Genomic DNA, 118,645 nt, shown 5'->3' with positions numbered 1-118,645 from the left:
TTTTAAATCTTGTAAATTATTAATATAAATTAAAAAAAGCAATGGGCCTAAAATCGAACCTTGTGGTATGCCACACGTAATTGGTAAGGGAATGCTATTGTAGTTATCTATTTTAACGATTTGTGATCGATTTTTTAAATATGATTTCAGCATGTCTAGTGCTTTACCAGTAATGTTAATGGATGCTAATTTCTTTATTAAAAGTTCGTGAGAAACGGTATCGAAGGCCTTTTGTAGGTCAATAAATACTCCCAAAACTAAATTTTTTGCGTCAATGTTCTGTTTTATTTTAGTAGTCAGGTCTATAGTCGCTGACAGAGTGTTACTTTTTGGCTTAAAACCGTATTGACGCACTGAAATAAAATTAAATGAGTCTAAATATTTTTCTAATCTCGTGTGTAAAATTTTCTCTAATATTTTTGACAACACTGGCAACACCGAAATTGGCCTATAGTTACCAGGTTCAAATTTTGAACCACTCTTATAGATAGGAGTTACCTTCGCTATTTTCAACGAATCCGGAAAACGTCCTTGACTTATAGCTTGGTTGAAACAATCGCTTAAGGTATGATTTAATTTTTCTTTAATGCATTTAATTGCTTTTGTGGTAATACCATCAAGACCTGTACTACAGTTTGAATTAAGGTTATTTATAATTTTTAAAATTTCATTAGGTGTACAGGGATCAAAAGTGGATAATTCGTACTTTTTTGATGGTGATTTAGGTAAGGTTAACTTGGATTAACACATAGGATAGTTTTTATCCCGGAAATCCCACGGGAACGGGAACTATGCGGGTTTTCCTTTGCAAACGCGGGCGAAGCCGCGGGCGGAAATCTAGTATTTTATAACCGCAACCATTTCAATGAACAATATGTATTTCCTAACAATAGCTAATAAAATTATAAATGATTATAGCCAACATCACTATTCACTAACCTTTCATCATTATTTTTTATTACCAAGAAATCATTTTGCACTATATTAAATTTATTAGTTTTTTTTAAAGCGAATCTAATTTATATAAAAATATATACGATTTTATTCTTGTTTCCCAGCTTTATAACGCGAACCATTAAAAAGCAATGTATGTACGCTTTCAGTCTTGCTTTCGTTATTTACATGGACATTACTAACGATAATTAATTACTCAATATATATACAGAACAATGTTTAACGGTCACATTGTTATTTATCACATTTCACAATAATTCATTGCATGTGGACGACTACAATACTTAATCTACGAAAACATAAAATAATCTTTTATTGCTATAAAATATTATAATTAAAAATAAATCTTAAATCAAATATTACAATCACAAAGACACAAATACATACACAATAATAATAATTAATGAAATATACATCGACTTATTTCGAAAATTAAATTATTACTTCAATTTTAAGACACTGTTTTTATTAATGATATTCTGTAAAGTGTAAAATAATGGTTTCACTAATAACCTTATTATCATTCTTTTTTTACTTATTCTTTCAAAGAACTATTGCAACGATTGCAAAAAATCTCTTATCTACTGGATTACTTCATGATATAAAAACTTCAGTTTCAATTAATATTGCCGTACTAATATTTTTTTTTTATCTGTGTAAATAAACAAATGTTTTAGTGCCTTTATTACCACTAAAAAGTACAAACTGATCAACCCGAAATTGTTATTGCATTGGAATATCTATATAAAAGAAACAAAACTGTATTTACCCACGAAAAAAATTACGCATTACTTGTTGTGTTTGATGTCACACAGCGCGTTTTAGCTGCATTAGAACATTTATCCCTTCTTTTGACAAAATAATATTAATATGGCTAATGAATCTCATTAACCAAATGAGTTGCTATTTAGCATTACGCTTAAGATAATTTATTTATCAATGAGTTATCACCTTAATATCGCCCATACAATACACTGCCACCCTTTACGAACCCATTTTCTGAATCGAATAATTTTTAATTCAACTATATAAATTATGTCCATTACACACTGCTAACATGAGCGAACTCTTTGTACCATTTCTTCTTTCTATCATGTCCATATGACTCTGTTGCATTGTGAACTTGAAATGTTTTTGGAGTGAGTTATCCTCTTTGAACAAACAAGCATGAATCGTATATCCACAGCATAATAATATGTCCACCAGTAAAGATCAGTACACACTGTGTTATCCTGTAGAGTATACTACCACACATCTTGATAGTGATGATACAACACTGGTACATTGGAAATAGAGTGAGCTCTTGCCTTTAAAAGCAGCACACACTTTATTGTGTGTTCGCAGCATAACATGACACTATCAATAAAAATAAGACACTGTGCACATTTGCGCATTGCTTGATGTTAATTAGAATGCTCGCCAAATAGATAACACAGCTCAACACTTCACAGCATGTAAAGACCGTTACACACTGAATACTAGTTGCTTGATGGTAATTAGTACATTCTTGCTTTACAGCCAGCACACACTATACTGGACCGTGGATTCACAGCTCACTATATGAAAAGCCCGGTACACACTGTAGTCGAATTGCTGATGGTAATCAGTACACTACCCACAGTGAGCTCACACCTTACAGTACACGACCGTGTGTTCACTCAACACTGCACCCGCAAGGTCCGGTACACACTGCGCTAGTGGGCCGAGTGCACACTGTGCTGCGCCTTCTTCTTGCGCTGCGCGAGCATGTCGTAGAACGGGTTGTGGCTGATGGAGCGCCGCAAGCACTCGATCCACTCGTCCCGCTCCTCCGCTGTTGCTGCTGACATTCTGGAATATAATTTAAATTGTGAATTATTATCAAGTTTGGATTACTTCTTTTTTTGACGTGACAACGTCTTATAATTCGATAGAGCCGGCTGCACGCACGAAAAAACATGACTCATGCGGCGTTACCTCGCTCTGAGGCGTTCCATGTAGGCTTGAAGTGCAAGCGAGAGCGCGGAACGAGCGACAAAGAAGCACAATCAGCCTTAAGACGTTGTCACGTTCAACTATCGTCAGTAAACCGATTTTACAGACAACCAATTTTTGTATAGGATAGCAAACGAGCAGATGTATCGCCTGGTTTTAAACGAACCACGCCGCTCATAAGCATCCACTCCAATGGGAAGTGAATGTGTTGCTGTACGACGAGGATGTGGGGTTTGAGTAAACTAGAATAACATCTGTCGACAGACCAACAATCTGTATATTTCCCACTGCGCTTAGATATAGAATAGAGTACATACAAAGTCAGTTTATATCTAGATAAAATAAATTATTATTAAAGTTATACCATTGGAAGCAGTCATATTCAGCTTATATGATGATCCAACCTTTTTTAACCACTTTACAATTCCACCTTAAACCCGGAAATCTAGTTTATAACATGTACCCACCTGTACACAGTATGTTTCCCCTCGACGACCTTCCCCTCGGAGTCTGTCTTGCACGCCTTGATGAGGTCGGCGCCGCCGCTCGCGTACAGCTCCAGGCAGTGCGGCCGCTGACGGTCGCTCGCTGGACGGACCTGCGAATATTATTATTATTAATATAATTTAATATCTTAAGTCAGTCAGTCTTAAAAATTGCGATTTTTGAATATTAATATCTACGCAACTGTTTAATCTGTATTTATGAAATTTAAGGTTCTTGTTTATCTTGGGGTTCTCTTTAAATGTAGCAAATTTGGTTTGTTTAAGTTAAATAGTTTTCGAGTTAAAAGGGGGTGAATAGTGGCTCCAAACGGTTCGTGTTATTACACATGGCTGCTGCTCGCCAGTTCTCTTCGCTAGAACTTGGCTTGCCGCGTGTCTAGATTATTTATTTATTATAGTTTTTGTTGTTGGATACATGGAATATGGATGTAACAAAGTCATTAAAATCATTTGATAATAGAATTAGAATAGTTTGAAACACGGATAAAAACTAGTGATAGAGTTATAATCCGTAACGTTTACATTATGTCAAACAAATCCATATTGTTATTTATGATGGAAAATATAATACATTCACCTGTTCACACACACATTTTTATTAATTATTACTATACATAACAAATTGGAGCAGTGGTCTTTGTAATACTGGATTAAATGTAGCCTATATTATATTATTCACGTGCATAGATAGCCTAACCTGCATATTGCAGAAGTATACTTGTGTTCCTAATGTTAGCCGAATCTATGATACGGGTAAGTACGAGGAACAATAGCTGTCTTTTTTTTTTCGTATAAAGCAACATTTACATTCTTATTTGTAACAAAGAAAGAGATAGTGGCATTACACAAGAATCCCATAGGCATTTCGTTACAACTCGCACTGGCAATGCGCATCTAATATTAAGTACAGAATGAGTGTTTTACAAGACCTTGTATGTTTATTTACACACTGTAAATAGGGAACTAGAGAATGTGTTGTCTGGTAACGTCACATGTTGGTATGTCACATATCCGTCTTATTATATATTCATAACAATTAGTTGCACGAACTATAGACGGAAAACTAAACACGGTCGACGGCCTGCAGTGTTATTATATAATTAAAACATAATCCATTGTGGATATAATACAATTACGAGTTTCCGAGAAACAAATTGCAGTTAAATTTTAACTGTTATTCAAATCAAATGTAGTAATAGCACTACGTCACGTACGTTTTATGACTATGGATTTACGGGCTTAATAAAGATTTATTGTTCATTAAATATAAAGTCATTAACAGCTTTAACTTTCACTTTCGAAGCTTAAATAAACCATAAAATAAACATAAATATTTTAATTATAAAATGTAATCCATACTATCATATTATAAATGCGAAAGTAACTCTGTCTATCTGTCTGTTACTCGATCACGCCTTAACTACTGAACCAATTTGCATGAAATTTGGTATAGAGATATTTTGATACCCGAGAAAGGACATAGGCTACTTTTTACCCCGGGACATAGGATAAGTTTTATTTCGGGCTTCTTTGACTGCGCGGGCGAAGCTGCGGGTGGAAAGCTAGTATGCATATAAAGTTAGAGTAATTTTTTATAACCAATTAACATTCCCAACAGCTCATTTCGATCACCCTCGATATTAATATATAAAACTTAAAAGTATTAAATTTAGTAAAAAACGTAAAAGTATTAAACTTAAAAGTATTGAATTCAGATTGGACCAGTTCAAGAAACAAAACAAATAAAAACTAATATAAAAAATAATTGTCTGGAAAGCGTAACTAACATAATATAGAAAGTTTATAGCGTACAAATTGTCGTGAACCAATTTGATACCCATGTGGTACTAAATTGATCTTTATGATCCATCTTACCATAGATAATATTATGTATGGTTCGTTATGTGTTTGCAAGTTTTTCTTGTTATAATGAATACAATTACCTGTGTTGAAAGCATGATAAAATAGAAAGATGCAATTTCAAAAACTTTTAAACTGAACGGTATTTTTTTTTTTATACATTAGTATGTAATCTAAAATTTTTAATCCTATCACAAAAACATGTCCAAAACTTAAACCAGCATAGAACAGAAATCTATCACCAAACAACACATATCGCTATCACACACTGTTAAATACTTTTATTACACTAAGGATATTTTTCCACCAATAATGTGCGAAGATGTGTAGCGAGGAATGTGTTTGTAAATAACCAATCATATCCCTTCATTTAGTTTGAAGCGTTTAGCGATTGAAGCAACTTCAACTTCGTTGAATTTATATTTTTTTGGTTTTATGGCATTCAAATGCTTTATAAATATAAATTTATAAAGAATAGAAAAAATTCGATCACGAGGCGGGATCCGTCCCGCCTCGTGATTATATGAAATTTATAACTTCAACTTCAACAAATTCTTACAACAGAATTCCACAATGTATTAAGAGTTTGAAGCGATACTTTTGTTGGAAAAGCACCATTATGATCATTGTTTACCGCCTAAATTGTATTGCCACATTTCCATACGTTACTTGTGTGATCATCGCATGAATGTTAACAGAGCACACGCCTACCACGAGATAATATTATAGGGAGATTACGATATGCATTGCTATTGATAATAAAAAGTGCAATTTATGACATCGTTACAACTTTATAGCCCGTGACAAAAATAAGGTTTACGCTTGTTAAATGTCTTAAAAAGGAATTAAAATTAACGGTGTTATTGTTATTAAAATCTTACAAATATCGGTGACATTCATGATCGTAAAATATATGTATTTATTAGGGGTTATAAATGATATTAAAATAAGACAGAATTTAATTCTCCTGTGGGGTATTTGTATTAAAGTCTATGTACAATACAATCCGTCCATCTTTTGCCTGTTTATGCTTATAATTAAATTTTATAAAACTACACAATACTGATATTCAACTACACACAATACCTCCAAAGCTAGTAACTCTAAACTTAAATTACGTGGAAAATTAATATAAAAATACTCACAGATATATTTTCTAATGGAATGATTCCCCTTGGCTCCTTATCCGTTGTGTATTCGAAATAGTAAAGGCAGTTGTCGTTCAAAATGAACCATCTTCTCTTCCATGATTTGTATCTGAAACACAAACATTGTTTAAATTAAAATTTATATCATTTTTACATTATTATGAATAACTTACAACACATTCTGATAGCAAAAATGTTTAACATTGCATATTTAGGAAAGAAAAAGTCTTATACATTTCTACATTCTCAGCTATTGCTATAGAAGAGAAAAGTATTAAATAATTGTTGTTTACAATATGAAGAGCTTGAGCAAGACCATAATACATAATATACAATATATGGTATTGACCAACGTTTAAATATTGACTTAATTCTACAGAGTAGTTGTTATTTTACTAAGATTGTAATACTTCAGTCAATCCAGTTTAATGTACTACAAGTAGGCTATCTTTACCTATGTGGGGCCAACAAATAATAGGCACTGATAAATTCATAACAATTTCTTTTAAACTAATGTCATATTTTACTGATAATAAGAGCGTATTTACAATGAAACTTAAGCTTTTTGTTTTATATAATAATAATAATAAACTGGTTACGTAATCTCGATTAAACAGAATTATTAAATCAACAAACCAGAAAAACAATTTTATCTCAACGTAAATACCATAAATGTATACGTAGATTCGCGAAAAAACGTAATTCATATGTAATTAGCGACTTATAAAATATTTGACTGATAAATATGCAAATATAATTCATAAGATAATATCATGCCGTGTGTGGCAATGATCATGATATTATACAAAACAAACATTTGTTCTAAACTCAAAAATGTGTGTGCAAACAGTGTCTGCGAATACAAGCTCCTATTAGGAGCACAGAGTTATTTCAAATTTCAATAGAAACTTTTAAGGGGATGCGATACTGCCAAGTAAACAAAACTTAGCCGAGATCTCAATTGAATTCAACAAAAATATGCAACGCCGATTATTTAGTCACTTATTATTTATTTATCCAATAAAGATGATTAAAATCTGTTTTGGAAAATAAATGGGTTCTTACAAATCGTAATTTCATGATACCTATTGGACAATCTCTCATAGACCTTATTTTGTTGCTATCCATATTATGGAGATGCATTATAGAGTTCGATTTTATATGTTTATTCTTTATTCTTTATAGTACAAACTATAGACTTAACAGTAAAAAACATGAATGTTTATATACCTTCCGCCCTGTTTCCACAGCCACCCCTCCTTGTCCGGGTTGAAGAAGGTATGCATGAGATCATTACCGTCGTCCTCGGGAATCTTGAACGGCTCCGTCTTTATCGACTCGTATAAGGACTGGAAATTAAATAAAGGCACATTAATAAAGGCATTACATTACATAGATAATGAGCAATTTTAATAAAACAAATGAACGTTATTTTATCATTTGCATTTAATTTGCAATATTTTCAAATAAACAATAAACCAGTTAAAAGGAAGCAATTATCAGTATATCACAAATGACCCAATACAGTCATCTTTGTTTATGCGCACGTGCATAATAATTATCAATTTTCATACGAGCGAATTAATGCAAAAATAAACCGTAAAAACGAGCCAACAATCACTGCATAATGCATTTATCGAGTAATGAGGTCCACTTACATATTCAACAACACGTGTGCCGTACATTGAGTGTTAATCGCACTAGAAAACAAATTTAGGTAGCGTGGAGCTTAATTGAAAACAATAAATTACTATCGTGCACCACATCGCTACTGACTCAACTGGCTTGTCAAATATCATGACACGTTTATCGGTCGTCACTTGGCGCCGATAAGAGGGCATTATATTGACATCAACTATCGCTTAATTTACTTTATAGTGTCTCATTTACGTCATTTGAGGTTAGGATGGCTGTTGAGTAAACAAGGTCGGACATAATTACTTCGTGAATGATAACAATTTTCTAAATGTGTCTAATTAACGCGAGGTATTTCAACGCGAGGCAAGATTGGAGGTGAGGTGTGCGGGGCCGTTCGCGTGACACGCGCTCCTCGCGCTCCTCGCGTCGTTTGTTTTTCGTAACGTTAGCGCTATGCCACAGTGTAAAATACTTATATCAAAAGTAAATTGTGATCAATTTTTATTATGTAAGCAATGTAAAAGTGTTTGTGTCAGATTGTAAATATAAAAGTAAATAAAGAAATCATTTACAACTTTATAAACTGAGATAAGTAGGTACTAGGAATTTATTAATTAGCACAACATAATTATGGAAGTACTTGGTGTAACTAATAAATATTACTTGCTGCTACCAGTAGAAGCTTAGAGTATTATATTAGAATAGTATAGAGCGCGTGTATTACAATATAACTACAATACTACAACAATCTACAAAAATGGTCTGATATTATTTCTTCGTAAAATTATAAAAAAAAAAAGTTTTATTGAAAAATATAAATATCGCTAATTTCTGAACATTTTCACTCATAACATTTTTATTTATAGTTCTATGACAAAAAGTTACTGGACCAAAATTGTAGAAAATTTAATTTGCAACAAATAATGTTGACAATTTTTTTTTATCAGATTAATAGTTTAAGAGATATATCATAAAAACCATATTAAGCGCTATTTTTAAGATGGCGGCCGTGGGACAAGGGTGGCGACCCCACAAACTTGGTGATAGCTTCACACTAACCCCCCCTACACATCAAAAAAATAAAATGCGTCCTCCTAAAAAACGCAACCCCAAATGTAACTTTTCAATGAACTATAATAACAATGATTATGAACTAACTATTATCATCTATTATACAGTAAAAGTTCCTTATTCGCGCTTCCTTTATTCGCGTTTTCACTATTCGGGAATTAAAAAAATGCGACCCAATTTCTATATTCGCGACTAAAAACTTTTTAATCGCGGATTTAATAAGTACATACATAATAATAAAATTATTCCAATAGGTATCTAACACAATATCCTTGTCAAATGGACTAATAAGAAAGTAAAATAGATCTTATTACAAGTTAGCCTAAAGTACATAATATTATGTTGTTAATTAATGATATCGCCGAGGCCTTTGACCCAAGCCGCCTTTGTCGCAAGCCGCCTTTGCCGCGATTGATGTTTTTGAGAATGTAAATAAACAGAATGGAAGCAACCTTATAACTCAATAAATAAAGTATATTTTTAAATGTAGTTCCGTTTATAGTAAAAGCCGCTTTGCGTGTTTTATAGGTTTCGTCTTTCACATTCGTTACAAAAATAATTGTGATCGAGTAACGTCTACTGCACTCTTCCTAGTTTATAAATTTATAATGTCAACTAAAAAAAATGAGACACGAAAAAAATCTCAATCGTCACCTAGGAACGTATAACGTAGAACCTATAATCCCATATAATAATTACCATTCCGTATTCACGGTTTCTGTATTCGAGGCATATATTTTATGGAACATATACCCCGCCAATAAGGAACTTTTACTGTAGTGATTAATAATTATTATTAGTCAATAATCATTATTATTTGACTATTATCAATTATTTTTTAACAAATAATCATTATTGTTTTTTTCCTTAAAATAAACAACTGTAATTAATAATTATACCCCAAAATTATGCAAATAATACACCAATTACGTAATAATAATCCATACTAATATTATAAATGCGAACGTAACTCTGTCTGTCTGTCTGTTACTCAATCACGCCTAAACTACTGAACCAATTTGCATGAAATTTGGTATAGAGATATTTTGATACCCGAGAAAAGGCATAGGCTACCTTTTATTGCGAAATATGTACCACGGGCGAAGCCGGGGCGGACCACTAGTATTATATATATAAAACAAATTATTATAAACTAAACTCTTATTTCACAGTAACGCAGCTTTTATCGTTTTGAAATAAAAGCATACGAGGTGAAACTTTATAACCAACTGATATTTTTATTCTGTGGCATCAAGTAACCACGTTTTTATCATATTACTCAATTTACATACTAGTTCTCTTTTCCTGTCCTTTTTTGTGATACTGACACTGCTTTCTTCCGAATTTTGTTTGTTTTGTTACCCATTTTCAATAATTTATCTTTACTCAAAACTTAAAATCGAGCGGAGATAATTTGACACAGGTCCTACGTTAGCAAGCGCCTGATCAAGACTGGCGGGGTAGCGGGCAGCGCGGTTTGTAAAGAAAACGCTGGGCAACGTTAAGTTCTGAGATATAATATGTATTTAATAATTACAGGGCTTCAGTAGAAAACCAAAATTTAGCACGTTTTCTGCAGTACATCAAAATACATATCCTTATATAAAAATTATTTCCAAAATCAGAAATTTCATTAATAAATAATTCGTTTTCGATCTTTATTTTAGCCTATTTTTATGATTTTATATGATCGAACAAAATACACGTGGTTGTGTAACAAATTAGCACACTTTTTAGGAAATATCTTGAAGTGTATTGATTATTTTTTCTAGAAGCGTCATATAATTGCAAATACATGAAAAATTTGATCTTGCAAACCAATTTTACTCCGCTTCGCTGAAAGGACTCCCCTTAATGATTGATTGGAATCAATTTGGAAAATCATGACATAATATAATGAATGAACATTTTTAGCTATCGGCTTGTTTGTATACAGTTTGAAGGAGTGAAGATAGCGGTCCGTGTTATGGCGCAAACTGGTGTAAAGCCTTTTATCATTTACTCAACCAATCTATACGCACACATTTCCAAAAATTTGTTTATATATGATAAGATAAATTGATGAAAAACGGTTTAAAATTACTGTATCTCTCAATATATCATCGCTATCGCAAGGCTTCTAGATTAATGTAGATACTGAAACTAACAATTAATTGCATCGATAATATCGCAGTCACTTTGTATACCTAGTTACATACAAAGATGCATTATAATATTCTAGGAAGCACTTACTGTTTTATTGCAGACAATATACCAGGTATTTCATTATTATGTAAACAAATGAACAGCCCAACACAACCAGAATCGTGACAATTTTACATTAGAACCTAGTACGTATTAATTTTTCATGTAGAAACGTGATGTCATGACGCTAATGTACTAATAATGTAAAGGTGGTTAATAGAAGAAATAAACTAATAGCTAACCTACATAGTTTTATTGCGCTAATCCGAGCAAAGGAAATGCTAGCTAACGGTGATTATAAAATACTATTACTCAGATCTGACCATGTTCTTATTACAGGTAATTAAGCTTAATATTTTTTACTAATGCTCATAGTACTTAACAAATTGTGTCTGAATGCATTGAAAGAATTCAGAATACAATTACACTGCAAGAGAGTATCCGAAAGTAGATTTCCCGCACGAAATACATAAAAAATAAAAAAAAACAATAATAAAAAAAATATGAATTAAAAACTATAGGCTAGGAATCCAATATTGTCTAAACACATGTAATTCCGTTATTACGCCTAGATTATGTGTGTAATCTATCTATAAGCGAATTGCTAATAATTCTTTTGCAATTTATTGATTCTCAAACTATACTTGTATTTTATTGGTGATATCTTAACGCACCCAAAAAACAGATTATTTTCGCATATTTAAAGCAAATGATATTCAGTTCCAAATTATATGAAAAAAAAACCTAATTTATAACAACAACAAACGCTAACCTTCGAATTCAATGTTAACATCTAGATAAATCGACTGACAGAAATAATACGTGCTCATTCTATATCCTGAATGCAAATGAATATTGATCAAATACGAAATGTATCAACTACAAACTTTGCTTCTAGAGGTATTAATTATTATTGTACACACATACATCTCAATTAATATTGTAGTAATATTTTACTAGTTTCAGGTTTCATTTGTATGGTTGCTTTTATAGGATAGAATTTCATTCAGACGCAACCAGACGTTCAGGCGCTTCTATTTAACGAATCCATCGATGGTTAAGATTGTCAAAATATTATAGCAATATAATTAAATGGCTATAATTAAACTCAGGTTTATATAATGTTAATTATAGTCATGGAAAATCGGACATTTTTGTCGTCTTGAATTTTTTTATATAGGTGAATTATTGTTTAACAGAGCAAAGCCGAGGCAGGCTGCTAGTTAAATGCCTTTCGAAGCACGCCTGAAGAATTTTGAAATACCATTGCTATTACAACGGTAAAGCAAACTAGGTTAATTTTATAAACTAACAAGGACTAATACTAATGTAGCCTACATTTGCCTTACGTTAACTCAGGTACACATTTGTTAAATTATTTATTTAATTAAGTGGGCCGTTCAAGCTTTGATACGAAACTATTTAATAACTTCATTAGCGAAAATACAAAATTATTATTATAATAAAATTAACTATGTAATTAATGATTATAGTAATTATGGTATCCGTTTCATTAATTGAAATAAACACATACTTCTTGTCCAGATATATTTTTATCATTTTTAATAATTATATCGCGTATGAACTTTTTATTTTACAAGGTTGCCATATTATGTATGTCATAGACAAATGTGTTCATACTAATGTACTAAACAAATGTACTAAACGTTAAGGTTCGTGCACATTAATTCAATTATTTTACATACCTAAGTGATCAATATTTTGTGATCCAATTTATTAATTATCAATTCAAACAATTTATAGTCCCGATAGACTGTGCCGTGTCTCTATCTGTTACCACAACGTACTAAACCTATTAACTGGATTCGAATAGAATATACTCTATAGCGTTCGCGAAAATTAAACTTAACATTTGTGAAATAAGGCCTATATTATGCACGCAAGTTCCTTTGCTTTCCCGCAAGGAAACACGCATGTAGGAAGCTAGTTTCCCAAAGTTTAGTTTCAGTTATTTCATACATTTGCAAGCCATACAGAATATGCGTCAACCATAACAAATGTTCTAATTTGTGAAGGTGACGACAGCCAAGTGATAACTAGTCTAACAAGACCATAGTAACATAACGTTATCCTACCTACAAATACACGTCATTCTAATTTCTAGCATCACTGAACAAGAAAATTAGACTTAATTTGTATATCATCATAAGATAATTTTTGTTTGAGTATAAATTTGTAATTAAGAGTTAATCAATTACTACTCTCTAATTTCTGTGTTCATTACCACTAACCACTTCAGGGATAACGACATAATCTCTACGCATTAACGCGAAAGTAACTCTTTCTATCCATCAGCACTTTAAGTACGACAGAACCCAACGTACTATAGATTGTTTTAATTAAAGTTTAATTGTCAGTTTTTTTTTAATTAAATTAAATGAATTATGGTAAAAGCTACGTTTTTATGAATCAAAATAAATCTATCATCTAATACCGTGCGGCCTATACAATCTCGTTGTGTTATCCTCCTTATCTATACTCTATTTGTCACCGTAAAAACGTAAACACCGTTAGATTACAATAATGCGTAGAATTGCAAGCGGATGTGACTCATGACTGAGGCTAATTTTTGACAATTTGCAAACTTGCGAGTAAGATTGTAATACACAATAACATAATACACAAATGAACTCACCAAGAGCAACTCCTGAGGCAGATCCCCCCCATTGTTGATCCCTCGGTTCATAGCCACAAACTGTTCCGGCGTCGGCTTGTCCTTCACACTGGGGTTATGTAAGGACGTATTCAGCATTATTATTGCAAAGCTGAGCACATAACACGTGTCCGCGTTCGTGAATATGTCGGGGTTCAGTTGGCAGTACCGTTGCGCGAAACTCTCCATCATGCGGTCGATCTTTTGCGCCTCACCAGGCAATCGAAAACTCCAGAGGAATTGTCTGGAACAGCGAGAAGTCTGGGTTGATGGGTGGGTATATGAGAAGCCGTGTAGAATACTCGGAATATGCGAATGGGTAGATTCTAGTAAAATAATGTAGCCTTTTGGATAAGGTCTACAACAACCCAATTTTTGCCTAAATTCCAATTGAATAGTAAAATTAAATATTACATTCCATAATGAATATAATCATTTACAAAATCGTATGGTACGTATAGCTGTTTCGTTAGGGTAAAAAAATACATATACAATAGATAATAGACAGTGTAAAATAAAGCTCCACAAAAGCTCACTGTATTGCAACTCGTGGCTGCAGCTAACAGATAGATACACAGGCAATTGTTGTGTTTTTTACACGAATAGTGGTTATTTTTTCCGTCGTTTCTTTCTGCAATGCAGGTAGTAGTAAATCCTTATAGGGCGTTCACTTATTTTCGCAGCCATTCTCGTATCCTTTTTGCAGATTGAACAACATTAATATATCATTAACGTTTCCTTCTAAAGTTAAGTAGTAGTAAAAACGTTTAATCATAATTGATGTTCTCACTTCATTTATTGTTAATAAAAATTGCAAGAAAAAATAATCTCTTTAATTTATTTTATCAAAAAGGACGAGGGGAGCGTAATTAATCAAACTAAGATCACACTACAAAGCGATTTCCACGTAATCAATCTGTATTATGATAAAACGCGCTGAACGAAGACCTAAGGTAAAATAAATCAAAACTGGAAAAAGGCACTCCTTTGAAATGAGACTTACCTTAACGCCTGTACGAGTATCAAGTCTGTAAAGTCGTGAAGTTCAACGAAGGCTCTGAGTACCGCCTCATTGAATTCCGAGCGCTCGCCGAGGTAATCGCCTATCGCGGTTTTACTCAGCCCCTCGCCTTTGTGAAGGAATTGCGCTACGTCCTCCGGTGTCCTTTGTAGTAATCCGTTCTCGTACAAATACTCTATACCTGTAACAACCGTACGGGTGATTCAAGGAACATCCTCAACTGCTTATTGCGCAGTTAACACAATTACGTAAAAAAGTATTGTGACAAATTATCTGAATTCTTTGGAAATATATCTCTCTTGATTTTGCGACATTATTATTTAATAACGTTGAGTACCTACAATTACGAAAGTGCATTAACAAATTCATTATAATAACAAAATGGTTCCCCATTCAGTATTTCAAGTGGCCATCGTAGTACACGTATTATACATTAGCAGATTAAAAATCTGTGCAAACAAACTCGGTGTTCCGCTTCAAAAATGTATTTCAGTAATGCAGTCCGTCCGAAAAGGAACTGTTACTTCGTCAAAGCGCTGCGGCTAGGCTCTCCAGCGTAATTGAAAAGATGTTAGGAATTCAAATAAATGAACTGGCTTCGAAATGGGGGAGCTGCAGATATATTTAGCATTCCAGTTAATTAGAATGCATACTCAATATAACGTAGACATTTTTGAAATCTATATTAACTACCAATTCATGTAAGATCAAATTTGAAAGGAAGAATGAAGTAATTTTCTGAGCAAAATTACACACAATCTTTAATACGTTTTAATTCCTGAGGTGGGGCTGACAAGAAGAGATCAAAATTTATGGCTTGCATGGTTTAACTTACTTTTTTATCGAAGGTAATAAGCAAGTATAGATTGCAAGTAGGTATAATTGCATAAAATTCGTGTGCGCATAATTTTACTCAGGAATGCAACAATAACTGAAGAATGCATTATTAAAACTAGCTTTTGTATCAAGCTCCACTAGAAATTTAATTTCCCTGACTCAGCACCAAAGGCCTTCAAAATCCATTTTAATATTTACGAGAGCGTTTAAATTTAAGCCTCAAGTAGATTCTCAAGACAATCACTTGTTAGCAGTTACTCGAATAACTTGAACTTGCAAGACATGCATATCAGTAGATTATACTTGTTACTTATAGCTACTCTTGCCCAAATGACGTCACAATCGTCATGCTTTATTGCTCACCCCTGACGTCATATACGTTCACCTAACACCCACAGTGAGAGTAGAACGTAGGCCTTTACATTCCGAGAAATCCAATGCCTCAAGTCAACTCGACAAAATCTTTATATAAGCTGACGATGCGGCTCATTTATTCCCCGAGTAAAACGATAGGTATCTAGAAAATAGAAATATCTTTTATCGTTAGCGTTGAAAAAAGCTCTTAGAATCTTTGTAATAAAAATAAATTGAAGCCTTTTTTATTACGTCTGTTATAATCTAAGACCATGAAAAATTGAAAATAGCAGAATGATAAATTGTCACCGACAAAAAAGGACATCGCGGGACGAGACGGATGAAAACATAAAAGATGAACACAGAGAACGTTGTTAGCGAAGCGGTCATTCTGCATAAATTGGCGCAACCAACTTGCATATTCTGAGTGCGCAGTGATTTTATTAGCCTTGGTTCACAATATTAACGATGATAAATGTGACTGCGATGGGAGGGAATTATATCTGTAATTGCGTCGTTACTTCTGTATACTTATAAAACCATTTAACTTTAGTAATTATACTACTTGTTTCTAATTAAACCTAAGCAACTGTAATAGAAAAACGCCATGTAAATAGGTAATGATTTTAATGCCCTTAATTTCTCTATAAGTATTCATGCACGCGAGCAATTTAAATGACCCAAGTTAATTAATTGCGCAGAAAATTAAAGCCGATTGACCATAATGTAAGGTAAATAATTACACCTTCTATGGAAATTGTGCAAACGGCAATAACATTACTTTAATTGCTATTCTTTCTTTAACAATGCAAGTTGCACGTCAAATAATTTGTAAAGATAAACAAGGTACTTTTTATATCAACACACTTTCCGTTTATCCTTTTACGTACACACTTTGTTATTTGAACAGTGTTTAGCAACACCGTGTTTCATAAATCATCACACATATGGCAGGTGGATGAATGTAAAAATGCATAAACGAGTGGTATTGCCGTCTATGTCAACAATGCGGTCTTTCAAGCCCGTCGTGGGAACAACACACCTGTGCTTCGTAAATGCTGACATATGCCAGTTAGAATACATATAATTTTCTGAATATAACGAGTAATTCTATTCACTGTCTAATCCACAACAGTAAGATACAGTGATCATGCTTGCGCAATCCCTTACTCCAATTGATTAAAGCCATTACGCAACAAAGAGATATCATTCGCTTACCTACCAACTAAAACAAACTCATAAATAATTAAGGAAACCTAACCTGAAACGCTTATACCTTGTAGTTTCTAAAACGTGCGAACGAATAATTTCTATGCCTATTACGTAACATTGAAGTTTAGTTATGTAAATTATTCAATTGCGGATGATTAATATTCGTATTTTAAGCTATTTATCCTTATTTGTTCAAGTGAACTGCATTTTAACTGTATCACTCGTTACATTAGGAATTGCTTTGTAACATTATTGACCGCTATTTGTCACCGTGGCACTTGCTGAACCTATGCATCCCAAAACTTATTTCTTTTCAACATAGCAAATTGCGTATTATACTATTCGTGAAAAAAAATGAATTACTAATCTATCTGTTAAGATACACGCTACTTCCTCCCTCCACGCTCATTCTAAATACTTTCTTAGAGGCAATTCATTGAGATTTCTTTCTGTAACTGACAGCTAACAAATCGTTTGAACCGAATTAATTTTACATTTAGGAAACTCCGTCTAGACATCTTTTAGAATGGGTATAATTTGTCAAATAACAATGGTATTTAAAAAAGTCCCTTGAATAGACTTATTGTAGTTACCTTTTTTGGGATCCATATTGAATTTTTTCCTGCCTATGCTCATCTGTTTGGCCTTACTGTTCTGCTTGCACTCCTCCTGGCCGTCGAGACCCTCCAATTCTGCAACCACTTCGCCGAGTTCATCTTTAAGTTGCTAGAAAGAAGGAGAACAGTGTTCAGCATATTTTCAATTGTGCATAAAAAATAATAAGGTTTTTTTATGAGTTTACTTTTAGAAACAAATAATACATGGGTGAACATGTAAGTCAGTATAGATAAACGAATAATAAAATGAATATTATTATATGACTAAAAGTCGCCTTCAATTTCATTTAAAAATTAAAAACTAAATTAGACACGTTCACGTATTATTGCCCAGAAAATTCAATTGATTACGATTGAATTCTCAAGAATATAATGGTGCAACTTATTAAATTCTCCGTCACAATATAAAACTAAAGAAGTAGGACGAACAGATTTTCAGCTGAACATCAACGAATACAATAGCAAAGGTACAAAGAAAATATCATATTCACTAGCTCGAACAAAAGTGAGCCCAGCTGAAAATAATTACGAACACTGCCACAGCAGTTTATCGCAGACAAGCCTTTTCTCCTTTAAAATATCTATTCCTGAGATACATTAAAAGTCTACAAACAATTTAGCTCATTCATTGATAAATATAAATATTGCTACACTCTATTCTATTTTGTTCGTTAAGTTTGTTAAAGTTTATTCGAATAACATTAATATTCTTCCGAGCTATTTGCATACAAGTCTATTGTACAATCAAACAATTTCCTATGTTTAAACTTCGTAATTTGAAATGTTTTTCATGAATCAAGTTTTGTCATAACAAAGCAAATTAAAGGAGATAATACATATTATATTGTAGCGATTCAATACAGATAGAACCAATGGTTGGATGAACATAATATCGTCTTGGACAAAACACACACTAGATAGTAGTCTCAAATCCCGCCGCTACGGTCTGACGACGTTCCAACATAATTTGCGGTCGGCAACCTATTCCCCCAAGGGAGCGCTACCGGTCTTCCTCGTCTAGACGATAAAATAATAACCATTACAGACCTATTTGTTTACTAAACTAGCAGCTTATTAAATAATAGGTATGTACCTAATCTTGAAGCACAGCAAATGACGCTGAATGTCTGTGAAGCGAAATCTATGAGCAGTTAAGGAAAAAATTAAAACGATATTTAAGTTATAATAATTATAATGAATAAGTGTATTTATATTACAATACATTAACAATTTATTTTTTTCTTATTAACAATACATTTATAATAACTAAGGGGTGATACATTGATGCGCCAACTACGCGCCGGCCGTACCCTTTATATTATCAGACAAGAGCCTACAAGAGTACTATATTTATTAAGGCTGTCTAGACTGGTTTTTACTTAAGTCGATAACAGGTGCCTTTACAATTTCTATTTGAACGGGGTATGTCAATTAGAAATCCATCTTCTAGATATAGAGTGAAAAGAGGACGCATAAGGCATTTAACCAAATTGTTTGCTAGAGATTATGGTAATGTGACATACAAGTACGAGTAGTATCTTTAGATAGTTAGTTCCTATTTTGTGTTTCGTATTAACTATAAAACTAAAGATCAAAACAGCAAATTTTACTGAGTAAGGTATGAAATATTCAATGTAAGGACAGCATTTTTATTCGAGCTTTGATGTACTTAAAAGTAATTTTAGCAATCGCGTTGAAATAACGCCTTTCACTATTAAAGTGAAGGCGTTACTTCGATATTTTACTATCACTATACTGAAAGTCTATTTTATATCCCACGGTATTATTGCACACGTATTATTCAACGGATGACTGAATCAAAATGCAAAAGCTAGGTACGTCAAAGTATAATATACAGGTAAATGATAATTATGGAAGTATACTAGATGCACGTAGGTCTACCTATTAAGAAAAATAATTTTATTATTTCGATTAAAATGTTCAACAAAAAGATCAATGCTGAGTAAGACTTTTTTTTTTAAGCTGCGATAGGGGAGCGCTTCCGACACTTCTGACACCCTACTACTACTACTATCATATATAATAATATATCAATCCATAAACGTGAAGTTCGGATCAAAAGCTTCACTTAGTCTAGACATGATATTCAATCGGACTGTAGAAATGTTTATTAATTTTTGTTAAATATAGTCCAGTCTTCCGTATACATATTATATTGGTCGCTAATGGATAAAATGTGGTTATAAATAAAACGTTTAAGTTGTTGATGTTAAGAGAATCCCACAGATATATTTAGATTTAAGACGTATCCATTTGCAACACCTGTTTCAAAATATATTCTAAAACAACCACAAATTTAATGTTTTTTTAAATCATGTTTAAATAATTATACAGTAACAGAATAAAAACAAAAGGTTCTAAAATTATTACTGTTATTTAAGTGTTTAATGTCACTCAAGTTTCAAATTATGAAAAACAACAAAAACATTCAAGTCAAGTCATTTGAAAGGGCAATCTCTACAGTTGACAAATATGCCTAAAAAATAAAGGCCGTAAATCCTAGCATTTCGCATCAATGTTAGTTTCAGTAGCGATTGCCGTAACTCGATTGTGAGCCACATCCGTCATTACATTCTGTCCGAGGGATTGAAATTACATCACAAGCGCTGGTCACACTTTCCATGATTTAAATGTTTTATTGTCGCAATTTATTGTTTGATGGAATCATAGAGACTGATAGATCTATAGATTATATAAATAATTATCTCAATCAAAATTAATGGTCCGGATCAAATTATATGCAAAAGAAGTACGCCACGCTTGTTAAATAAATCGATAGTGTATACGAAGTATGCAATTACACACTTTAGTAGTAAACAATAAATAGTTTAAAATTAGTTATTATAGCGTATAGAGCTCCCTTCCGATTCCTTTCTAGACGATTTATTATAAAGAACATAGAGAAAAACATAAAGGATGACTATGCTATAAATCAGACACTTCAAGCAGTGCAAAGCTTGTAAAATTTTTAATTAATTTTTGAGTTTTTTCTAAGGTATAGCACAATGACACGCAGCATTAAGATCTGTATAAGCGCTTGATAAATTACTCTTGTCCCTGCCTCGCTAAAACAAGTTATATTTTACATAACGTTCAATTGGACAATTGTCGGTGTAATTTTCAATTTGACTCCATTATCGACACAAATCACTGGACCACTTGATGAAGAACAATTGGCATTGAATACATAGTTTAAATGTTTGGAATACCTACAAGAGCAATGTTGTATCTTACCGTGTCGTTGCATTCCCATACTCTTCAAAAGAAGTAGAGAAGCATAAAAGCGCAGCAATTTCAACTCATCACCGTCGTCGGAAGAGATCATAAATCTATATTAAGATCTTTTGAACGACGGACAATCATACAATAAAACTGCAAATAGCTTAGTGCAATTCCTTATTAGGTATATTGGCAAATGAAAATCAAACCTAACAAGAATTCAAGGAGCGTGTGAAGTAATCTTGCTTGAGGACAAAAGCCTCTTAAAATTGATTTTCTCAACTATCTACGACCCCTTGACCTATCTTCTCATGAAGATAAGATGAAGATAACTAATAAGATGCAAGATGAAGTAATTTTCTACCGCCAATTAAAACACTGAATAAATGAAAGTAAATTGTAAGGTTTCGTCTGGCATTGAAGCGATAGGTGTCGTAAAACGAGCGTGATCAAGAATCCTTAAATACTTTCCCCTATTAATTCACTTTCCCCGGGCTAAGTTTCAATTTCGCAAAGTCTTTCGATTGTGCTCTGTTTCTATAAAATAAATTAACATAGAACGATTTCATTTTGATAAAAATTTCTATCCATATACTACGGACTATCTAATTTTAACATAACGATTAATTGCTCGTTGCAAGTTTGCCAATACATAGTAAACAATAAAATAAATAAAAAATCATTAAGCTACTGCAACGGTAAAAAGAAATATTTTAGATAGCTAGAGTGAAGCGCGGTATATCAAACGTGTCCAGTGCATTGAGAGAGATCTAGGTAATGTGTTGTTTTGCATTTATAAACTAGACGGATGTGTGTGTTAGGTATTTTGCTGACGTACACGAAACAACGGCATTATTCTTCCTCTATTGTCTTTATACATTGAAATCAACATCAGTAATGTTGGGAAACATTACACTTTTCATTCAAACAATATTGCGAAATAATAAGGATTGTTAGTAATTAACGTTTTACCCAATAAAATAATATTTGCGAAATTATAACAATTTTAATGATTCTTCTCCGGTTTACTAGTGACAGTTTCCGTGTAGTAATTTAAAGAGATTTATAGACAAGGACTTGGTCCAATTTCTTTGCAATAATTGTTTAGCTAATGTTAAGAAAGGTTGACCTACATGCCTTAACCTAAATGCAACATGCAGATTGCTCCTTAGCTCAAAGGAAAAGGAACTTCACATTTCGACTTAGAGCTTTTTAAACCTTTGACCGTTACGTTTTAATGGGCACAACTACAGGTGTATTTTTGTCACATAATAGCTATGTACTATGTAGTATAAAAATTAAAAAGATAACAATTTACTGTCACACACGAGGCTAACAATAGATTCGTCATTATCGTGCGGTTAGCGACATCCCATCGTCTAATGGCCTGGACAATGTAAGCCAATCTATAAATAATACCTACCCATTTTTAAACTGACCGCTCCGAGTCCCATCAACTAGACGGATGGGCTATACTTTTCTATCAGTAAAAAATTCATTATTGTTATTAAATATTAATATTTGTAGTGTAGACGCATAAAATATGTGCATAAAATGAATTAGGTATCCATATTTTATCACTGTTTTACGCTATTTTATGATAGACAATAGGTCATCGTTCTACAAAGCCCAAAAGAAAATAAATTTTATTTATTTTGGCGGTTTTCCAGTGAGTAAGTGGTGTCGTTTTCAGATATATAGAAAGCTGAGATGATTACTTTCGTAATAATACTGCCCTTTCATTTTATAAATGTGACGGAATTTTAAAATATCTATGACCTTTTCTGGGGATCTCCTTATGTTTGACAATTCTAAAAAAAACCTTGTCAAGTTATATTTTACTTTACCTACTAGACTACTCGAACATAATATGCCGAGAAGCAAGAACGAAAGCTTCTTGGAACGTGTACTTTTTGTACGCTTCTTCTACTCAAGATTATTATCTAATATAAGACCTCGGATCGAGCCGCTACATTTGTATAGAAAATGTGAAATACATAATCATATTTTTTAAAACTTAATTACTACCTACTAAAACAATAATTAATGTCACTGTGAAACGAGTTTATATTACTGTTATAACGGCATGTTTTTGCGTAACAGACATACTTATTGAAACAGTATCAACTCCTTGTGGGCTCTTATTCCCTAAGGCCTAAATGTTGCTTGTATTAGTGGCCCAGTGATATTTGTGACTGCGGCACGTCCGACTGCCAACTCTAATATCGGCTCAGCCATTTTCGTATGAACTGTGATATTTACAAACTTAATTCGGATGAAAGTCGATTCATATTAAGTTTCCACGGAGCCTCATTAAAACTTTCCTTTGTCTCTTATTCGGACCCTTAATGAAGTCGTGATAAAATTATAAAATATGATTTGTACAAAATGGTTCGTACAACCAGAGTAATAAATAATAATGGATGTAAATGCATCACTGTTACATATCTTCTGAATCTAGGCCAAGAACAATTGCATTCACGCATTATGCAAGTTTCATAGTGAAAGGTGATTGAAGGTACCAAGCGGGGTGTTCTTTTACAAATCTTTGAAATTTTAAGTATAGGAACTTCTCATTACAATATAAAGAAAAAGAAACGAAAAATTTGTGTTATGTAATTACCTAAGTCCTAAACTATGCCGTAGGTACATATATATTTTAATATGAAAAACGATTTAATTAAAAGATGTAAAAAGCTATTTTTAAAATTGATAGCCTTGTGTTTTTATGATTGTACCTATCTATCACTAATGAGGATATACCAACTTACGTAATTCGCGAGGAATTTGCTTAGAAATACGACAACAGTGTGACAGACAAATGCGACCTTCAGACTTCATTCCGAGAAAAACAACCTGTGTCGCGTACTTTGTATTCCAGATAACTTCCTATTTGTGTAATTATATAAAACCTAATTAGTGAACGGTTAAACAATAAATAATCTCATTTTTTATTAATCTTAGATAATTATATCTATGATGGAATTTAATATCAAGTAATAATTGTGTTCATTTTGAATAGAACAAGCATTGAATAAAACAAACTTAATAAAGTTAATACATATAAATGTATTGATTGAGTATATTATATTACATACGGTCTATATGTAGTACAATGCTATGCAATTTTTAATCGAATTCATATTTGTCGAAGTTTTAATAAACCAAAAAATGAAGATATTATTTATTTTGATTTTTGACTGCATATGCTAATACGCTAACTAAATAGATTATATTTATGAGTCACCCAGTAATAAGTGATCACATTGTACATATTTAATACCCAACAAATCGTGTGTCATCCGTTTTCCAAGAATTTTCCCTCGATTCGTGTATGTTAATGTTATTTATACACATCATGATATCAAAACAAAAAATGTAAAAAGGTTTTGTTATCACATCCTAATCGCACATTGTATAATTAACGAATTTTTAATTTAATAATGACAACATAAACTCGCTAGTAATTATCCAAAGTTGAAAACTGTTTAAAAAAAACATTTAAATTTTATTTCATTTTGAAAACAAGTTTATGTTTCTTTATCCAAAAGGGAAATTAACAGTGTCGTACTTCCGTTTATAACAGGCATAATAACGGTATATAAATATTTATATTATAACTTAAATATCTCGGTCACGTCCAACATCTCCCCTGACCGCAACATATACCTCCTGCATTCTTGACCCATCCAATCACTTATTGCCCCGAGAAATAGTATGACGCATGTCGGAAAACGTCACTACATCAACAGCTGATACATAAAAGCGACATCGAAAGAAATTTTCGTTGTACAAATCAACCTCATTTAAAGCATTTTGCTCGTCGGGACACGTTGCATAATAATTCATTCAAACTATACTTTTCGTTATTGATACTAAGCGCTTGAGCGAAGGACTAATAACACTAATAAAAGTCAACATGCATGCAAATATGTTCACAAGCCCACAATACAAGCCGTGCAAATAAGTGGTTCGTAGAACGAGTACAGCAAAATAAAGAAACGTACATTACAATGACACTACACACGCAGGCTCTGGGCACAAAAAGGCATAACAAACAATAAGTCCATGTTTCCGGTGCACGGTCACAGAGTAGCGAGTACTGCAGTTTCACAGGCTCTTTAAATCCAAGTGTAAACGAATACCGATTGTCCAACTGGCTAAAAGCCAAAATGGAAGAACACGGCTGGTTAAGATTGTTACCGTGTAAATTCTAATTATGCGCTATTTATTTTTGTAACTGTTGATGTTCGGACCAAGAACCATCCGAGACATTGACATTTATATATCCAAATATACATACATTTCAAGTTTTAAAATTTACTATTTTAATTTCAATTATTGAATGATAAAAACAAGCTATCTATAGGAACCATAGATTTATATATGCGGGACTATGAAGCGTGTAAGCAAGCTGAAAGCTTTTAATGTTCCTCCTTTTTGGTTCCACGCTAATTGCCACTTTGATATATACGTCCGTAATAAAATCATTTATCAACTGAGGGAGCTTTAGTCATAGATTATATCTATCGCCGGCAACAATTGCTTTGTGCTTACATTCCCATTTGCAAGGGCTAAACAGACGCAATAAAAGCAAAAGAATTCGCGGAGGGAGCTAATGAGACAGCTCGTATAGAAGCGGTGGCGCGTTAAACACATGCAAACTCCACGGCCAACGCCCCCACAAATTCAAACAGCGTCATTGACATTCGAGTATATTGAAATTTAAAACGTCAATTTATACCATCCACGTGCAAAGATCATTGAAGAAATTAATGTAATGGGAATTGTTTTGTACCTAATTTGGCGCGCATGGAATGTGCAATATGGAAATGCGCATGCATAATGCAAATTCAATACTGGTGCCGAAGACGTCTGTGTTGGTCAAATTAGATCGGCATGATTCATTGGAATATTATGTTATATTCATGAAATGCTTCGGTATTTATTGCAAAAGATTATGATATCAAGATATAGACGAACACATTTAGCTACTTCCGTGAGTAGACCATATTATGGAATATTTTAATGTTACGTGATAAATAAAAAGAGTCCGTTGTCTGGTAAATTCTATATCATACCCATTAATTAAATAAACTTGAACTTAACAACGGCAGGTGTGTGCACCTAATTACACTATTTCTATTAGTCGTTAAAATACTCGTGCGACAGGTGAATGCAGCTAACGTGGAAATAATCTACAAAAGTGCTATTACAACTAAATACTTCATAAAACATAAAAATAAAGTAAAAGGTCACGTACTAGAAAACTTTCATTGTGGCCGCAAAATCATGAATGTAATTGGTTACCATTTTGTAACACAATTTTGAAAATACATAATCCCTTAATTATTATCTATCACTATTTAACATACATGCGCATTGAAAGCATAATCGCTATTTTCTCGTAACTAGTAATTAACAAGAACAGTAAAGCATGCCGTCACGATAAATGATGACCGCATTTAGTACAAGACATATGGTCCATTGAGAACGGCGCCCGAAATAATTACACCAGTCTATACTCTATACATGTGTTTTGATAAAGTTCAATGCCGTAAAACACGGAAGTATCTCTCACTACACATTTTTTAATGTTTTAATATTATGATAATAAAGATTAACGATAGATAGTTTCCGTGTGAATCCACGTTGAACTATATATTTATTTATATTGAACTTTAATAAGTACAATGTCTTGAGAATCCGGTGAAGGTGACATTCCTTTGCCTTATTTTATATTATTTTTTCATCAAAAATGTATGTTCGTTACATTTTTATAAAGCTCTCAATGTTATACAATAAACATAAATATTTATAAGATTTCTCAAAACTGTTTTAAGTTTTCACGAATTTGGCTGCTTTAGTGATATCTTATTTACCTATATATATAAGGTTTTACCCAAAAACATTTGTATTTGACTTGAAGGATAGATATTAAAATAATCGAGGTGCAACATTTTTTCTTCATTCCATTATGCACGGAATATAATTTTGGATATATTTACTCAATCTTTTAAATTTTTCTTCTATAGATATTATGATGAGTACAATCGATCAATTCTCGTTTCACAGCATTGCTCATCTGACCAACTAGTTATCAAGTTATTGGCACGAGAGACGTCGTAATGGATTTCTTCAATTGAAGTTGGTTAACATGTTATTAATACTAGTTCAATAATCCGGAGACCTCTTCATGCACTAATTACGCGTAATTTTATATGTGTCATATCAAATTTTAGTTTTTCATAAATAAATGTAGAAAAATGAAAAAATAGCTAAAAACACGCTGTAACAACTCATGAAATTATTAATTATTATATTGTCGCTGATCCTTGATAAGTGCATATTATTTGAATTCAATCTGTTCGTTTTAAACGGGACAAAATCGAGTCTAATTTATAAGTCGTTTAGATGAAACATACAGGTGAAGCTTATACAAGCGTGTTAAAAATTATGCCCCTATTTTTAGACATAATTTTAAACATATTTACGAAAGCAATTTGTTTATCTCGTTTGAACACTTCAAGCTCTGTTTTGTATAAGTAACCTTCAAACCATCCAGACGTCAAGTGGCAGGCATGTATCAAGGAGGGAAAAAAATCAAAATTTGAACAAATTTCAGATAACCAAATATCGTATCGACAATGTTGTGGTTGGATCGTTGTAAGTTTTAATTTTAAAGTGTGAAATTCCGCGAAAAGTCACTTTAGCATACAATTTTAATTTATATTTTAATTAAAACCAGCATTTAGTAAAGTTTAAGAAATGTTTATTTCGTGATTACATTATTTTTACCAAGCGGTAAGATAACTACCCTCGAGAGATAAGCATTCTTACAATATGTTTGTTTAAATCTTACAGTCTTACAGTTAACTATATGTTGAGTGTTGACTCTACCATTTTTTTGACTAACAATAGGGTTGAATAAATAGATATATACCTACCAATACCATATTCCATTGTAATTAAATTTTGAGCTAAATTCAAAAACATCTGTTTTTGTTCACCAATGTAAACGCACCCTAACACAAAGTAAATGTTTGCTTTGTCTAAAAATAACTTTCGTTAGGTAGTTCATAATGACAAAATGACATGCGGGCGAACATTGAACAGCACTGTTACTTTGTTATGAGGAAACTAAGGACGTCGAATATTCATCTGTTATTTGTCAGCAAAAATACCAGAGGAAAAGATCACTAAGGTAAACAGTAACCACGTAGTATCCGTAATTAAAATTGCATAATGTGAAGTTTCTTCGGCTGTTACTATAATAAATATACTACATTATTATTTCTAATTTATTGCAAATGTGAAAGTTTGCAAGGATATGAGAAAGTTGATGATTAAGCTGCTTTGAGCTGTAAGTCCAAGTGCTTACATTATCTGGCAATATTTCTTTTGCTCTCGCAAATGACACGACACATAGGTATTGTAACATATTTCTATTTGGTCGAGACAAAACTAATGATAAATAAAATATTAACCTTATTACAATTAAATAACTGAATTTGTAACATATTATACAAATAGGCAATATAACGTTATTTTACGGTATTTGCGGACCAGTTATAAATGCTACTAAAATTTTTAAAATTTTCGTAGCCTAAATAACTGGTCTTGGGGAAATAATGCTAAGCTAACATAAAAAACCGTGCCGTGTTTACCGACGCAGACGTCACACAACAAATAATGATAACTAATTTATAAAAATGGAATTGAGGATAAAACAGATTGAAACGCTTGAAACGTAAATATTGTTCCACATTACATGTTATACATTGATAATAACCGTACGTTATCACAGATTAAAATATAATTTTGTATACCGTAGCCAAAATCATCAAAACAAAATTTGCCGGAAAAACAATTGACGTCAATGTCATAGGTCAAGCGTTAAACCGTGAAATGGAGAGATATCGCAAAGTACCTAGTCACGTAAGCGTGGGTGTAAAAATCCACACTTAAAATGATTGATTGCAAACATCAAATATGTGCTCTCGATATCTAACAGTACAAGGTGGTTATTATAACGCAATGCATGTTAAACCCGTCTAGCGAGTCGCCGGCCGTACGTTCTCGGCCGCGTACCCCCTTCCCCTGGCAAGGTCAACTCCCTTTGACAAAAACTATTCCTGGAACGATGCACAACAATGCCAACAAAAACACAAAGGTCTGCATACAATTACTTTAAGAAATCTACTTAAGAACATAAAAGTAAGTAGGTAAACACAACAAGTACGTACTAATTTTTTGTTTTCAGTTTTTTTACAAAAATTAAAAAATATATATATATCATTGACTAGAATCCGAATTTATTACGAATAAATTAGGAACTTTCAAAAAAATCCATCAATTATACTAACATTATCGCCTTTTTCGTAAATCTAAATATATGATATTATGTAGTACAATCAGTACAATCTTTTTTCCCTTTCATGTAAAGTATCGGATAAATCAATAAAGAAAGTCTACACTTTCGACGTCGTGTATTGGCTCGAAGCCGGATTGCATGAGAAAAATTGAAATAATTTCTGTATTTTTCGGGACTTTGAAACTACCTAGACTGAGTTGGTGAAGAACGATAGTTTAAATTGTATTTTTCCTTGACATTTAGGTTTCAGGAAAAACATTCTAATAAAAATAGATATTTATCATGTATTTCGTTTAACTTTCATCGCAACAAGGAATCAAGCAGAGACATGAGTGGTCAATTTCAATAAAGTTATTCATGGTACGACCTTACAGCTCGTTTACAAGGAAAGTAAATCCGTTTTCGTGCGTTGACTATTTACAATAGATATGTCTGACTATCAGCATATATTACTAATAATTATGTGTAAACTAACATTATACAGGGGAAAGATTAAATTTCCTGTCAGCTTTTTATGATTTAACTCAAAAAAGACTTGACCGATTTAAAAAACTTAATTTTGAAAGCAAAATCACCCTCGAGTAACATTAGCAATATTTTTATCCCGGGCGAAGCCTCACAACCGTCTAATCTGGTTTAAAATTCGTTAGCAAATTATTTTGAATGTTGAGTAAAGGTCAAAATTGGGAATAAATACGATGTTTTATGACACAACCCTACAAAATCCATGATATAACCGATTCTATTTCCCTTGCCAAACGCAATGCGGATACTGGTGGTATTTTACATTGATACAAGGTCGTTATATATTACAAGTTATTTCTGAGAAAAGTTAATGTTTGGAATATTACAGCAGAACAGGAAGTTGACCGTGGTCATGGCGAAGAAGAAAGATGTAGGTTCAGTAAGTATAGGTTACTGCAGTATACATAAAATGATGTACAAAATATACTAAGTATCTATTCCACAAAATTATTCTTATTCATGGACTCAAAAGTTATTCCAACTATCATATCACAATGGAATGCGCTAAACCTAAAGTTTATGCATGACTGGATTTTAAACGTTCAGCGGTTACTCCCAGTAACCGACATGGAGGCGTTCTTTATTCACTCAATACGTTGTTAAAACTATTCAAAAAGTTCATATTGCATGACTTGAAATTTAATGAGGAAAAATAACAAGTTCATCCACAATTCCACACGTAGGTATCTATATATATAAAACTCAAAGGTGACTGATATAGTGATCTATCAACGCACAGCCCAAACCACTGGACGTATCGGGCTGAAATTTGGCATGCAGGTAGATGTCATAACGTAGGCGTCCCCTAAGAAAGGATTTCCCGAAATTCTTGCGGGAACGGGGAAAAACGGGGATGCACGTACAAAGTCGTGGGCGGAAGCTAGTCCTTAATATATTAATGTTTCAAAAGTATTTTTTGCTCTTTATGCAAAAAGATTCAAGGGGTTTCAATTTAAATATAAAACGTGTCAAGTGGCTGAGTCACGTGGAGGTGTAGTCAATGCGAATACCTGCGTGCATCCCGACTATTCGAAACAAAGCGGTGTCGTTTCTATTGACAAAAGTGAAGATTGAGACGATGTTGCGAATTTAAAGAAGGTGAAGACATAGAGCAACGGTTCGTCTAGTTTATTGCTATATTTATTCGTTGAATTCATGCACGTACAATGTTCTTGGAAACAGACTACAAACAAATAAAGATAGATATTCAATTCTACGAGTTTATAAACTATTTTTGTTCTTTTAGATTAGATGTCTGCAAATTAGATGCAGGACAGCAGGAGTGTCGTTAATTTCAGCATGGACAGGATTTTCTACTATTGTAAGACGTAAATATACGGTAAGTGTCCCAAATTCCAGATGGCAAAAGAACCCCGCTGTGCACATTAATGTCTGTTAGAAGAATGGATTATGGATCTAGGTAGCGAAAATTTATTATTTTGACCGTAAATCCTTAATTATTATGGACTCTCAGAACTCCACATTTTGAATGCAACTAGGTACGATGGATAATTATAAAGAATAATATTTATGGCTTTAGGCCTTAGGGGTTTAAACATATGTATTATATTAATAGAATAGATATTATACACATATTAAGTTTAATAATAACTTCTTCTGTTTGACTGTTTGAGAATTATAATACACCTTTCTTAATCACCATTATATTTATCGTTTGATAAATATAATAGTGACGAATGTCATTTACATACAAACACAAGGTACTCTGATCTCATCTGCATATAAATAAAGGCTTGACGACCTCAAGTTCAATTTGAAGCATAAGTATGAGCCTTGTAAATGGAAATGTTTTGCAGCTAAATTTCAATTTTTTCCGTGATTTATTAAACGCTATTTTTAATAAAAAATTCAAGTCAGGTCTAGAGCTTGATGCTACTTTGGTATTCCCGAAGCTGTATGCCGAGCATAAAAGAACCATTTCTATGACAGTTGAATATAAATTATTACGGTCAAGGTGTGTCAATATGTAAAACTTTTATAATTGGCACAAAAACCGAAACGAATTTAGGTCCGACACAGTTTTAGTCAGTTTCAGACGTCACCAAAGTTAATTTAGAATAAGAATGACTAATAATATAACATGTATTATGAGAAAAAATAGAATAACTCAAAGGAAATGTTTATTATTGACATTTAAATTAAGACAAAAATAAATTACTGTTGTGGTCATTGCTAAATTAGTTAAGCAGTGAGCAAAAATGCATCGCGAACAAATTATTAAAGTTAAATGTCTAGAGTGTGAAAAAAAGTTTCACTTTTACCGTGGTTTCATAAAACCACACAACATTTTCAGTTAAGTTGGCTTTTAATAATTGGCTGTCTTGAATTATTAATTAGAATAAAACGTACCTAAATCTTTAAATTGTTACATACAAGATGCGTAAATTCAGAATTATATCAGACCCTCTTTTGATTAAATAACAATGTAAAGGCGAATTACCAAAAGCGCCCGCATTAGAATTATTGTCATGGGCCGTGGGACCATTCGTGATTCGACCTTAGGCAATAATCGCTTTATTCACCCACTGTCACATAATCGTTACGTGCAATACAATAGTAAGTGCAAGGACAAAAATCATTGAATATTGTGCAGTCATCCTATCGCACGCAGTCTGGAAAAGTGTGATCGATCCGGCGCATTTGGATAATTGCCAAAAGTTTAATCTCCTGTCTCCAGCTAAATGTGAATGCCAAATAACGCAAAGCTTTCACTCAGATGTTAAATATTATAATACAGACCATTCTAGTTACAGTTGTTAAGTCCCATGCGGATCTCGTTTTGCCGCGCGTTTGAGTCCCATCTTTTCGCCTTCCCAAGGAACCATAATTAGTTGGAACGCCACTGTCTTCGCGTTTTCGTCGCCCTCCTCGTCTCAATGAGGAAAACCAATTAGAAACGGATCCTCGGCGCTCATCTTCGGGGGCCACAGGCCCGGCCTTGATAAACATAACTTCACGAGCGTTAACGCCAACCACTCATATTACACTTTCATACACTTGGGATCCTCGTACACGAGGGCACTCTTTAACGTTTAGTTAAGCAAAAACAACCTATCAACAAGCCGGTAAAAAGTTGTAGTAAAACGCAAAAACAAAAAGCAAAACAGGTCGAAATTGGTATAACTACACATCGCCGATAAGTGTCGTTAGCCTACGTCAGTTTACTGCCAAATACACATGAAGCCATTACTTTGCGGTGCATAAAGCGGCATGATTACCATGATTGCAGAAACACACCTGATCATAGTCGTCGTCATAGGTGCGCGTTGCACGAGCGCATCGCATCAGCAACGGCCACCAAAGCGCCTCGCACAGTAGGCGAACATGTAAACACATCGCGCGCCATACACTTCCCGCTAAGGAACGTAATCGACTGAAGACAAGCGCGAGCGCCACAAAAGTTTGGCACGGTGACAACTGACAACTACCTATACGCGTACCTATCTAGATTGTTATCTTCAACACGTCTGATGGCCGGTCCCAATATAGTATCTATCTTCGGTTTGACATACTAAAGATAGTAAATGCTATCTATCTTTTGTTTTGGCGTCCCAATAACAGCCAGTAATGGCCGTTCCCAATATCTTTTCTATCTTACGATAGATAGAACCTTACTAGCTATCGGAGATAGCTGATATCTATAACCGTAGTTTGAATATTGGGAACGGCCATGAGTGTACGCAGCGGACAGTTATCGTTGAGTATTATTAAGATACAGTAATATTCGTGTTTATGCGCGCATATTTCTGAATTGCACAACAAACAATACGCTTTGTTTTCTAGAGAAATAAGCATATCGAATAATATTATGCTGTAAAGGAATATGCGTGAGTTGAAATGTTGTTGGAAATAAGAAAATAACAATGGATTGGTGTAATAATCACTAGGACCCTTCAGAGAACACGAGCTCGGGATTGACAGTTTTAGAGTATAGTGACAAGGAAGGGGTGATTTTGACAATGACTTACTTTTTCGGACATTCAAGTGAACAATGTAATTTTAAACAATGTTTTTTATTTAGGTTAGTTTGGGAAAATATGTATTAATCATACAATGTTTGCTCGTAGGCGGTTGTTATCACTTATCAGTGTTGCAAAGAGCTGTGCGGAAGTGGCCAGAGGAAACATGATAATAGTGTACTGTGTAGTCAAAAACATTGTCCAATGTTGAATCCTGGGGAATACCCATTTCTGTAACAGTATATTTTTTTAAATTAAATTTAAAACAATAAAATGTTAAAGCGAGCTCAATAATGACAATCACCCCATTCATTAGAGATTTCGTAATCTTCATAAACCGGATAAGGGACAATAGAAATATAATTATAATTGTTTAAATTTCTTGAAAATTGGGACATTACAAGCTTTGCAAATATAAGTATGTTCCTATATTGTATAGGTACCTACCATAAGATAACGATAACAAAATAATTCCTAATGATCGACTAGTAAACATGTCAGTTACCTATGAATCACTTTGTAACAAATAACTAATGAGTCAAGTTAAATATTTAACGTTTAGTAGTTTTAAAATATTTCCGATTAATATTTTAAATACATATTCATTTACGAAGGTGTCTATTTTACACAGGAATGGCTTCAATTTTCATAACGTAACCTAATTTTTGAATAAAAGCATTTGATCGACAGCCAAATAACTGAGTTCTATTTTAACAGTGCGTGAAACTAAGGCAAATTAATTAGCCACGATTACTCAATGAAGAGAATAAAATTAATCTTTAAAAAAACTTAACAAAAAGTATTAAAGGTACCTACTAATTACTGCCCAAAAACAACATACAAACGTGGTCTTTATAAAATAACACATGTATAAATTTATGTAATGAATATTGGCAGAAATATCGTCATGAACGTTCTTCGAAATTGCAATTAAGAATTATTAAAAAGTATTTGAACCGTCTAATGAGTCACAAGGTTAATGTCTACCACATGTGCGAGAGTCTTGCGCAAAGTCCAGTTTTGTAATTTTTTTTTAAATCTTATCTCATGCTAGTTAGTGTCCTAAAAGATTAGGCAGCTTTATAAACAAAATCAACGACAGTCGACGTGCGAGTCATAGCAATTTCCACTTATCTTGCCTTATCACTAGCAAACTTACTAATGAGTTATTACGCAAGAATGCGGAACGCATTTAAGATACAACCTTTTAAGATAATTCACTGTACACAACACGTTAACTTTCGGGTGAATTGAAACCGTCTATAACAATATTTGCAATGTTAGACCCGGCTTATGGCTAACTGCAAAACGCGTCACACTCGCACCGCGGACCGTTTGTTACTGGTACACACTGGCTCTACTTAGTACTTCACGACTCTCTCGCCGCCCCTCGCCCATAGTAAAGCTCGCATTGATGTTTACACTACGCTGCACTCACATTTTTTTCAATGAAAGCACTGGCAATGGTGTGGTTGTAATTTAATGGTGATGTCTTTTATATTGATTTTTTGTACCTATGTAAAATTAAAAAAAATATGATCTGTAAATTCGAGCATAAATGTTATCTAATTAATTAACTAATAAATTAAATACCATTGAAATTTTCATGCTAACAATTACAGACTCTAACATTCTTAGGTACATCCCCACATTAATTTTCAAAAAACCAATAAAATTCTCTACATAGAGCTTTTCTTTGAACTTTTATTTTTTATTAGGGGCTGTCCATTAATCACGTGAGGGTCGAAAGGGGGGGAGGGGTCCATCAAAAAATCACGAAATATCACAAGGGGGAGGGGGGGTAAAGTAATATATCACGTGTATTTATTTTTTCGGCAAGCGCGCGATACTCAACCGAAAAGCGGCGTTACATGTATTTATTTTTAGGCAAACGCGTACAACTTTTTCGGGTAAAACTGTACATTATAGGGCGTGGAGTTGAGAGTCGACAATTTTTTTGTGGTTAGCTATTGTCCTATGGAACCCAAATCTGAAATTTCACACCAAGGAAACTTTTAGTTTTTGAGTTACGAATTTTTGAAAATCGGAACATTACTATAGAAAGTTACTCCATCTTGTTTTTGTTACGCATATTTATTATTTTGTCAATGTCAAATTTGGCGTAAAACAATTCGAGACGCTCCGCTCGCTGCGCTCGCTCCGCTCGATTATTTAAAAAAAGTCTAACATAACCTAACCTAACTTGTTTCGAGTTCGGAGAGTTTTTTTTTTCGTAAAAAGTTAAACAAAATAAATTAAGTGTCAAATTTGGCTATTCATTTGCATTTCACGTAAAACAATTCGAGACGCTCCGCTCGCTGCGCTCGCTCCGCTCGATTGTTTAAAAAAAGTCTAACATAACCTAACCTAACTTGTTTCGAGTTCGGAGCGTTTTTTTTTTTCGTAAAAAGTTAAACAAAATTAATTACTCTACTTAATGGTTAGAAATGTTGTACTTGAAATGAATCACACTAAGCAGGTACTGTGTGTCAGGTTGACATTGACAAAACAATAAATATGCGTAACAAAAACAAGATGGAGTAACTTTCTATAGTAATTTTACGATTTTCAAAAATTCGTAACTCAAAAACTAAAAGTTTCCTTGGTGTGAAATTTCAGATTTAGGTTCCATAGGACAATAGCTAACCATAAAAAAAATTACGACTCTCAACTCTACGCCCTATAATGTACAGTTTAGCCCTTTTTCGCATTTCTTTCATTATTTTTATGTCATTCAAAAACAAACTGCAATCTTTCTGTCTACCTATGAACGTTTATTATAGTAGTCTTTAATTTTTTATAATAAAATTAGATGATACTTATACCAGTATTTTTTTATAAATAAAAAATAGATTCTTTGCAGGTACGAAAAAATACACGTGATATAGGGGGGAGGGGGGAGGGGTAATCTTAAACCTCACCACGTATCACCAAGGGGGAGGGGGGTCAAAATATGCCAAAAAAACATCACGTGATTAATGGATGGCCCCTTACAGTAACAGTTAATTTATTCATAACTGTAGAAAATATAGAAATATTAAATATGTATATTGTACATATTTTTATTTGCTTAGTGATTTTATTACCTATATTTTTTTGGTTTAAAACCAAGCTACCTATCAGTATCTTTATTTTTATTGATATTTTTGTCCAAGCTCAATTTGGTGCTGATAGATGCATATTGCAGTTAAAGTAAAACAGTTATTAACAACGTTAAACATAAAACCACAACTCCAAATATGAATCATACATCCTTTACTATTAATGTCATCTATCAATATTAATCATACCAAAGAGATAACAATTTATAAATGTGTCATATACACAGTGCATCTCCACATGGTATTTGAAGGGTGGGTACGTGGTAATAAGGACGAAATATTAAATAACATAAAAAATAAAAACCGGCCAAGTGCAAGTCGGAAATGCGCACCCACGGCTCCAAAAAAACCTATGTTTTAATTATGTTACAACTTTAAAATTTATATTTTTAGCAATTATTCCTATATAATATGTGGTATAAGACATTGCTTTTTACCAAATTTCAAGATTGTGTACCCTGCAGGATTTGGTTCCCTTGCAAATATTGAAATTTAGGAAAATTTGCAGCATAAGAGGCATCTTTTGATTGTGTTGGCTTATGAATATTATTATTTCACAGCTTCAAGGAACCATAGAATTGAGTATTCAATATAAATTTCATAATCTAATCTAACTATGCAGGAGTCACAATGTTTTATGTCATGTTAGATTAGCCGAGCATGCTCTAATACATATATGACAATAGCAGTAACAATAAAGGGTACTGAAGTTAAAATAATAAATAATAAGTTTAAAAATATAAAAAAAACATTATTTAATACAATGAATTCATGAAATTATCACCAATCCTTGATGAGTTTAATTTCATTTCAAGTGATTTAAAGTTTGAACTAAATTAGTGTCCGTATCCATCTATAGTGGGTCAAAATCGAGTCTTTAAAGAGTTCCTTACATACAATTACAAACATACAAAAACAAAAATTTAAAACTAATAATCATTATATTTAAACACTTTTAAATGTTAATAATCACAAGTATTGTATGTTTGTAGTAAGTAAGTATTGTGTGTAATGCAGGTCCATTTGTTCCTTCTCAATAAATTTTAAATAGATATAGATATGATATAGAACGATAGAGAATATCTTAATTACTAGATTTTATGGGCAGATGTTATTAAAGATTTTAATTGACCCTTTTAATTTGAATTCTAAAAACTTGTAATAATTTGTGTCAAAATCCACATTCCATTCATAACTAAGTGCGACAAATGCTGTATCTAGATAAAATTGATAATCAAAGTGCAAAACAATATAATTATTTAATGAATTAGGTGCAAGAAGAAGTAAATTGGAACTTGAACATTCTGCACAACTGTCTACGTAAAAATTATTTTAACTACTTAGTTCTTACTAATACATTATGATATTTGATAATTTCTATCATATTTTTAAATAGGTGTATTTAATCGAAGTGTAATGTTACGTTTTCAAGAATATAATATACAGACGTGACACCAACAAATAGAGTAGTGTAGATTAGTATAAAAAAAATCTTTGCTAACCTGTATCTCTAATAGCAATTCTGTCTTGCGTCGTCTTATATCGATAAGAGTTTTTTGCTGTTCGGGTGTCAACTCTGGAAAATAATACACAGGAAGTGTTAATATGACCAAACGGTACTTAACAATCCAAATTCCAAATGGTCTACTGTTTTAAGGAGTTGTACATCGAGGTCAACAAACACAACGTACACAAAAATTATAACATATTTACCAGTATGTGTGAAAGGATCTGCATGACTACTTGTGGCATTACTTCCTCCAAGAGACAAATTTTCAAATTCACTTATCATTTCTTAAAATTTTAAAAAACATAAACAAAAGTTTACATCGTTAAAATTGACTGACGGCCATATTTATTTACTAATTACACCACAGAGTCCAATGAATAAGGAATCACATAGAAGTGACATACCTACAAAAAAAGTGTGGCCGGCGCCATATTGAATGGAACAAAACATGGCGGTGTTTAGTGCCGAGAATATATCGATAAACATTAATATGTTTATCGATATAAAAATAATCTATAATATAAAAATGAATCGCAAATTGTGTTGGTAAGCGCATAACTCGAGAACAACTGAACCGATTTCGTTAATTCTTTTTTTATTACATTTCTTGAAGTACGAGGATGGTTCTTATGGAGAGAAAACGTAAAAATGTACCACGGGCGAAGCCGGGGCGGACCGCTAGTATTTATATATACATATTTTTTGAAGTTATACTTCTTTTGGCGCGATAGAGAAAAATAATGAGAATGAAGTATGACGATGAGTGCTCGTGACGGTAACACCTAAACAGGGTTACTTGTAAAACACCAGCAACCTCGCAGGACAAGATAGCTAACCCTGTATAATTTAATAAATCCAGTTCAATTTTGACTTGGATATAAGAATTACGGTAGACTTACAATTTGGCATTTAAGTTATCTGCTAAATTGACCAACTGGTTTATTGGATATTTTGTTTTGTTTGACTGGTGTTTTTGAAATCAGATATTATTGGAATGTAGTATTAACGGAAGCATGCCAGTAAAGAGCAAATGTGGTACAGGAATGCGGTATAAAATCTGTTGTATGCATTTTGCTGCTATGGTATTACAGCCATGCGGGATGGCGCATGCTCCGGAAAAACAGAATAATTTAGTATTCGATTGTTTTATTAAATTACTAGCGGTCCCGGTGAACTTCGTACCACCCAGTCATTGAATGTGCTGTTTGTTACCTTTTAGCTGAACTAATTTCAGTTTTGAGGAATGTAATATAATGATACAAAATAAATACTAATATAGGTATATAATAGTTTTTTATTACGATGAACAACACAATATACAGTAGGTAATAGAAAAAAAAAAAAACAATAATTACTTAATAACAGAGAAAATTATAGAACTAAACTATTTCGTGCAGCCTGTGATGCACTCGGATTCACTCTGTTCATTTTTGAGTTCGGGATTTGAGGCTCAACCGGTACCTGGAAATGAAATGTCACAGTTTACATTAACTAACATTGTTCACTTTACATTTTAACTAACATGCAATACATTTTAATTAAAAGGGCAATGCTGACGCGACGGTTTGAAATTAATATTAACATTAGGGCTTGCAATAGCGGAATTTAAATTTATATTTTTGGTTTTATTTTATGGCATTCAAATGCTTTATAAATATAAATTTATAAAGAATAGAAAAACAAATTAAAACACCCCATGTATTTAAAGTAAATTTCACTTTCCCTCAGTCAATAACATTTCAACAACCAAATATCACCCAAGTTTGTACTCAAAAAATCATATAAAACCATCTCAGTTTGTTCACAGGCCCTCTTCAAAATAGGAGAAACGTTAGAATATAAATGACAGCCCTAAATCTAAATAAAAAGACCAAAAGTAAATTGGAAGACATCACGTGTCTACAGATAAAAACCTCACCCTGTGTGAATGCAGCGGCAAACATACTGGTATAGCATCATCGTGCAGACTAATCACATCCATTGTTCTATTGAAAGCACTTTCGGGGAAATGTAGGGAACATACTATGATATATCCTTTACATTTGGCTTGATATTTTCAGTTTCAATTGCTTCTAACCATTTTCCTTTTCTATTTTCACTTCTTGGTAACCTATAAAAAATGAATTTTTAGGTTATTATAATTTTAGTCCTGACCTGACTTATTTATAAATACATTTTTAAAGTACTATAAAAGCGACTAATCTTACTTAAGTTAAAATTCATATTAGGTAAATTTAAGTGTTTTATTTTTCCTTGCTCCTTGCTCTTGGCAAAATTAATTTGTTAATTTGGAAGTGTATTCACCAAAGCAACTATTCTTAAGATTAATGACACAGCCTTGGGAGACGCACGCATTCATCGAACATTTTGCTAATGTCGATATTATAAGCCATCACTAGCACCCAAATTCATTATTTTACTAGAACGAAAATATACAAAATAAAGCTATATTTGGTAACAATTTTGCACTGAACATAGTCTGTGAATACTCCTCAATTCAATATACATGAAAATAACTAAATCAGCAAAGAAATAACTAATATTTCAGTCAAAACGTATACATACCGGTGCAAAGACAAACTTTTCTGGTTTTCATTCTTTCCGGAGCCACATCCCACAATACTGCGCTTTGGCATTATGCCACTATTTGTTCTTGACCACTCTATATGTTTTAGACACAAATGTTTGTCACAATCACAAAAATATTCAATATTTTTCAATGTTTACTACGGAGCAATGACAGAGCATGTACATCGTAATAACGAGAACATAAAATGGCGACCGGCCACAGTAGGTATTTGAGCTAACTTCAAATGTCAAGCGGTATAGAATTAGCACTGACTGACGTATAGCCATATTTTTTCACATATCAGAATATTCATTAGTTAGAAAGAGACAGTATTAGTTTTATTATTTCGGTATCGAAATGCATGATATTTGTATAATCAGTTGTTTGTATAGAACAATATGCCCTGTCCATAGGATTCCTTAGTCATTGACAGAGTCACAGACTGACATAATACAGAAAATAAAGATTACAGATAATATTTCATATTGCAATTTATTAATTTTATAGTGCAACATATTATTATTATAAATTAAGATGACTCAACATTTATAACAAACTAACTATTCGAGTGATACCTAAAATTACGCTATTAATTACGTAAAAATCACTAATCAAAGATGTACAATTACATCTCGGGGCATCGATCAATATTTTAAAAAGAGCCACAAAAGAAGACCCATATAAGCTGAGCTATCAATGCGTAAAATAATGTTGCCAGTAATAATAAATTTTATTTTCCCCAGAATTGAGTGAAATAGATGCGAAAAGGGTCATAGAAAATAGGTTTAATAATATACAATAACAGAAAATTTCAAAATGGCGTTGACTTTTTCAAATTTTTGTAACAGTTTCCTGTTTTGTGCTCCTAAGGATCCTCAGATATCGATTTTGAACGAAATCGGTCAATTAACAAAGAATTTCAAAATGGCGCCGAATTTGGGTTAAATTTAAAAATGATGCAGGCGAAGCTGCCGGCAAACCTGTAGTATTTTTATAAGTCGACACTATATTATTACATTAATTAATAAAACATATTTTGTAAATGCACCTGCAGGTCACTCCATCAAGTCCGGAGATAAGGTCTCAACATAACTAACAAAATGAGCCCAAACTCGGCACACCTAGCTCTAACCATCTTTTAGTTCCAGTAGCAGTCTTCGAAGTACACCTGCAGGTCACTCCATCAAGTCCGGAGGTAAGGTCTCAACATAACTAACAAAACGAGCCCAAACTCGGCACACCTAGCTCTACTCGTCTATTAGTTCCAGTAGCAGTCTTCGAAGTACACCTGCAGGTCATTCCATCAAGTCCGGAGGTAAGGTCTCAACATTACTAACAAAACGAGCCCAAACTCGGCACACCTAGCTCCACTCGTCTATGAGTTCCAGTACCAGTCTTCGAAGTACACTTCGGCAAGTACTTGTTTACCAAACAATCACTGTCCAATGAAATTAGATAAATGGTATCTACTTTTGTGACCATTCAACGTTACAAACTTTACAAATCAAAGTAAAGTTAAAAAAAACATAGCAATAAAAATAAGCTCAATTATCAAGTCGTGTCAGTTTACTCATAATTTCGCCGCTTCGCGCATTTCGATGTGTGTGTGAGCCGTGCACGTGTAGTAGTAAGACTCAATACCTAAAATTGATGCGCGTCAATTTGTAAATACGTCCTTAATGTCGTTAATTATGTTAATTATTGATGTTAATTTAAGTATTTTACACCAGGGAATCAAAAAGAAAGAGAAACTATAATTATAATTTATACGGCTTTTATATATACACACAACCTAGATTTTAACGAGCTAAGTAGTTCATCACAGTGAGTTTAATGTTATAGATAGGGAGGCGAAGAGGGGAATCTTCTGCAATACTCGAGCGTGGCAGTTTAAGATATGAGAGATACCTTAGACCTATTAGAACAACCTTGTTAACTATTTAGCTCTTTAAGTAGTGACGCGCGCCCAGGATAGACGATCAGATTAGTAAAAAAAAATCGATAGTCTGAAATACTCGAGCGCGTCAGATTAAGATATTGGGGGTTGATTTTAGTGTTTTAAGACTAAATTTAACTAATCTGACGATAAGTCCTTGACGCCGCCAAGTTATAGGGTCGCGAACTTGTAAAAAAAAAACGTTAATCCGGCATTCTCGAGCGCGATTGTTTTTATTTTTATTTTGAAGAATATAATCTAAAACTTACTAAAAATACAAAATCTGCCGGTTTCCGCGTGACCGGAAGTCTGGAGGAGCCATTTCGTCTTCCGAAAAACGCGTTGCAGTATATAAGTCGCGAACGATACATTTTACAAAAAAAAAAGTTTGAATAAACAAAAAAGGTAATTTTATTTTACACAAAAAAGGTCTCTTTACATTTTTGTCCAATGTTAAAACTTTTTGACTTGAAGCATCATAAAAACTCAAACTCCCGGTTTTTTGAGTATATCTCGAAAACTGAGGGTGTTAAGAAAAATTGATATGAAATAACGATGATTAAAAAAAAGAAACTCTCAAACCTTTTTCGGTCAGATTAAGAGATCCCACCAACATTTTTGTCAGATTAAGAAAATATGCTTTCAGGAGACCGAGATAAACCTCCCCTATGAAAATCTGACGCGCTCGAGTATTTCAAAAGGACTTTTTTTTTCTGCATTTTCAAAAATTCATCGTAACTTATCGACACGCCGAAATCGTCAGTTTTTTTAAGGGGAGCTTCCTTGGGGCCTACTTAACACCCCTTCCGAAAATCTGACGCGCTCGAGTAAATTTTTTTTTTGTGCATTTTTGACGAATTAATATGCCTAGCCCCACCACTCAAACCGGCAGATTAGTATACCGTTGTTATCAGAGGCACTTGGGGCATACGTAGTATGAATATCTGACGCGCTCGAGAATGCCCAAGTAACTATTTTTTTTTACATTTTTGAAAATCCGTACACGCCAAACCCACCGCTAAAATGGTTTTTACCATAGAAGCTTTTCTTTTCGAAATTATTTTATCAATCGATTTTGATAAGTCTCGACGGCGCCGTTTAATTACGCCATTTAGCTACCTCGCCTCCCTATCTATTAAGCCAGGTCATTTAATTAATTTATAATTGCAACAAAATTCTTGTCTAGGTGGAGGGCAAGAAAAAAATTTTCAACTCAAGTTGTTTATAGAAAAAATCATTTGATAGAATATTATAGAAATTTTAAAAGCATATCGTTTATTAATTATCATGCCACAATGGCACCACCGGTTCTATGAAAATTACTTTCACAATATGAAATTTTGTACCTAGTCCCTAGAATGTTATTATCTACGTAACACAGGTATCGCACATACCCTAAGAGCAATTAACCTATAGAGTACTTGTATCGAGCGTATACAATTTACATATATTTGTTTCTCTCTATCTAAAGAAAACGTCGTATGAAAGAATGAGACAGCTATAGACAACAAGCTACGTTTCAACATAGTCATGGCACCATTTTTACTATAGGTACGTATTTAGATAGATAGAAGGTGATAGTGATGGGATGTGCTTCAATCGATAAAATCGTGAATGTATTTTGCATTTACGGTTTCGTGAAATAATAAATAATAAAAAAACAAAACTTATAATTAATTTCAGTTGAATACATTATTTGTTTAATCCTACGTATATAATAAATGCGAAATTATGTGGGAAGGGATGTTACTCTTTCACTGCGGAACCGATTACAATGAAATTTTGTACATACACACATAGGTTAGGTTTTATCCCGGAAATCCCACGTGAACGGGAACTGTGCAGGATTTTCTTTAAAAACGCGGGCGGAAAGTTAGTACATTATAAAAGAAATTTTAAAACTTGAAATGTAATTTAAAATAAAGAAGGAAATGATGATAAAGTTAAAGGAGTGAGGAGAAAGGCACAGTCAGCATGAAGGAATCATGCAGCATTTTAACAAGTTAATAAAAGGACAGTCTTAATGAAAACATTTTCCTAACATCCTACTAATAAATCGAAAGTTTGTGAGGATGGATGTTTGTTACTCTTTCACGCGAATACTACTAAACCGATTAAAATGAAATTTGGAAAAATTACTTTTGATCCCGTAAATCCAACAGGAATGGGAACTATGCGGGTTTTTCTTTGAAAACGCATGTATATTAAGTATGTATTTCAATAGTAGTTTCTCATCTATGAGAACTGTCATTTAATCAACCGTTTAATTTTCACATAGTTACACATTTAAAGTAGGTAACTTATGTGTAAAAAATTTCAAAATAAAAATTCACTCTCTTTAATCAAATGTATTTATTATCTACAGGAACAAAAAAAAACGTAGGCGTAAGATTGCACAATTCTTCTAGAGTATCCATCTTGATAACAAGTAGGCTCGAAATGCAGTGAACACAATATTGCAAATTGTGGCGGCGTCCAATCAACTCATGTCTCACGTTTTATACCCATTTTTTATTTAGCTCTGGAAATCTAAAACAAAATGAATTTATTAATAATCTGAAAGAGAAATTAATAAACAACAAACGAAAACTAAAACACATAGTGCAAATAAAACAACCACGTGGTATGTTTTATTTTCCTGCGGTAAAAAATTTACATCTATTATTTGCAACAACAACTACATATAAATCTGATTTATGAAACAAAATAAATAAATCAACGTTAATATGAAATAGATTTTTTGTCATAAATCGATAATATACGCTAGATGTGTTACAACACTACGGTGGTAAACAAAATGCCAAACGTGATATTATTGTGACGTTTTTTAAAAATTATTTCATTATTTTATATTCCACAACCCCATAAAGTGGGTAAATGTTACAGTTACAACATAAAATTACAAAAAAGCGCTTGATAAAACCTTCAAATAGGTTTAAAACATAAATATTTATCAATTTGCTGAAAATCACTTACCGATGGAAAGATATTTTTACATTGTTTTTATCCAAAACTCCCATTCGACTAGTGATAGCCGGTTGCTAAACATACAATAGTTATTTTAGCACACTGACAAATAAAAAGAAACACTGTACACTTTATATTTTCTAAATATTTCGTTAAAAACACTTGACGCACTGAGCCCACCAGCTGGTTGGAAAACAAACTGACTGCCGGCGCGCTACGTTTGAAGACAGTGCAGATACTCTATCGCTATCTCAATCTGGCTTATGCTGTTATTGACTAAGAGTAAGTAGATTAGAAAATATGTATTTTGTTCTGTCTTAATATAAGAACTCTATAGGTTAATTGCTCTTAGCACATACCTGTGTTACGTAGATAATAACATTCTAGGGACTAGGTACAAAATTAATAAATAAAATAATATACTTATTTGAATGTAGGCATTGCGAGGCAGTTACATATTATAAGAATGCTTTTGCTTCTGCTGTGGTTAAAATTGGATAAAAACTGTGATAATTGCAACACTAAACCACATTGTAAATTAAAAATCTACCAGTGTGCAAGTATCATAGTCATCAATTTCCCAAGTTTTATGGTTGTATTTTGAGGGGGGTCGCTGAGGTTCGGTCGCCTTTTCTGTAACGTTTGTTGTGCTAAATTATAAATGATAGTGATTAAAATACTATGTTCGTCACAATAGCTTTGTGGTCTATAAAAAGTTCTATGTAAATCAGTTTTCAGTTTGAAATTATTATTGTACGTCTATTATTACAGAAACTTGTTTGTTTTACTTCGTGATTATTATAAATAATGTTTTTATTTTAGATCATCATATACAAAGTGTAACTAAGCTGAGCCGGTTATTAATAAACCACTTAAAAATGAATGATACAGGATGTATACATTTAAACAATTTTAAAGCTGCGAAAGGCACAAGTCCATATCGGATTGTGCATGCATTTTTTGTTTCGTGCACATCCTTCGAAGCTAGAAGATACAAGGTATATAATGATATGTATTAAATAATTAAGCAAATATAAATACATTTCCTTAGCTTTTATTTAGTACGTATTACATTTATAGCTTTATTATTAAATGTTGTGAGTAATCAGCTGATTTGCTAATCTCTGCAGCTGTTTTTGTATTTATCATAAAATGTCCGCCTGCTCGTGTTTATATATATTATTTGCTCTGTGTTTATATATAATTTAATTTGAATTTATTTACATATTTTTATAATTATTGAATGTTTCCTTCACAGTTCATATTGTTTTGGTATTAATAAAGCTAATCAGTAAAAACGAATGCAATTAAATATTTATTGGTACATTAGGTGTATCTTACATTGATTTAAATTAATTAACTTCTTTTCTAAACAATAACACTACATAATTTTAAACTGCCTTTATTTTCTATAGTTTATAGATCTTGCTGTTGTAAAAGATACAGTAGTATTTATATATTTATTAGTAATTGTTCATAATTGTTTATCAATAGGTATTAGGTACTTTGTTGTTTACATTCACTTTTCTTTTAATTGTGCTGATGCAACTATTCAAAATAAAAGAATATATGTATTGATAGTAATATGTTGAATAATAATAATACTTTCCAATTCATAAATCATAACCTAAGATAAGACAGAACTAATTTTAAATCTTGTAAAAATAATGAAAATCTTTAAAAACATATTTTCTGAGGGATTCTTATTTTGAAGTACTTATCTCTATATTTATCAGCAGGAGTATGTCAATAACAATTGACAATAACATTTCATGGCATCAATATGATGCCTCTTTTTGTATGCTTGTAAACTTTGAGGTTCAAATGTTCATAAAAATTAGATATTATAAAATAATATCAACACCAAAAAAACATTGAAACATTTAATGAAGTGTGCTGAGAACTTAAAATTTATCAATCAAACTGAAATCTGTAGGTTCTGATGTTAGTGAGATCTAAATAAAATATCAAAATAAATTATTTAATTGGAAGTTTAATTCTAAAGTTGTAAATTTATATGTAGTTGTAAAGTTGTACACATGTATGTGACTCTTCATGTACAGGGTTATTTCATGCCATATTGCTGCAACTTCATGAAATATTTAGTTCAGTAATAATATGTTAAAGTTTTTAGCAATTTTCTCTTGTTCTAGGCTACATCATGTTTGTGTTTTGCATGTGGTCAGCCAGGACCAAGGATGCATTCCTGTCTTCACTGCATATACTTTGCCTGTTATGCCGGTCACATGCAAGAGCACTCTAAAATCAAAAAACATTTTCTTTATGTGGACTTGAGTTATGGAAACGTCTTTTGTGCACAATGCCAAGACTATATTTATGATAGAGAACTCACTGAAATTGCTACAACACATAGATTGAAAGAAGCAAAGTAAGTAAATATGTTTTGTATTAATTATTGAAGGAAAAGGAGGTGTGATAAAAGTTTACTAATGTATTTATTCATATACATCTGTGATAATGGGGTGAATAAATTAGCATTAATTTACTTGTTTTTGTTTAAATTTTACTTGCTAAATAATATACTTAGATAAAATTCCAGAATACCGATTAGCAAGTTGATTAGAAGATTTTAGTTGTTTTGAGACATAATTTAAAGTTACTCTGGTAAAATCTTATACTCAATACCTGGGCATGTGTTCCATTTTACAGTATCAGTTTTGTTATATTTGACTTTGATTTTGTAAGTATTGATAAGCATTGGTTTTTACCTGTTTTTGATATGAAATTCCGGAATATAGGAATATAGAATCGGTCAACTATTTACAAATTTGTTTGTTCTAAAAATAAAAGCTGCAGGCTGCAAAGAAAAACATAGTGTTAATAAATATAATTAACCAGGGCTCTGGGTATGAGTGTACCCTTCACTCCCTGGATACCTAACAACAATGAGGCAATGGCTCTCCGTCGCTTACGGAAGAGGCGTATGATCGGCCCGCATACCACTATCGGCTTACGAGGTCTACAGAATCTTGGCTCCACCTGCTTCATGAATTGCATTGTTCAGGTAAGGGGTTAAATGTAGTCAAAGAATAGGAATGAGAAAAAATTACATGTGCATTGTGATTTTTAGCAGATATACTATATCAATATAAAACAAATAGATAGTGTATCCTGAGCACACATGTCAGAAGTGAAACTTCTTGGTAAGATTCAAAGATACCAAAATCGGCATTGCTATGACGTGACCCTGAAATTTTACTCCCAACGTGCCTAAAGAAGATTCACTTCAAAAATTATAGGTAGTGCTTTTGCAGAAAATAAAATATTTTTTACCTATATTTTATCACGTTGCTAATTGATATGGTTTATGATAGAGACAAAGAAAGCTAACAGTTATTATTGACGTTGCATATAACTAATCGTTAACGTCATAATATCATAGATTGCACTTTTCGAAAAAAAAAATTGTTACCTATCGATCTTAATTTTTTTTTTGTGACACCATATTTCACAATTTCCATGATAAGTAGGAGGTACTCATAACAATCTCACCTTCTTCAAATCATACATTACCATTACATGTTATGGATGTGATAATTGAAACTTTTAGATGCTCTAATCTACGATAACTATTTAAGTGAGTCAAAAGTATACGAGCATGACAAAGCAAAGTTATAACTAACAAGTTAGTTTTTTTTAAAGGTATAACCCGAGTCTAGATCTAAAGAAGGTCCGCTCGCATGCGTTCTCGCTCACTCTCTATCGCTGTCTATACTCACACAGTGAAGTACCTACGGGATTCGCTTTCTAAGCTAGGTACTTGACGCACTCCGAGTTATAGTTGCTTTTATTGATATTGTTGTTTTTGTTGAGTTTTTGTTGCAGACTTTAAATACAAATGGATGAACCAAAAAAACGATGTTAGAGAACTCAATTTGCCAACCCTACCATAAGTACCCGTCGCCACTTCAGACCTATTCTCTATCTGCTCGGGTTATACCCATCTATATTAAATTCAAGCTTCACTCATAATATTTAAGAACGGCTACCCATTTACGGCATTTGATTTATTAGCTTCGCTATGAATAACTAAATAAATATTAAAATACCGGAAACATTCTCGAAAAGAAAAATGGATATGAGGAGATTTCATGAGGCGGCACGAACATCGCGATCCACAAAAAATTATCTTTAAATTATTAAAGTATACTTGCATATTAAATTATCTTGAATAGGTACCTACAAACAGTTACAAAATTTATCTCCAAACAAAGGTATAGGTAACTTCAACTGTTCAAGTATTTCCGAGAATAATAAACTATATTATTACTAGTGGTCCGCCCCGGCTTCGCCCGTGGTACATATTTCGCAATAAAAGGTAGCCTATGTTTTTTCTCGGGTATCAAAATATCTCCATACCAAATTTCATGCAAATTGGTTCGGTAGTTTAGGCGTGATTGAGTAATAGACAGACAGACAGAGTTACTTTCGCATTTATAATATTAGTATGGATTGTGTTCTTAAATATTATTCTTTCGATACGGAGACGTTGAACTGCGACTAGAAATGATATTTATTTTTTAATATGGGCGTATTGTTGACATGCACTTTATTTATTATACAGGGTTACAGGAAAAGTCGATGTAGATCCGTTAAGGGCATGTAGTACACATCATTTCTGAATGATTTTACTATGTAACCCCCCATCCTAAACTTAACCGTTTTCGAGATATTCGAGTTTTGATTTTTTTTTATGAAAATGCCCAATTTTTCGGCTATTCAATTGAATATTTTGAATATTTTTGACTCTTATGATTATTTTTTTTGTTTTTTATATGAAGAATGAGATGCTTAATTACCTCAATGACTAAAATTGCACGTAAGTTAACTAAATAGGTCATTGTAGACGATCGAAACTCAAGAAAATAAGTACAAATTATAAAAAAATATTTTTCTTTTCTGGATATCTCAAAAAATTATTATGGCACTTGATCTGCAGATGTGCATAAAAACATCTACATTTTATCAGCTATCTAACGAGGTATAACACTCTAGGGTATTTATTAACCTCAAAGGTGAAACTTAGTTTCTAAGGCTACATGGCAGTCAGAATAAATAGTCCTTATTTAATCTAATTAATTTGACTTAAGTTCAGCATCATCATTTCAGCCTACTCTGGCTTCCACTATTGAACATAGGCCTCCCTCGGCTAGGTACAACCTTCATGCATCCATCGATATCCCGCTATAGGATGAATAGTTGTTGGAGTAGAATAGTTGTACCTAGGAGATCATACAGTTTTATAGCATTTTTTTTTGTTCACATTGTCGATCGTACAAATAATGACCGTACGCCAACAGCTATTACTTGAGCGTAAGTGACTAGTTACTGGCTATTGTTTGGAAAATAACGTAATCGGTGCGTTGTTAACGCTAGTTGGCATACAAAGTCACTCACGCTCAACTCATAGTTGGCATACAGATCGTCGGTGATTGTAGTAAGCTAAATGAAACAATAAATCAGTTCAAAATAACATTTAATCACCTAATGTTTTTGAATAAAATTTTATAGTTCATGTTCTACGTGTCCACCTCTATTTCGCACACATTTTCTCATTCTTTCACGTAGTCCACTATTCACTACACCATGTGGTTAATGTTCTTCTTATGTCGTTAGCAGCATTAATTATCCTTTCTTTGAGAACTTCCACTGACGATATGGGGTTGGGCTCACTGTAAACGAGGCTCTTCATGTGCCCCCATACATAAAAATCAATGGGGGTCAGGTCGGGACATCTGGGTGGCCAGGGTAAAGGCCCACCTCGTCCAATCCATTTGTTAGGATAGTTAGTGTCCAACCATTCCGTAACGCTTCTTCTGAAATGAGCAGGGCAGCCATCATGTTGAAACCACATGTCCCGCAGTAATTGTAATGGGAGATCATTAGTAGGTCACCTAAGTCAAACACATAAGTCGTGTGGGAATCCGAAAGCACAATAATTCGCATCTACCATGGACGAATCGCATGAGAAGACAAAAATGGATGGCAAGCAAACAAACGACCAAATATAAAACAATGGGTATGTTGTATCCCCAAACTTGTGTTTGCACATTATTTTTCTCACTCTCATCTGCATAAATCGAAAGTTGTCTCGCTCACATACACCGGATTAACTTGAAGGACAATAGCCGAAGGACCCGTTAGACCTACTACCTGAACCTTTTCAACTATGTTTTTTTCTATGAGTTTAAATACAACCCTAGGTTGTTATACCTCGTTGGATAGCTGATAAAATGTAGATGTTTTTAAGCACATCTGCAGAGCAAGTGCCATAATAATTTTTTGAGATATCCAGAATAGAAAAATATTTTTTTATAATTTGTACTTATTTTCTTAAGTTTCGATCGTCTACAATGACCTATTTAGTTAACTTACGTGCAATTTTAGTCATTGAGGTAATTAAGCATCTCAATCTTCATGTAAAAAACAAAAAAAATAATCATAAGAGTCAAAAATATTCAAAATATTCAATTGTATAGCCGAAAAATTGGGCATTTTCATAAAAAAAATTAAAACTCGAATATCTCGAAAACGGTTAAGTTTAGGATGGGGGGTTACATAGTGAAATCATTCAGAAATGATGTGTACTACATGCCCTTAACGGATCTACATCGACTTTTCCTGTAACCCTGTAGATAAGGATTATCGCGTACGATTTTATATGTAGCGGCTTTAGCCGTTTTTAGTTGCAACGAGGTTTTATATACCAAATGTTTTGTCGTCTTTACTACCAATCTACAAATTCTTGAAGAAGCTTTACCTATATGAATGAATGAAATAAAATTAAAATTACAATCATACAATGTAATTTTTATATTAAAGTTTATTAAAGAATTGGTACCCATTGACTATTATAATATTGTCGTAAAACCCTTTTTTCGTCGATATTACTTTTAATATACTATCTAAGACATTAGCAACAAATAAGCTCCAAATGCAGATTTAATCGTATTCCAGACGTTAATCCACACACCCCTGCTAAGAGATTACTTCCTCGGCGAGAAACACAAGTGTAAAGCGCAAAGTTCCGGGAAATGCCTCGTGTGCGAGGTATCGAAGCTGTTCCAGGTACGTGTCTATAAATATCATTGCGATATTGATTTGTAAGCGCGTTTCAGGCTGTTGCCGCCCACTGTATTTTGTGACGTAACTTGCTCAACTTGCTGGTTGCTATAGCCTGTAGGACTACATTATAAATTATGTTTTTACTTTAATGAGTAGATAATGTAGGTATATTATGTTTATATTAGGAAGAAAGTTCGCGGTTTAGATTATCAAATTACCAAGAACAATACCCATCTAATCAATAACATAATAGCTTAAAATTTATGAAAATAACATCGGGAAGGCAGTTAGGATGTTCACTAATAGCCTAGGGTCTAGAATAAACGAATGAATAAACTAAACTGAATGATATTCAGCTGCGTCATATAATAAAATAGCAAAGTATCGATTAAGAAAATCAAGTACCTAGGCTATTAATGACACAGCTAATTTAAATTATAACATGTAGTCTTTGCTATACAGCAAAGACAGTTGATACAAAACTACCGCTCATACTGAGTAATAATGTTTAAAATTAAAACACGCATCATCGCCATGGTCGTATGTTTTTTTGTGGGTCATATATCATAGTGCATGTTTGTAAACAACCTTAGTATGGTGTAGACTGTAGAGTTTACACTGTAGACTATAATATATCTAAGAAATATTAAATGCTTTAATTAATGGAGATCAAATCGAAAAATATGAGTTTCAGATATAATGAACAACATTTTACTGAATAAATCGTTTTCTATAAACAATAATATGTCACATGCAATTTGCAATACGATTATAACATGTAAATTGAGATTAAAGCCATATTTGTATGTACTCATTAGACCATTTTATGTATTCCATAAAATAGCGTAAAATGTGCAGTTGTGGAACAGATTAATTTCCCACTTGTTTCATTAATCGATTTTCCATACTGGATTTCCGTACTTACTGGCATGCTTATACAAACTTCTGGTAAAAGGAAAGGCATTTTTGTCGTTACATATCGCAAAAATATGATGTTAGGATATACCAAAGATCTTAGAAGATAATATTAGAATTAATGAAAAAATAAATAAATACATGACTTTCTTGTATATTGAAATCGTATGGTAATATAATATTGGTAATGCCTTATGTGTAAAACTGAATTCAATTCAAAGTGGATACTAAAAGATTGAGATTATTGAAAGAGCAAAAGTCCAAGTTTATCCATAAAATGCCAATCAGTCAATCACTGTAAAACGTGATAAAAATATGTACTACATATATGGAATATAGGTATAATTTCCATATAAGACTCTTCTTAATACAATAGATTTATATTTTTACAGCATCAAATACACAATTGAAAATAAAGAGAATATTTTCTGAATTTTCTTTACAATTTTTCAGCACTTAAAATTAAGATAAATAGATTCAATTGAGAAAAATATAAATTTCTCATAATTCAAGAGACTGATTTTTTACTCTATTCTTTTTTTAAATAAGACTGACTAGAATTTTTCTTCAAGGAATTCTATTCTGGCGCCAAAACGCCTCTCACCCTACACCGTTTGTTACATCTAATATGGACTCACGCGCGCCACCTGGCGGGCTACGAGCAACAGGATGCGCACGAATTCTTCATTGCCACACTTGATGTGCTTCACAGGTGCGTATGGTTATTATTATGACATGATTTTTTTTTATAATTGGAAGTTTTAGGACTTATTACATTTTTTTGGTTCCAAACTGGACTTACATAATCCATATAACAGTTGATCCTTATACATAGTAAAATTTGTGCTACAGTTAGGAGTGTTTTAAAATAATTTATTACTTTATGAAATTAAGTAAGATTTTGATTAAGTTACAAATGTAGGATATAACATTTTAACGAAAACATTTCCTGAGATTTTGAGTACAGATAATTTTATTGGACCTTTATAAAGGCATGGAATGAAAACTTTACCAGTTTAAAAACAAAAATAGCAAGGGCGACCTGTTATCACTTGGGGCAAAGTTAATGTTTTCTATTGTTTTCATGATATATTAAGAATAACGATAATTTATTTATTAAGATACTGTCTTCATATCCAATTAAATGTATTAAAAGTTATTAGGTTATGATTGTTCAAACATGACAGATTGTACAGAGATCGTTAACATATAGATTAGAAATTGAAACATAGATAACATTAATAATTTAACCTTTCAACTTAATTGGATAAATATTACTGTAAATCATTCAATTATACAGGGTGTAATCGTTAAGTGTGCACAAGCGATTATTCCGTAACTATTGCAGATACCAAAAAACTTTAAACTGATATCGAAAGTACTTAACCTAATGAGTAAAATGGCCATAATAATTTTTTTTAAATAAAACGAGAAATATCCAAAAATGTTACATTAAACGCTCCCATACATTTTATTTCCCATACATTTTGTACTCATAGCAGATATTCGAAGTGATGTTCTCATTATGCAATACAATGAGGAGCTCTATTTACAGTTTCTAAATGAACTTCCCTTCAAATTTGCGAAGTAATTAAAGCAGAAAACTAAAAAAAGAAAGAAAAAGCTAAAATCTTTCATATTAAATGTACTAGGTTGATCCAAAAGTAATGATAATTGGTTATTTCCTGTGCACATAAAAATATAAAATAAATGTTTTTTGCTTGCTCATGTATTCACTAAGTAATCACAAAAAAATCATATCAACAGGCCACGTTTCCAATTATTTACATTAATTTGAATGTGAACCGTGCGTGCCAGAATGTTTCCCGACGAAAACAAGAAACAACGATTCGACATGTAGAAGGTAAATTTCTAAATTTTGAATGATATCAGGATAATTTTTTAAGAAATTCAAAGTGAAAATCAGTAGGTTAGATTAAAGCGGTAGTTTTTTGGGACGCTGAAGGAATAATTATGCTAAAATCTTTCATATAATTATGGTGGAATATTTTAAAAAGGTAGCCACTTTATTGGGCTCTCACTAAAAGACCAAATTAAAAGATTGCGGTAGGTTAGTAAGGAAAAGAGACATGGCAAACTGCGGACCTGAACGCTGTTTCACCAAGACAACGCACCAGATCACAAAGCGTCAGTTGCGATGGCTGCCATTCAAAAATCGGCATTCCAAATGCTTGAACACCTACCCTATTTTTTAGATCTAGCTCCTATTTACTTTTATCTCTTTCCTCGGCACAAGAAACACTTTCTTAGCAATAAATTATTTTAAGATGACAGCGAAGTGATGGCCGCGTGGAGGGGTTTTTGTGGATGAAGTCAAAGTTTTTTTTTTAAGTTTAGGAAAAAAAATATTGAAGTATATTTTCTAGTTAGAAGAATATCTAGAGAACTACATAATTATTATTATAACTGTAATGACCTTGTTTAATATTGATTATCATTACTTTTGGATCAACCCATGTACATGGGATATTCGTATCTCATACTAAATGTATGAGAGGGTTTCAAGTTAATTTTTTAGATATTTCTCGTTTTATTTTTAAAAATTTATTATGGCCATTTTACTCATTAGGTTAAATACTTTCGATATCAGTTTAAAGTTTTTTGATATCTGTAATAGTTACGGAATAATCGCCTGTGCACACTTAACGATTACACCCTGTATAATATGACAGAACAATAGACTTATAAAGAGATTCAATTCATTAGTCATTCAGTGATAAAAATAAAGTCAAAAACCACAACTGATTCTCATTCTGTTTTCGACAAAAGATACTATTGTTCTGTGGTGATAGCGAGTTTAATATAAATATTTTTCAATAACACATTGTCTTTTATCAAGCAACCATTCAACCACTTCGAAAAGACATTAATTGTTTAATTATAAAATTTCAGGCATTGCATGAACGGAGTAGAAGATAACGGAGAGAAGAAGGAAAACGGCCGTTGCAACTGTATAATCGATCAAATATTCACAGGCGGGCTACAGAGTGACGTTGTATGCACTTCATGTTCCGGGGTTTCCACGACCATAGACCCCTTCTGGGATATAAGTCTCGATGTAGCTGGACCTTCTGGCTCTCTACAGGGTTGTCTCGAACGCTTCACCCGCGCGGAACATTTGGGTTCAGCCGCAAAAATCAAATGTTCAAACTGCAGAGCGTATCGGGAATCCACCAAACAACTCACCCTAGAAACTTTGCCGATAGTCGCCAGCTTTCATTTGAAAAGATTCGAGCATTCGTCGCAAATTGACAGGAAGATATCTACATTTGTCTCGTTTCCTGATGTTTTGGATATGACTCCGTTTATGTCGTCACATCGTAGGGCGGTGGATGCGGCTGATAATAATAATGCTCCAGATGGGATTTTCGAAGATAATAGATATTCTTTGTTCGCTGTGGTGAATCACTTGGGGTCTTTGGACGCGGGACATTATACTGCCTATGTGAGGCAGATGCAAGGAAGTTGGTATAAATGCGATGATCACATGATTACTAGCGCCTCGCTGAAGGAAGTGCTGGATAGTGAAGGGTGAGTTGATTGCAATCGCTTTTTAATCCCGCTGATGATGTTGTATTTAATTAAATAAATCTGTTGATTTTATCATGTGAATCTGTTGATTATTTATAATTTTACTCATGAGCTAAACGGAACTTGTAAGCAAGTTGAAAAACCAGCTGGTATTTTTTGTTTAGTGAATTATTTTTGTAAAATATTTCGACCATCAATTCTGGTCTAATTAATATTGATCGAAAATTAGTTTCAGTGATAGTATAAAAATATAATATACAAACAATTATAATTTCTAAGATAATACAATCTGTTACAGGTACCTCCTCTTCTATCACAAAACAGTTCTGGAGTATGATTGCGACGTTCCATAAATTGTAGGTATGAAATAAATTACATGCTCTTATGTGTTATATCATAAGTCTCAAACGTCTTACATACTTGGCTGTTTTTCCACTATATTTTTAGCACTAAATGGATCCACTTCAAAATGTCTTGATTTCTCATATCGAAGACGAAATAATGATTGTATTGTACGATCGGTATAAAGCTTATTGTATTCAATTCTAGATCAAAATAGGTATATTCAAAAACCATTTTAGTAGAACAGACAAATAAACGAACGTGATGTTTTTCTTTTCAAGACGCGTTATTAGAACGTAGGAAATTGTCTTAGACCATGCTTTATATTTATGTTTAGCGCGAATCAATCACGAATTTGTTAGTTTATAAGCTTTAATGTGTGTATTCACAAAATAAATTGTTATATGGACTGAAGAATTCTCAACTAATATATTAGTTATGTATCGCTTTATTGAGCTAGGACGTACTAGTAATTATTTGCAAGTAAATCTGTTATCTGTGATAAGATTTCTTATGATTTATAATTTAAATTTCTTAACGTATTCAGTATTTATAACAAAACAGTTTCTTATTCCGTAGTTGTTTCCCAATTACTTATTTTAAAAGATTAGAATTATAATAATACCAAATTGGTTTTAAGAATCAAGAAACATAATAATTATGTGCTAAAAGCTCATTTGTATCATGTATTATGACTATTATCCAGAAATCTATGTACCTTTATATTTTGTTAATGACATAGTCTTATAGAAAGAAATCTTATCACTAATCAATTTCATAGAAAAAGACACCGTATTATAATTAAAATAAGTGATTATGAGTATTTTAAATAGACATTGAACAAATGGTCAATCTACCTCGCTGTCCATTGTTTGCATTTGTTTCCAATTCCTTCGAAAATTTATTAGCGCTTTTGTGTTCATAAAAAGGCTTCTTTGTACATTGTTTAAAATTATGCCTGTATAATCGCTTATTTGTGTGTAGTTTGTAACTGACTGAACTGACATTAGTTTAATGTGATATTTAATATTTATGATGTGTATTTAGTAGGTAGTTGTATCAAATCGTTTTCCTAATAGCGCTTATGACATAGCTTTGAGACAGGCTGACTGTTTTTATGTATTCATTCAACTTAGCTTCTTGAGTTGAACATTAATTTCAAATATAAGGCACTTTCTCCCCAATCAATGGGTTGTTTTTCAGCATTTTAGTTAAATATGTAAATAACTCAGGCCCCGGAATCACAGACACAATAGAATATTGTGTCGTGGACCGATCGGGCCGCTCGGGGCTCAATGGGTCAATAATAATGGAACTATAAATTATGACGCTCTTAACTCTTTTAGTATTAATCATTCGCTGATTATCCATATTGACTCAAATCATTGTAGTCAATCCTAAATCTGAATCGTTATTTGCAATGAGCACGGATGTATTTTATCAAGGAATAATGCAAAACGCTTAAAGACACATTCAAAAAAATTTTTGCTTCTAGCATCATCATATAAAATATCTGTCTGTAATTTTCCAATTTTCCACTTGTTTTTCCTTTGGGAATTAGAAAAAATTGAACTATTAAGTATGTAGTTAGTTAACCTCTGCATTTAATAATATAGTTATTTCAAGTAAAATAAAATACAAATTACATAATTTGCGTTCAAAAGAATTGTATCGTGTATAGATATTTCTGTAAAAATGTAATCAAATTGTAAACAAAATTGTAAATTTCGATATTCATTGTAATGTGTAATCAATTTATCAATACAGGTATTATAGTAATTAAATATTCATGTTGTAATGTTAAGCGATTGGTATAAATCATTGGTGTATTATTTATTTAATATTATTTCTATTGGTGTTAAAATTATCGACCATTGTATGTTAGGATACATTGTCATGCAAACACTATTGTCAGTATATTTATTATATCAGTAATCAGATGTAGCTTACGTTAATGTTTCCATTCATTTTTATTTTTTGAAGTTATACTTCTTTTGGCGCGATGGTGAAAAATGCTGAGAGTGAATTTTTACAATGCGCGCGCACACCGACACCTAAATTTAACAGCATGAAGTTAGTTCTAGGTGGTATGAAAATTGATAACTATGTTCAAGTTGTATATTCTATTATTTCCATACGCCAAAAAAGTATAACTTCTAACGCGTGTCCACACACTCTTTTTTTATTTAAATTCTTAAATTGTATTATTACTTTTAGACATTCATAGAAAATTTGTGAAATAAGTAACTCACTTTTTGCGTTCATTTTTAAAATAAAAATGTCATAGTAATGTTAAATTAAAGGAAATAGTTTAATTATTTCCAGTTTAGGCCGACATCACATAGTTGGAATGCCTCTCCGAAAATACCATAAAATATTATGTATTTCTGACATACAATTTCACTGGGCCCCAAACACATTTCAAATTTTTCAGATCGATCTGATCTATAGAGCGAATTCACACACTCCATAATTAAGATTATGAATCGTCTCATTTGTGCCGCAAAATTAATAGTGGGAAAGTGTATTATAACTGTATGATTCTGAAGTTTAAAGATATGTGTGAGGCACTCTACTGGAAAACAGATCTTGAATTAAGAATCTTAATTTCAGACAGGCATGAGGCATTCCAGTGTGGCCAGCTTAAGGTGATCATGTACGATGCATTTACATCAAACGAGCGAATGCTCATTCTAACCTCACTATGTCAAATTCTTTAGATGTAATCAGGCGTAGAGCATTCTTTCGTTGTTCTTAGTGAATTCGAAAACATAACATGCAATGTTCTAATACAGAACAACACTGAATACGAGTTGTCTTTTAACACTAAAATATCGCAAAAGAATGCTCTTGCTAGTTTTAGCTCTATGTTTGTTTGATGTAAATGCACCGTCGGTTGGAAGCAATATTGTACACGATAGGATGATCAAATCAATGTATTTTGGTTCTGCTATAAATGTTATTTTTATTAGGTTTCATAATTATAATCATTATTATAGTCACAGAATGATTATGTGTATGTATGTTTAAAAAAAATTACCTGTGTATAGAAAGTCATAAAAATAAATTAATTTGATAAATTTAATATCTGTTTTATTTTTTTATCCTTCAACTAGCTACTCGTCCTGGCTTGATTCATGTAGACTTTTTTTCAAATAGCGTTGACAAATCTAATAAACTCTATGTTAACGTCGGTAGCTTCGTGTAACCGTCTCACAATGCAGGTGTCTTTAATCTTACTCGTAAGTGCGCGTGCAGGTGGCGAAGGATGTAGGGTGCCAGTTGTGCTTTTTCACTAATAATGTACGAGGATGTGTAGCGAGGAATGTGTTTATAAATAACCAATGTAACCAAAGTAGGTATTGCTTCAAACTAAATGAAGCGATACGATTGGCATTTCTTAGAGATGGGGTGCCGGCACACTACTAAAGATCCGATCGCACTAGTCGTAACTACCGATTGTCGATTGGTCAAATTTGGCCGTGGCGCGTAGTGCGTTATACCCTGAGGTTATACCTCATACAATTTCATAGAAAGAATATTATGCTGTTTCGCATCTCGTCGCTAAGCTGCCGCGCAGTTACGCTTAGTGCGTTCAGACCTTTATGTCGGGACATTGTGTAAAGATTTTCGACCTTTACTCGTAACATCTGATTGAAATCGATATCATCAATTTTTGAGCAACAATTAATAATTACATAATATCGTGATCCAATAAAAATAGAATTTTAGTTATAATATCTAGTTTTTATCTAGTGGTTAAAAAATGAAACACCTTTCTTTTGGCACTACACACTTTATTAATATTTTCATCACAAAATGATATAGCTACCAAAACGTATACGAAATTCGAGATTTATAGTCCTATCACTTTATCAGACCTTTCTTTTCCACTTTTAGTGGCCAACTTTTTATACAACTCCATAAAATATATAACTTAATATTTTATAATATAAAATAAATAATAAATATATTGCAACATAGGTAAAGATTATGCGATCTTGTTATCTTAAATATAATGTATAACAAATAGATTTCTCTAATAATTTTTAACCGAACATAATATATTTATAATAATAGTAACAGTCAAAAATAATATTTAGGAAGCATTTGTTAGTATAACTTATTGAGTATTCTTACATAAGAGTCATAATGTTATGTTACTTCACGTATTATTTTTATGATCTAAGTATAAGTTATAATGTGTAACATCAAGGTAATCTTTCAAACAACAACTACACAGAGATCTAAAATTTCAGTTATTTAATTAATACATATTCGAGTATTATAACAACATGTATCTATTGATTTTACGAGCAAAAGTATGTTCGTTTAAAGTTTTAAAAACATTTATTCACTAGGCTAAAATATGACTGAGTGTTACCCTCATTATTCTACTGACTACTATTGAGTATATTATGAGCTTGATTATGAGATTAAATACTGTCAAGATATTTTTTTTTTATCGCAACAACATCGACATATTTTTCTATCTACTTTGTAATACAATTGGACTAAAATCCTTATAATATAACAATCAAAATGTACTTGAGTACTAAAATTTTGCAATCTACCCGTTTCAAAACAATTGGATATAACATTAAAAATTAACATTTAGCAACTAGTAACTAGATTTTTTAAATAAAAGATGTGGACTATTAAATTGACCAATAACAGACAACTACAGCTACATTTCAACCAATCCCAGTGCAGCACGTCACAAGGCTAATATTTATTATTATTTATACTGCGTTTGATTGGTTCGTCGAGTAAATCCTCTAATTGTTTGACATCAGTGACGGGAAGAGAGCACGCATATCTCCGACATACGTAGGCCGCTGGGGCATCTCCCGCTGTGCGTATTCGACTGAGTACTGAAATTTGTGCCAACCAACATTACACTTTATACTATTTATAATCACATTAATACATTATTTAATTATTCAAAGAAAATACATGTCATTATTGAAAAAAAATGGATAGAATTCGCTGGCGCAGTCGCAGTAATTATTCTAAATTAAAACTACATATTTTAATGTGTATAAGATATTATTTTGCTCGTAGATAGACGCGCGGTTTAAACATTCACTCTAATCTAAAGCATTACTCTTATACAATTTAACTGGACAATATTCAGACACGATTTGAGGTATACGCCACTTCCTGGTTAGATTTTAGCGGTAAAAACAATCAATAATATTTTTTCCGGTTCCACCCAAAAACTCTCGGTCGTCAGTCCAACATGTCCCAGAAAACAGTTAAAAAAATATTCAATCAATCTACCTAGCTTTTTTTTTTTTATTCAAGATAGGGAAGCGCTTGACCACAATCTCGCATGATGGAATGCTAAGCTGTTAGTTCGCGTGATCAAAGCAAAATTCCATGTAAATTTGTGTTTTGAAAAGCTGCTTTTAAAAATAGTCTATTTCACTCTAACTATCTCCAGATACCAAACAACAAAATCGCTTCGTTCAAACGTAAAAAAAAAATATTTTTGAATAATTTCGCATTTAATAAATTATACCCAAAGCATAAAAATATGTGTAGTAAATCAAGTACCAGCAGGCGACTCATTAGTCGGGTCGGTGACGGCCAGCACGCGGCCCGGCAGCAGCCGAGACCTCACCACCCGCACTAGTTCCATGGTGCGAGGGTCCGACCTGCGGCCTGATATCAACACCTATACAATTAGGAGAGGAAACAAAAAAACAACGTAAAGTCAACTGAAAATAAACAGACCAACTAAATATAGAAGAGGAAAGAGAAGAAGGAAACTAAAATGTAATGTGAAGTTGTAAAAAATAATAATACAAGCAGTAGAATGTAGGCGCTAAGTAATAAACATGTAAAAAATTATATGTTTTGATGATGTTCTAGGTTGTTTTTTTTCCTTTATTCATGATATTTATTCTAGTCTCACATGCAAAGTAGTAAGTTATACAATTGGTTTTACTTTCGAATCTTCAAAATTTAATCTAATTATCCTAATGGATACAAGAGCACAATAATTAACAGATTCAGCTTAATCCTAAGCGTAATTTGATTACATCAGATACTGAATTGACTATGGTTAAGTAATAATGTAAAATGCTCTACTTGCTCATAAGTCATAAGCATGCCATCTCACTTTCACAAATATGATCAACAAATTGCTTTCTCACTCACTCACATGAGATTAAAACAAACGAGTAACATTTGAGTATGCAAACGTTGGTGAGGAAAATGATACATCACACTTTCATTTACTTTTTCATTTATACCTGAGTCGGCGAATCATGATACAGCATGAGCGCGGAGACCATTTCGGGCAAGGCTTCCGGGGCCTTGTGTACTCTTGCACCGAAAGCTTGCAACAGCTTTTTGGCCAAATCCCTCTCTCTATCCCCTCCCCGGGGCGCGGGGGATTTGTCCGCGTGTGCCGCGAGACGGAGGAGGTTCTGACAGGCCACGCTGTTGCCAGCCGGTTCTGCACAGTCTTGGTCTGAAATTTAGTGTCTATTTATCAGAACAATTAAATAATCGAATGTTTCTAAGTTTAATGAGATGCTAATTATATTGATTGCTATTGAATGTAGTCGCAAATGTGTAGGCGAATAAGCTGCTACTTATACTCCAGGAGAGAAAACGAGAAAATTAAATGTCATAATCTTGAATCTTTATCAAGAATCTAATTTATACAAAATACTGTCTACTTGCACAACTTCTTGTACAATAGTGTCAGAATAAATACATGATTTTAATATCATTTAAAGCTATATAAATTTATAAAGAATAGAAAAAATTCGATCACGAGGCGGCACCAACTCGGCCACTCGTGACCCGAGGGTCAGGCATCCGCCCCGGAATGGCGCGAAAGGATGCGGGTTCGAGTCCCGCCTCGTGATCGAATTTTTTCTATTCTTTATAAATTTATTTAGCTTTAAATGATATTAAAACCAAAAATATCAATTTCAATCATTTAAACCTGTTTTATTTATATCAAGTTATCCATAGCGATAATAATTTAACGCAATTAACAATACCTTCTTTCAACCTAACAACAACGGTTTTATCTGCCTCACAGCAGGTAAAATAAGCGCCGCCAACATTATCCCAGAACAGTTCATCCTGCTTCGCCTGCAACTGCCTGGCCCAGTTCAGCCATTGCTGGTCTAGAGATGCTTCGTACAGATCGATTAAACCGCGTATCAGAAACGCGTAGTCGTCCAATATTCCGATCACTGGCTCGTTACTAAAATAGTTCAATGAATATTAGATATTACTTAGGGAAAATGTTATAGTGAAGTTAAAAAAAAAATTAACTTCCATTGTATGTTTACAATAATTCAAGTATGAGATTGATAGAAGAAAAAGATTAGATATTTTCTCAGTTACTTTATCTTTTTCAATTTTGACTTGACAATAAATGAAAATTGACTTGAAAATGAAAAAAGAAAACCAAAAATATACTTCTTTCTATATTTTGTGAAATCAAATTTTTTGTTACATACCCATAAATAATTCTTCCATCATTAGCTCTGTAGCTAGAATGTATAAGTGTACCTGTATCTGAGTTATACAAATACTCTTTAACAAAGTAAGCAGTTTTTATCGCATCTTCTACATACTTCTTCTCCTCCAAGCACTGACCAGCATGTGCTAAGCCAGCAATCATCAAACCATTCCATGAGCACAGTATTTTTGTATCCAATTGTGGTCTTGGTCGGCTTTGCTGGTATCTGAATAATATTTCCTTACATTCATTTATAACTTTTTTAAATTGTTTTTTCGTGAGTCCAAATTTTCGGATTGCTTCTTCGTCAGTTCCATAAATAATTAACACATTTTTATTCTGCAGTTCGCCCTTATGTGCATACTCAATCGGTATATTACCACTTTCGCCGACATTATAATAGTAGCAGAAAATATCTAAATAAGAATGAGATCCAATTCTTTTATCTTTCAACAATTTTTTCAATTCCTTGTATTCCCACACATAAAATGCTCCTTCAAACTTTGCGGGAGCTCCAAAGTAGGGATATGAGTCAGCATCTTCAGCACTATAATAGCCCCCATATTCATGTCTCAAGTCTCGGTTGACATACTTAATAATATCATGAACAACATCTGCATAGTATTCATCTTTGGTTGCCAGGTATGCGTCAGAGTAGGTGCTCATCAACTGTGCTTGGTCGTACAACATTTTTTCAAAATGTGGTAAGTGCCAATGATCATCAGTTGAATATCGCGCAAAGCCACTGGAAATATGATCATGTATACCACCTTTAGCCATTTTGGTTAATGAATGTAGAACCATATTCAAACACTGCTTTCCCTTGGGGTCATTCTTGTCTCTGGCATAAAAATGAAAAAGAAAATTGAAAGCAGGTACTTGAGGAAATTTAGGGGAAGTTCCAAATCCACCAAACCCTGGATCATATGTGGACATATATTTATCGACACATTTTAACCAAGTTGCTTCACCAGGAACAGCTGCATTTCTGTAGCTTAGTTTTGATGCTACTTTCATATGGTCTACGATTCTATTACCAAAGCTTAAAAGACTTTGTGGATTGGCTCTCCATTGTTCAGCAATTTCCCGAACAATTGTTTTAAAACCTTTGAGACCCCATTGATCTTCCGGGGGATAGTAAGTGCCACCATGGACTGGCTTAAGATCAGAAGTCAGAAATAAATTCATTGGCCATCCACCATGTCCAGATGTAGCCATAATAAAGATCATATAAACTCTATCTATATCTGGTCTCTCTTCACGGTCTAGTTTAATACTTATAAAATTATCATTCAAAATTTTTGCAATCTCTTCATTTTGAAATGATTCCTTTGACATTACATGGCACCAGTGGCATGTGGAATATCCCACGGAAAGAAATATAAGTTTCTTCTCTTTTTTGGCTTTGTTAATTGCTTCTGGTCCCCATGGGTACCAATTAATAGGATTATGGGCATGTTGCTGAAGATATGGTGAATTTTCATGAATTAATTTATTGGTAAATTTATGTTTTTCACCTAAAACACCATCTGTACTAGAAGCAGCCATTCTTATTATATTTTCACTTATATTTCGTATACTTTGAGGTGAATTTGATTGTTGACTGTTGCAGAATGCAGAAGCCCTGAAAGAGAAGAAGAGCCTTTACAAAAAGTACCTCTAAAATACACGAACTACCACTAATAAATCTCACATATCATTTCAAGAAACAATTGTTAAAATAATATGGTCTAAGGTGCAGTAAAAAGTTAAAACAAAGTACTTATATTATTATAATGAATTAACTTGCTAGTTTTAGTTTTTAACCTCTACTAAATATTATCTGTACAATAATATTCACATCTAATAAACAAGGTCAAAGCATAAACATTTAGTAAACAAATAATCTTATGACATAATATACATACATTTTTATTTATTTTCAACCTAATAAGAATGTGCAGTAGTCATGTCTTTAATAACATCGAGCGATAAATTAGAAATAGAAAGTAAATTGGTTTAAATTTGCATAACTACGATGTATTATATTACCTACCTAACGTTCCAACAAAAATCCCTGTGGTTACAGATAGGATAATTTGCCGTGAATACTTCTTTAGTATTCGGATTTATATTAATATTCTTCAATTTACCATCGTTTGAGGACAACCGTCGCAACAACAAAACTGCGCGACTGTTTGGCATATTAATATTAACTATTTTACCAATAAACACAAATATCTAAAACACTTTTCTTCTTATATTTTGAACGAAGAATAATATTTTGATATGGATTTTGCCTTCACAAATAACTGTCAAGTGGATGTCAACTGTCAAAATAATTTCTTTATACGCAACAAGCACAATTGAATCCCATCCAAAAAATTTAATTGAAATGAATTAAATAAAAAAACAACTTAAACTATATTCTGGTACGATGTGATTATTATTATAATTAATGTAAATCAAATATTAATTATTCAAAAAGCAGCTAAGAATTCATTCAATACAATTAAAAACTATACTAGAGCAACTTCAGATTATCACTATTACGTCTATTATAATATATGTCTTCGTCTATGTAATCTTATTTTATAGAATGTTAATCTAAGATGTTAATAAACACACAAAATAAAAACATAAACACACTGAAAATAAAATAGCTCGCAGAAGTTAAATTTGCTTTAAAGCTCAAGCTGTATTTTTATACAGTTATAAATACATAATAATACATAACATACATACATAAAATAAAAACGTCTCTATTGACTATAAAAAGCTATGCTCATCATTAAGGTCTTATTTGGCTAGGTACCTAATACATAATTAAAAAAGCTGATATTTTTTGTAACATGTTGTACCTAATATACTTAACTACGTTAAAATAATTAATATGATGAAAAATATATTTATTGTTTGACCATAATAGTTACCTATTTATCATTTTTTTACTTTTATGTCACTTATTTCTAATAAGGTTATTACTAAATTCATAAACAATAAAATTTACATGTTGTCCATTTGCTCATCTACAGTGAATAGGCGCTTTTATTTATATGTATAAATGTATAAATAGAGAGGAAAATATCGTCATAAATTCGTAATTAAGCAAAAGGAAACTGTCAATTGGATTTGTTTTATTCCTTAATATTTCCACAGATGAAATGTATGTACTTATAGCCTACGAGACTACAACTTTTTCATCTGTAGGTATCTCCTAGTTTAAGTCGGAAATTAGCTCGCCATGGCAGGACAACAGGGCGGGGCAGTAACATCAACAGAAAGATATTTAATATTGCTTCATAATCCACAGAAATTCAGATATCTAATAACGTTCTACTTTCTCTGTTCTACACTTAAAATTTATTACTGTCACTTAAAGTCATTCAAAAATGGCTGAACTTAAACGGACGCAACTTTCTGCAGAGATAGCTTATAAGTTAAAACTGTAATTCCTCGTAGGATAAGATTTTAAAATCTTTAGTAGAGTCAGCAGAAGGAGTGGAATTTAAGTTTACAAATTCCGAATTTATGATGCTTCATTGATTATGCGTTTCATTGTAATGTGTATGTAGGTATGCGATGTTTATAATATAGTCTTGAGAATTTCAGGAGTAATAAGGGGATACAACTAAAAATAGATCAAAAACGGCGCTGATACGTAATCGATTGATAGCGCTGAGAGACGCCCGATATTGATATTACCTATCCCGGACATCAAGGCCCCGCCCGTCGTGTACAATACATAGATGTTATTTAAAAATGAAATATTTTTTATTTAATAAATCTACATTTTGTGTAATCTATTATAGATTTGTTAATACGTTTATAAATGAATGGTTTTTTTTTTAATATACAGGAAGATAAAGTCCATAAGAAAAAGTCTTCCATACGAAACGAGCCCGATTTCACATCTAATAAAGCAAAAAAGAACAATTAAAGCCCATACATTAAGGGACACTTACAAATGGATGCAGCCTGTTGCTTTCTACATCTACAGCATCAAATGTGCAGACCGTATTTCTGGACCGCGTTTATACATTTTGAGCTTTCGTTGATATTCGGCTCTCGAATTCGCACCGTTTTTATGATATGAGGTAATAAATAAACCGGGAGAGAAAAGGGCCTCACAGGAGATATTAAATGCAATATTTGCGATGCACCCTCCCGTTATTAGGACAACGCATGCGCCAAGATCTGGACGCCATCCTCACTTTCACTGGAACACAGTGTGTTTTGACGTATACTGCATGTTCACGAGGTTTAATGAGTTCTTGACACGAAATGTCGTGTAACAAAATTCTGGGAATGAAATATTGTGTAAACTACCCCTTATGATAGTGACGTAATCGATTAAGAACAGGGTGAGTGATTTGAACTATAATCTAATAAGTTATAGCCTTATAGGTTACGGTCGTAATGTAAACAGATATCGAAGACAACAATGATATTAAACAAATGCTAATCCTCTAATTTTAACTGACGCTTTGCAAAAATTATGCATGAATATCTACGTTTCAACTATTTAGGTCACCTTGACTAATTTGAATTAAAATGGTTAATCATCTGTAAACCCGTAATCAACGTTGCTGGCATTTTAGTTTAAACTTTAAAGTTATTTAGAGGACGTTGCATATGAGCAAAAAATATAAGATGATTAGATGAGCTTTTGTTATCAAGTAGTGATTACGGTAGCGTTTTTCAACACTCGCACGTGTTAAAGTGCATATCGCCGTGAATGAAACTGCGACACGTTGCCATGGAAACGGGCTGAGGGTTGAAGCCCTTTGGGCCGCTTTACCTTCCGATTTCCCCTAAAGAAAAATACGTAATAGCTTGTAGTATTAAATCAGAGGCTGCCTTAATTGGTATAATAAAAATGCTTACAGTTACTATCTTATATTTTTCTACTTTACACTAATGTAATATGACAGTAATTTATCTTAAGCTATTACTTAGACTTCAGAGTGATCAATATATAAAAATTTTCACTTATAATACCACAAGAGCTTCAAAATTATCGGGTATTTTCCGATAGGTTCGTTGCAAACAAATGAAAGAGTCAAGTTTTTAGTCAGGTTTCCTGAAAAACTTGACGACTTTATTTGTTTGCAGGGAACCTTGAGGGAAATGCCAGATAATTTTGAAGCTCGTGTGGTATTCGGGAGATTATTTTTCCGTCCCAAATGTCGGCCAATATAATTTCACAATTGAATTCAACCTGTCAGTTTGACGTCAACGACCAGAGAAATTTTTCAAAAAATTATCAGTATAATACCATGTAGGTTGTACCACGTGACGTCGAATGGTGCAATTCTATTGGTCGATATTTGGGTCGGAAAAATAATCAATCAAATATTTGTATTAATTAAACTTGAGACAACTGTAAAGATCTTCCTTAAAATAATTATGATGAATTATGAGGAAATTCATAAATTAATTTTATTATGTAGAGCAAAGAGCTGTTATCATAATTTGAAAGACCTTACAAAATACGACTCTATTAAAAAGGTATCTAACATCACATTGTTTATTTTGTTACAGGTGCCAAATAGATTAATCACGTGCCTTATGATCTTCCCTTATATATTTACCATTTGGAAATTGTTCATAGCAAAGTTATAAGTCCCGTTATTCTGTCCATGCACCTTTTACAATTGTTGTCATGAATGCTTAATGTAGCGCTAAGAGAGAAGGGAAGGGTTGTGTGGATGGTGTTGCAAGGATGTCTATTTGGGTGGGCAGTGGCGGCGGCGGGAATGAGGTCCGCGGTCCACCACCAGCCACTGTCCTTTCTACTAACACTTCTATGGAGTCTGGTATCGAGGCTGGAGTCCTGCCGACTGTCACGGGCTCGCTCGCGTCGGCGAGGGACTCCCTGGGATCCCTGTCTAGAGCTGCCGAACATTTGTACGACACAGACCACACCGATCTTGGAAGCGAACTTGATGAAGCTGAAATACGACGGGAGTTGATGCACGATGTAAGTTTCAATATGTTCTTAAAAACATAGTACTAGTTTGTACCCGTTAAATAATATATAATACGTATAAAAAGTGTATAAAGTACCATAAAAGACTTTAGAGTTATTTCATATTGATTTTCTGGGTTTTAATTGACCATTACCAACGAATAATAAATGTATGTAGTATTAGAATGGAACGAGTAATTTACTATCGATCACACTATCGATAAAATATGTAACATTTTTTCTGTTTCAGAAATGGCGCCTTCTTTTTGATAAGGTAAGTTAAAACATTAACCTATATTTTGTATTATGGTAAATGAATTACGACAGCAAAATATGATAATATCTACGTATATAGGTACTAAATTTATATAGCCGTTAACAGATAGAAAAAATCTTAATCGTCTTTATATAAGTTATAAATATTCCATGCCTAACACCTTTTTAAATAATAATTATTAAGGTATGCTTTGTATTTTATAAAATTCGACTAATTTAGAACCATTGCACATGTTGCCTACGAATACATCAAAAGTGACTTTTACGACATTGAGACAAATTTCCAGAAATTCTTATGTTGAGTTGATTAAAATGTACAGAAGCAAGTTCCAAAAAAGTTTTATAAGCAGATAAAAGTGTGTCGGTAGCGCCGCAGATCAAACGGTGTGTCGTCACGTAGAAAACATTGAGATAATGCCACTGCACAGATAGGGCGCTTAATATTTTTTTGTCATCTCCTTTTTGGAAATGGACGAAATTATTACAACAATATTATACACATAATAATGCGAACTCTCGGAACGGTGGGTGATTATGACGTTACGGATGCTCTGTTGAAATCTCAATTTTGTTTTTGTACGTGACCGTGTCGAATGTTGAAGGTGTGAATTTTATACTAATGATTTGTTTATTATCTTCTTGTGCAGTTCGATCCTGAAGGCTTTGGGGAGATTCCTTGGCCGGACTTCCTGCAAACTCTTCAGCATCCCGATTTTATAGCACAGGTGCCTCATCACAAGCGTGAGGTAAATTCGTATTGAAAAATTAAACCTGAAAATGTTAATTGTTGTGTACATATTTAATAAAGTTACATTCATTGTATTTTAATTTAATACTATAGGTTACTTGAGTTTGATTTGCCGAATTAGTAGTTTAACTAACTAACTAACTTTCCAAAGTTATAACGAGGAAGGTACACAAACACTTCAGTTCGTATATTATAATCTACTACTTAATAATTTATTGAAAAACCGAGTAGGAATATTGGACAACATTAAGAAATATATCTTTTTCAGATACTATTAGATAAAGCTCGAAGTTCCAGCAGCCCAGCCATAACATTTCAAGAGTTTGTTAATGTGGTAAGTTTTAGCGTACATTTGTCACGTTTTTTGTGATATCATGAATGATTATTTTGTACATTTAAAGAATTTAATAACGACAACTTACTGTGTGTAAATAGAAAAATATTACGTAGAGCAGAAAATAACATCGACTCTACATTTCGTTTGATGTTTTTTTTGTACATTATGTATGTTATTATTAGTTATGTATCATTAGATTTTACTAATCTAATATATAAAAATCAATGCCACTTTTCGTTGTAATTCCATAACTCGAGAACGGCTGAACCGATTTCGATAATTCTTTTTTTATTATATTCCTTGAAGTACGAGGATGGTTCTTATGTAGAGAAAACGTTAATATGTACCACGGGCGAAGCCGGGGCGGACCGCTAGTACTTATCTGAAAATATAACTATCATACTAATCTGCGACTCTCCTTGGTTTTATTCTATGCATTTTATTCTAAATTCTACAAGATAGAGCTCTACAATGTGTAGAATATTAGTGAACCGCTTATTAGGTTCATCTTGGTAAATTGTAAATTAGCTTTATCCTAATCATCAAATATATAGGGGCGGTATCTTTTAGTCTTGATGTACATTGTACATATAGGTAACCTATAATATCGTCGTGGCGCTCCCCGTTTCCAAAGTACAAGACAACTAAATTAAGATGCAACGCCGATTACGCTCAAAGAGCCCAATTTCAAAATGGGCCCAAGTCGTACAACCCAGCTCCACGAAAACAAGTCCTATTACAAGTACTATAAGTACACGGGATCTTTGCTAAAAGAAAAAGTTTTCTAAATAAACTTGACTTCGGAAAGGACCCACATTCTTATCGTTTCTGTCTGTCGCCTCGAAACTCGATAAAGTCCAATTCGATTTATTAGGTGGACATTTATTTTTGTGTGGTTAAATATATTATCTTAAATGCGTATTAACATTGAGCACGATCGTTTATTATTGTTTTGATCCGTACTGATTCAGATATATTGTTATTTTTGTTATGTTAGGTATATAATTATGTATATTACTACATATGCCTATCTATATTATAATTATATGTATACTGATTAATTATACATACCTATGGTAGGTAAGGGGGTCGAGAAACAAATAATCTAATATATTATATTAAATCGAATCGTATTGTTACACGAGATGTGCCATTTTATTAACATGTGCTCTTTAGCTTTATTTTTATTTAGGCGCTTAAAATACGCAGTTATTAGGCACGTTCAATAAAAAATACATAAAGATTAAATCATTAGTGCTTTGGTTTAAAGATTTAAAAGAACGATACGATCTCATTAAACCTAATACATCACTTTAATGTCAAACGAAAGGTTATCCCCTAATTAATTATAAAAAAGGCATATGAAAACGAAAATTTGGATGAAGAATCTTAAGAAGCACTTAATTAAGTCAACCAAATGTGGTGTCGTGAATTATTCGCTGAACTAACTCCTAAGAATTTTAAAATGAAGATATGTATTTCTTAAAAGGGTCTCCTTTTTTCGAATATAAATTTAAAAATGATTTTATGTTATAAACGTATAATATAATATGTATATAAACAGGTTATATACTAGATATTATTTTATAATTATTAATTATTAATTAAATATTATTCTAATACAAGCAAACTATAAGAGCTCTATAACAGCATGATAACAGCACTCTTGTGATTTGTTGTTGCGTCTAAATAAAATCAATGCCCCTTTTTGTTATTAAAATTTCAATTTTTTTTTATCGTAGGACTTTTAAGTCCATTAATATCGGTTTGAAAACCGCAATATTAATTTTCAGCAGTATGAATTATTCATTCGTTTGTATACAATAAATATTTCAAACCGTTTTTTTTCACCTTGTCGAGATTGGATCAAGCGAGTGTTGATTTTAACAGCGCAGCGGCTTCAAAAATGTTTCGCGTACAATTGTGTAGATAATCGTAAATCAAAATTAAATTCGAAGTATAAAGAGACAACGAGGGACACTGTTGGGTCGTGGGCGTCCATGATGCGGCATTCTTATGCTAATCCGGGCGAACCACATTCGAATGGGGTGGGCCAAATTGTTATTTATATTGTCACCTCCAGGCTTTTTTTGTTCACTATACTTCTGGACTAAATTACCGTCTGACTTCATTCCCATAAATATATACTCGTAATGCAAACATGATCACTTCATCTTGTTAGCAACGTTTTTACGCTCCGAATTATCGGACATAGAAATTTGTGTTTGTTTACTTTGTTTATATTTTTTTGTTAGAGGAGAATGATAAAAACAAAGCGAGCTTTAACAGTTCTTTTTTCTAGGTCATACGATTTACCGCAGTCCTAATCAGGATAAAATTCATAATTTAGTAAAATATATTCTTCTTCCCACGTTGAAGAGGTCAATATTATATGTTTTATGTAATTTTATGGAAATGCATAAAATATTATTCTTTGCCATTACACACAATAGATATGTGAATAATTTTTTCTTTGTGTGCTTAATGTAGGGCAGTAAATAAATGATAAATGACAATACAATGACGGAATGAAAGCTTTTAGGGAAATCGTATCTGCTTGACATGGAAAGTAATTTCCTGGCAGGAAATTAGTTCACACTGTAACGATATGCAGTGTAAGAAACTATTGTTTATTTAAATATATATGCTCGTGTTAAATATGTGTGGAATGGAAGCAACTAAGTATTTACCTGTCTCGTGGCACAAAAAACTTTTGAGAGACGCCGCGGACCCTTAATCAATTTATGGGGCGCTAACTGGTACACAGAAAATGTATTAAAGCTCGCTGTGGGAACGAGCCACACGCCAAACACTTTAAACAATCATAATAATATATTTAGAGTATTTGTGTCAAAGAAAAAAAACATAGAAATTAGTTTATATATTTAACTTGCTTTATACTATCGACTTAACTAAAACTGTAAAAATGTAAATATGTTCTCTATAATTCATCAAATTCTGGAAAGTAATTCGGAATTACTTTGCTCAACAAAGCTTTACCAATTAACCATCATTACAATATAATACTTGCCTTCTTCATTATCTGTTTACAAAACAAACAAATGTTTTTCAACACGACAAGAGTAATTTTCGAAAGATACAACTTTACGCTGCGTTTAGAATTCACATAGGGAACAAAAACAATTACTTAATAAAACACACCTCAATCAAAATTAATTGCTTTACGCATTAATCTCTTTATCTTCCCTCACTAACAAAACAACGTGTCCGTTCTCTAAGGTAATGGAAGCAATCATTCCAGATAAGATACCTCTAATGTGAGAAAAGGTAACGTTGGGCTCGGATCGTTAATTTAATTTGAAATAATAAAAGTTATATCCATCATTTATCTTTTTCGACAAATTTATTTTTAAATGCCCTCTACGATGTCCTTCTTATCTCTGTTAAGAATGGAAAACTGTAAAGAGAAGTTTTCATAAATAGATAGAGGCGTATCTCTTCCGCCAAGGAGTCATTAGCTATCATTACGGGTGCAAAAGAAATTACACACGCTACATGTTTAAAAAATCCTTTAAGTTAGGAGTAGAGCTAATGGTGTATAAAATGTCGCCTTATCTTCTAAAATCGTAAATTATAAAATAAAATTGATATAACGCCCAATTTGAAGTACCTAATTCGTTAGCAGGTCCTGTCGCAGGGCACATTCCTCCGTCGAGTAGGTTTTCGTGTTCTGTCGGACTGTCCGTCCGTAACTCACGCGGTATCGCTGCCATCTAAATTGAGATTTTATTGACGATTACTGTTCTAGAGACGGTATCGTTGCGATCTTGGCGCCCGCTAGGTACCTCGCTGTGTCGCCCAATTCGATTCGTTATTGATGCCGTGATTCCATCTCAGACACAAAACGTTTTACCGCACTTTACTTAGCATCACTTTTATATATTACAGCAATTTGGAAAACAGTTTGAGCTTAAAAGCTTCGGCCGAATCAATTACTGGAAATTTGGAACGTTTTATTGAAATTTATTTAACAGTGAAGCCATTTTTCAGTATTTAGTTACGAGATAAAGAGCAGATAAAAATAATTTTACCAATACACTTATTTTATTTTTGTGATATTTACTCTACGTTGAAAGTTTTTGTGTAACATTGTTGTATTTTGGATCAGACCGTAAAAGTATTAAACACATCCAAGGTATATTCACGTATATATGCCTAGTCAGGGGGTATCGGAGGAACAAATGATCGCAGGGAGGTGGCATGGCGGTGAGCGTGGCGAATGGCGATGCAAGGGTTGATGCTTTAATGTAATCGTAACATTTTTTATAAGACCACACCGCGGTAAATTTACACTAATTTCACGCGTACTGCTTTCTCACGCACCTGTTCAATTTTGATAAATAAACTAGCGGTATGTAGGTACACAAATAATTTGTAAATAAATAAAGATTTATGTGGATTTATTTATTTATTAATTGTAACTTATCATTACAAATTTCAAGATTAACAATAATCGTTGATTTTTACAAATAAAAAAACAACGTAATTTAATTCAGAATACAGAATTTGCTAAAGTTGGAAACATATTTTGTATAAGCTCGATAGACGATAATATAAACCATTTAACTTTATTGTTGTGGATTAAATAACATTTCATATTAAGCAGCGAATTCCTTAAGGGGCATAGATCATGTTTCATAATAATTTTAACGTGCTATAAATTTAAAGTGGACCAGTCAATTCGAATTTGAACATAAAAAATATTCGGTAGTCCATTTGTATAATTAGATCCAAACTTATATTCTAATACGTTATTGTGTCCATTAACCTTGAGACTTATAAGGTTATCGAATGACCTATTCATGCTATACAAAATATTATTATGTAACCTATGTTTCAGTAGGCATCACATAATCAGTTTTACTGAGTGAACTGATTAAAATCAGATATGGATAGGAATGGCGGACAAATATCACTCTTTCACTACCGCATGTCATAGTAAAGATAAGCTAGTCCGTGAGATAGAAAATATATTAGGTACATAGTGAATTTAATAAAAGGTAACTACATTGTAGTGTGAATGAACTCGCAATTATTGTGGAGGTGTCGCTCGTAAAGTTTCCAAAACGGACCTCAAAAGATGTTTCGTTACGGTGACATCACTAGTTATGACAGCATTCGTCCAGCTCTATAGAATGATATTTAAAGTTGAAAAATATTTAAAACAGAATGCATCGTTAAGTAACAAACGAACAGTTAAGTGGACAATATAGCGCCATGGCATTCCGTTCTATATTTAGCGAGCGGGTTTGCGCTGAATAATATCATATGGGAAACAAGGAGTTGAGCGGCGCGTATAAATTAGAAGATAATCGACCGACATCACCTGTCAATGCCCACGCGCACGCGACTAGTTCAATGCTTTTAAATTGACTTCTGTTCCCATTAACAAAAATAACGTACCGTATCTGTAGATCAAATGTAAATGTATACTGTTATATGTAAACAAACACACTTACCGACGCGGCGTAAGGAAGCATTAAAAAGTGCCGGTTCGAATGCCATTTTCTAATCGTTATTTACAAACCTGTATCCTGTAAAGAGAGCACGGTCGATCCGTGAAACATTTACGTCGATAAAGAGATAAGACAAGGGCGATGCCAGACACGTTCAGGACTAAATATTTACAATGACTGTGAGGAAACATAAATAGTGGTTCGTCCGACAGCATTCGTTAGAACTGTTAATTGGATTCGTCATACTGCCTAAGGCAGACTGTTTGGGATTAACAAAATACAATTCCTTAAATACTTCTGTTTTGTACTGCGCCCGCGAATAAGAATCCAATGGAATGCAAATTCAACGTTGTGAAGACGTGTAAAATGTTATGTTAATACTCTCTTAACCGTATCGGTTAAAAGCCTTTCATCTACGCTAGGATGCATTTTATTCCCAGATAATAAATACATTTCGTGCTCAGCTTGTAATTACGTTCTCAAGGAATCTGCCAATTAATGTAAAAAAGGGGAAGATATAGGTAAATACTTAAAATATAACCTATTCAATAATTACTTTTAACATAACATAATATCCTAGTTTCTTCTTATTTTGGAGTTCTTACCTTCGAGTTCTTAGTTAACGTTTCAAGAATATCTGAGCATGTAATACTTTTTTTTAAGTTTATGTATTAGTTATTACATATGTATTGCTTATTCCTCATATCAATCTTAAATAATTTTCGGTGTCAGTAAAATTTTGAATATCATATCTTTACTCTACATTGAATATCTATTCCATACGTAACAATGGTATCAATAATTGTAATCGTAGAAATTAAATAGGCTTGATTAAATAGCAAATATGTACATAGTTGTAAAATATAATAAAATATTGTGTAATTCAAAAGAGAAATACATAATGTTAGAGAATAGAAAATCCCGTGAAAAATATAATTGAAGAGTGGTCTTTTACTTTAAACATGAATTAATTTTCTATTTTTAAGTCGTTAGTTTCTTCGAGCCACGAAACAATACAATAATTATAAGCCCGGAGTGTATTATTATAGTGAATTTACATGTTCATTTCACTGTTGCCACCTCCGTGGCCATTGGTCACACATCACGTGCTCCCGAGGTTCTCACGAACTGTGATCTCATCATGCACATTTATTATGGATACTATCAAACTTATCTTTACTGCTGTCATAAAAATAAGAAATTGGATTACTTTTTTTAAGCAAATTTTACGCTTGGCAGGGCACAAATTCTATTTAAATTCGCACTGAATGTTTCCTAACTTATTTTCAACAACTTGTCCGTTTTAAAATATAAGTTTACTGTTCAGTTCAGAAGTTTGCTTGGAAACATAACGGTGCTGCACAAAATTTAACTAGAAGATTAACAAGATTATGACGTTGTTTGTTTTAAATTAGTTGAAGAGAACAGGTAGCAAATAAGTATGTAGTAGTGCGAACGCAGTATTTGTGGATAGAGTTAACGCGCGACGCGAGACGCCCGAGCCTTTCCCACGCCCACAAGCGACTCCTTTCTTCATCCGAGATATACCTACGCTATTGTTCTGAAATGTAAATACTTTAGATCTTAATCATACACTAAGGATATATTTTACACGCGATTTCTACTTTCTAATGTGACTTCATGATGATAATTTTCTTTATTGTACTTGTTTGGTTTTACTCCTTGTTTTTTATATTTTTGTATGAAATATATTATCTAAAAAGTAGCGACGTCAGATACTTTTTGAGGCCATTAAAAATTCATTATGCATTTCACACTAGGGGAGCATAGGGTAAAAGTGCATATTGTGCTTCAGAAACAATAAAAACAATGACCGGACATAAATAGCAAGCAAATAATACGTTCACCTAAAATACGAGTGCCATTAGTGCAACGGTCGTGGGTAATGTACTGTACAAATGTATCACATCTTAGCTTTAAGCGCAAACGGAACTAAGCATTCAGTCGTTCACTTGCCACACAAGATGTTCCTTGTGTTAATCCGCCGTTACCAAGAAAAACCACGGATATAACATAAAGCCGCGTCTCCACCGGACATAGTATTCAATTGTTGGTGTTCCACTAATGGGATGTTTACCTTACATTAGTCGCTACGGAATTAACCGTCTTTGTTCGAAATTTGCAAAGATGAATGGGGAGATTTTGTAAAGGATTTGTGTGAAAGGCAGACTAAGCCGCTAACACCTTCGCGTGTTGAAAAACTTTTTTTTAACTAGCAAATGGTATTATTTTCTCTTGTACCACAAGAACATATCGATGATGTATAAATAAATAAATAGATATAAATAAATATTATAGGACATTATTACACAAATCGACCTAGTCCCACAGTAAGCTCAATTAAGGCTTGTGTTGTGGGTACTAGGCGACGATAAATATAATATTTAATAAATACATATATAGATAATAACACCCAGACCCAAGAACAAATAATTGAGTTCATCACACAAATATTTGCCCTGACCGGGGATCGAACCCGGGACCGTCGGCTCAGTAAGCAGTTACTTTACCACTGCGCCAACCGCGTCGTCAATAGAGAGATATTTTACAAATTTACAAATTATAATGTTCAAAAAGATTTATTTGAATTTGAAAGCTCTTTCTCTTATAATGACGATATTATCATTAACTTTCAATATCAGTCTTTATTTCGCATACATAACTATGACACGTTTAATAAAAAAACACATATATGTAGTTAACATCGTTAATTTAGTTAATAAAATGACATCATACAAGCACGTCCCACGTGGGCAGACAATAGAGTAGCGGTGGGCGGGCGCCGCCAAAACGTGAGCCTACGCGCCCCGCCGCCCTACATCGAAAGCTCTATTGCCAATCACATGTTTATAACAAACGATTATGACTGTGTATATGCCATTTTTTGCACTATTTTGTACGTTTTTTACATGCCTAGATTAAGTTGTATCATCATTGTATTAGGTTAAAGTACGATGTTGTAAGATAAGATATTGAATTCGTTTTGTACAGGAAAATATAATAAAGCCACTTTTTTATGTACTTCATGCCTGTATACATGTTTAAAACTTGTTTTTTTTATTATTATCTTAAACCGTTTTTTTTTTCTAAATGTTTGTTATATCTACTTAGGGTCGTATATTTTTGTAGTGTGATAATGAATATTATACCAATAGAACTGAATCAATCATCAACAAAAATACAATAATATAATTGATAGTCCTTATAATTCACGTATTCGATAAAAGTAAACAGAACGAAGCACATTTTATAATAAAAATATACTGTAGGTGTCAGTAATCACAGGCTATAATTCATTCTCTTAAGTGTCCATACTTATCAGATATTCAGAGATTGTGACGTTATTACTAATATCACAGTAGTGTAGCCGTGAAGCGGTGGCTGCTCCCCCGGGGGCTTTGTCGGTGCTCCCCCGCTGCTTGCGTCCACCACTTACGTGAAAAATTACACAAACACACTCCCGTGTACCTGTACTAGCGATCACGCTACAATGAAGCTTACCATTTTGATATTAACGACGGATTCGGAATGCAGCACCATGGTTGTTACGTTAATGAATGTGTTAGATCACTTTATGTGTCACCCATACGTAAGCAACGTCCACTACATCTCAATAAAGAGCGATCGGAGCGCGTCGAGCGGTCCCGGTGGCCCGCGGTGATATATCACCGTGGATGCCAATAAATAAGGGCCCAACTCTAGTCAAAGACGGCTATTTAGTAATTTTCTGCTTTTTTCATTCGATTTCATACCCTAGTTTTATTTATTTGACGTCTGTTCAATAGCAAATGTTTCACAAACTTAACGTAGCAATATTTTCTTAACAAGGTCTTTCACACTATCACAGGTAGATAAAAAGGTTTTATGGTACAAATATTTCGATCTCAGTGGCATGGATCAGATCGAATATTTCGACACAATTCCAATAAAGTCATCAATGTTTCAAAATCAATTCGTCATCGATCAAAGTTTGTGATTTACCGTCGCGTTACGTCGTGACAGGTGCGCGGGATCGAACCGATACGATTTGCCTGGATGGCGATTGGATATTTTGTTAAAAAAGCTATGAGCTTCAAGTTATTTAATGCTATGAGGATGGTCACGTTGACCAAAAAATTGATTATTAACGTCGTGAGCCTAATACCTTATCCGTGTGAAGAATTTCTTGACATTGTTAAACATAACTTAAACTTTAAATTTTATATTAACAGCTCCGTACGCAAGATGTTTTCCTGTCGTGTGGAATTTACATACATCAAGGACTTCGGAAATCGTAAATATTAAAAAGTTAAACATCTTGTATTCACAAAGCGTCGGCGCAAAAGCTTGCTGAGGGTGACAAATGTACTTATTTTACAAGTGATGTTCAGAGCAGAGCATACATTGTATGTTATTTATGTCAATAAATCAAATAATATCTGAACTACTCACATGTCGAGACAAAATATTTAGGTAACATTTATTACGTTTATTATAATATTATAAGAAGTACCTACATATTGAGTGATACATACATCATACCTATTATAGCATACATATTATGTGCATTTAAAATAAAGATATAAGATAAAGTTCACGACAGTCGACATCATTCTATTTTAAGGGGCATTTGTGAATATATATAAGCTAATTTCTGACGCGATCCGTAAACCGATTATCACAAACAAGGTGGTCCATCTTTTTTTCTTTTATTTTTCAACGAGATTTTTATTTAACTACCTACAGTATAAGTTACCTTCAGTAGGGCTTACTGAAGGTAACTTATATGAAGCTGCAATACAATAATTTCTTGTGTTCTCTAATTTGTTTAATTTCATAATTATTATTTTTTTTATAGAATTTAAAAAATAAAATTCTTTACTTTTCAATCTGGTACTAATTTTTAAAATTAAAGCTCAACAAAAAACTTCAAAACGTTATAATAATAAATTATCGACTTCAATGTCATGATTACTGCGGTCTGCGAGTTTAACACTTTTGGATGTCTTTGTACTGGATCGTTTATATGTTGTCGAGTATGCTACTGCTATTCCTGTCTTGTCTCGGTATAGTTGTTCCCGGAATGCAGCGGAAGTCCCGGGCTCGCGAGCCGCCTCCGTATTAATGGCCTTTTTAGACGCACTCCTTTGTTACTCGCTCATGTCCGGCCACTTAACAAAATACGTCATCATTCTATTTGTACGACATCACATACTGCTATCCTTATCACTTAAATGCAAACGCCGCTTGTTGAAACCGCAATGGATATGATACAGTTCATAGTTGTTAGAAGAGTAAATAGAGACGTCGAATAATTTTCATCCACTAATTTGGACTGCTTTAAAGTGACGTATCCTGTTGTCAGATTTCCTGGCGTTAAATTAGTCACGCGCCGTATGATACTTTGTTTGATCGGCGCTTAGTTTCTCATATAAATAGATCCTTATGGAATTTCTATGTGTTTCGCTTAATTCTTGTAAAGCTATTTTGTGGGCTTGGCAGCTTAAAAACTATGAATCATGTTCGAAAATAAGTTCCCGCGACATTTCGCAAGGCCGGTCTTTGACCTGCCTTCAATGAATGTATAATAATAATAGGGTCTAATTTATACTCCTTGAATAATTTGGGAACTATTACTTGTTAATAATAATTTATAAAATCACATTTATTAGAATCTAATGTGTTTATTTAAATAAGGGGAAGTGTGAATTTTATAACTTGGTATTGAAGTGTCTAGCTAAGGATACCTAATCGTCGAACGCAGAGTTGCAGATATGCATTATGTACCTTTTGTTTTATTGCTTTAATTGAGCTTTCATTTTTCATAAAAATACAATAAATTTAATACATATATCGGGAATAGTCATACAAATTTATTTTTATTAGTAGGCCAGTGAGTCATGTGCCTAGGCCCTAGAGCGAGTAGTAACAGGTGCCTGGGGTAGAGATCCGGTTCTTAACATTACATTAACACTAACTGCTATTTGCAATACGATTACTGTTCTGACCTTATCCTATTATACAGTGTTTCAAACTCTAAGCGTGTAAATTAATTGCCACATTTCTATACGTTATATGCATAAATTAATTTAGATAATATATGGACCGAATTAAGGATTATGGGCAATTCGATCATTTTTCAACGCAAAAATGATTGAATTTTGTAATTTTATGGTGACTGCCCTTTGTGTCATGTAGCTATGATGATTTTTGTCTTCGTTAGGCTAAGCATACACCCAAATACTAATACATACTTCCACTTCAAGATGGAGTTATGTCAAAGAAAAACCCATAAAGTTCATGTACCGGTGGTATTTCTGGAATAAACCCTATAGTTTGTATTTCATCGGAATTAAATATATATTTGTTCCAAATTTCATCTTAATCGGTACTAAGTTCTGTGGTTTAGACGTGAAGAAGAGATAGACATGAGAGATAGAGTTACTTTCGCATTTATAATATTAGTAGGGATAATCCCACCCAGTCCGTAATATTTGACGACCGTGATTTGCTCTATTGATTCTTTATGTTTCCTGAAATAAATTGGTTTAAGTTTTAGATGAATAGCCAACTTCTATTATCTATACATACATCATTTTGCTGAAGAGTAGACATAATATGTATTATGTACATCTCGTGAAATTATCTATGTTTTTGTTCACATAGTCTTAAAAATACATCTGTACCTTCTGGTTCTGGTCGTTAAAGTACAGTCTATAAAATATTATGTTATAGTTAAGCTAATCACATCGATAAAAGCACTATTACTATAAAATAAACAACAAACAAATAAAAAAATAGAATCATAAAAGCTAATGTCAAAACAATTATAAAAGAAGAGATCAGCTCCTCAATCGTATTCTTCACCAAATTCAAAATAAATAAAACAAATAATAAAATTCATTTATTTTCGATGCATTGCTCACCACAAAGAGCTAGAGTAGATGATTGCTCAATTACCAGGACCTCCTTAGTAGAATCTGCCGGACAGCGATGATTTATAATTTCAACTTTATATGCCTTATAAATAAATGCTACATTGTTAAATCTGGTCTGTAATATCAGTCGGCTTTACACAAAAGGTGGTTCAAGTCCGCGCTTTGTCATTAAGGTACAATCAAACATTATGTTTAGGGATCGCCGACAAGTTAACCGGGGTTTTTCATCCATTTCATAATTTGTTATTTCGGATATCGTACAGGAACGTGCCGCAAGAGACAAAGTAAATATTAACAGTGTGCCGCCGGCGCGGACGCACCCACTGGCTATTACGATGAGTTATGATCGCTTCGTTTGTTGTTTTTTTGCAATTCGTTAGCACTTGACTTTTTTCCTGCCATTTCACACAACTACTAATGATACAAATTAGCCAATTAACTCATAGGTATGTTTTAAATTTTAATAGTAAACCCACTACTGTCAAATTTAAACGCTGCTCTTTGACTGCGCGGGCGAAGCCGCGGGCGGAAACCTAGTAATATATAAGGAAAATATAAAATCATCATCATCATCATCATCATCATCAATACATATAATAAAATTCTAGAAAAGTCGTGTCTGTACAATCAAAATATGTAAAAAAAAATGAGTAGGTGTTATTATTAAATCGATCCCAAACCCAAAACTGTAGTTAAAAATTTTTTTGTCTGTTTGTCTGTTTGTCTGTATGTTTGAACACGCTAATCTCAGAAACGGCTTATCCGATTTAAATGCGGTTTTCACTAATATATTGTGGTAAGCTTCATTTAACATTTAGTGTTTATTTCATGTTAATCGGTTAATAAATAAAAAAGTTATGACCATTTAAGTAATCACGGCGAACATTTGCTAAGGCATTCTATTGATACACTGTACAATGTACGATAATAATAACACATAAATAAATTTATTACGTCCAGGTTGTCATATCGAAAGTCCCCAAGGGGGGGGGGGGGGTGAGCTGAGGATGCAGTAGGGGGGGAGGAGTTCAAAGGACCTTTATTTAGATTTTTGCTCAGCCTAAAACCTGCACAAATTGCATTATAGTAGGTATATTTAAATTATAAAATTGTAGAAAAGTGATATCTGTACAATGAAAATATGTAAAAAAAAATAGCAGGAGTTATTATTAAATCGTTCCTGAACCCAAAACTGAAGTTATTTTTTTGTATGTTTGTCTGTATGTGTATGCATGCTAATCTCAGAAACGGCTTATCCGATTTAGATGCGGTTTTACTAATATATTGTGATAAGCTTCACTTAACATTTAGTTTTTATTTCATGTCAATCGGTTCATAAATAAAAAAGTTATAGTCGTCATACCAAATAATTTTCCATTCAGTTTTAAGCGAGTGCAATTTCCGGTGAGCCTATGTTTTGCGATGACAATCAATAAAGCCCAAGGTCAGACGCTTAAAGTTGTTGGTGTAGATCTTAGTATCAGCTGTTTCTCGCACGGTCAGTTATATGTAGCTCTGTCACGCGTTAGCAATCCTAGGAGCCTGTATGCTTTCGTCCCCGATGGCCATACGTCAAACATCGTTTATAGGGAAGCATTACTGTAGAGTAGATTTTCAGCTACACAAACTGTTTGTAATTCAAATATGCTGCCCGCAGTCACTGTTCCACGCGGACGAAGTCGCGGGTACAGCTAGTAATAAATATGGCATGATTGCGTATTAATTAAATTAAAGTTTTAAACCTAACATAAAATCTTCTTACAGTTAGAATTCCCACATTATCTTAAGATATAAATCATTTAAGTCGGTGTGTAAAAGTTGATTTCATCAAATGCAATTACGTTCTCAAACGTCTTCGAAACAGTAAAAATTGCTATAAAATAAGAGGTCGCTGTACAGTTATCACTAAGGTTAATAACTCGTCAAATAAACAGATTGAAATAATTATTATCTTAAAGAAAAATCGCTCCAGTTTTGATGTTACGCTCAAAGTTGAAGATTGTGGAACAACCTTCTGTTTAATTTTTACAGATGAAGATTGCTAGAAATTATCGTGTATATTTTATTTGTGCGACTGAAATTTTATTTGCAGTAGGTACAAAACACAATCAGCGCAGGTATAAAAACAATTAATTTAACTAAGTTTTCCTATAAAGGTATATCTTAAAGGGCATATTCATAGAATTGGGTCGCAGAATGCAGTTTCGTACGCTTTGTTTATACCACGTTATGCTCTACCTGTGACCAGACACAGTTATAACGAAATCTGCATAAACTGATTGCGTAGTGCGTGCTGCGTGCCTGTGAATAGTTTACGGTAGAATACGGTAAATGATAATCGGTATTGTTAGTTCCACTACATGCCATCGCGACCATTCCTGCTCAGATGGTCACTGCTCCGTTTCACGCACCGCCACGGTTGTTGGATGCTGATTTTTATATCGCATTCAAATATGGACTGAACTTTTCCATTTGCTTTGGGATATATTGTAACGGGGTTTTAAACATAACGAATTTAAATTTAAGGTTAAAACAAGACAATTTTTTATACTTACTACGCGTCTACTACTTAATCGTTAAATATATAATAGTAATTTAAGTGTAATATAATATTAATTTAAATGCGGTCTAACAACATCAGGCAACATTCTCGTTGTTATAATTTTAAAAAGTTAACATATGGTATATTATAACATATTATAAAGTTTTTTTAAACCTAACATCAAACTCTATCTGTATAAGGTAGAGTTTTATTCAATGCTAAATGATTTAATCGTGTTTGACTTATCAAACTATTTGCGTATATCCCAATTCCCACTGGGATTCTGAATTGCTGTGTAAATAACTTCAATATTGTCGACGAGAGTACGCGTGTTGAGCATCAATTGGACGTATAACGCAGCTGATTTATTCCGACAGTTATTGCATCGAAAATCGTAATTTGTAAACATTTTTGAATCATAACAATGGCCGTGCACAAAGGTGCACCCGGATCTAGGATCTCTACCTGCGGCTTCCGAATCTGCGCGCAAAAAACTCAAAATTGATTCAATGCGACGCGACGATCACAAAAAGCAGCAGTCCCTTATGTTTAGCGATGCCGATTGGACAAATAAGGTTATATCGTTCGGAAAAAAGGGGATTATTGGTTTGCGAGATCAATTTTGCTAACAAACGATAGAAAAAATTAGGGCTCTATTGAACTTGGATCGTGGTAACAATTCACGATCTAGTTAACATTGTTCGATGCATCTCGATTGACCGTCGACCTGATTATCTTTGTGTTCCTGGAATGTGGGTCAGTGTTAGATCTCTCGTAGGAGTCGGAAATTGAACACAGGATGAAGGTAATGAGTGCTTGTAAGCTAATCGCATGATGCGCCCACGCTCTTATTATTTCTCATGAATTAAGTGTAAGTTGCGAAATTATGTTCTCAATTTTAGAACAAAGACTTATTAACATTGATTTTCCTTGCATACATTTGTTAGTCAACAGTTGTCCTATTTTGGTTGAATTTCAATGTTTTAAACTAATATTTAAATTTTCAGCCATGTTTATATATTTTACAATGCTTTGTTATGCATGATTTAATAAACATTAATTATTATGATAATTTTACAAAACAAAAACATTGAACAAGTTGTCTAGCCTTGATATAACAACCTAGTATAAATTAAAATTTGACTGCTTTAGTAATTTGATACCGAGAAACAACGGTCAGTCAATAACTCCAGGGTCTAATCTGAAATTGAATATGGCCTGTAAAAAAGTAGGACCTAACTAAAATATCCAGTTAGAACATTTTCTGCTTGCGACGTAGAAGACTTATTACTATTAGATTCGTCATTCAAATAGCGCAAAGTATAGTTGCTCATCGGTATTAATACTAGGAAATAGTATAAAAAGGGGATGTACGTATATGTCTCTATCGTGTATATCATGTATGAGTGAAGCTCATTAATATTGCAAGTTGTGGGTGTTCACAAAAAGAAAGCAGCGCTCACATCGCCGCGCGTGCTGCAATGAGGAAATACTTCGGATGTTCACTAAATGACCGAGCCTATAATACATAAGTCATGAACTCGACGCACTGAATTCAAAATTGAAGAGTGAATATGACGCACGGTCCATCTTAATCACGTCACAATTTCAACGATGACAGAAAGTCTATAGTCGTACTAAGTAGCTGCTAACCAGTAATGCTATAATCCCACGTGTTGCTATTTAATACGCTTTACCACTTGCCTGTGTTGTTATTCCATATTGAAAGCATCGATGATCGAACACTATATCATCTTGTGCAATTTATTTATTTTATACGGTTTATGATCGAATTAATTTTATATAAGATAGATCTAAAAATATAAGGCCAATAAGCATTTTATCAAATAGCTACAGAAGAGACCTGGGACAATTGGTGCATTTTATATAGTATCCTCTATATAGCCTCTATAGAGTCAACAACAACTGTACCTACTGGAATTTTTAATTGCCTTATTTATTCTCACTTCACATCACACAACTAAATTTTATCACTTCAAAATATTTTCGTAGTTCGACTATTTAAGCTTTTGTCTTCACAATTCAAAAATAATCTCACCAAGGATGTATCCATCACAGTAGCGTGAAAATAAATCAAGTTGATTCTTTCTTTTGGTGGTGCGTTTTATTTTATTTTGGCTATTATGCTTTCTTGTGTAGTAGATTCGAAAAAAAAAAATAACTACAAATATTGTAATAAAATCTTAATGAATAATGTAATGAACATCGGAGATAAGAAATAAATAAATAATATTATACATTGCTATCATATATCCTACTTAAACTCCATGATAATTGAACTTAGTATTTGAAGTGTTATAATAACTAATTTTTATTAAATGCTTGTATGCCAGCTTACACATAATTATAATTTTTGAACTAACTCGGTAGAGTCCAGTGGTAACTGATATCGTTGAATATATCTAATTTATATCTAATTGTTTTGGAAAAACAATAAAAGTTGCCAACTAAGCTTATTTAATAGGTACTCAATAACATACAACGTGTTCCTCTTCGATTATACTTACAGAGTTGATGCCACTAATCGAATACTTTCCCTTTGAGTCTGATCATTGCGGGGTCCGGGCAACTCCGAATAGCTCCTAACATAGAGGAAAATCAAATACACATATGTGTTCTAATTGAATAATGACATCGGTATAAGTAATGTATTCAAGGTAGTCGATGTCGGCGCCAGTGTTTATTGAATAATGAGCCAATCCTGCGGCGTCCTGGCTCAATCAATTGACTGATTGAATGATTGCTCACGGTTGTCATAGTTACGCCGCGTGCCGTATAATATCCTTTATAACATGAAGAATTGGTGTAATTTGCTTATCAACTTAGGAAAATGTTTGCATCATACACATGTATTTTGTTGAAGCAAATTTTTATGGTTGAGGAAAAGTTGGTTGGTACGCATGTTGTTTTGATTATAATATTGATAGATATAGTTATAATGAGAGCTTTTAATACCTACAGCTAATAGAAATTAAGATAATAATTAACTTGATAAACATTCTATATATTACCTCTTTTGTTTGAATACCAGTTTAATTATTTTTTCTGGATACTTGATCGATTACTAACCGTAGAGAACTGTATATACTAAACTAAAATACAAATTACATTATTTATCGATGACATCAAATACAATAATCCATCACTAACAAGCATATTCTATGTCGTGACCTTTATTTAGGGCTTGGCCGTCTAGGCCATCATTATTCAACAATTGTTTACTACGTGTAAATTATTTATAGATTATATTAGATATCGATCAGACTCTAATTTTAGTCTGCTGAGAATCATGATCGTGCTTCGGTTACGCAAGCCAATGCACTAGTGTTAGCGAATTAATGTAATGTTTATGCTCGCTAACCTTACCATCTATTATTATTATTACAACCTGATTATGGTTAATTTAAAGGCGCCTACTTTACACTTGTGTATGTCTTTGTTTCGACGTGGCATGAAACCTGTAATAAGGACACACCGTAGAGTGCATGCTTCGATACAATGAAACTAATTTAATCATCGTACTGTACGTGTCGGATAAATATTGCAATTTTCTCCTAAATCACTCTCTTGCTCATAATATTTTGGTGCAGAATAAATACATTCGCAGCAATTGTTTAATCGAATCAAAATATATCTGTTTGACATCAAACTGAGTCCGAGATAGACTCTGCAGCTGTGCTGATACGTTGGATTAAACATACATAATATTTTGTAGGTATATACGTATTCAAATATATCTATATGTATATTAGACTATAATTGTTTGCTTACAAATGATTTGTACTTTGTTAAAATAGAAGAATACTTATTATCACTGGCGTAGAATGGTGGTAAACTTGTTACGATTCGTTTGTAGAGCCAAAAAAAGCTTGCAATATGCTACGTATAGTAACGATATTGTTAGAAACATTCTTCTTTTTTTAGCCATAAAGAAATTTAATTTAGTAACTGTTATAGTGTCTCGGTTGAATCAACGAGAACTCGACCGTTTCATTGTTAACACTAATTAATTAATGAGCGGCGAAGATCAAAACATCACGCTCATTATGAAACTCCTAGTTTCTCGTTAGCGCTTGAATATTTTAATAGCTTTTCTTTTTATAGATTAATTTTGTAAAAAAGGGCGCTTCCGTATTGTAGCACCGTTACAATTTTATGCATTTAAAAACTTAATTTAGTGGCCCTAAAATCTCGATTGTTCGATTTGTTTATTTACATTATGTAAATTGTAAACCCTCCTTTATATAAAGACAAACGGAGTTAATATAATTATAGTACAGTAGGTACAGTACAGTAGGATTTAATCTCACTAAACCTCTTAATAAGTTATATGTACTAATTATTATTTAATAAAAAAAATACATAGCACATGCATAAATTAAAAACTAAGCAAGCTTAAGTTGTTATTCTGCTACATTTGATGTATAATAATTAAAATATTATGTTAATTAAGCATGTTCTCATTATCCATCAAAGTCCCCTCGGTTCTCATAGAAAGCAAATATTACCTCAACTTCTGTTGTTGACTGTTGTCCTCGTCAAAGTTTCCCATAAACTTCGAAAAATAGTAGACTACGTATTTGTTGTACGCGGTAAACTGTCAGCGCAAACAAATCGTGGTCAAATCTTTTAAGTAGGCAGTCTGTAAATATTTTTGTTAATAATTTAGTGTGCGTTTATTCCCACGATAGGTAATGGAGAAGTCTTGGTTACAGATCACACCCTCGGCCTCCGCATTAGGGTTATGTTTGAACAGGAATCTATTGATTTTTATTGTACACCCTGTTGACCGTATCACATAAGTTCAAGGCTCACAAAAAGTTTACGTTATTTTGTCATTTATAGTCACTAAGCATGGTATGCTTTTTCAATTAATGTATGTATTTTAGATGTATGTATGTATTTATAAAAAAGCGTATCCCATTTTCACGGGATAAAAAGAATTGAACACACAGGTGAACACATCTTCCTGATTACAATATCATATTGACTACGTAATAACAGTGAAGAAGTTAGTTATTGCACAAAAAGTCGGTCAATGGACCAATTAACAATAGAATAAGAAAACAAAAGATAATTAACTGTTGATGCAATAGGCAGATACGAAGGCTTGCTAAACAAAGGTCTTCCTAAAAACAATTTGTAAATAAATGGCGGCGCTTGATGATTTCAAAGGATAGGAACCGTATAAAAGATCGAAATATGTAAATGATTTTTTTTTTAATAAATTAAATTAACAAAATTATAGTTAGGTAGAGTTTGCAAAAATTTTAATTATTAGATATAAATAATCCAAAACAGTTTATTTTTTTTTATTTCATTGACTGAGTGAATCATTGATTATTTCACATGAATAACTAACAAATTGTTGAGAGCAACCGAGGTAGAAACCCTTTTCATAGTCAAGAATCAAGATGCCTAGCCCAGTGTAGATTTATGTATACTGTATATCGTTTACATAGAGCTACGACTTGACCTAAATACCTACTCCTTAATTCCGAAATAATTCAGCGAGCCAACTCTCACTTGCAAGCCTTGCGTAATTCACGTATAGGTAATTCGGTTAAAATGCTAACCGTGTAAAGTAATGTTAAGTGTATTGTCTAACTTCACTGTTAAATTCGATCAAGGCAATTTTTGTTTGTGAGGCGTGAGCTCATGGAAAGTGGAGCGTTTACCAATAAATTCTCAATATAACAATGATTTTCTATTCTTATAATACTTTTACTATGCTCCAATATTGAATCGTGTAAATTGTTCTCAATAGCCTTATCTTTCCCTTTTCATTATTAAACTTAGATAGAGTTTAAAATGTTTTATAATTGTAATCCGTTATATCTATACTGTTATTCGCTTATAGTTGCCTGTAATAGACATTGTTTATTTATAAGAAAAATAAAGGGAAGTTAATGAATTCATACGAATGGTATGTGCTACAAATCCGTCGACGAAACTATTTAACACTTTCAATTTCAAGTGCGATACGTAAACCGGTTTCATTGACCGCGAAATGAATCAGCTACAACCCATTGGCTTCCGACGGATATCCTTCATGCGACTTCAATGGATGCACTCTAAAATACTATGAATGAGACACAAAGAGCGACGACGCACCAAAACGAAAAAGCCGATGCGCGTGCGCCGCGTACATAAACCATAACGAATTGTTTCGTACAGTGAACAGTCAACAGGTTATCAAATACGGACACTTGATTCAGTTCAACGCTTATGCGTTTTTTATTAATGTGTCGTTGAATAGTAATTCACATAAGAATTTACGAAATTAATAGATTTTGGATTGGTATCTTAGAACTCGCATTCCTTAAAATTTTCAGTAATATCGTTGTAATATTAACAGAAATCGTTAAAATATTAATAATAAAATAAATACATAGATAATCCTTTAAAAATATTTTAAAATAAACTTTTACTTTATTGTGTTCCTTAAAAAATGTGAAAAATTGAAATTCCTGTGCTGCATAGTCTACTCTACAATTTACATAGATAGTATAAAATATTATTAAAAAAAATATATAGTAATATATATATATAAATAATAACCTGACTAATGTGACGACAATTATTAAAATACGTAATTAATTAGCATTATACAGTCCGCATGCAATACCCGTAGGGAATGTCAAAGCGGATGAGATCCCAGCACAATATTACCTTACCTCGCTCTAATAAAAGGTCCAAGCAAATCTGTCGCTAATTCTTGAAGGATAAAGGCTATATTCCTGTAAAATAACTTGGTAATAATAAACTACCTGTGTGCACTCTAATATGCGCGGTCACCGGAAGGCCGTGCGGAGAATGGGACGGACATGAATGACGTCGATACGCTCATTACATTATTATTATGTCAGCCAAGACCGTAACCTGTGCCTCTGAATGAGTAAAACTATATGAGCGTATATCGTATAAATTGATATACGTGTATACTAAGCCTATAAGAGCATATAAGATTATACAATAGTGGCATTTGTACAGGATAACTGAGTATGATGACGTGTACACAAATAATAATTATTCACAACCCTTATAATATTAAACATATACAACAGTACGTAGAAGTTTAAGCATGATCAGTCAATAAGTTCCTAGGGCGAACAAATAAATGGTCATAAATATAGAGTCCATAGTGATTAATTAAACATCACATTTTTCAAATAATTAATTTTTTTTGTTATAATTAGTTTGCAATACATCAGTTTTCTTATCTTGTTAATACTAAGTATAAACAAAGTAAATTTTATAGCGACTAATTAATTATTGTTGTTTTATAACACGATATCATTCAGTCGAGGTGTATTCAATCTGTGAGCCGCAGGTTACGTGACGTGCGTACGAGATACCAACGTTTAAGCATTCACAGCCGTTCCAATGGAATCTTCGCTATTTGTGCGTATTATTTTCAAAACCGTTTCATTCAGCGACAATCTGTCATTCATGTAGTTGTTTACATTTCACAAGCGTGTAGAATAGAACAATAGAGGCAGTAAACGAAACGTAACGGGCGTCTCCTGGCGTTTAGTGTTTACAATAGATACGGAACGTGAGAATGTTGTTCTAAACCAACTTTATTCCGAAGGTGAGTTACTACGTGCGCATCACAAAGCCGGCACACGACAGTCGGACCTCGGATTCATTGTGTAGGCGGTCTGTGCAAAGGTGTCATAAACAACAGCCATTAGCCACACTGCTAGATTTAAGCCCCAAAACTTACGTACAATCACGTTACAAGTTTTAGGCGACCAATTGTAATTATGAGTTAATTGTAGTGTCCGTGGGAAAGCGTTTTGGAATTTCGCCTCTTTTATAACTTCCTGTTGCCTAAAGTGCAGGGGATCGGATCAGCGTTACTATGGACCGTTGACCTCGTCGAGTAATACGTTGAAACAATTATATGCAAATGTATGTTGATGTGATAATATTTAGCTACGTGACCGCAATAAAGCGGATATAATTTGATAAAGGTAGCATGGTTTCAGGGCTGTCTATTATATCATAATCACTACCTATATAATATTTAGTCACTATTGTTAAATCCTCACTTTGTAGTATAATTTCTCTCAATCGCAAAGAGTACCTAGTTGCGCGAATAGTTTCGAAAACAATGTGATTTATAAGAACTTTTGTTGTAGCTAGCAACCCTGATTAAATCATGTATAGTCATTGATAGCGGTTCCTGTGACTACAGGCTCACACGGTGGGCCTGCTTCCGGCGGACACAGCCGAACTTCCGTGCTTCTATTGTCCTCTCCCCTCATTAACTGTATTAACCGCAATAAGGACCCGAGCTTAATTTCTACCCTTGTATAGTAAAAATATTTTTTTTTACAATCAATTATGACGTGTTTTGTTTTCTTAAAGTGGGAATTAATCCGATTTCATTTGTGTTTACCTTATATTAATTTAAAGAAATGACATTATCCCAGATGTGCTCTACATTTACATTATAATTATTCTAAACCATTTTTCCAAGTAATACGGAATATAAATGAATATCAAATGAGCTAAGCAAATGAGATTGTGAAAAGAAAACAAGAAATAACATAAAACAATCATTAAAGTTGATACCATAAACAAATGGAACGATTTTGATCGTGAAAGGAAGTATCAATATTGCTAATTGGTGTTAAACGTTTGTTTAAATGGCTGTAAAAAATACTTAATGGACTGCATCGGCGATTAAGCGAAGTGTTTACCGCCCAAATTAAGAGAAACGGCTCCTTGAAAGTAATTTGAGAGATAATTTTTAATGATTTTGAGATGATCCGTCTTGTTTACTGCATGTTATCGTACATGTGATAATATTCGTTGTTCGTATCTTGTGTGATTTTTTGTTATATTCGTGTTTTCATCTAAAGTAGGTTGGTGGGGGCGGGGCGGCAGGTGCGCGGACGCACGTGCGACGCAGCTTTGCCACCCCTAAATGCGGATTAAGCAAATATAATTAAGTGGGTTGTTTTTAATCTTATACTTTACATATATATTACTAATAGTAGTGTTCAGAGTAAAATTATAATTTATACATTAAGAATTATAACAAATTTTTGCTCTATCTTTTATTTATATTAATAGTAAAGTAATTAACTTTATTAACTATCCATGGTAATTTATTAGACTTTAGAGAATAAAACAATAAATATAAACATTACTCTTTATTCTTATTTATCATACTGCACTGTTGACAATAATCAACAGCAACAGTACCACAGTACAGTACCGTTACAAAGACGTCACATTGTCACATTACGCTGCAAAGCCTGACTATCAGACAATGTGCGGTCACAGTAGAAGTTCATGCTACCTCGCTGACAATAGTTACAAAATCGCCCCGTCACGTGATAATAGCCAGCACCGCGACCTGGTCTCAATTACGCATCTATTGTGGAATAACCCGTTAACAATGAACACTATAAACTATGCCAGAGCTGCCAGAAAATAAAGCCAAAAGGACATATAGGCACGTAGAGGGTTAAAAATTCTTCGATTTAAGCATTCGCGATGTCAATTCAAACGTACCCTTAGGTAAAAGCCACAATCGGCCGGAAACGGAAGGCGGGTTTCGCGATCTTGGTGAAATTCGTCGGGCAGCTGCGCGTGCGCCGCGCCGCTTCGCCAGCTGTTTGCGCGATCTAATGTAATAGGTCATTTCCGCTTTATACGCCGATGTCTTGACAGTATGGTAAAGAGCACTCGACGGGCTGTTAGCGCGCTCGTGCCCTCTTATTGTTCACTGGATAATACCTCTTTAAGTGTAGTAGTAAGCCTTTGTAAGGTATGTAGATTTGAACAAATTAAAACGTGTACAATAGTAGTAGGGCAGTAGTTTATGTATTAATCCATTGTTGATATTCCACGAATTCTCAGTACTGATAACAGACTAAAATTTTGTAATATAAATTACTAGGTTTCCGCCCGCGGCTTCGCCCGCGCAGTCAAAAAAAATCGTCCCGTTCCCGTGGGATTTCCGGGATTGCGTCATTTTCCCGGAATAAAAAGTAGCCTATGTCCTTTATCGGTTATCAAAATATCTCCATACCAAATATCATGAAAATTGGTTCAGTAGTTTAGACGTGATTGAGTAACAGACAGACAGACAGAGTTACTTTCGCATTTATAATATTAGTAGGGATAAGAAGGTATTTAAGACAACAACCTTAGAAATTATTTCGAGTTTTTTATTAATTTATTTTTACCACGTTCATTTTGTACACAATTGTTTAGGTTTGTTGCTGTTTAATACCTAAACCACCTCTATACGCAATAGTACATCTAACATTAATCATAGAGAAAGAGGCTTATTTTTTCCTGCTCTACATTTGGATCTTGCAAACTGCGTGGCTCTAATAGAGACAGATGGCACTACACTACGATATTATAAATCCAAAAAAATACTTATGCATATGTTTCTCCCGCACACGTGCGATACTATTTCTATATTTAAACCAAATTAAAATAGTTATGATAAAAAATGCATATTTTTAGTAATGAGGGAAGAACGCGATTTAGTTCATACTTATATATGAACCTTGTGTAAAAACTACGCCAATATAAGTTTGTAACAAGTTCTATTAGGTTCATTCATAAATTACGTAGTTGTTACTAGTTTACTAGTTGGCTATAATCTCGTGGCCCTTACATCCTCATTAATATCGTCTTCTAAGAGAAGGAAATTTAATAAAACCACACGATTTATGGACTCTTGACGTGCGCCGGAAACGCGATTAACCGAAACTAGACTTTTCTCTGCCACTTGATGCATCTTATTCTTTATGTGATTTAATTCTTCGAAATTTATTGAGCGTATATAAAGCTCTACACGTATTAGTGCATAAATCATTCCAACTAAAATTAAAATGTTAGATTTTTAGAAAACTTCTTGAAAATTTTTGCATTTAAAATTGAATGCGTAAATATTATTAGTTTTTAGATTGTTCTACATCTTAAATAATGCATACAACATACCTATTTATTAATTTATAGCTTCCGCCCGCGACTCCGTCCGCGCGGAAAAATTAATATTTATTTTTTTCTATGTATTTTTCCGGGATAAAAAGTATCCTATTTTATGCCCAGGATAATAAGGTATAATTATACCAAGTTTCATCGAAATCGAACCGTTACTTTTCACGTGATGCCTGAACATACAGACAGACAGACAGACAGACAAAAAATTTTTTAATCACATATTTGAGTTTGGTATCGATCCAGTAACACCCCCTGCTATTTATTTTTTCAATATTTTCAATGTACAGAATTGACCCTTCTACAGATTTATTATAATGTATAGATGTGGCTCACCTACACGTGCAAATTGAACATTAATGTACTAATTCAGTAATGTTGAGTTCAACTATTCTTGTAAAATAACTAATAGTAAAAATAAAACATTCAGCCAGTTACCATGTTAAGAAATTTTGAAAGATATACAAGTGAATGCACACATGAAAATAATTATAGTTCAATTGCGCGTAAATAATTTCAGCAGCTTTCATACATCTGTCGTCGAAGCCCTCCATGTTTAATTTGAACCACAAAAAGCCACGCGCCCAAATATTTTTTATGCAACTCAACTTCCGCCTTATGTAAATGGCACGTATTATATGATTATATACATATTTGAATAATTGAATTACATAATATGGTTTTTTTCAATGAGAAGAAGAAATTTTGGTGCCTTATTTAACGAGTTTTTTTAATAAGAAGAATGTTTAGTGCGTAAGTATATTATATTTTAACGATTTTAGTATATTACCTACTTGCAATGGTTTTCTATAATTGTGAATATCATGTAGCGTTAATTTAAGCAAACCAATAATTATTTGTAAATACATATAAAAATCACAAACATATTTCTTCAAAAAAATAAGGTAAATAAGTGAACTTTAAATTTAAGTAGGTATGTAAAAAACTTTCTATCCATTTTTTCACTTATGGCTTTAATTCATTAAATACTACATAAGAAAAAATTGCAGTGTCATACGTAAAAATGTGTATCTAAACACGTCTACCAGACCCTTGAAGTTCAAAGAGCATCTGTTGCATTTCGTGAAAGTATAAACGTGTGAAGAATCCAACAAGCATTCTAAACAAACACTTCAGTAGCGCAATCTTCAGCTGTTTTGACGAACATTTGGTATCACTTTTGTTTTATTTATGAAAATTTGATTCCATTTATATAGTTACCTATTAAAAAATGCCAAAATATGGGAGCTTTATTTCTATATAAAGTATAAACCATTCCAAAATTACTTAAATCACTTTAATCAATTTATTTTATAATCTTTTACAAAGTGAATAACAACTGTTTTCTATTATTTGTTAACGCTAACACCACATCGTCTCCGATTACACTGATCGCTATAAAAGCTCGGCTCTAACAGAAGCTTCGTGTAATCTTATTACCGGATAGTTCCGAGGTTTAAAATAACACTGTTAGCGCCTTATAGCCATGATCTATTGTATTTGGCTGCTAATCCCATTGTACGATGTCCCTGGCGAAACTACCTTATCTCTTTAGTTATCTATTTTACATCGTAACCGAGAAAAGCAAATTATGTAACACGATAGAGATATCTATTGATCTATTTATGATGTTTATCGAGTTTTGTGCTAGCTCGTATCTTAACATCGGCCTTAGAATTGTTTATTTTGTCGATTGTTTAACTTCACGGTGCATATAATCAGAAGTGATCACATGCTTGAAACCTTTAAATGTCAATCATTCAGATTAAACTTGGATCAAACGTTAATTGGATCATTAACATATAGATATAAATAAAACACCAGATAACATTTGTTAAATAATATACAATTTTATAATTGTACTACAGCAGTTGTATGGTGCATAATAAAATGTTTTATGACACGTTCTGTTGTATTATTATTTATTATATTATTGTGATTGTGCACCAACCAAATCAATTCACTTTGTGTTCGGCCCAGTTCGATAACATCTGTTGGCAGCGGCAAGGACGGCAAGGTGTCTATGAATACTATTCAATTATTTGACACAAATGCTCCGACTACGGGCCAGTCGAAAATTGTTGAATTAAACAAATGTATATTTTTTATATAAAATGCCTGTAAAATAAAATAGTGTTATTAAAGTAACAAAGTATCAGATATTATCATCTTAAATTATTATTTTTAATGATGGTTTAAACACAATAAAATTACTTTCCTTGAATTAGACTGACACGTTCATGATTTTTTTTTTTTAATACAACATTACAATAAATACTTATACACAAAAAAATGTTATTTCTTTATACCAAACCAAGAAGATTTTACAAATACAAGCACTTGATACATAATATGCATATGCAAGTACATATTCATTTCCAAACTACTATATTGAATACTTCTCAAGTAGAGCGGCAAAGTAAAGCTTTTAGCAGTAACGACCGGGGTAAGTCGAGACTGGGGTGAATCAATCTGGGGCATTAGCCGGGTGTTAATGCATTTTTTCTAAGACATGTGCTCCTGCCAATTTGCCGGCAAGGTGTTCCGGCGCCTAGCAGTGATTTGACATATTTTAAATTCGATACATCACATTTTCAATAATAATTTTGCTTACAACAATGTACCAAGGTGTTATAGTAGCCTAAAAGCTCTCCTTCTATTTATATTCGAATATATGTAAAATGAGAGGGTTATGAAGCGACGCCGGAGGCTTTTGTTTGTAAGATGAGAATATACGCAATAACATTATCTACATTACGCCTAAGTAAAACCCCCTGACGCAGTCGTCGTAAATAGCATTTTCCTTTTTTTCTGCGCCAGCAGAGAAACCAAGGAAAATGGGTCTGATTTACAAATTCTATGGAATGCTAACTAGAGTAGATAAATAAATCTTTGAATACAATTTTGAAACGTTCATTAAATCTTAAAGAAAAAGTGCAGTTAAGGTAAGGCGATAATAGTTAATTATTTAATAATTTTTGAATTTATTTGCATTATGTCTAGCACTCTCATAAGCACATTGGATATTTTCAATAGCCAACATTCAACATATTTAAAAATAAATTTACGATTTATGTTTATGTGAGATAATCGTGAATAGATTTAATCCTTCCGTAGGTAATAACCGTTACCAATTGTACAAAAAACAACAATAACAAGGCAACTAACGACTCCTCTATCCAATTTTACGCAAAAATAACTCTATTTTAGATTTCCACTGTGAAACTACCGAAATTAATGTAATTGTAGGGTAATTCATGTAACGACCAATTTAAAGCCATCCATTCAATAGAAAGGGATTTAAAAAGGGAAAAGGGAATGTCAAATTTGAATGGGACACGAGCAATTAAATGTAATCACGTTTAAACACGAATGTTTGCTTAAGTTTTTTCTTTTTTTGTAGAAAAATAGGGCACGACATTTAACATTTTTTGATAAATAATACCAGCACAGAATTGAGATTTTCAGAAAATTTGCATAAATAACATTCGCTTTAGACATCATATTATAATGTTTTAATTTGCGATACAAATAAATAACTTAGTGTGGTAAAAATTGTTATGTAGTCAACTTAAACAGACTTTTTATATAAACAGATTTTAATAAACAGACATTTACATATTACACATAATTATATTATAGTGATGTAGGCGTTCAGCATTCAGTTTCAAAATTTAATGTGTTTGTATCGTTTATTTTTGTTACTTTTGATCTTAATTTAGTTTTATACACTCAAAATACAACATAGAGAATTCATTCACGACTCAATTTCCTCCTCTCAATATATGTCTACTATCTGTACAATAATTTAACATGTGCGGGACTTATTCATGTCGCCATATAATTTGTGTGCTCTACAAATCTGTTTTTCTAGACGAAGCATGAGATTCGTAGACGGCGCCAACATGACTGATATCTAACTTTCTGATGTAGCACAAAGGCCATATCAATTTCTTTTAATACAATGGCTGGATATATAGGTTTTTTGGATTTTCTTCACGCTTTTTATGTCTTGAATTTTGATAGTAATACATAGCTTAACAAATAATATTTTCTACGTAATTATTAGTCGGTAACGTCCTGCGTTATCATCATTATCACGTATGTTTTCAGATTGCACGATAAAATTTGTAAAACATACTCAAAAAATTCTCATAAAAACACATTTAAACAAGCCAATAATTGCAAACAATATGTTCATATCTGTTGTTGATCATCCGGAAACCTGTCAAAAGCGGAAGACGCGCCGAGCCCTCGCAGCCCCCTCCGAATTTATAGCAATCCGATACCACGCCAGTGTAGGGGAAGCCTATCGCTTACGGACTACGGTACCCTAGGATTTTATAAATCACTGCGGGCATAGCGGCATGCAAACATGGTAAAATGTGGACTGGCTTGACATAATGCAGTGGTTATTAATGTTGATTTTCATTTTTCAGCTTTCAGAGTTGTGATTTATTTTTCGTTGCGATATTTTTTCATAGTGGATTTGGTAGACGATCACGAAAATCTAAACATTTCAGAATGACACAACATTTAACATTTGCGTGTTTTATTCTAAAGTCGACTCGTCGACTTTTAATATGTGATAAGCTATTTAATTTTAATATAAATCAAAATGTGCATTTTTATTCATATTCTGGTAAATATTGTACTTTAAATTCATTACCACAGCTTGAATATATGTATGACTTGAATTTGGGGAGATAAAATAAAAATTATATCTGCCCAAGCAGACGAGACGAGACGAGAGAGAGCTGCTGCCCTATAGCCCCTTTTTGGTGATTTCTCTCCTTAAGAAATTTCCTTGTGCTTTTTATAACAAAAATGTTAAAAATAATTGCCGAATTGGTCGAGCTCTTCTCGAGTTTTATTCTCACATACCTATTAGCTATTCGTTTTTATTATACTGGCTAAATTATACGACATTATTTGAAATTTTTTAAAAATCATTACTAATTATATTACGTAAGCATAACGTGAAGGGAATTTCTATAATTCAGTGGCTTCGCCTTAGGTATTTACCAGTATAAAGAGCTAAACATTCCCCATAATTAAAACACTTATTAGTTTGCATGATCAGAACAAGCGGCCTATATTTTCAAAGGACGAAATATGACGGCACACGACGTGCGTGCCAATGGGTCAACGCCATTAGCCGCTATTACGGTCGATAAGCGCCCAGTGGTAAGCTTTCAAATTACTTAATTTCTAGCTCATGTAGCTACCATTAAATCGAAATTTAAAGATTTCTTGTAAAATGATGTGGATCAACTCCAATAAGTGATAAATAGTAACGATTTACGTACATAATTTCAAATGGTTTTTTATAACTTCTGTACCTTCAAAAATAAGATGAGAGGTTTAATTTGATTTCAAATAAGTGACATGCGATATCACAAATACAATAGTATTTAATAACTGGTTGCCCTATTTGCATTGCAAAAATTTTATTTTAAATGTAGGTAAACGTTTAAAAGCAACAAAGTAAAACTAAAAATATCTACAAGAAAATCTAAATATTGCATAACGCTGGCGGATATTACATAATGCAGTAGGTTTTTCATGGAAAATTGCAGTATAAAATTACCTTTGAAACGGACGGGCTTGTGATTTATTCATACGAAATGTTTTACAGTTTCTACTTGAATATAGTTTGTATGAATTATTTTCAGCTATTTAGACATCCATAAATATAAATATAATAATTCAATTTTCATAAATGACGAAATATCTTGATCTTTACAAATTGTTTGATGAGTTTTATCGAAAGGAAGTTTTAATTAAGACATCGAACTTTAAATTAGAACGGATATTCTAGACTTGACTGTCAGTGAAAAGTTTTAGCGTTATGAAAACTTTTCTGTGATAATTAAGTTTTATGTCTCTCATAAATCAGAAATAGATTTCTTCTGATAAATCCTAACGAGAATTCTAATACATAAGTGCTTAACGTATATTTTATTAAATCCCATGGAAACCACCTATATCTTCGAACTTTAACCTTATTCAATTTGTATAGTATTTAATTTTAATAAATTAAAAAAAATTATTACCGTTCACACTATATTTCAATACGCAAATAATAATACTCTCATAGGCCATAGATATGCTGGGTTTTTATATAATTTACATACTTGATATTGTCGTCTCATTATGCCTTTATATAACCTCTCTATATTAAATAGATATAAGTATAGGAAAAAGTAAAATTTGTAATTAGCCTAGCCCGCAGCTTTTGGCTTACAGTAATTAGTTTGCTTGTAGTCATAAATATTTTGGATAAGACGCAGAAATATATTTAAACAGATACATGCGGGTATTAGGTACTTAATTTTGTTGTATGCAATTGAGATATCCAAATAAGAAAATATTTTAAACACAAAATATATTTATATTTATATATTATATGTAGTCATATAATGGAGTCGTCGTATGGTTTTATTTATTTATTTTTTATTTATAACTCTTTATTGCACAAACTAAAATATGACAAAAATAACAATAAAGGCATAGTTTGTACAAGAGGCGGCCTTATTGCTAAGCAGCAATCTCTACCAGGCAACCTGATGGAAAGGAAATGTATGAAGTTTTATGTGAAATAATTTCATTCTTTTACAACACTGATTGTCAATTATTTACACAATATAATAAAATTGTGATTTCAACGACATCGTGGATTCTACATAGCATTTGGTGATTTTGACCATAATACTAATATCTACGAGACGTCAAACTCCTTTTATAACAATAGCTATTATTCAATGTATGCGTAACACATTATACCTACTCGCAATCCATTCTTATCGCGGAGAAAGCTTTCGATAAAGGAAATCGTGGGAGACCGCGTCTAAAGAAAGTAAATACAGAACGTCATTACAATACAACGATGCTATTACAATTATCAGATTTCTAGCAGCTTACCGTTTTTTGACATCGTTTGTAATAAAGAACAATCGTGTATTTGCAGTGAGAGAAATTGTAAGTATTGGAGTTGACACGATCTGATAGAGTTCCTGATTACGGCTTGAATATTTGTAAAAGTTAATATTGCTTTGTAGATTGAGAAATAAGAGCGTGATTATAATTTTATTGTACTTTATACACTCAATATAGCATGAATATTAAATAGGTTTATAATATTTTATAATTATAATAGAGACCAAGCTAATATACATTGAAGATTGGAAGAATGAAACCAGAGCAAAATTAGACTTCTCTTTTGTTTTTAAGAAAGCTCATATTGATTGTAAAGCACCCGCGATACAGCGAAAAATATCTGTAATTGTTGCACGTTATGATTTGATTGCAAGAATTTTAAATGGTTTCGCTTTAGACGGACACTTTGTATTCACAGACCAATTATACCTATTTATTAATATGTGTCATTATTTCAAATTTTAATTAAATTTCACATATAATCGAGATTTACATTTGAATTATAATTTTATCAGATTTTATTAGTATTTCATAGTTCTCAAAAGTAGCTGTTATGTTGCTTAAATTTTAATAATAATTGTAAAATGTGAGTTTTGTAATCATAGATCATGAAAAATATATTAATAAATGGTGTTAATCAGGTCAACTGATTTTTTTAAGCTTTTTATAAAATACAACATAGCAATAACAAAAAATCATAGAAAGCACATTCTTTAAAATTTGAGCATACGACAACCTTGCACCTGCGCGATCGTTATTCTTTTGACAGGAGCGAATATTTCAAAAACATCTTTTACATTCCGCATTGCCTACTATAGGCATAAAAAATGAAATCCTGAGTATCTCGATGCTGCGACAGGAAACTGTTGAAAAAGTAGTAATGACGAGAAAATGTACTGAATATCAATAGTATGTGGCCACCTGCGCATGCGGTCCGTCGAGTGCTCAATGAGCGACGCGTGCGCAGAACGAGCCAAAGAAATCACATCCACTCGCTATGTCAGCGCAGCTTCGGAATTACGTGGGTACATACTTGCAATAAACATTTTTCTCACAATTTAATTTTTATTTTTTATTTATAATTGTTAACTTAAATATTGCATTCTACTAACCTATGACTGAACCATAAACGAACACAAGTCATAACATAATTGAATAAAATTCATCATTCATGTAATTATTTTTTTCACTTTCATTTATTGTCACTTTCCATCATTGAGCATATAAATGGTTTCCATTGAAATCTTATTGTAAAGGATATAAATAATGCATCGATAGAATAAAGTTCCCCAATTATTTCTCTTAATTTTGAGTAAATACAAAAACATTCCTAAATTCGGATGCAATGATCTCAAGGATAATTTTCAAACGAACTGTGCCGCTGACTGTACACTGTATACCAGTTTTACTGAGGATCGATAAAAAGAAATATTTTAAAATCTGAATAACACATGATTTCATAATGGGCCGTTGTTTAAAAACTTCTGGTATCGCTTCACTCGTTGATGGTTCATCAATGTAATTGATAATAATAATAATGTATCGTAAGTTCTTTGTGTGTATGAAAAATAATTAATTAGATATGTTATAAAGTACAAAGGTCACAGAAGTTTCGTTAGGAGAATCTCAATAACCAAAATATAAAATAAACATTAAAGTATATCAACATACACTTTGGTAATTATCAAAACGACGAATTACACATTCGTCCCATTTACTAATTCGTCCCATCGCGGTTCGTGAGAAAATTCAATGAATACGTGTGAACGAGGCCTACAATAGGCCTAGCACACATGACACAGTGCAGCTCTGATTTAGAAGAGACATTACTTCGAACAATGCTAAATCGTAGTGGCGTAATCGTACAATGATTACGTATCTACTTACTCGTAGGCGGCATGGGAACGCGTGTTCAGTTTGTTTGCTCACTGCAGTCGAAGCTTTCTTCCGCATATTAATGTCATTTATTAGGGCGTTCATTATATATTCACAACAAATTGAGAGCTATTAGTGTACCTGGGAATACGTTCAACGTGTACTGGGATTATATCATGCTTGCTTTACATTGCATTGCACACAATACATAGGTATTAGGTAGATTATGAATAAAATTTAAAAAGCTCTGTATTTATAGAATATATTCTAGATAGCTTTTTAAATATAAAAATAAGTTCTGGATATGTCCCAAAATCATTATGTATTTTTTTCAATGTGTATCAACAAAAATTATTAAATACCTACTTACAAGTAATTATTCCAATTTCCAATTGTTTCATCACGTGACCCAACACATTTTCGGCTATGACTTCATGTCCCAAACGCGGAAAAATGGCACAAAATCCCCATCCCACTTTCTGCGTATACTTTATTACAAATAAAATATAACTCAGCAGTAACGAGAACATTTATTGCTCAGCTCGTATAATTTAGACATCAGAGGACCGTGCCTTTTATTGTCCTGGCTATTAATGCACCGCCCACAAATATTATCTAATTTTATGTGGTTGCTTGAAATGTTCCTTTTGGCGCTAGGTATTTGCAGTCAAATATAATAACTACTTACGTAAAAAATTAACGAAGGACCTAAAAATTAGTATAATCAATGTAATTTAGTCCGGCAAACGTTGAACTTATTTGGACAATTGCCGAAATGTAGCGTGTAACACGCGAGCACTTGCTTTGCTTTATAAATTGCAATTTTATACAAGATGACATTCTCAAATTATTGCTATGAGTGATAATCTTTGTTCTTAGCCGCTAATGCTTAGTTTTTGTTATTTTCTTTTTTCATAAAGCATTTATACATGCAGTCAGATTAATCTTTTACATAATATATCGCATGCCTATTGCGTGTTGTCTTAGTTGATATAGAACTTATTTATTTATTCAAATTAAATACACACAACAGGCCACGATCTTGCCGGGTCCATAGGCGCCATATCAATTTTACGAGCAGATCGCAACCCAAGAAAATGTGTACAATTACAATACTACAATGGGATACAGCTTAAAGTTATCTAAAGCGTATTACAATAATTTCATATTTAAAAATCCGATAATTCAATAATTCAATTAATAATGATCTATTTTTGCTGTTAGATTAATAACACAGTTAAAGATGTAATCCTATAAACGCCAGGAACATCTCACATCACTGTGTATTTGTTTAGGTAGGTACTAAGTATATGAAGTGAAAAAGTTAGATATAGGTATATGTGTATTTTACCTCGGTCAAATTCATCTGTGTGAATAATAAATATTTTTATTATTATAAAAATCAAATAACAAGAGGAATGATACAAATGTTCTACAGACCTGCTTGCTTATAACTTCGTATTAAAAAGTGGAACTGAAACATGCGAGCGGTACAAAAATTCTTAAAACAATAAAACCCAATATGACAAACAGAAAATAGGTATATCACAAAATTAACGCGTCTTTTAAGTGTTCGAAATGTAAATGAATGCACCAGTCAAATACATACTCGTTATTCTAAATATAAGTCAGACGAAACATTTAAAATTATCTGCCCGTGGCCTACAATGACGATCGCGAAATTCACTAAAGATTTATTTGGAAACAGGATAGCTTTTACTGACACGTCGGCGCTTCTCAAGTTATTTTCTTCGGTTCATTAAACTCAACATTGTAACGTGTTTTAAAGTTTACAGACATATTTTCTTCGATTGATTTATAAGTATCTGGATTTAATGTTCTCTTCAGAGGTTTAGAATGTTAGGAATTCATTTCATTATGACTACAAACTACAATATGATAACAATTTTTGAATGTATGATTATAGAATTATAAAAAATATAGCGAAATAATTAGCTTTGCTAACATCATCCTCATCAACATCTTTCATCAATACCAACATTTCAAGATTTACAATTTTGTTCTCATCTCCCTTCTCCTTTTGCCGAACGTAATATTTCCAGACAAAAATGCAATAACTTTAGACATTTAGGTACCTATTTGATATCTTTTAAACCCTCTCCATTTCCACCAGCATCAAAAAATCACTACAAACAGTAAAAAGTTTCCTAAAAGAGTAATTCAAAATTGAGCAGACAGCTTGAAGCGCCTCAGCAAAGAAAACACAAATGCTGGCGACGCGGATGTCGCCGCATTTAGCCCGGTAAAGGAGCCCCGACGGCCAGCATACCCCTCGTGTTGCGAATTGTCTGAACTAATTCTGTCCTTTGAGTGCTTAATGGACGGAACAAGCTAAAAGACAACATTTTATGTATCAGTGTAATGATACTTTTGCATTGATCGTTTTTGGGCTTATCTCTGACATCTGCGAACGAATAGTTTAAGCTAAATACAGTTGATACGTCAATATACTTAGTTCGTTTGAATTTCAAAGCATTCCTATTAAACTGCTTAGTATATTACAAAATCGATATTTGCAAGATTGCAAAACTCAATTGCTCTAAATTAAAATAATATTGTTGTGTGTATCGAAAAGTTTAACATATAAAGTCCCCTAGAGGCACCAATTATTATAGTCCTTAAAATAGCCAGCACATGTGCAATTGTAGCTGTTTTTTCGCTATCATATTTATCTGTTTATGCAGGTGATATTCGCATTTCGCGTCCTTGAATAGTAGCGACTAGCACGTGCCTGTGTACCGGCCTTGTGACCTATCGCACGGCCTTGCAGATGTCGTCTGCAGGTGCCTTAAAATAATACGCGAATGCTACTTTATATTTACAAAGCTACAAATTACGATGCACGACATAGGCTATACGAGCCTATGTGAGTAATGAAACGTAGACTATCAAATATCTATGTCAAATATCAACGTTTACCAATATACACGTAGGGTAAAAGCCGGATAGTTGCGCCACTTTTCAAAAAAGCTATATTATGAAAAATTATGTACTTAACAAGAATAATGCAACATGTATATCAAAACATAGGTCTTTGAACCATCATATTAGCCTATTTTATTAAACATAATTATTAAAGGTTTTGAGTAAATCCTGTTTTATTAGACCTCTCAAATAAAGGATAGTTGCCTAACCTAGCGGATAGTTGCCTATCGTAAATAATACTTCAGAGGATACTTGCCTCGTGAGGGGATAGACGCCTCACAATATTTTTTTAAATAAAAACAAAGGAGAATGCCCATTTTTGGTATTGGTTTTTCTCATGCATCAAGACAACAATACTATTAAAAAAATCTCGGCAATTTAGAGGCCTTCTTACCATCGGAAAATATATTTTGAACAGGGAATGTTTTGTAAAATCTAATAAGACATGTAATTGTTTAGATCCGTTATTATAGATTTAGTGTCCATTACCGTTCACATTTTTAGTACAGGTTTTTTCTCATACATCAAGATAAAAATACTATTAAAAAAAATCTCGGCAATTTAGAGGCCTTCTTACTATCGGAAAATATATTTTGATCAGGGAATGTTTTGTAAAATCTAATAAGACATGTAATTGTTTAGATTCGTTACCATAGATTTAGTATCCATTACCGGTTACCACGGTAACCAAGTGGTAACTATTATGACATTTACTATGTATTTCATTGAATTACAAAAAAATCAATTAACATAAAATCACTCTGTAAGGTATTGTTTATACACAGTAGGTTGTTTTAACATAGATAGTGAAGTAAAATAATATAAATATAGGTATATAAAAAAATATTAGATATTATGACATAGCTTGGTAGGTAACCAGTTATTTCTTATTTGTTTCTTTCTTCGAATATGTAGTGAAAAAATGATTCAAACAACAACAACAATATGTAAACCGAATAAAAACTCTATTGGCATTTTTTAAATATATATATAGGTTTTCTTGAAATCCATCCCGGAAGATTTCTGGTGTCTACCTATACTAGCCGATGAACAGATAGACTTTGTCTGAAAGCATAAGCTCTACGCATAGATTAAATATGTTAAACGAAAAATAACCTTCAGACGATAAAATACTACCTAAATCACACATAAACCTAACTAAATCGGGTTTATTTAAGTTTCGAGGTTAATTCACATTTTTCTCAATATCTTGAAAACCCCTGTTTTTATCACAAAAAAATCAATTGGTAAAAATCTTTTGAATATCGAAGAACCCTCCAAAACTACTCTGGCATTGACGCAACACTATACTGTGGTCCATACTTTCATGGGCATTCTCCTTTATATCAATTCACTTAATCAGTCTTTATTATTTGTTTTGCTTTTTAATTAAGAACTAATCAACATTATACATTTTTTTGCTATAAAACTATAACAATATAACAAAAATAGCATCTAAATTAGTTATAATCACATATTAGTAAAATTATTGATATTTATCTTAAAGATAGAAGAAGAATAATCAAATCTGGCAATCAACTTGGCATTAATCATCAGAAGCGAGGGATTTCATCTTTCCACATCGTATGCAATAATTTGCAAATTTTGTACAAGTTTCATGTAACCACATTTGAGACATCTCACATTGAATCCAATCTGATTTCGATTTAGTAGAATTATAATTCTCAATCTACGCAATAATCATTAACAGAAACATTTTTATTTTTAATTTTTGAATTAGCATTTTTAACTTCTAATATCTTTTCAGTATATTTTGTCGATTTTATTGGTAGTCCTTCAGTGGCTTTTCCTTTGAATGCTTTCGGACTTACATATATATTTTCTTCATTTTCACTGTCAGAACTGTAATAATTATTGTATTCTTCTCTTTCTTAAAGGGAATTGACCAAAGGAATAGCCTTTGGTCAATTTAATATAATCTGTGTCGGATTCTTGATTAACGGCTCTTGAACCTTTCTTGGCTAATACTTTACCAGGTTTATTATTGAGTTGGACCCCAGTTTCATCCATATTAAAATATATTCTTCCTAAGCTTTCTTCTGTCCAGCTTATGTGGCGTGGTACCACGCCTGCTTTACGTTGATATTTGCGAGGCATTTAGCTCACCTAAAACCGTTAACAATTTATTTGATTTTACATGGATGAGCCTTGGACCTATAATCAGAATACTTATTTTATTCAAGCTAAGTTATAGCCACAATGAGAAAAACAACACAAACAGAAAATATCTGCCTTTGCTAGTGAAAGAATTTATAGTTGCGGATAGTTGCCCCGAGAGCAACTATCCGCACAAGTTTCTAAGGCGACTATCCTTTTTGATACGGATACTTGCCCTTTTGATTTGCGAAATAAATCAACAATGTTTTGCAATAAAATGTAATTAACAGTATAATTTAAAGTCTAATGCACGCAAAGAAACATAAACTATATTGAAATCACAATTAGTAACAAAAATATTCAATACAAATGACTTACCAATATAGTTTCAACGCCTATCGAAGTTTCACCGCGGAACAATTTCGCTCGCAGGAATGAAACGCTTGCGTCTACACTAACGATTGACGTGGCACTAAGGTCTGCAGGAAGGGTACTTACAATTATAGTAAGGCGTTATTGCCACTAATGTCCGTAACATAGTGTATTTGAAACTGCGGCAAGTATCCCACTGGCGCAACTATCCGGCTTTTACCCTATAGTCAATCGTAGATGTATACAATAGGAGCTGTAAAATATATTTCAATTACAATACATATTTGCTTGGGATTTTGTGAATGTGATTCAGCTTACATAAGTTCTGTGTAGCTTCCACTTCATACATTGTAATTAGAAAACACGTGTAGATGAAGGAATTTAGTAAGATAGCAATAATAATGCACTTGTCGATATTAAAATGCAAACAATGAGTGACGTGCGTCTTCACTTGAAATTTGAAGATAAGAGAGTCGCGTGTCAGGCATATCGTATCGTGATGTTTAAAATAATATTACAGATTCGGGCGACATCAGCATACTTGAGTTCTTATGTCCTGGAGTTAAGGATATTATTCGTTTGGCACAGAGGAGTTTGTACGAAAAGTGTGCTGGTTTGTTTGTCGGCAATGTTTCAAACAAGGTGTTTGTATGAGATATGGTTATCGCCTGGGAACGACAAACAGGCAAGCCTCTCCGCGTGCCGCAGCCACCGCCACTTGCGCCACGCCGGGGAAATACCAACGAGATAATGTCTATGTCGATTGCAACTCCATTTCATGGCTTATTTAAACATACTAAAATATCCAACATAGTTTGCTTAGAAGGTTAATAAAACAGATCGTTTATAATTTCACTAATGATAATTCAAAGTAATATTTTCATCTGGAAATGGAAATTTCAGACGAATGTTACAGTTAATATACCAATATAAACACGTAAAAAATAATGGACATAAAACTAGTAAGAATTAAAGCAGCCATAACATCAACAATTAACCAGAAAACGTCAGGAATAAAATCAAATGTTTTACATACTCTACAATGTAGAGTCGATCTACGACGCGCTTACATTACCCATTCGATTTATATAATAATCAATAATCTATATTTCCAAACACATTTAGTATTTTAAAGTAATATTTATATTAACTAAAGCTTACATTGCGTATACAAAAAATCCATATAAAATGAAATTATTCGTTATTGTTCAACGTAAAAACATGCGAACGTTATACCAATAATGCGAAGTATAATAAAGATTTATGTGTCTCATCACCACACTAAGCTTTTTATATAATGAATATAATTTATATGATGTAAGTTTCATGAGATATAAAAAGGAAAGGATATCAACATGACTTAGTAGTAGCGCTGATAGAATTAATTAGACGAGCATCGGAACTGCATCGCTTTGTATGCAACGAGGTTGTACGTCCGTCCGTTATGAGACACTCATTGGCGAAGCATCGTTAAAATGTTGCAAGACAAATTGACAAGAAATTCTATTCATGTTGACTGAACTGAGCTTTAGTTGCAGCCGTGGCGATGTATGTGGCAATAATTATTCAGTATGAACACTTTTATAGACTTGTTCACTTGCTACATTTGAAAAAATACTAAGGAATATATTAAATAGATGAAAAAAAAAAATTATTCAAATAATCCGGAATTATTTACTACATATATATAATATATAATGCGCTCGTGCATAAAATAAATAAGAATATTTTTAAGAAGCATGTTTTTTTTTTCATATTTCGATTTTTTCAACTTAAAAGAGGATCAATGCCAATAAATGCATGTGTCCAATTCCAAAATTATAACGAACAATCTTAGATTACCTACAAATTAAAAGGGTACAATAATATAAATGGCCAATACTTACGTTAAAATCAAAATCATAAAATCGTACAACTGAAAATAATTGAAACCACCGATTTCAACGCAAACTATGGACCTCATTAAGTACCCAAGAGCATGTTTACCGAAGAAGAATCGTGGCAGGTTATCTGCAGTCGGAATGCAACAATCGACAGGCGCACAGGTGTATCTGCACCTGCTGCGAGTGACGATTCAACGTTTATCGATAGCTCTATCGATAGGTATCGATTATATTACAAACATCGATTGAGAATAATATGCTATAAGTTGATATGTATGGGGCTTATGCTACAGAGATGTTTGTTAATAACATATTAGCGTTTTGATTTAAATTATGCTAGAACTTTAAACAAAAATAATCAAAGCATCATTCTGTTTTGTTTATTGGAAAATAAATGAATTTGAATTTAGTAGTGTTGGTGGATGTTGCCATTAATCAATATGAATAACATTCGTTTGAATATTAATAAAAATCGCAATTTATACGATAGCAATAAAATGTCAATTGGATAATAACACCTACATGGAACCTAAAATCTAAAATAGTGTACAAAAATGTTGGTTTAATGGTTTCTATCATTTCCTTACTTGACGGATATCAAGAGTCAATGGACGTCGGGTCAACATAGCGAATATGGGCTGTCTATGTCGCCCCCGCAGTAACGGACACATCTTTGTGCTTTATGAGTCAAATATTGGAACGTTTTACTTCTCATATGAATAAAGTCTGCCTACATGTGCATTTAAAACGAAAGCATTCGAGAAAACTTCTATTATGAATGGGATTACAAAATCTTCTACGGCTGTACGTGTTAATTGACTATCGCCTTCTTCGTCGCTGGTACAAATTTGAGTTTTAGTTCTGAATTGAATACTTCAAAATGAGGGTAATTTTTGAATTAATACCTCTTTTTCCTTCTCGACATCTTCATTAAGATATAAGTTAATTTAATGGAACAGCAGCTGTTCTTAGAATCATTGAACAAAAACTGTAATACTTAGACAACATTTAACCATAGTTAATGAAGTATATCAAATAATCGTAGTTTTGCCATTGGAATGACGTTTAGCCGTAGAAACGTTAACGATTGCGTAATACACCAAATGTATTTTGCCGCCACGCTAAATTTGTACATAGATATTTCATATTTTTATTATTACTGGCTCTTTGATTTCTTATATTACCTTTTTATGTTGATAAGTTTATTTATCCAAAACTCATAACATCATTTCGTACACAACATCAGTTATTACCAAATACACGCACGAACTTTCTCAACAAAAACCTGCGGAAGCCATAACTCCAATTTCAGTTATTTTCTTAGCTAAAACAAGCCCAATAATATTTCTTGGGCCAATGTATTTATAACCCACTTAATATAGAGCTACTTCTCTTTTTCTTACATTTCAGCCTAGTATAAATACAGTTACTCTAGGTATAAATACGCTGATAGGCGCTTCAATGTCTAAAATTCCTGCAGCTTATCACTAGCCATTATTGGATTGGATACATTGGAAGGTCCTCATCAAATATGACAAGGTGTTTAGAATTAAGTAGTTGCCATCCGGGTGACTACCGGCGCCGGCGCCGTGAGAATGGCGGGTCCGCAAACACTTGAACCGTGACAACGATTAGCTGCCTCAGAGACGGGACGAACGAATCGATTCACAAAACCGTGTTACAATCGCTAACTTGGCAAAAAATTGATAGCATTACATAGACGAAATACTCGGAATAGAACCGGGAAGGTATCTGGAAAATTTATTATTATATTGAAAATATATAGGTACATTATCGGAGCATTAACTACATCAAAATATTAACCTATATTTGTGGTCATAAATGTAGTTCATTATCGATTTCTAGGTTAATAAGGTACATTGAAGAAAATAGTCAGCTATAAATTATATGGAATTTTCAGGAGGGGTTGTTAAGATAATAATCAGTAAAATACTTAGCGGTAGCGGAGCAGGCGGGGCGCCAGGCGGCTCGTCAGTAGTGTTTTGAGAACAGTTAAGGAATAAGGTGATTAAAACCACTCGGCAGTCGGGCACGAGCCCTGAGGCCCTCTGCGTATATCACATTCCAATATAAATTAGTTTTTGACCGGGCCGTTTATGCACCCAAATAAGTTATGGGTTACCGTAATTATCCGCTTAGTTTGATGTTAAATTTACCGAAATGTAGAACTACGCTTTCGTCGAAAAAATTACATACCGTTTAAAACGAGTACGTAAAGATAAATAAGACAATAAGTTAACCGCAGTCGGTGCTGGTGTAGTAGTATCGGAATTTACGATTGATAATTGAAGAGTGCGTTTCAAAACAGTGTGGTTTGCGGTGCGCCCGCGCCGGCTCGCATGCGCACGCGATATACGTGCAACCGCTTGGCCCAAGTCAATAGTTATACTGCATTTACATAATCTCTTACTCTTAAATATAACTATAAATATAGATAAGCTGAAACAGATAAAATAACTGAAAAGTATGAAATTGACTTAATACAATTAATCGTAAAACTCTTACGTTTACTGGATTATCTACAATCATGATAATGAAAAAGGGCCTTAGACAAACGTACGTAACGCCATGGAATAGAAACTGCCCCTGTAGTCTGTACAAATTAGTCGGTAATTACCGATAACTTATTTATAGACCCGTCTTCAGCAATGAAAATGATGTCGCTTAATACCTCTCCCCAATTTGATGGAAGCATACAATGGATACATATTTGTTTATAATTTTTATTCTTCACAAAACTTTCCTTTATGCGTCAAAATATTTATATAATAATAGCCTTGTAGCAATGCATTTTTATCTAAATTAATAACATCATTATTTCAATTCCGTAGATATATGAAAAATAAATAAAATATAGATTTCATGGATTTGGAAAATCATTTCTTTGCAACACATTCGAATATTGTCAAAACAAATTATTCTTTGACATTGTCAATCGTTATGATACCGACGTTTGATCTCGACAAGATCTCGAAGGCCCTTCTCCCATTACGCTACCGGTATCCTAAACGTCCGCGACTAGTATAGGTGGTCGTTTTGACGTCGCGTTTCGCGCGTATCTCTTCGGAAGAAAGATAAAAAATTCTTATCATCATGTTGTAGTTCTCGTGCGGCTAGAAAAACTCTACAATTTACTTATGTTTCTTTCAATATATGGATGAATCCAGTACATCCTACTTTTACATCGTCACTGGAATCGCTCGACATAGAGTCCGTCTACAAAAACGAGGCACAATAATGATGAATTTAGTCATTTTTCAGTCGCTTAATATGCGAGCATCGGGCAGCGAGCAAATATCTAACTAGTATTCTACTCGAGCATCGTATTCTAGAAGTATCGAAATGGGAGAAGGGCCTTACGGTTTGTGTGGATTTGTAGATACGGTTGATAATATCGGAAACATCATATTTATTCTATACATATAATAAAATCGTAGGAAAGTCAAAACTGTACATTGAATATTTTTTTAAAAGAATACTTGATCCATGATCTATAATCGATATAGAAACCAAAAACATAGTTTTTAGAATTTTTGTCTGTTTGTCTGTTTGTCTGTATGTATTTCCGAGCTAATCTCAGAAAGTA

General features: G+C 32.8%; 4 protein-coding genes and 1 long non-coding RNA gene across 12 annotated transcripts; 2 read left to right on the top strand and 3 right to left on the bottom strand.

The window, feature by feature from the left end:
• Positions 1-727: 727 nt before the first annotated feature.
• On the bottom strand, positions 728-39,137 carry LOC123695908 (cytohesin-1). Of its 4 annotated transcripts, none has more exons than XM_045641868.1 (9): positions 38,984-39,137; positions 38,773-38,846; positions 18,027-18,159; positions 15,013-15,211; positions 13,992-14,253; positions 7,673-7,791; positions 6,440-6,551; positions 3,396-3,526; positions 728-2,784 (listed from the first exon to the last, which is right to left on the bottom strand). In XM_045641868.1, the coding sequence occupies exons 1-9, from the start codon at positions 39,060-39,062 to the stop codon at positions 2,649-2,651; spliced, it is 1,245 nt and encodes a 414-aa protein (XP_045497824.1). In that variant the 5' UTR covers positions 39,063-39,137; the 3' UTR covers positions 728-2,648. The 4 variants fall into 4 exon arrangements, with proteins under 4 accessions (XP_045497824.1, XP_045497822.1, XP_045497821.1 ...); XM_045641866.1 differs by lacking the exons at positions 38,773-38,846; positions 38,984-39,137 and adding exons at positions 32,950-33,261; positions 35,329-35,515; XM_045641865.1 differs by lacking the exons at positions 38,773-38,846; positions 38,984-39,137 and adding exons at positions 32,950-33,261; positions 35,374-35,513.
• LOC123695907 (ubiquitin carboxyl-terminal hydrolase nonstop) lies at positions 33,891-60,215 on the top strand. Of its 4 annotated transcripts, none has more exons than XM_045641861.1 (8): positions 33,891-34,203; positions 47,075-47,250; positions 48,406-48,641; positions 49,112-49,277; positions 53,231-53,341; positions 54,826-54,965; positions 57,167-57,805; positions 58,104-60,215. In XM_045641861.1, the coding sequence occupies exons 1-8, from the start codon at positions 34,170-34,172 to the stop codon at positions 58,156-58,158; spliced, it is 1,557 nt and encodes a 518-aa protein (XP_045497817.1). In that variant the 5' UTR covers positions 33,891-34,169; the 3' UTR covers positions 58,159-60,215. The 4 variants fall into 4 exon arrangements, with proteins under 4 accessions (XP_045497817.1, XP_045497819.1, XP_045497820.1 ...); XM_045641863.1 differs by lacking the exon at positions 33,891-34,203 and adding an exon at positions 46,812-46,870; XM_045641864.1 differs by lacking the exon at positions 33,891-34,203 and adding an exon at positions 46,865-46,974.
• Positions 40,057-41,405, bottom strand: LOC123695909. The gene is made up of 3 exons (XR_006752008.1): positions 41,346-41,405; positions 40,699-40,890; positions 40,057-40,241 (listed from the first exon to the last, which is right to left on the bottom strand). It is a non-coding gene; the product is annotated as an uncharacterized LOC123695909 (long non-coding RNA).
• Positions 60,216-61,923: 1,708 nt separating the features above from the next.
• Positions 61,924-67,887, bottom strand: LOC123695526 (spermatogenesis-associated protein 20). 2 transcript variants are annotated; one of them, XM_045641400.1, is made up of 6 exons: positions 67,675-67,887; positions 65,638-67,263; positions 65,170-65,378; positions 64,408-64,628; positions 63,707-63,827; positions 61,924-63,021 (listed from the first exon to the last, which is right to left on the bottom strand). In XM_045641400.1, the coding sequence occupies exons 1-6, from the start codon at positions 67,821-67,823 to the stop codon at positions 62,873-62,875; spliced, it is 2,475 nt and encodes an 824-aa protein (XP_045497356.1). In that variant the 5' UTR covers positions 67,824-67,887; the 3' UTR covers positions 61,924-62,872. The 2 variants fall into 2 exon arrangements, 1 of the variants encoding a protein (XP_045497356.1); XR_006751945.1 differs by having other exon boundaries at positions 62,885-63,021; positions 63,707-63,814.
• A 3,375-nt stretch (positions 67,888-71,262) lies between these two features.
• Positions 71,263-72,983, top strand: LOC123695663. The gene is made up of 4 exons (XM_045641570.1): positions 71,263-71,601; positions 71,840-71,863; positions 72,513-72,611; positions 72,882-72,983. The coding sequence occupies exons 1-4, from the start codon at positions 71,344-71,346 to the stop codon at positions 72,981-72,983; spliced, it is 483 nt and encodes a 160-aa protein (XP_045497526.1). The 5' UTR covers positions 71,263-71,343.
• Positions 72,984-118,645: the final 45,662 nt, after the last annotated feature.

The sequence above is a fragment of the Colias croceus genome, chromosome 11, assembly GCF_905220415.1.
Source record: "Colias croceus chromosome 11, ilColCroc2.1".
Classification (NCBI taxonomy): Eukaryota; Metazoa; Arthropoda; class Insecta; order Lepidoptera; family Pieridae; genus Colias; species Colias croceus.
The sequence above is the reverse complement of the archived record's forward strand: the minus strand, read 5'-3'. Positions and strand labels throughout refer to the sequence as shown.

Bases quoted from the DNA above. Each gene is read 5' to 3' on its own strand.
- LOC123695908 (XM_045641866.1), bottom strand. From the start codon at position 33,159: ATGTTTATCAAGGCCGGGCCTGTGGCCCCCGAAGATGAGCGCCGAGGA. The intron at 6,552-7,672 runs GTATATAAACAT...TTTGTGTTTCAG, and splicing joins CTGTGGAAACAGGGCGGAAG to ATACAAATCATGGAAGAGAA. The intron at 2,785-3,395 runs GTGGGTACATGT...ATTATATTCCAG, and splicing joins GGGAAACATACTGTGTACAG to AATGTCAGCAGCAACAGCGG.
- LOC123695907 (XM_045641861.1), top strand. From the start codon at position 34,170: ATGACTTACTTTTTCGGACATTCAAGTGAACAAT. The intron at 53,342-54,825 runs GTACGTGTCTAT...TTTTTCTTCAAG, and splicing joins AGGTATCGAAGCTGTTCCAG to GAATTCTATTCTGGCGCCAA. The intron at 57,806-58,103 runs GTGAGTTGATTG...AATCTGTTACAG, and splicing joins GAAGTGCTGGATAGTGAAGG to GTACCTCCTCTTCTATCACA.
- LOC123695526 (XM_045641400.1), bottom strand. From the start codon at position 67,823: ATGCCAAACAGTCGCGCAGTTTTGTTGTTGCGACGGTTGTCCTCAAAC. The intron at 65,379-65,637 runs GTATGTAACAAA...GAACTATTTTAG, and splicing joins GATGGAAGAATTATTTATGG to TAACGAGCCAGTGATCGGAA. The intron at 63,022-63,706 runs GTACTTGATTTA...CACAAATTTCAG, and splicing joins GACTAATGAGTCGCCTGCTG to TACTCAGTCGAATACGCACA.
- LOC123695663 (XM_045641570.1), top strand. From the start codon at position 71,344: ATGTCTATTTGGGTGGGCAGTGGCGGCGGCGGGAATGAGGTCCGCGGT. The intron at 71,864-72,512 runs GTAAGTTAAAAC...CTTCTTGTGCAG, and splicing joins GGCGCCTTCTTTTTGATAAG to TTCGATCCTGAAGGCTTTGG. The intron at 72,612-72,881 runs GTAAATTCGTAT...TATCTTTTTCAG, and splicing joins TGCCTCATCACAAGCGTGAG to ATACTATTAGATAAAGCTCG.